Genomic DNA, 140,993 nt, shown 5'->3' with positions numbered 1-140,993 from the left:
CAGTTCATCTTACCCAGAAGGCAGGCGTTAACCCTTCTGTCTCGAGAGAGTGGGAACGGGATGGAAGGCGCATCCGGGGGGGGGGGGGGGGCACTGGGGCGGTCAGCGCCCTGAGGAGCTCCGGGGGCGGGCAGAGGGGGCTTGGGAGGGCCGTCATTCACCAACAGAAGCACTTCAACAGTTAGCAGCGTGCAACGTGCTGGTGCGTGGAACAGCCGCCTACAGTTCCAGCGGGATTAGTATGAGCGTGCATCGCCAGATCCTTCCACCCCCGTCACCCTGTCTGACTCTACAGTAGTGCTCTAAGGTCACCTGCTCTCCCCATTTCACAGATGCAACCACTGAGGCAGCCAGGATATAAAATGGCTTGCACCAGGGTGGACCCAATAGTAAGCTGTATGCTTGCACCCGTATTTTGGGATTCCAAATTCATTCCTTCGTCCTGTTAAACAACAGCTGCTTTTTCAAGGACAGCAAATGCGCCCCGCTCAGGTGCACAACTCTGTGCATCCCATCGGAGACAAGAGAAGCAAACAGAGCTGGCCCGGGGCGCGAGGACCGGAAGAGAAGTTGGCGTCAAGGGTGCCGCGGGGGCTTTCGCGAGGACCAGCTTTCCAAATGAAGCACTCTCAAGGCTGTGCCCTTGACCCTGACATCACGATGGGGGTGGGCTAGGTGGGCGGACGGACCTCCTCAGTGAATTACCGGAGAGGGGTCCCCATCAGAGCGAGAAAACGTGCCCACTTTACCCCATACGTAGCAGAACGTGGTAACTCAAAACGCCAAACGAAACATTTCAAAGGGAGCTGCGTTAATACGCAGGTGCTATCCAACAGGGATTGTGTTATGGGAGAAGGGCACCTAGTTGCATTTGAAGCTGCTAACAAAGCACCCCGTTACCCTCCAGCAGGGGAAACCGCAAGGCCGGCCCGACCCAAGGCCTCCAAGGGAGGTGGGTCTCGTGTTCTCAGGCCGCCTCGTGCTGATGAGGGTATCTCTGAAGGTCAGCTCGGAAGATAAACGGTTGGTCCGGCAGTCTTGTCTGAGAAACGCCGGGCCGTGGCTGAGGTCGGCATCTCTTTCTACAGGCTTGCAGGCCGAGGAAATGAAGCATCTCTCTCTTTCTAAAACTCCGGTGGGCCCAGCAGTTGCCAGAATTGAAGCAGGATGGGTGCTGGGTGCCCAGTTTTACATGCTGCATTTGCATATTTTATTCCTGTTTGAAGGTTGAATAACGGATTCAGGTTCTGAGCAGTCGAAACTCTACATAAATCATCAGCCAGGCTGTGCTCAGGTGAACCTTGCCCCACTTTCGCTTCCGCTGGTCTCCAAGAATGAACCCCAGGCGGACGCCTCTGAGGATGGAGATCCGGGGGCTCAGAGGGGTCCGGGGGAGGCCGATGTTTTTCCCGATGGCCAAGGAGCGTGTGGTCTGTGGAACGTCAAACAGCGCGGGAGGCCGGCATTGCCCTGCTTAACCAGAGCAAGGGCTGAAGGCCGCCCCGTGCTGGCAAACGCTGCCAGTCCTTGTCACGTGACACTAGGGGGCTAGATGATCTCCGCGGAACACACGACAACGCTGGGAGATACCTTCGTGACAACGACTCAGGAAAAGACGTATTCGGGCCCACCATTAATGACCTACCTGATGTTCTATGGAGTGTTTAGGATGAGAGATAAAGGGAAAAGAGTCTCCACCCAAAATATAGTAAATTGACTACATGTTATCAAAACTAATAAGAAAGGTGGGGCGCCTGGGGGGCTCCGTCGGTTGAGCGTCGGACTCCGGCTCAGGTCACGATCTCGCGGTTCGTGAGTTCGAGCCCCGCGTCGGGCTCTGTGCTGACAGCTCGGAGCCTGGAACCTGCTTCGCATTCTGTGTCTCCCTCTCTCTCTGCCCCTCCCCCGCTCCCACTCTCTTTCTCTCTCAAAAATAAACATTAAAACTTATTTTCAAAAAAAAGCTAGTAAGAAAGGTTAAGTAAGCTGTTGGGCCCAAAATTAACATGAAAGTGTCCATGGTGGAAATGATATGAAATCCAGGATTTACTCTACAATCGTTGGGCAGGGAGGGGGCGGGGGATTTGGTGAGACAGAGAGGAAGTGAGTTAGTAGTTGTTGAGGCTTGGGTTTCAGTCCATTAGGGTTTCTTTTTCTATCAAGTTGTAAATGCTTCTGAAACTTCCCACGGTAGAAAAAAGAATTTAATATTTTATTTACAAAGCCCATCAGACACATTAAATTAACCCTTCCAAGAATTGTGATGCACCTATAAAGAGAAATCTGTCTATAAAGAGACAGACACAATATTCCTGGATGGGAATTTTTGCTATCGTAACGACATCGACGTTCACCGTAATTACTCTATTAACTCAATATAGTCCCAGGCAAAATTCCGACAGGCATTTATTGGAACTTGATTCTTCAGTTCATATGAAGAAAACATGTAGGAAAAGCAATACAATTAAAAAAAAAAAAAAGCATTGCACTGCTTCTCATCAAATTATTTCAACTATTTTTTTGCTTCCGAACATTCCTAATTCTTCTAGAATGGAAAGTTCTTAAGGTGACTTCAGATCAAAGAACTGATCTTCTGTCAAAGTTTTCAGATCGTTTCTTATCCCCGTGACTCTGGAAACCCTTGATCGTGTTATGGATGTGGCCGGCAGGAACAGCCCAGGTTGGGCGCCGGGGGGTGTCCTTGCAGCCAGAACCTTCTCAGCCCTCCCAGAGGGGAGGAGGGGCAGTGGGGCCAGAGGTGGCACAGACCAGAGAAGGTAAAGCGTGGGGAAGGGCGGTGAATCCCTGTCTCCCGGCAACAGCAAGGGAGGGCGCCAGAGGATGAACCGGGCTGAAGAAATGATGTGGTCGAAGGCTGGCGAAAGCAGTCCGTGCCTAGTGGTGCCGCCATACACGTCCCAGGCGAGTAGAGAAGTCACCCTGGGTGTCACAGCATGAGTGTCATGGGACAGAGCACTGGGAGTGTGAATGCAGTTACCTGCCTCTTTGTCCACCATCAGCCAGCTGTCAGTCACTGTCACAGCAGAATTTCACCCCTTGATGGAAGACGGGGCATTGCCAAGTGCATTTAAGAACCATCAGTGCCATTCCAGGGGCGCCTGGGGGGCTCCGTCGGTGAAGTGTCCGACTTCGGCTCAGGTCACGATCTCGCGGTTCGTGAGTTCGAGCCCCACGTCGGGCCCTGTGCTGACGGCTCGGAGCCCGGAACCTGCTTCGCATTCTGTGTCTCCCTCTCTCTCTGCCCCTCCCCCGCTCCCACTCTCTGTCTCCCAAAAAATAAAAACATTCAAAAGAATTTTTTTTTAATTCAAAGAAAGAAAAAGAGAACCGTCAGTAGCATTCTAGAAGAGCCCTTTCCATATTCCGCTTGGAAAGAGAGGCGTACAACCAGTATGTATCAAAGCAATTACGTGGAGGCGTTGTTTTTCAAGAAACAATAAAAATTATATAAAAACAGGGGCTGCCAAGACAGGGCCTTGTAATGATGATGATACGTACAGGGTTTTAGCTTCTTGAATTGCAAGTCTGTGACCCACAGAAGTGGGTGTGAGTATAGCCGGTACAGTTGTTTGCCGAGAAAATGTCACGCTAAATATAATTATTTTCTGAATACCCTCTTCCCGTCTCCAGTGTGCAATAAGATGGAAATCACCAGGTATCTCTGGAAATCATCTCTGAGTTGGAAACATTTGGGTATTACAGAAAATTGAAAAATTTACTGGGGGGAAAAATTACCCTACTTTTCATATATTGTGCAACCGGGACAAGAACCTACAAATAAAATAAGGCTTCTTCTTAGGGCAGCCATCAAAAAAAAACACAAAACAAAAAACTCTGGCATCATCGTAGCAGAAATCAGTGTGTTTTGAAGGGCAAAAAAATACGAATTGGAAAGAATTTTGCTATTGCCTAACAGATACGGACCCCAACTGACATCATTTATTTTCTCAACTTTGGGGTTATTCCGTGGCTGAGCGTTAGTCCCCTGCACAACTGTGGTCAAGCACAAGTGTGGCTTCTAGGCACTGAGAGGGATCGGAGGCAGGTACAGCCTCTGGAATGAAGGGCGATACTGCATTCCAAGCCCATTATCAGTCCCTTTGAACTCGTCTCTAGCTATATACCACATGTCTTTGCAAATGGAACGGGTGACTAAGACATATAATAGGTGTTGTAAATATGTATAAACATGAACCATCTTGAATGTCAAATATTCTAATAAAAGCAGATAGGTTTTCCTCTTTACCCACTCAAATATATTCTAGTCCTTTTGTTTGATAATGAACTTCTTACTCTATGCTGGCTCATTCCGCTTCTTGGACTGTTTCTCACTTCTCCTTTTATTTTAAAATTTTTTTGAGAGAGAGGTGGGGGGAAGGGGGACAGAGAGAGGGGGACGGAGGATCTGAAGTGGAATCTGCGCGGACAGCAGCGAGCCCGATGTGTGGCTTGAACTCAGGAACCACGAGATCATGACCTGACGCTCAACCGACTGAGCCACCCAGGTGTCCCTCTTATTTCTCCTTCTGGAAAGACCCGATGAGAGTCTTCAATCGGAGGCGGCTGGAGGCAGAGGCAGCCATGAAGACAGAAGGCACATACATACAAATGTCTTCTTTCCAGGTGACGTTTCGTCATGACTTCTGGGTCTCCAGCCATTGTGACAGGGGCCCTGGTAACCCAGAAAGCCCACAGGCTATGCCCTACACCGTAGCTGGCCTTGTACCCCATCTGGAACCCCATCACTCATGCTTGGAAGTCTGAGATCTTGAGATGAATAATGATTAACCAAGACTAAATGTTCGGAGTTCCCCTTGCTGGAACAGCTCAGGCGGAACCCGTAAGAGAGGTCACGGGAAATGGTACCCCCCGTGAGGGGAGCAGCTGGCATTCACACAGGGAAACTCGGAGGGGCTGGGGGTTCAGACACCACTGATGGAGAGGGGCTATAAACAATCCGTGCCTTTCACATTTTCTCTCTAGCTGCTCCGAGTGGTAACACCTAACGGCTCAGCATGACCATCTGTATCATGGCCACTAGGAGCCTGGGGAGAGCTCTCACTTATTAACCACTGACTCATATTATTAACTGTCCCCAGGTGACCAAGGAGGCAAACAAGGACGAGAAGTTTGGGGCACTTACTGGAAGTCACTTAGAGGTAGAAAGAGGAAAAGCTATAATACAGGGCGGAGGGCGGGCGGGGTCCAGCAGGTTCACTGCTCTGCGCCTCCCCTGCGCTTAGTAGGTGCTCTGGAAACCGCACTGAGCAGGTTGCAATCAGTAGGAAGGAAGCAGTACCCCTGGGCTGGGCTGCACAGAGCCGCAGCCAAGGAAACCAAAACACGAAAGGAATTCATGTCTTCACTCTGTGTCTCAAAAATGCCAAAGGGAAAATAGACAAGCACTGAGAGGCAAACCTTCTTTGACATCCTTTTCCTTCTCGACTCTTCCTCGTCTTGCGCCAACAGCTGCCCGCTGCTTCCAAAACTGACATTCTGCTCTTCAAATCCGCCCCCGGAGAAGCCCACTCTGAAATCCAGCCCTAATGACCCCAACCTTTCCTTCCCCCTGCCCTTTTACCAGAACGTGTAGATTCTCTTCCTGCTAAACACGCTTTCTCTTTCCAAATCTTCACTACTGGGGCGTCTGGGTGGCTCAGTCGGTGAAGCGTCCGACATCGGCTCAGGTCACGATCTTGCGGTTCGTGAGTTCGAGCCCCGCGTCGGGCTCTGTGCTGACAGCTCGGGGCCTGGAGCCTGTTTCAGATTCTGTGTCTCCCTCTCTCTGACCCTCCCCTGCTCATGCTCTGTCTCTCTCTGTCTCTCAAAAACAAATAAATGTTAAAAAAAAAAAAATTTAACGGAATCTTCACTACCTTCTCAAGGGTCCAGGCTGTGAACCCACCGGCACACACACGCGCGTGCACACACAGTCACCAAGTTGGAAAGAAGGAAGCAGTGTGTTCAGCAAGAATTTCCCCACGCAGAACGCTGGGCATCAGATGCTGTGCCTTGACTTGATGACATTATTTGGACCCAGGTCAACCCCCCCCCCCCTTTGGCTCCCTGCCCTGAGGGCCACCGTCAAGGGGTCTCTCTCAGCCTGAATAAGTTGTTTCAGGGTGTTTAGCACACCTACTGTTCCATTTGTTTGTTCGTTTCTGATTTTGTTTTCCAGAAACGTTGCGTTTTTGTTTCAGTTGGTCGCATAAAAGATTTCTGTTTGAGAATATAGTCTAGACTTATGAAATGTAACTCTCACTGTTTTTTTTTAAACGTTGATTTAATTTTGAGAGGGGGGGAAGGCTGGGGGGGTCACGACAGAGGATCCAAAGCGGGCTCTGGGCTGACAGCCAAGAGCCCGATGCAGGGCTCAAACTCCAAACTCATGGGATCATGACCTGAGCTCAAGTCGGAAGCCTAACCCACTTCCGCCCCTGCCCCAATCAAATTTCTTGTGTTGCAACCTTGACTCCACGGTCTCAAAATGTGAATTTATTTGGAAATAAGATCATTGCAGATATAATTAGTTAAGATGAGGTCATACTAGCCTGGATGGGCCCTGATCTGACACGACTGTATCCTTAGAAAAGGGCAAATCTAGGGGGCACCTGGGTGGCTCAGTCCGTTAAGCATCCGACTTCGGCTCAGGTCGTGATCTCACGGCTTATGAGTTCAAGTCCTACACTGGGCCCTGTGCTGACAGTGTGGAGCCTGCTTGGGATTCTCTCTCTCCCCTTCTCTCTCTGCCCCTCCCTCACTCTCTCTTGCACTGGTGCTCAATCTCTCTCTCTCTCTCTCTCTCTCTCTCTCTCAAATAAATAAACTTTAAAAAAAAAAAAAGGAGAAGAAGAAGAGAAACTTTGACAGAGGCACACACAGGGAGGATGCCACTTGAGCACGAAAGCTGGGAATGCACTATGTTTCTACAAGCCAAGGGACACCAACGATGGCCGGCAAACCACCAGCAACTCAGGGAGGGGCCTGGAACAGATTCTGTCTCATGGCCGCAGAAGAAACCCACCCTACCGACACCTTCACCTGGCACTTCCGGCCTCCAGAACCGGGACGCCCAGTTGTTATGCGACCCTAGCGAACGAATACGGACTAATACGGATAATCTCCTGTTCTCCCTCCACTCCTGACCCTTACATTTTGTTGTCATCCTACGTCTCTTTCTCTTCCTTTTGATTTGATCTATCTGAATACCTCAATCTTGTAGTATTCAAACTTTGGATCTCTGTTCCTTTGTTTTTTTTGGTTCTTTGGGTGACGTGTCCTCCTTTGCTTCTGCGCCTCTCAGTAATTTATCACGTGGGTTTTATCAACTTTTGGCCCTGTCGTCAGCAATGACTTCTTCTCACTGTAGCCGGGAGCGACGGTGCAACAGAAGTGTGCCCCCCACAAGCCCCCAGGTAGTTAGTGCTTTCTTCCTTTTCTCTGTGTCCACAAATTTTCCTTAATGGATCTTCCATTTCTTTCAGTGTTGATCTTCTAAATATTTTCAGCGTGTTTATCTTGAGGCTCTCCCGCCAAAAGAGTTGCCCTGGGACAATGATGATTCTCTCTGCCCAGATTAAACCCTGGGTCGTTGGAATGTGTTGTTTCGTACGCCATCCATCAACACGTCCCTTTCGGAAAGAGAGCCACCCCACGCGCGGGCAACCCCCACGGTCACACGGGGGCCGGTGCTAGGTTGAACGCTCTACACTTGCATCTTGAACTTTCTGCACGGGGCCCTGCAAATCAACTTGTCTTGTTAGGAGAGGAGCGTTTTCTAACCTCCAGAGCTTTGTGTCTTTAACCACTTGTGCGCCGAGCAAGTTGCACACACGTCGTGTTATAAGACAGCAGGTCCGCCAGGAAAGGAGCATCCGTGTGAGCCATGGGCAGGTTGTCCTGAATGTCCCGCTTGGTTTTCATGGAAGGAAGCCCAGAAGAGGCTCTGCGGTCAGTCTTTTCAAAGCATTTCTAGGCAGCCTGCCTTGAAAGTAGAGTATGTCCAGTAGGACTGCAGTTCATCAATACACAAAAATACGTTGTTACAGTCTCCGATGCCTGAAAGAGGAGTTTAAGCGAAAAGAATTCTCTCTTTTTTTTTTTTTTTTTTTTTTTAAGATCTGATGTTTAAGTAATCTCTACACCCAACATGGAGCTCGAATGCACAGCCTCGAAACGAGGAGTCACGCACTCCACCGACGGAGACAGCCAGGGGAACAAAAGAGAATTCGACAGCCGGGTGCCGGGCTGTTGAGTGACACTCCAGCTCTCGCTGGAAAGATCACGAGGCCTGTAGGTTTGGCAAACTCCAGGACCCCAGCTTGCAGCAGCCCCGTATCCCCCACAGGCCCCACGGCGCCGTGCGTCTTCTGTCCACAGAGATCTCAGCGGCCGCCAGCTATCTGGGCCCGCCTCGGCTTACCTCCCACCCTAAGTCACCCCGGAGACTCAAGGCCCATCTTGACCCGCTGGTTACATCCCTGCCTCCCTCCTCCTCCTTTCCAGACTCCTCCCCTGTGTGGCCCTGCTCTCGCTGTACAGACCCCTGGAAACACAGTAACACCCACTTTCTTAGTAGCGGTGGCCTCAGAGAATGTCTTCTTGATCTGCTGGGGTTTTCAGAGCGGGCCTCCCTGTCCACCGTCCTCCCCTACTGGCCTTCTCGCAGCTGAACAAAGCCAGCCTCCCCAACCCAGTGAGGGGCCCTCAGCCTATGCACAGGCCTTGACTGCTGACAGATTCCCAGCATGTCCCAGTTTCCTCTCGTAAAACAAAGCAGAACGGAACTCATCAATATGCAAAAATGTGTTTTCATAGTCTCCAAAGTCTGAAAGAAAAGATTTTTTTAAAAAATAATGCCATAAGAGCTGTCGGTTAAATTTTCTTTCTCTTGTATGCCAAAAATACTATAAATATTTTTGTTTTCATTTCCTTTTTTTTAAATTTTTTTTTTAACGTTTATTTATTTTTGAGACAGACAGAGACAGAGCATGAACAGGGGAGGGGCAAAGAGAGAAGGAGACACAGAATCTGAAACAGGCTCCAGGCTCTGAGCAGTCAGGACAGAGCCCGACGCGGGGCTCAAACTCACGGACCGTGAGATCATGACCTGAGCCGAAGTCGGACGCTCAACCGACCAAGCCACCCAGGTGCCCTTTTGTTTTCATTTCAACAAGGAAGAAAACTGTATTTGACTTGCCAAACATTGCAAAATTCATCTGGCAAATAAATGTTTAAGAACATCTAATATGTTTTTGAAGAAGAAAGGTGCTGAACTGAGACGTATTCTAAAGAATACCTTAAAAACATACCCTGAAAGCAAAACAATGATGATTGAAAAGGAGAAAAGAAAAAGAATGACAACAATGCAGTGATGGCCCAGAAACAGAAAGGACAAAAGCACATGCTATAAATAAATGTAACATATTATAAAGGTCAAGTCACAAATTAGTGAAGAAGTGAAACATTTTTCCGCCAAACCACATGTGTAAAATTGACTAAGAATTTGGGAGACAGAATTAAGTTCTTACTTTTCATCTTAAAACCAAATGAATTCCAGACGGAGTAAGGATGTATATAAAACAAAGCCATAAAAATAAGAGGGGGAAAAAAATGTGGTGAAAAATTTATGTCACATCAAGGTGAAAAGGGGACTTCTAAGCTTGACACCAAAGATAGACATGTTGACTGGATCGTTTTGACCAGGATTGCCAGACATTTACGAGGCCAGAAATACAGATTACAAATCACAGCCCACGTATCACAAGTATAAATATCCGAAAGTTACAAATCAAGCTAACACACTGTTAAGTGAAATCTGTTTTATCCTTCTAGTTTGACAAATATACTGTCCTAACAACAGAAACAGAAATTTACATAAGGCTATGGTTTTCACAGGATCGGAAGCCGCTAACGTATCCAAGACTGAATTTAATAATTATTGTGTGTATCTGGTGTTCTGTCGCTGAGCCAGCAATATTTGGGTCAGCCACACAACAAATATATACATAACTAGTAAAATCTGTTATATTTTTTCTATAAAAATGCTTTTCGTATCTTCACTTCAGCAAAAATCACTGTGTTTATTTTTTAAATTTTCCACAGAATTTACACTCCGTTGACATTAATGTTCTAAGGGATTAAAAAGCGAAACTTAGGGGCACCCGAGTGGCTCAGTCGTTGAAGCGCCCAGCTCTTGACTTCAGCTCAGGTCATGATCTCACGGCTCATGAGATCAAGCCCTACATTGGCCTCTGTGCTGACAATGTGGAGCCTCCTTGGGATTCCTTCTCTCCCCCCCTCTCTCAAATAAACGTTACAAAAATAAACTGTAAAATTTAATTACATTCCAAATGTACAAAATTTGAGTGACGTTAGTACATTTTCAAATAATAGTTTTCTTCTAAAACATCCAAGATCACCTATTACAATTACAAGGCCAAGTTCTAATTCATGGCCATCAGAATTTTAAATGGTCATTATTTATGTACAGTAGCATTTTCACACGTATTTTCATTAGGTCTTAAAAATATTTTTATTTGTTTTATATTAAACATAATTTATTGTCAAATTGGTTTCCATTCAACCCCCAGTACTTATCCCAACAGGTGCCCTCCTCAATGCCCATCACCCACCTTCCCCTCTCCCCCACCCCCATCAAAATACTGTAATAAAAATAATGCTATTTGCAAGTTCAGCATTCACAGTCATGGTTGCCAACATAAAACAATGGAATCACACTCCACACTTACGTTCACATGTGTGTGTGAGAGAGACAGTAACCCTTACCGAGAAAGTAATGTGTGTGTGCACATTGGTCTGGAGACAAGGAGACTGTGAATTATTTAGGATTACAACATGCTCCTTGCCACCACACGCAATCATGAATGTCCTGCTAATCTGGAAAGACCTCCAGATTCAAGAACTTGCAGGTGCAAAGAAGAGAGGAAATGGACCCTCAATCCAAGCAAAAACTTACACTTTAATATGCAAGAGTGTATTTAATTCGTACTCCACAAGAGGCAGGTTTTGACCAATCTGTCCTTTTTCTTCCCAAAGCGCTCATATGCCCTAGTGGTCCCCGCTCAGGAGCAGAGGCTCCCCTCCACTTTAACAATTGCCCAACACACATCTTCGGGACGTGATCACCTTTTATCAAAGAAATAGGCAAGAGGTGAGAAATTTTTTCTAGGAACGGGAGTGACGGTGGTCACAACAGCTGTCCTTTCGGGTATGGACCCCACTGTACCAATGGCAAGCATTTCCACCTCATAAAGGGCGTTGGCTTGAGCAACATTTTAAAAAATCACCTTCTTATAAAACCAACAAAACACCCATGAATGAAATAAAAAAGCAAACTAGAATACACATGGTTACGTACACACGAAACCAAGGATTAATGCTATTGCTATGTTTAAAAAAAACTCTTACAAATGATTTTACATATACCAGCTCCCAAAGAAAAATGTCCAAGGATTAACAGCATCAAACAATTCACTAAAGGAAAACTATAGATGGCAAATATATATATATATATACATAAATATATATATGTGTATATGTATGTACATGTGTATGTATATATATATATGTATGTATATGTGTGTGTATATATGTGTGTGTGTATGTATATATCATTCAAACTTATTAAAGGCTCACCTTCCAGGTAAAAGGGTCTTGATGGAGATCCTAAGTGGCCTAAAGGCTTGCTATTTGCAAGTTTGAGAGCAGCAGGAATCGAAATCCACAAGGACGTGGGGGTTAGGGGAGAACTGTGAAGGCACCGAGGATCTCAGGAGGCAGGGGGGGTGCAGGTCACAGGCCACAGAGAGGTCCAGGATAGAGGGACCTGTCGACTTCACCACTGGAGTCTGGAGAGGAAGGAACAGAGCGGCTACACTATATCCCGCAGGGTATTTTCTGCAGCCCCGGATGACCAACCACCGCCATGGTTGTTCTGCTGGTCCGTTACGTGTCACACATGGTGCTAGACGCTCGCCGGGGGCCCTTGTTTGGAATCTGGCAACCTTTACTTATTCCTTTGCCCGGAGACAAAATACGGTGCATGGCTCTTGGGAGGTCACCGGGGATCCCTGAAAGAGTGACTCAGTAACCTGATGGCTTTTGCCAAATGCAGGTTCGCAAATCAGGGACCCGACGCTGGTTTAATTAGCCACGTCTTCTACTAGCTTGGAAGTTTAAATAGCTGCTTATAGTTATTTGCCCTCTACATCTAAAGCATCACTTCTTGTTTTTAATAAAACACATGGCTAAAAAATGTTCTGCTACCACAGCTAATTTCAACTAGCAATAAACACTTAAACTAGAATTTCAGGACGAATAGGTAGTGAGTCTAAAAATAATTTCTTTTTATTTGACATTAACTGTGCTAAGCACCTTTTTGTTTAACAAAGGACTTTAGAAGTCCTTATTAAAAGGAAATATTACAAAAGCCAGCTCTTGGAAACCTATCATAGATTTACATATTAAATAAGAGTAGCCCAGATAAAATTATAACACCCTTTCCCAAGTCATCCCTTGCCTAGCCATATTCTCATTGGGATACTGTGCTAAAGAAAGTGGAAATAATATTATCCTACATTCAACTAAACTAAGATCATCACAACCTTAAATTTCAGTCTACAAAAACACTGCGCTCGGTGTGTCTGGGGGGCTCGGTTGGTTAAGTGTCTGAGTCTTGATTTCAGGCTCAGGTCATGATCTCACAGTGTGTGAGACTGAGCCCCACATCACCCTGCACTCATAGCATGGAGCCTGTTTGGGATTTTGTCTCTCTCTCCCCCTCTTTCTCTGCATGCCCCCCCACACTCTCCAAACTATAAATAAATGAACTTAAAAAAGTAAAAACATTGATTGTCCATTGATCCAGTAGATTATTGCACGATGCTACTCTCCTGGACCTCCCACCGGCATATTACCACTTCTACTTCATAGAGAAACTCTTCATGGAAATTACATTTGATCTTGGAAGTAACAGAAGAATTGCAAACAAAACTGTTAATCACTTACACCTTTGGAAACGAAAGACCCATATATTGAAAACTACAAGACATTAATGAAAGCAATGGAAAAAGACACAAATAAATGGAAAGGTATTCCATGTTCGTGGACTGCAAGAATTGTTATTGTTAAAACGTCCATACTACCCAAAGCAATACACAGATTCGGTGCAATCCTTATCAAAATTCCAGAGGTATTTTTCACAGAAATAGAACAATCTTAAATTTTGTATGGAAACGTAAAAGGCCACAAATAGCTAAAGCAATCTTGAGAAAGAAAAACAGAGCTGGAAACATCACGCTCCCTGATTTTAGACTATATTACAAAGCTATAGTGAACACTATGGTGATGCCACAAAAACATACACAGATCAATGGAACAGAATAGAGAGCCCAGAAATAAACCCATGCATAAATGGTCAATTAATTTACAATAAAGGAACCAAAAGTATAAAATAGGGAAAGGACAGTCTATCTGATAAGTAATGTTGGGAAAATTGGACAGTCACGTGCAAAGAATGAAACTAGACCACCGTCTTAACACCACACACAAAAATTAACTCAAAGTGGATTAAAGGTTTGAACATAAGACCTGAAACCATAAAGCTCATAGAAGAAAACGTAGGTGGTGAGCTCCTTGACCTCGGTCGTGGCGATGATCTTTTGAATCTGCCACCAGAAGCAAAAGCAACAAAAGATAAAACAAGTAGGACTATGTCCAACCAAAAGGCTTCTGCACAACAAAGGAAACAGTCAACAAAATGAAAGGGCAACCTACCAAATGGGAGAGAAGAATCGCACATCGGATATCTGACAAGAGGTTAATATCCAAAACACAACATACAGCTCAAGAGCAAAACGATAAGCAATTTAATTTTAAAAAGTGGACAGAGGACTCGAATAGACATTTTCCCAAAGAAGACATCCAGATGGCCAACAGGTGCATGAGAAGACGCTCAGCATCCCTGATCATCAGGGAAATGCAAATCGAAACCACAATGAGATAGTGCCAGCCACGTGCTAGAACAGCTAGCAACAAAAAGACAAGAAATAACAAGTGTTGGCAAAGATGTGGAGAAACGGGAACCTTCATGCGCTGTTGGCAGGAATGCAAATTGGTGTAGCCACTGTGGACAACAGGATGGGGGCTCTTCCAAAATTAAAAATAGGACTACCGTAGGATCCGGCAATTTCACTACTAGGTATTCATCCAAAGAAAGTGAAAACACTTACTTGAAGAGATATCTGCACTCCTATGTTCTTGGCAACATTATTGACAAAAGCCAAGATATGCAACCCACCTAAGTGTCCACTGATGGATAAATGAGTAAAGAAATTGTAGTGTTCATATATACATATATATAATATATATATTATGATAATGGAATATTATTCAGCCATGAGATAGAAGGACATCCTGTCATTTGAGATGACATGGATGGACATTGAGAGTATTGTGCTAAGTGGAATAAGTCAGACAGAGAAAGACAAATACCGTGTGATCTCTCTCATAAGTGGAATTGAAAGGAAAGGAAAGGAAAGGAAAGGAAAGGAAAGGAAAGGAAAGAAAAGAAAAAGGAAAAGAAAAGAAAAGAAAAAAGAGAAAAACCCAAGCTCAGAGATATAGGAAATAATGGTTGCAAGAGGCAGGAGATGGGGGTGGAAGAAATCAATGAGTTGTTTTGTTATGTTTTGTTTTTAGTTTAAATAAAATTCGTAACAATTTCAAAAAAAATCATATATACATTTCACTGAAATTACAAAAAAAAAAAAAACAATCCTGAGATGCTGTTTTTCCCTGGATCATGCTGCTGGTGCTCGTGTGTGGCTGTACTTCAACCATCGGTCTAAGTTCACATCACACCCAACAGTTCTGTGTCCTGAGGGTTAAGGAGAACAAGCCTAATAGTGCAGGCACATAGTAGGTGCTTATAAAATACCTGTCTAATGAATGCTAATGAACTGTGTGCTCGCTAGACCTCTCTGTGCTTATGACTGTTTCCAAGAGCACAAAACGTTCTTGAGATCTGGAACCGCTGACCCCTTATAGTCAGTTGTGCGGGAGAGAAGCCCATGGCTTGCGCCCCAGACCCTGCACTGGGGTGGGGCGGACGCAGGGGGAACCCGCAGAGATGCTCCGTCCAGCGGGAACCATCACTGTGTCGAAGGGACGCAAAGTTCTCCCGACGTGGCTCGGGAAATCGACGACGAGACCACACAGGGCGACTTGTTGATGTGTGACGGGAAAAGGGCAGGCGTCAGGCAGGAAGGAAGTGAACACTGGGCTGGGTGAACAGAGGGAGCATGGGGATGTGTTAGGTCTTCGTCCCTGGGATGAGCACACCCAAAGCCAGGAGGGAAGGACCATGAATGGAAGCGGGACAGACAGTAGACCCATCACAGAAATGAAAATAAGGCCCAAAGCCAAGGTCCAGGTGGAATGACTCGGACCTGCAGGAGGTATGGGGCTCAAAAATAAAGGAGGGGTCACTTATAACGACCCGCCCCAGACAGACTAGCTGCAAAGGGGAAAGCTCGCTAAGCCTCTCAGGGCCGTTCTGGCCACGTTTCAATATCTGTCCAAGAAGTAAAATGCAGTGCAGTGGTGGGGGCGGGGAGGATTGTCCTTGGGACCCCAGCTAAAGGAAGAGGAGGGTCTTTGAGGCTGGGCTACAGAAGTGGGAGCCGACACAGAAAATTACCGTTGGACGGAAGTCATTCTACCAAGGGTATAAAATCATTTCATTTGACCCAGCGTGTTTATAAAAACAGGGACAAAGGGGAGGGTGCGGTAATTAGGCGTGAGTTGGGCAGTACGAGGTAGCCCGTACGGATGCACAAGAGAAGACAGTTACAAAGAACCTTTTGTTTAAACGTCTGTTACAGAGACTCTCCATTCTTAAGTCACACCTGTCACTTCCTACCGCCGTCAGGAAGGCTTTTGACAGACTTTGAAGAGTACAACAACAAAAAAAAAGGTTGCCGTGTGTCCTGTCTAGCACACCTTTCCAGGGTCTCCGCTCACTGCCTTTGAGCTACGTTACAAGTCTGTAAGTTGTAGAACAGAAGTACCAATGCAATTTTCTCTTTTTGTGCGTAAAAATGCAAATTAGTGGTGTCTCCTGGAACGCGACTGATCGTCGACCAGTTTACGCCTCTTTGTGAAATCGTTTCTGCATCTTGCCTGCTGTTGTCTGTATGATAGTTTGTATTCTCCTTTGAACAGGTTGTAATATCTTGCTGGTTCCCTCATTCATCAATGAGTTACAAGAATTCTCTTTATTTTTATTCTTTTTTTTTTAGAGAGAGAGAGAGAGAACGCAAGAAGGGGAGGGGCAGAGAGAGAGGGAGACACAGAATCCGAAGTAGAATCTGCCAGCACAGAACCCGGCGTGGGGCTCAAACTCACGGACCGTGAGATCATGACCTGAGCCAAAGCCCGATGCTTACCCGGGGCTCATAACCAAGCCCTGGCAAGTTTGAATTTGAAATAAAGGAGAGGGTAGGGCGGAACTGGCAAAGTGAAGTCCATTCGCTCGGAACACATATATCTATATATTCAGAACCGCCAACAGTTCCAAATATCCATGAAATTTTTAAAAGTTATTTTTTTGCAAATCTTTGATGAGTATTTATAGGCCCGCATTTAGCTGGGCAGGAAGGTGGGGAGTGGGGGCGAAAAGGAGTTACCAGCTGGCCGCCGCATTGGGACAGGCGGCCTGTCTCACAGGACAGCTTTAGAGATACTTTCAGAAGTGATTACAAATCTGAACGGTCCACCCACAGGGAGGAGGAGAGACTGGAGCTCCGAGTTCACTCACCAGAGCACTTGACCCTGAACTTGTGGGTTGAGCGTGCAGGCACCTGGTGGGTCCTAGCTGGTCAATCCTTGGTGACGACAGGGATACTGGAGGCAAGAAAAGAGAGACACGTGCTGTGAGCGCAAGGCAGGACACCATCCGGTCCTGCCCTCGGGCCACAGGAAGGACTGGGGTGGCCACCTTGGTGGCTCCCTAAGGTGCCCATGGCCTGGCTCCCTGTCACTGCCAGAGCCGCTCTGGTCAGAAATCAAGGCACGCACACAGATGCGGGAGGCGCGGACCCGGTCCGAATACATGGTAATGTTCCCGTGGTCTTTAGATGTCATTCTATCCGGCTTCATTTGCCCTCTTCCTTTTTCCAGGAGAAAAATGCCTGATCACTCCCATGTTCATGCCTCAAAGGAGAGGCCTCGATTTCTCATTCCCCTCGCTCTGCTTCGCGAGTCAACATGAAATATATTTTACAACAACCCCATAAGGAGAGCCGCATTTTCGGCCTGCACACAGCCTGGGTAAAATCACCTCTTACGCCAGAAAGTTTACTGCCATAAGTTCAAGTTGTCCCCCGAGCCAGTAAGATCCTGTTCCTAGAACCTGCGTATGTTTTAGGACTCGCTTCCTGTCACCAGGACCTAAATCTTCTGGAAAGGAGTCATTAAACCGGAGGAATGTTAACCAGCAGATGGGTCTCGTTTTCCCACATCTGGCCCAGCGCACATTTCTAGTTGGATGAATGGTGGTGGTAGTTCTCACTCACTCCTTCCAAGTTCCATTTGACACAAGTCTGCAGCTGTGTGCAGCACAGGCCTGGCCTGGTTTCTGAGTTGTCCCTTCAGCAACGCTTCCCTCCTTCTTCTGATGCTGTGGCTGGTCTCTCATCTTAGGGGTTGTGCTTCCGGTCCTCTTTGCCGATGCAAAAATGGGTCAAAGAGGAAATGTGAGCTCCCTGGCTTGTGTTCGTCGTAGCATGGCACGTGGCTCAGCATGACAGATGAAAAGGACCTCGTCAGTTTTAAAGAGCTACACGAGGTCAGTGGCCCAGGTGACACCACCCCGGAGATAAATTCAATCGCAGTAAGTCATTCGCAGAGATTATTTTGCTCTGGCCGCCATCTGCTGTGTGAGCTCCCGACCTTTCCTTCCACCCACTCCCCCCTGCCCCCCGGTCATCGCTGGGGTGTCTCCCGGGGAAGCCTCACGCGGGCCACGTGCAGATTCTCATCCTTCCGCTGACCTGCAGCTGAGTGTCCGGTTATGGGCGAACGAAGCTCAGATTCAAGCGGAGGCCCATGTTTCCCTCTCCCAGGTAAAACTTGGCCATCTTGGCAAATTTGTCTTTTCTTGCTCAAGGATCCTTTTCTGCAAGGAGGCGTGGAACGATGAGCCACCTTCGCAGTGAGTTCTCAGCGGCTCTCCTGGCATCGCCTCTTGGGTTCCCCAACTCTTGAGCGAGGTTTGGCGGAACGGGGGATTCCTTCGAGAGGTGTTGCCGAAGCCACTGGCATCCCCTCGCCTACACCGTGGTCCATACAGAAAGTTGGCTCCTTGTTACAGAGCTCAACCTCATTTAGCTCTAAAGAACCTCAAGCTTAGAGTGTCCCGAGTCTCACCTGGGTGGCCAACGGGTCTCGAGACCCCCGGGGGAGGATCGTGCTTCAGAAAAACGAGAAGTCTGAGCCCAGAGCCTGGGTCTGCACCCAGAGAGACCAACTTGTCTTGATTTGCCAAGGACATGTCCAGGGAATTGACTTGGTCCCAGGAAAATGAGACAATTGGTCACCCTACCTGTATTTCATGTGTTCACTGGTGGCAGCGGTGGGTACCTTTCTGACCTGTTTGCTCCCCAGGCATGAGAGCGTTCCAAGGGAAAAGCATCTCTTTCCTGGAACAACCTCTTCCACCATCAACACGCATGTCCCTACCTCCGTGGGAAGTCCATCCTTCTCCCTCTTATGACTTCCACGAGGACACAGAAGCTTCCCTCTTCTAGAAGTGTTGCAAGGTGCTGCGATAGCCAAACTAGGACTCTTGGTTTGAAGGCACATTGGGTATGGCCCCCAATGCCCATTCCAAAATAAAAATGCTCTACACCCCCAATGCCCATTCCAAAATAAAGGGCAGTGGGAAAGAAAGATTCCTGACCAAGCATCATAAGACACTGTAAATGCCAGGCATAGCTGCTGATCCCTCCACTTCGCCAAGCCTGCTTTCACCTCAGGCCCCTTGCATTAGCTCTTCCTTCTATTTGAAATAGGTTCTCACCCTTCAAATCTTTGCATGGGTCACTTCTGCACTTCATCCAGATCTCTGCACAACGTCACCTCCTTAGAGAGAGCTTCCGTGATTAATACGGCTGCAAGTAGGCTTCCCCGTTCATACTCTGCCTTTGTTTGTCTTCACGGCCTTAATACTGTCCACACTGTGTGCCTCAATTTGCCTGTGATACGTCTTCTCCACTAACATGTAACCTTTATCAAGGAAGGGACTAATCGCGTTCATCACTATTGTGCCCCAGTCCCTGGGACACTGCTTGCAAAATAGTGGATGCTCAGTTCAAAACGCCAGTGTCATGGAAAGAAGTGTCACTTGGTTTCTTGGGTTCCAGATAAGATTTAGCATATCACACTCCGTACATATTATATAGTAATGGTCCGGTGACCTCCCCTGAAAGCCTTCTCCACATTCTCTAGGGAGGTCCAGACATTTCATGGATACTTCTGGTACTCACCATCTGGGATTTCTAACATTGTTCAGTTTAAGTGGCTCGCCTCCACGCAATTTCAGTGTTTTAAATTGGTCCAATCCATGAGACGCTCAGAAAAGTCCCTTGTGTCAAGGAAGATGGAGTTCACTATACTGTGGCAATGCTAGCAACTTAAAAAAGAGTGCTGAAAGAAAGTCAGCAAGACAGAGGTGCAAAGAACACCATAAATTTGCATGATGCAATCGATGTGATTGACTACCCAAGAGCAGAACACACATTTTTTGCAAATGCATACGGACCATTCGCTGATATAAACCGTGTGCTGTCTACAAAGCAAGTCTTAATAAGTAAGAAGGGTTAAAATCATATAGAGCTTTTTTTTTAACGGACAGAATATTTGAATAGGCTCTTCACAAAGGAAGATACATGAATGGACAAAAAAATATCATGAAATGAGTTCATTAGCATTCGTGATTCCGCAGGAGAATGATAATGAAAACCGTCGTAAGGTACCAACCACACTCGCTGAAATACCTAAAATTAACAAGACTGACAATACCACGTGCCGGAGAGATGGTGCACCCTCTTTGGAAAACCAACCAGCACTCCCTTGCGAAGCGAGACATATACCCACACCGCCCCCCACGATTCCACTGCTGGGATTTATCCAAGATCACTGAAAGCATCCTTTTGGAAGACTCGCGCAAGAATGCTCGCAGCACCTTTCTTCCTAACTGCCAAATCAGGACCACAAAACTCAGGTCTCCACTCACAGGAGGACCGAAAAAACAACCACTGTGGTGTATTCACACAATGACTGGTACTTAGAGACCAAGTACCGACTCACTACTGATCCATACAACATGGATCGCAAATCTCCGTGATCCCAGATACATACTGCATGGTTCATTTGCATAAAGCTGGAGAAATGACAGATAAGCCACAGTTACAGAAATCAGAGCTGTAGTGCCTCTATGAGGCGGGGCATTGACAAAAGGTGGCAAGAGGGAAGCTTCCGGAGTGACTGGCGTATCGTATATTTTGACCGGAATGTTGGTTTTGCAACCATCAAACCGAACACTTAAGATCTAAGCGTTATGTTCCATGTAAGTGTTTCCAGACGATACTAAGCTAGATTTTTAGTGATGCAAAAGTCAAAGCAAAGAAAAGATCTCATCAAAAACATGAGAGTAGCAGGTGTCCTGGGGGAGAAACACATTTGGGGGGCTTGGAGTCCTGGAACACTCTCATCCTCCACCTTGGACAGGACTTTTCGTTTCATATTTGTTAAAACACATATTCTCGGGGAGCCTGGGTGGCTCAGTCGGTTAAGCATCCGACTTCGGCTCAGGTCATGATCTCACGGCTCGTGAGTTTGAACCCCAAGTCAGGCTCTGTGCTGACAGCTCAGAGCCTGGAGCCCGCTTCGGATCCTGTGTCTCCATCGTTCTCTGCCCCTCCCCCACTCATGTTCTGTCTCTCTGTGTCTCTCAAAAATAAACATAGAGAAAAAAAAATTTTTTAAGAATACTGCATTTTCAGGATTCCAGGATAACACGATCCTAATACTTCATTCTCGGTTAGAAAGTCCCTGTTTCTATGACGATGTACTACCCCCAGCCATCACCACCTTTTTCTGAGATCCCTTATAAATGAGCTATGACATTTGATAGCAAATCCTGGATAAGCAGCCGAGGGAATAGTACATGATTTTGACAATGCATTTCACGCTGGAACGCAAATGGGTGTGCGTTCAGACTGTACATCACACACACTTGTAGGGTGTTAACTATTTGGAAAACGGAAATGCAGTCTTAGCGCCCTTCAGAGCTCAGATCTGTCCTCAGTTGAAAAGGGGTGAGTATAAGCAGCCTCTGTCTCCAGGTCCATTGACAGGCAGATTCCTGGAAATACCAGGGGACTCATAACGAAACCTTGCTTCTCAACATAATCCCAAAGCGTAGAGTCTGTTACTAAAACAGCAAGACTTCAATATACAGTTTTATGTTCAGCCTATTTTAGGACACCAAAAGTATGAGGATTCGTGGGCATTTTGTCATTTGTTCCTGATTTTTTTCCATCGCTCTAGAAATTGCATTCATCTGTATGATTTTAGTCCCTGGGGTATTTAAAAAAAAAAAAAAAAAGACAAGAAAAAGCATGGAGCATTGGTCTCAGGCATCTATCCAAAGGTGGCCTCACTACTAAGCTAGCCCCCCGGGAATGAGCTGGGCTCACTGACGAACGGGTTCAAGGGGGTCATGCCAGATTCGGGAGGCCATTCTAGCACAAAAGGCATGCTCGACATTATCTGCCATTCTTTGCAGAAACACCTACTGAGCCCAGGTAAGGGGGGACGGCAGAAGAAAGCAGCCTTTGCATCAGCGTGCACCGGTGAGCCCTGCCCCGTCTGCCCGTTCCGTCCATATCAAATCCTAGTTGCACAGCTTGGGGAAGAGCCCATCATTCCAATGATGCGTTTTACAGTGAAACCCCACGGCTCACCGTTGTTCAGAGACGACCAGTAAAGACAGAGCACCGGACTCCTTGGGGTCAGCCAACCAGGAGCCACGCTCTAGCACCTAGTAAAGGAGGGCAGGATGGGGGCCCCGTGAGCCCTGAACGCAGTCATCCAAGCAGTCCAGGCTTTGAACAAATGCAGCAACACACCTTCACCACCGTGGCCCAGTCTTGTGGTTGGTTCCCCCAGTATGAGGTCATGCTCTCTGCACCCCAGTTCTGGGGCTTGGGTCCTGCCTGTATAGACAGCAGTGATGGTACCGAACGTTGCCCGATGCTACCCCATACTCTCAATTATGACATTCGTTAGGGGCCGGGTCGTGTCCCCTCAAAATGCAGAGGTTGAATTCGGAGTGCCTCAGAACGTGAGCATGACCTCCGAGAGTTCTACGAATGTGGGATCCGAAAATCTGTTCTGTAGCTCCGAGAGTGGCAAACTGAATTAAAATTCACTGGAACTCTCCTCTGGGTAGGCACAGTTCTTGGCACGTGAGAGCACCCCAGTTAGGAAAAGACAGAGTCCTTGTCGTTGAAAAGATGAGAAACAAACACGCAAAAAAATTGAATAATCAAAATTCTGAGTGACAGCTCAAGGGTCACAACTGGGTGGATACCATACTTCGGCCCAAGGATAATCTCTAGATGACTTGAAAGATAAAATTGCTATTGGAAGAATATCGAATTTTAGGCCAAGTCCCCGGGACATCTAGAAAACATATTTTCCAGCAGAGTGACTAATTAGGACACATCTGCTATGTGGTCAGTTTCGTGAAATCTTGGTGACACCACCCAGTGTTAGGACCTTGATAAATTGTGACGTTTCTAGACTTGGACACAGCGTTGGCTTCTGTTTGTCTGTTTTTCACCAACACTCAACTCAGGGAATGCAGATTTGTCTGATTTGTGGATTTCTATAATAAATATGAGGTTCCGATGTTTCCGCTCTAGCCACTTTGGAAGCAACAGTTTCCTGTGCGTGGGTAGGGCTTGCTCAGCACCCATAGGAAGGTGTGCTCCGAATCCCTACTTAAGAAAATACACTTGGGTGGGACAGCTGGTTGGAGGCACCCAGGGACACACTCTGAAGCTGAAAATAAAGACCCTTAGGTTTAGTGCCCATGTTGCGTTACCTTCTCATTACCTCCTCCATTAGCACAAATCACTTAGCGGTAGAAAGCACATCAAAACTATTACGCAAGCAAGCATCTTACCATAAACTCTCCTCCAAGCTCTGCGGAAGGGTTTCCGTAGCCCCGTCAGACAAGTTATTTTCCCAGAACTGCCCCTGTCACCTCAGGGAGAAAGGAAAGGGCTGGAAGCATTTTTTTGGAAAGCAAGTGACATAACGCAGGCTTTCTCGAGCTTGACTCCCCGAGTTACACTTGACCAGAGGATGCTCACAGGCGTGACACAGCCCCCGGGGGCTTTGCCGGGGCGGAGGGGCAAGCCACCCCTCTCTGGCTGTCACTCCGATGCTTTTCTTCCAACCCAGCAAAACGGATGCCAGCGAGTGAGGATGCTGTCCTGGAGGTAGCAGCTCAATTTATTCTGATGCAGATCGTTAGCTAACTTTGGTCCTTTACGTATCTGCCGTAACAAATTGTGCGGGGTGTACCAAATGCGTCTGATCCCCCCCATGGGTTGCAAACCCCGGACGGAAAGAGCTAACACAGAGTATAGAATAAAGCAGCCCCCACCATTTGAAGTAACGCACGCCAAAGAAAAAACAAGAGTCGCATTTATTTTGCAAGCATACGCAAAACTTCAGCGCAAAGCCTCAGAGCCTTGGGTGTAGACGTGCTTAAGGGAACCCTTTCTCTCTTACCAAGTGAGGTGCTGAAGGCACCAGTGAGGGAGGATCACAATTTTCACGCCAAAAACTGGAATACATCTGCTACAGGCAGCTAGAAAACAGACGAACTATCTAAATTCCAGATGGTTCTGTAAGATCTAAGAGATGTCGTGAAGTCAGGAGAGGGAAGGCCGGTGCCATCCAGCCAAGAGGGGGACAAAGGTGGACCATTAGGAATAGGAGAGGTTCTGGAGAGGCAGCAAGGACCCGAGGCGCTGCCCTAACCATGTGACGAGGGGTGCGCGTTTTGTGTCCTGGTGCCCAGGGTGGCGGCACTGGGTCGTGTCCATCGGGCGCAGCCGTGAACCAAACGTTGGAATCTCCACCTGTGATGCTGAGGTGCCCCTCTCCTCTACGGGACGGTGAGGATGCCACAGATACCTGCCTGCGTCTCTTGTTGGATAAGCGTTTCTGAACATGGCGGCCACTGCACAGAACATAGCAGAACCGAATCTATTCACAAGATGGCGGGGGCACCGACGGCCAAACACATTTCCAGCGCCGTTGTGAAAACCGCTGCAGGCCTGTGAAGTTGACATGGTTCTCACTTCTTCCTGTCGATCGTATAAACTGAACTTTGCAAGCCGATTCCTAAAACGTAAATATTTAGAAGGCGTGCTTGGTGATAAAAATACTCCATTGATAAATATTTAGGGAAACCAAAGTGTTTCTGCAAATGGTACCAAGATGAGAAATTCTTACAGCAAGAGAAAAGAAAAAAAGTCTGAGGTTACTCATAAATGGCCAAGCCACTTGAAGTCTTTGTTTTGAGAATCGAAACTTCCTCCACAAAGTTGAAGGAATCCAAAATCCCCAGAAACTGAAATGCGTGCAAGGGTTAAACCTCTGGGCAGCAAAACAAAGGATACAAATTGAAAGGCGGCGGGAGAGTTTGGAGGAGATGGAGACGCCCCAGAATGTTCTCTGTAGAAGATGGCCAAACAGAACACACACACGCACGTGCTCATGCGCGCGCGCACACACACACACACACACACACACACACACACGCAGTTATGTTTTGTCATTGGATACTTTTTGAAATACGTATTTAAAGGAGCAAAAATTTGGGGGGTTGTGGGTGGCTCAGCCGGTTAAGCTCAGGTCATGATCTCACGGTTTGTGAGTCCGAGCCCCACAGCAGGTTCTGGACTGACTGTGTGGAGCCTGCCTGGGGTTCTCGCTCTCTCTCTCGCTCTCTCCCAAAATAAATAAATAAACTTTGATGAAATGAAAGTAAATAAAGATAGGAGCAAATTTTTGGAAGCTGCTGCAGCACAAGTAGGTTCCTGACTATTGTGCCATCACCATTCTTGTGCTCTTTCGTGCAGCGGGTACTGACTGAGCCCTGAGACACCGAGGGAGAGGGTGGGACTCAAAGGCAAAAGACCCCAAGCGCAGGCTTCGCCCTCCTGGGCTTGGGGACAAAGGGAACACACCCAGGCCTGAGGTACAATCTGCACTGAGCATCCCCCATCGTCATGAAAACAGCAGCAGGGGGACTTCTCTGTGGCGGGAGACTCGGGCAGCCCAACCTTCCTGGTGCGCCTGGGACTGCCCAACCGAGTACCCAAAGTCTCTGGAAAGTGCATGGTCCTGGGCCAGCGGCCGGGTGGTGGGCAGGCAGGTGTTCGGGTCAGGGAGGAACGGGGTGCCGAGATGACAGGAGAGAACCGAACCTGGGTGTGAGTTGGGGATCGTCAGCACGAGGATAACAGATGGTACCCAACCGCGGGGCAGGGGTTTGGGCCCCCTCCCCGGGACACGGTGTGCGTGTGTCTGGGACCCAGGCTCCGGGATCGCCCTTCCCCTGGGAGGCTTTTCCCTCCGGGCTCCGACGTCCACATGCCCCGTCTCCCTTTCCAGTTCTCTTCCAACTGGCGCATGTTTACCCCTGTTTACCCCCGTCTCACCACATTTAGCCCTTCCCTTTGTGAGGGCATCGCGGGGCTCTGTTTTTCTAATTCCGATTTTTTCCTTTGACTTGGAGAGTGAACCCATTGCTACTCCTTTCTCCCTTCTAGTCAGCTCAGCCACTACCACAAACACCACCGACACTGACTTGTCACAGTTCTGGGGAAAGGGAGTCCCGGATGGGCCCAGCTTGGGGGTGGGGGTGGGGGCTGGGCCCGCTCTGCGGAGATCCCTCCTCCAGGTCTGGGGCCCGCCCCTTCCCGCTGTGACCCCCGTGTGGTGGGAAGTGGGGAGACAAGGGAGCTCTCTGGGGGTCTCCCACTCAGGCGCTAGTCCCACAAGGAAGACTCCACCCTCGTGACCTAATTACCTCCCAAAGGCCCCACCTCCAAACACCATCCCAGGTCGGTGAGGGGTTAGGATTCCAACATACCAATTTGGGGAAGACACAAGCATACACTTATGTCCTCCTGTATTAGACAGTGGGCTGTGGTCCTTCTGTTTGCTTCTATCAGCACTCTCCCCGGCAGAAAACAGGTATTTACCAAAGCCAATTTTCTCCAAATCCCACTTAATGGGAACCAGGAGCAGTGGAAGTGATGAGGCAGGAGGAGAGCGTCTAATCCAGACTTGACCTCGGACAGGCGAATGGATGCATGAGGAAGACGCAGACAGACACAGAGCCACCGTGCTCCCTCCCGTCACCCGGCCTTCGTGGCCACCATCCCAAATACCCCCACCTCCGAAATGGTGCTCCCCAGGGTCCCATTCAGACCGTGCCTTCTCCTTTATCCGAATGTCGCGCCCCCAGGCAACATACAGCAAGTTGGAAAACAAAACCTGGTCACCCTCTTGCTATCCTCCTCCTTGACCTCACGCGTTGAGGAAGTCCTGAGTGCTGGCCGTCCGCCTTCACCTCCCAGGCCTCCTCCAACCCTCCGCCGTCTGCCCTCTGCCCCCCTGCCCCTCCTCCATGGCTATTGCTAAAGTGATTCATTTTCCCGCTGCCAATCCAATGGATGTTTTCCTGCGTTTCTCTTTTTAACCATCCTGCTGACACCGGACCCTGCTGATGCGCTCCTATACTTGAAATCTTTTCTCTACCTGTCTCGAAGTCTCCATCTACCCCGGATCCCTATTATCTTTGACTGCCCTTCCTTAGCCTTCTTCCAACTCCTCTTTGGATGCTCATTTACTCACTCAACAAACAGCTATGCAACATCACCTATTTGCCGGTGCATAAAGCCGTGGCAGTAGCCTCTTTTCTGGCAGAATTTACAATCCAACATGCAGGGGGAGGGAGGGAGAGCAAGGGGTGACGGACAAACACGGAATGAACGAGTGTGCAATCTGATGTCAAAGAACTCTGTGTGTAGGCAAAGTCAGAGCTGGTCAAGGGTAGCGGTCGAGGAGGTCTCTAAAGGGAGAGAGGTGGTCGGAGAAGGTGTCTCCAAGAAGGACACAGTCGATCAGAGATGGGACAGGGCGAGGGTCTGGGGGAGCGCGGGTCTGACAAACAGAACAGCAAGTCTAGGACGCCGAGCAGGTGCCTGGTAGATTGGAGGGAACGTGAAGGCCAAGGTGCTTGGGCGTAAATGACAAAGTCAGGGCCTGCACACGGAGGAAAAAATGCCAGCGTTCTCCAGGCTGCTGTCTGAGCCTTCTCTCTCTTACATTTTCGTAGAGGAGCCTTCTCATCCATCTTCAATTAAGCTTCTGTTAAGCCCTTCATCCCGGTGACTCCAAATCTACAACTCCAGCCCGTACCTCTCAGTCAAGCGTCAGACCCGTAGTTAAGGCATCCGAGACATGACGCATCCAAACCTGACCTCAGCATTTCCTCCCAAACCACCACCGCTCCTCTTCTGGGATTCTCCATTCCCTGGGGGGGGGGGGGGGGGGGGGGGACACGTGGTCCACTAGGAAACTGGGGCTCCTTCACTCAGCCGCCAAACTGTGGTTTCCGCCTCCACAATCTTTACTACTTTGGGGGAGGGGGACACACAGGGTAGTCCGTAACAGCTCGTAAATATTTGTTAAATGAAAAAATGAACCTGGAATCTTGGGGCTGGTGGGGACTTCAGAGGCGATCTAGCCCATCTGCTTATGGGACCCAAACTGAGAGGACAGAGTGAGCTATTCCGGGTCACGCAGGCAACAGGGAGCACACGAAGGACTGCACAGGCTTCACTTGTTAGGAAGCAGCAGCAGGTGCACGGCTTGCTGGGAAGGACATCGGATGTCCAAGAGACCTGGGTTCTGGGTGCCTGGGTGGCTCAGTTGGTAAAGCGTCCAACTTTGGCTCAGGTCATGATCTCACGGTTTGTGGGTTCAAACCCCACATCACGCTCTGTGCTGACGGCTCAGCGCCTGGAACCTGCTTCTGATTCTATGTCTCTCTCTCTCTCTCTCTCTCTCTCTCAAAAATATATAACCATGAAAAAAAAACTGTTTAAAGAAACCCGGATTCAAGTTTCTGACAATGCCATTTTCTGGCTCTGTGCGATCTCGAGCCAACCTAATTAATCATCGAGAACGATTTCGGCAGAAGGGAAAATAATACGAGGTAAAGTGTTAGCATCATGCACGCTAGAAGCTCTCAAGAACTGTGAGTTAAATTTGACTCGGTGCTTCCTGGGGGAAGGTGCTGCCCTGGAAAGCGCGCTGTGGCTCCTAAGATGATGCAGACAGTCTGTGCCTTTGACGGACTCTTCCTGCGGCTGCTGGAGAGACGGGACGTGACGGTGAGGTGGGCAGAGAGTCCCCACGCTGGGGCTGGGGGGGTCCCCCTGCAAGGCACGGAGCAGAATAAATGTCGGGAAGAGCTTCTCGTGGAAGCAACTGACGAAGCCTTGGGAACTCGAGGTCTGCATTCTGAGCAAGGGCATGAACAGAGGACCCATCACCCGAGAGTGCAAGTCCCCGCGTGACAGATGCAATAACAAGACCGAGTCAAGGGGGGCTTGTGCAGACGACATGGGTCAGGTCTACGAAGGACGAGGAAGCCTCCCACCGCCTGAGCTCCACACCACAGCCTCTGGGAGGAAGAGACTGGATGTTGCATCGGACACGGAGGTTTGGGGACTCTTTTAGTGCGCAGTCTGGAGTTGTACGTTTCGAATACACTTCGGTACTGGATGCACACTTCAAGAGCAAGTGTTTTGCTGTCGAAAAGAACCCTCACGTCTTAGACTCCAGAAACAGATGGTCCCCCTCCCTCAGTCTATGAGAGCTTAGATTCTGATGCTCGGGGGAAAAGACAAGGTAACCTCGCTGACCCCCTTGCCCAGCGTGCCCTCTCTGAACACGGCCAGTTACCCGGAGAGGGAGCAGGGTGAACTCTGCGGGTCACCTGCCGCCTGCCCTCTGACCCACCTGATCCCTGATGTGGCCTTGTCCCGGGAGAGCAGTTGGGGGCCCTTCAGGCTGATACCCTGAATAATCAGCCTAGAGGGAGGCCACTGGAGAGGGATCACCCCAAGGCCAACCCCATAGCAGGCTGCCTCCCAACACCGTCCCCTCCTCCTATGTAACGGTTCCAGCGAATGCTAAACACTCCACTGGCCAGAGCAGAGGTCTGCTGACAGCTTCTGGATTCATCTCCGGGGCGAGCTGCCTGCTTTCAGATAAGCAGCGAGGGCTGTTGGCAGCCAGGGAGGAATGAATCATGAGGGAAAGACCTAGACTATCTTAGAGTCATGACAAGCATGACCCTCCCCTTTGATGCCAAGAGAACTAGAACAACGGGTATCCAGGCACCGAACGGTGGCTGGAATCTCAGAATCTGGTGTGAGGCCCACCCACAGCTCAGTTCTCCCTCTCTTCTAGCCGGGATCTCTTCTGAGTCATTCAAATTCCCTGAGCCTTGGTTTCTCTATTAACCACATCTTTGATTTCCTGGGTTCCGATACTCGGACATTCGATGCTCAAGAGAGTGAACAACTTGCCTGCCAGGACAGGATTCAGTCAATCCAGATCTCATACTCTTTATTGGGCCTCCCGCTCCTAAGCCCCTTTCCAGTGGCCCTAATCACCCTCCAGCCGGGTCCCAGACAGCTAGTGACAGTCCTCGCGCCCCAGAGTCTGAGGCGGTTTTTCTAAACGACTAACCCTAAGCCTGTTCACCCTGCCTTGACCGTCCTTTCCTGTTCCTCGCCCACATCTCCCACTCTCTCTGCCTCCCCACTGACCCTGGTTCTTCTCCACGTGGCCGTGTGTCCCATCCTTCTCTAAGGGACCGTATGATAAACTTCCTCCTTCATGACCATCATTTCCATGTCCGTGTATCTTACCATACCTGATTAAAACAAGTCCTGGGTACTCTTTCTTTAAATTTTATTTTAGAGAAAACGAGAATGCGGCGGGGGAAGGGGCAGAGGGAGGGAGAGAAAGAGAGAGAGAGAGAGAGAGAGAGAGAGAGAGAGACTGAAGCAGGCTCCACGCTGAACACGGAGCCCAATGGGGGTTTGATCCCACGACCCACGGATCATGACCTGAGTGGAAATCAGGAGTTGAATGCTCCACTGATGGAGCCACCCAGGTGCCCCAAGGCAAATCGTGGGTACTCTTAAAATAGTTTCCAGGGGCGCCTGGGTGGCGCCGTCGGTTGAGCGGCCGACTTCAGCCAGGTCACGATCTCGCGGTGCGTGAGTTCGAGCCCCGCGTCGGGCTCTGGGCTGACGGCTCGGAGCCTGGAGCCTGTTTCGGATTCTGTGTCTCCCTCTCTCTCTGCCCCTCCCCCGTTCATGCTCTGTCTCTCTCTGTCCCAAAAATAAATAAAAAACGTTGAAAAAAAAAAATTTAAAATAGTTTCCATAACTTCAAAGAAGGGATGATGAAAATTATGTCTTCCTCAAAGAGTGGCTATGGGGATTGAGTATAGTTGCCCACCTAAGGGACTTGGCATAAGGTCCCTGTCGGAGCCTGACAAAGCACGGTGATTATCACCTTCATTAGCACCTGGAAATTTCTATATGCCTGGGCTTCCAATGATGCTGCCAGAATGTGTCTCTCTCCATCCCAGGTTCCTCTTTCCCTTTTAATGGGCTCAGGTGGGCCCTCTCCTGGCAACAGCAAAAGGCCACCATGCTTCCATGCAGCTTCTGTCCCACCTTGCTTCCAGAAAAAGTCTGAGGTTCATGCCCCATTGGCTTACTTGAGTCAGGAGTCCCTCCCTAAGGTTTGGAGGTTCTGATGGGCAGGGCCAGAAGTTGGGGGTGGGGTCATCCCCATCAGAAGCACACATACGAGAGGGTGACTCCTTAGAGGAAAACTGGGGTACATTAGTGAAGGGTTCTCGCTCTCAAAAATAAATAAATAAACTTAAAAATTTTTTAAATAGCAATCTCAAGTCCCCAAAAGGGCAATGAAGACAAAAATGCGGCTAAGATGGCTAAGAGACAAAGAAAGCTTCTTATCACACAATAATATAAGAGGAAGGAAGGAAGGAGGGAAGGAAGGAAGGAAGGAAGGAAGGAAGGAAGGAAGGAAGGAAGGAAAGAAGGGAGGAAGGAAGGAAGGAAGGAAGGAAGGAAGGAAGGAAGGAAGGAAGGATGGAAGGGAGGGAGGGAGGAAGGGAGGAAGGGAGGAAGGAAGGAAGGAAGGAAGGAAGGAAGGAAGGAAGGAAGGGAGGAAGGGAAGATGGGAGGGAGGGAGGGAGGGAGGGAGGAAGGAAGGGTGAGAATGCCCTTCCTAACATCTTATCCATGGAAAAACCCACTCCACCAGTAGACATAACAGCAGAACAGAAGAAAAACTTAGAGGTTTTACTAAGGAGTATCTGTCCACCTCCGTGCTCTGTCATTAGGAAGAGATTCAAATGTTGCCTGTGGCTTCCTTATAAATTAAAAAATTTATATTTGGGGGCGCCTGGGTGGCGCAGTCGGTTAAGCGTCCGACTTCAGCCAGGTCACGATCTCGTGGTCCGTGAGTTCGAGCCCCGCGTCAGGCTCTGGGCTGATGGCTCGGAGCCTGGAGCCTGCTTCCGATTCTGTGTCTCCCTCTCTCTCTGACCCTCCCCCGTTCATGCTCTGTCTCTCTGTCCCAAAAATAAATAAAAAACTTTGAAAAAAAAAAAAATTAAAAATAAATATAAAAAAAAAAATTTATATTTGTAGTTAGATTTTATATAGGTCATGGTTTTTGGACTGAGGTGCTATTTTACGGTACGATCCTCCCTTTCTGACAAATAATTATTTCTTGGGAACAATAATTTCCTCCTGTAAGGCTTTAGACATCCGGGATTCTGAAGGTTCCCAAGGTTCTCCTTCCCACCACATGGACATCCTTGGGTCTTTCTGGGGTGACTGCTGGACAGGACGGGGAAGTAGTGTGCTTCACGGTGAGGACAGCACAGAAAAGGAAGCCGCATTCCCCACTGCTGCATGGTGGTGGTCTTCCCAGGTTCTGGAAAGTCTAACCCCAATTTAAAGCCGTATTTAAGCCCAATCTAAACCTACGTTGGTATGACCAGTAGTAACTGATTAAAAAAAAAAGAAGAAAGAAAGAAAGCTACTGCCCTGGGCCATGTGGCCAAGCCACTTGCAGAGAGCAGGTAAATATCAGCCTCCCGGTAGACGTTTTTGCTGATCGCACTGTTTCCTCCCCACAAAATTGGCCACGGGTTGTAGAACTGTCATCTCTGCTGTCTATTCCCAAGCCGACTGAGCACTTTTATTAAATTCTCACGGTGTGACATTGAAATACTCCCTGTGGGGAGGCCTGGCCTTGCGCAGTTGGGGTGCTCTGGGCTGTACAGGACTCCCCGGGGTTAGAGCTACACTTTGCGTCCGGCCCGTGGACACATCCTGAGCCACGCCGCACACGCAGGCTGCCCCCTCCGAGCCCACAGCCCCTCCAGCCTCCAAGCCTGGCACTCGCACTTTCCACCTGGATGCCGCCCCCTGTTCCCTGTTCCTACACCTGTCACAGTTGCATTCAGTCTCAGCCATCCAGCCATGAGGGTCCCGCCCCCTCATCTAGGCTGGGTCAGGTGGCTGTCCTGTGTGCGTCCTGCCACTTACTTGACTACCTAACACTCTACAGCATAAGTGCTTGTTCTCATAACTTCCTAGCCAGAAAGATCTAGAATGCACTTCTTTTCTTATCCCCAGGTCTAGCATGTTACCTGACATACAATAAGCTGTAGTCCAGACACTAACTGTTAAATGAATCACTGAATAAATGAGTAGGACTAGGAGTGTCTATTTAGAAGTATTTCTAGAAGTTTCCTGAAAACCCCAGAACTCCCCTCAGCTGACTATTTTGTCCGCGTCCCTTCTGGACTCTGCACGAGAGACTCGCGTGCTCCGGTGATGCCCTCGTTATGCCCTTGTGTGTACGGATTAATTAAGGACAACCAGCAAGATGGAGGGCTAGGTGTCACAGCATCTCAGAGGCTCCCCAGAATGGCAAACGGGTCACCCAACATTTTCTGACTAAAACAGACAGTCTCTCGTAAAGCTAGTGCCTGACGGATTTCTTGGCAAAGCAACTTTCTCTGAGCTGCCGTAGGAGTGGCAGAGGACGGGGCAGTAACTGGACGCCCCACATCCCTATACAGGCGATAGGCTTTGGGGACCCAGCACCCACCATCTCTCTGTCCTCACCTGTCCCTCTGTATTCAGCTCACTTTTTCACCCCAGACACATAGGGCATCATTTCAGCTTCCTAAAGGTGAAAAGCTCTTTCTGGCTTCAGGGTCTTCGCACATGCTGTTCCCTCTGCCTGGCATGCTCTTCCCTGGCTCCTTTCACTTTGTCTGATGTCACCTCTCTTGAGAGGGCCCTGCCTGGCCATCATACCTAAGGCAGGTGTCTCCTTTCTCAGTCTCTGGTGCTTGCCTTTAGGGCAGGTGCCACGATCAAGCTGGCCCCTTTCCCGTCTCAAACCACTTCTGGTCTCTCGGCACCACGAGAGCAGAGCTGATCCTGTCTCTCCCAGCCTCATGTTCTCAGGGCCTGGCACACAGTAGGTGTTCAAGAAATATTTCTCAAGTACACAAACCTCATTCTTCAGGCTTATGAATCATGCAAAGACCACCTTCTCCCTCCACTTAAGTCCACAGAGGGCATTTATTCAGGCTACGGTTTTCACATTCTGAGTTGCAGACAACAAATGTGAAATTCCATTTGGCCACGTTGATGATTCAGTGCCGGTTTTATGGAGTCGATTGGAAAAAGAAAAAATGCCTTATGCCTTATACTCTTTTCTCCCTTAGCTGTGTTTTGTATCTTTTTATTCTATTTTCTTCTTCTCACGGGCAATTTGGTCATTCCTGATTTCACGTCACCAAAAGAACAGTATTCTTTTTATTTCCTTGTTGAGAACGCCCTCGTCCATAGAGAGACACTTTCATGATGGGCCTACGTGAAATTTCTGGGTGCTTCCACCCTAACGGGAAGTGTATTTTGCAGGCGGCCAGAACGCTATAACATGAGCAAGTTTGGGCAGAGTTCAGGACCGTATGTGGCCCTTGGGAGTTTTCTTCTTTGACCTGCTATCTCTGGGGCCGCTGTGTCTATTTTGAGAAGCACTTAGAGTGAATCTTCGGTGGTGGCGATTGGTGCGGATTAAGCTTAAACTACTGCGGGTTGAAATAACAGAGGCACGTGCTGACAGTCCAAACCACCCACTGTCTTCCTCTAACCTATCTGTGCATTTTGCTTTCCTACACTCAAGAATCTTCCTAGAATGGCATTTTTCCTACGCACAGAATACAGACCCTTCTAGAAGAGCCCACACTCGTGGAGGAATCCTTTTGTGAAGTCTGAAGTTCGCTTTCTCAGCCTGTCTCCTCGACTCTTTCCCCTCAGAGCAAAGTTACCAAGTTGTCCCCTTCATAACTACAGGGACTTGAAAAAATGGTATTTCTGTGCACAGATGATACAAACCTAAGATTGCTCTCTTGGGTTTTATGTGACTCAAAGCACACGTGTAGATATGTGCGTGTGTAAGTAATGATGACAAGGGCTTATGTGTATAAATAATATACACACAACACGGAGCAATCTGCATGCATTCTCTCCCATCGAATCCTTGCGAGCACTGCACCCATTTTCGGATGAGTAAACACCCAGCCATTAAACGGTGCGGCTGGCATTCAGCCACGGGAAGCCCCATCTCAGTGCCCATTACAGACAGCCTGGCTTCCTCTGTGTACTTGAGCTTGTGTTCACACATACTAGAGTGAAGACACACATTCACATCACACACCCGTGTAAGATAAATTCAGGCACAAACACACTAACACATATGTAAATGCTTAGGAAATGTTTCTGCAGGGACATATAATAATGCACTTTTAACCCGTGGACTCCCGGGAGAAGGTATGAAATGGTTACACTACACACTTTTCTAATCATCCCTGTCCTTTGAAACAAACATGCGTTAGTTTCGTACCTAAAACCCCAACTTACTGATTTTGCTGTACATGTTCCCACTAGAAATGGTTGTTGGGTCATTGAACATTAGGAATAGCTTACGTGTTTGTTTGTTTGTTTGTTTGTTTCTTTTGTCTTTGGAAGGGCAAGGAATAAAAATTGGTGGAACGAGAAAGCATACATTCAACAGGAAGCAACCTCTTGAGACCTCCTTGCCTTCGAGAACAAGAAAGGCAAAAAGAGTCCGCACACAACTTACCCTAAACGTGCAACATTGTCGCCCAGCTTCTCCCAGACCCGACTCTGGCTTTCTTATTTATTACTTCTGTGTGTTGAATGCTGATCTGTGCTAATCTGCTGAACAGTTTACATGCAGCATTTAATTTTCATATTTGTTTAGGAAACTGAGTCACAGAGAGGTAAAACAGCCAGAGATTCAAGCCCAGCAGGCTGGCTCCCAGGTCAGTGCTCTTAGCCTGTCCCGATACCATTGAGAATTTCCTGGGCCCCCCAAATGCCCCTTTGATGTTCTCTTCCTCTCTGAGTCTTCTCTACCTGCCCTTTCAGGGCGACTGCCTCCTTTTAAAAGCTGCAACATACATTTTAGGGCTAATTGTACCATTTGTAGGAATTCAGTTGCCCACACCAAAATCAGAACACCAATATTCACCCTTCTTGAACCATGTCTCTGTCTTCCTGTGTCCTCTGAAAATCCAGGGTTTGCATGTAGAATCCTGTGCTCCCATGAGATCCTGATACAGCACATAAAATGAGCATAATAAGGGGCGTGTGGGTGGCTCAGTCAGTTAAGTCTCCGACAGGCTCAGGTCGTAATCTCATGGTTCCTGAGTTTGAGCCCAGCATCAGGGACAGCTCAAGCCTGGAGCCTGCTTTAGATTCTGTGTCTCCCTCTCTCTCAGCCCCTCCCCTACTCGTGCTCTGTCTCTCTCTCTCTCTCTCTCTCTCTCTCTCTCTCTCTCAAATAAATAAACATTAAATTTTTTTTTTTAAATGAGAATAATAAAAGTATCTGCCCTACTGGTTAATGGCGAAAAAGGACTCAAGGGGTAACTAGCTATGGACCTTGGTCAGCCAATGATAGCTTTTGTCCCAGGAAAGACCCCTGATTCCTCCAGGTTTCTGCATTGTCGAGGGCCTTCAGTCCTGCAGGGGGGATTCCCGTGCTGCAGTAAGAAGGCTGGCAATTGCCGGAAGTGGTTAGAATTCAGTCTCCAGAGTGGTCTCAGGTCAAATTCTGGTTCTATTACTTTCTTGCTGTCCAATCAAACCCTGGAGCTTCAGTCTATGCAAGTGTGAAATGGACTAAAGAGAGTAGCCAAGTATGGGATTTAGGATTAAGTGTGTCACCCCATGGAAAGTGCTTGCCACGCAGTAAGTCAGTGGTGGTTCAATTTACCGAGCATTTATTGAGCGCTTATTGCATGCCTGGCTTAGGGACACAGGCTTGGCGAAACGTAAACGGTTATGATGCTACGTATTCCACTTGCATTTTGCGCAGCAGGAAGTACTCCTTTGTAACGTTCACCGTGACTGCCTTTCTTTTCGTCTTACTTTTCCATTTTGCACTTGCCCTCACAGCCCCGCAACCGCCTGCATTCCACCGTCCTCGACCGGTGTTAGAAACAGGATTCTCAGAGTTAGGCACCACCCTTCGCGTCCTGGCCGACGCTGGAGGATCCAAACCTCACCCAGGGGTCCCTCTTGGAGTTCTCCAAGAAGGGGTGGGAGGACAGGGGTGCGGGGAGCACAGGAGCGTGACCGAAAGGTCACTGTGAACCAGGCGCATCTAGATCTGCTCGGTTCCAGGGACCACGACCCCGGGGGCGCCCGGCGACCGGGACCCCATTCTCCGGGCTGGCGCCGGGAGGAGGAAGAGGAGGAGGCACCGAGGCCAGGTCCCCGCCAGGGGTAGGAGAGCCGCGGCGCCACCCCCTGCCGGCACGCTCTCTCCCGGGCGGGCCTCCGGCGGCCCCGGCACAGCCCCGCCCCTGCAAACCACACCCGGCTCCGGCCTCCCGGAGGCCCCGTCGGCCCCGCCCCCTTCGCGCTCGCCCCACCCCCGGCCTCCGGCGACAACGGCTCGGCCACGCCCCCTAATTATCCACATTCCGCCCCCCGGCCTCTCGGCTGCCGCAGCGAGGTCCGCCCCTCCATGTTGGCCCGCCCCCTACTTATTCCTACCCCGCCCCGGCCTGGCAGCCGCCTGGGCTAAACCCCGCCCCCACGGCCTCGGGGGAGCGGGGGCACCCGCTGGTCCACACCCCGCCCCTGCCTCTGGCCCCCCCCCGGCCCCATGATCGGCCACGCCCCCTCCGCTCTTGCCCCGCCTCCGTCCGATAGGCCTGCGGAGGCCTGCTCCCTGCTCCTCCTCCCTGTCCCCCTTTTCTCCCTCACTCCCCGTCTCCCAAGTGCCCTCGGCTCAGGCACCGCCCTGCCCCCAGGCCCCGCCCCGGCGCGGAGACCACCCCTCCCCTCCGAGCCCGGGTCCCCGCCTCGCGCGCCCCGCCCCCGCTCCCGCCCCCGCCCTCGCGGCCCCGCCCCGGCGCGGGGACCACCCTCCGCCCGCGGAGGCGCGGGCCGAGCGCTCGGGGCACTCTCGGCGGTCCCGGCCGTTCGCCGCCGCCGCGCGGAGATTCGCGCGGAGATTCCGCGGAGCCGCGCGCGTCCCCGGCCGGGCTGAGCTCCCAGACCGCGACGAGAGCCGCAGGAGCCCGCGGGGACGCAGTGCGAGCCAGGTAAGCTGGCGGCAGCCCGGCCGTCCCCTGCGGGCCGCTCCCGCCCCGCGCCCGGCCTCGCTCCCGCGGCGCCTGCCGGGGCTCGGCGGGCTCGCACCCTCGTGGGCGCCGATCGCTCGCCCGTCGCCTGAGTTCGGAGCTCCGGCTGCCTGGGCACGGCCGGCGCCGGGAGGCTTCGGGAAGACTCGCGCCCCTGGCCGCCTCCTGGGCTCCCGAGTCACCCCGGCGCAGGCGGCCGGGCCGGGGTTCCGGGCGCCGAGCCGCTGTCGGAGCCCCCCTCTCCTGGCCCTGGCGCCTCCCAGGCAGGCCCTGCGGGGTGGCCCGGCTCGGTGACCGCACGCGTCCCCGGGGCGCCCCCTCGCGCGGCTCTGGGGAGGAGAGGGGGCGCGCGGTCCCGGGTTAAACTTGTTGGTGACAATGCATATTTCAACTTCGGAGATCCCTCGTTTTAGGATGGAAATAAAAATCCCGGGTTCTGGCCCGGCTGTCCGGTGAGCGAGCAGCCGCGAGCTGATAGCGCGGGCGGCCGGCGGGTGGGGACGGCCGGGAGAGAGGCACGTTGTTCTCCCAAGTGATGTTTCCCGGGAAGCCGGCTCCGCGCTGCGGATTGGTGGTGCCCGGGAGTGCGGGCGGCTCCTGGCCCGCGGCCGCTCCTGCAGCCGGGGAACCAGGCCGGCGCTGGCCTTTCCCCGGGGTGCCGGGCGGCGCGCGGGCGGCGGGCCCTCTACGTGCCGAGAGGCCGGGGAAGTCTCCCGGCCAGTGAGATTCAAGAAGGGGACGTTGGGCTGGATTTTATTCGTGCTGAATCTTGGCAAGTTAATGCAGCAGATTTGCACTGTGTCCTCCATCAGTAATAAGTTCGTGTAACTTTTGATCACAAAAGCAGTATATGCTTTGAGTAGAAAACGTAATAAAGAGAAACAGAAACAGTAAAACAGAAACCATCCGTGATCGCACTCTTCCTACCTGCCTTCAATGTTTACATTCTTGGGGTCACGGGCTTGGCGATTTAATGAGTAAGTTACAACTGGAGCCTCTCCTGCCTAAATCAAAGTAATCGCTTTACGCGACTCTGCCCTTCCCCACCCTTCCAAGTGTGATGGTCTCTGAACACCAAAGTTTGGGTTTATTGGCCTGGCTCCCTTCTCAGCTGGCCACGGGTTCCCTTCCTGCAGGCCTGAGGTGGAGAGAGAGGGCGCAGTCAGCTTAGAACACTGGGTAAGACTTGATTGGCCTGGTGCCTCTCCACCTTCCCCTGTGGTTTTGGTTCCTTGCCTTGTAATAATGAAGGTAATGATTCTCAATCTGCTTCTCAGGCCACCATAAAAATTAATGGGTGGTTTGCAAAGCGTTTTGACATTCTTGGATGGACAGCGGCTGTACTTTAAGGGGCTAGGGAGCATTTTGCTGTTCCACGTTGCTGTCGTCATCAAATAAAAACAGTCTACCTCCCACCTGGCTGCCCTGACCAGGAAACAGTCTCTACTGATGTCCGGTGGAGCCTGGAGAACGTTCCCGGCTCCCTGCTCAGTGCATTCTGTCCAACAGGTCGGGGAGGGGGCGGGGGCTTGGAAGGAGACAGCACCCCCCAATCCGCCTCCTCGCTCTGCTTTCTGCATGTGGGCGGATGTGGGGAGGGTGAGGGGAGACTGACATTAAGTGGGCCCCCCGTTGCACAGGCCCCCGTGCCTGTCCATCTGTGGAATGCCAAGGCCACGCTGATCCCAGAAGGAACAGTTAGTTCTGGGAGGACTCAGAAAGTGAACAAACCTGGCTTCCTAGGGATTTGTCTTACAGCTCGCTTGTTTACTAAACGAACAATGAGCAGCTCAGATCTGCGGTGCCGGAGAAGCTTCTGTGAGCTTTAGTTTTTTTCCTGTTGTTCCAAGACGCAGGCCCCACACTTTGTGGCCTTTGAAAACAATTACTAGGGACTCGGACCTGGTGTGCGAAGCCCGCGTGGGGAGCGGTGCACGCACGTTGCCTTTTGTTCCCCCGGCGGAGAAACCACGGTGGCAGAGCCTCTCTGTAGGCCGGTCTGCAGGGCGCCTGTTTGTCATTTGATAGTTTCGTGTGTTTATTGTTGCTACCACCAGCACTTTGATCTGCCCAAGGTCTAGCTGATCGCAGCCCAGACACAGGGGGATTTCCAGAAGGACCCAGAATGGGGGCTGGACACATTGCAGCTAAGTGTCCTTAACTGGGCCGTCTGCCAATTAGTGTTATGCTCTTAATTTTCTCGGTGGAGGGAGGAAGAGGCAGTCTTCCTGAATTTTCTCCCTTGCTGTTGTTTGCTAACTTGATTTCTGGTTACCCAGCAGCCTGGAATTACTTTCCTGCGGCTGCCGTTGCAGACTTCTTTCTTATTCTAATGGCTTCTAGTCCGTCGATAAGGTATGCTAATGTGAATGGGGTTTACGCCCTTGGGTCCTGGGAGGCCGCTCCCACATTTAAATCTTCAGATCGCAGCCAGTTCCTTGTGGGAGGAGGCCCCCTGGCTTCCCTCAGCTTCTTAGGGGAAGCCCTTGACCCAAACATGGTTAAGAATCCCTGAGTTCGACCCTTGCCGACCTCATGCCGGGCTCCACGCAAATGTCTGTGGCTCCCTGTTTAGGGCGTCAGCCTTGTTTTGACTGAGTAGAAGCTGCTGTTGTAGCGAGCGGGCCTTGGGCCAGCCACGTGGGTTTTCCTTAGGTCTGTTATTTTCAAATTCAACACCTGAACCGGGCAGTGCTGTGACTTTTCTTCTGAGAACTGGAGTCAGGCCCCCGGGATATTTTCGAAGGCCCTGGAGATGCACACCGGGGCATCTTTGCCCCGAGGTCACTGCCTGACAACCCAGTTACTGGGAAAAGGGTCACCGAGCAGCTGCCTAGACATCACCCGGAGTGCTCTGGCTGGCTTTGCTCCCGGCCCAGAGGGGAGCCCGGGGTCTTTCAGTGTTTACACGCAGCTCCCAGGACTCTGCGCCTCCGGCCTCCCCAGCTATTGGCACAATAGAAGCCCCACCTTCCGCCTTCACCCTCCGCGGGAGGGACAGAAAAATAATTCACCGAGTCCCCGAACACCCAGGGCACAGTCCCGCGACTTATTCAGGATCTCTCAGGAAGCCTGAGCCTGCTTTTCAGTGGGCCCTGGGGCATCCGTGTGTTACGTAACGGCACCTGGTGCCATCTGGCCGCACGTCTTAAGGGAGAGGATGTCCGTATTCGGCCTTTCGAAGGCAAGAGAATGCAGAAGGTATTTTAGAAATAAAGGGGTGTGTGTTTCAGGGAGGGAAGGGTGAACCCCACCCGGGGCATCACGGCCCCCCATCCGCCAGGTGACCCAGTGCCCGCCCGAACCAAACGCTCAGTAAGCGAGTAAGATTTCAGGAAGTAGAGAGGTGGGCTGGGTTCACCTAATTGAAGTTGAAATTTGGGGCGGTTTGGGGGCAAGAAGGGCTTACGAAGCATCGGGCCTGGAGTGCATGCTTAAAAATCCTTCCAGACACCGCGAGGGGTTCCGTTTTACAAGGAAGCTACGAGAATGTAAGCAGCTCTCACAACACAGTGGTCCAAAAAGTGCTTGAGCTGAGAAATCAGCCTGTATCTGCCTGAGCCCAGAGCTCGTGATCGCATCTCCCAGTGTGCTAAAATGAAAGGCATTCATACCTTTGGGTCACATGAAGCCACGCACAGGAAAATAGCAGAGTACCTGCCTCCCTTGCACAATTCTAAAAAAGCTTGCACTCTGAAGGTGAGACATCTCTAAAACCCGTAAAAATCTCTGCAGCCTAAATGGAAGGCAGCCGGTTGGCACCTTTATTCCCCGGGGTGGGGTGGGGGGGTGGCTGTGTCCCGCCCTGTCCGCAGGGTCAAGGTTGATTTCTTGGGAAGACTGAGGTTTTGAAGTTGGGGTAACTCGGACAGGAGCCACCGTGAAGTCTGTTCTGGTACCAGGAAGCGAGGGTATTCCGGGCAGATGAGGTCACTAGAACAAGGTAAAGATTATGGGAAGTCTGTTAAGTCAATGTAAGATAAGGATTCCGCCTTCCGCGTCGTAATCAAATAAATGACAAGCCCCGCGATTATGCTTATCTGCTCATTAAAAGCTTGTCTCTGGAGAAACTCTCTGCTGGTTCCTGTTAGCCCCACTCCTGAACAAATTGAGAAGAAAACTTCCCGTGGAAGGCTTCTGTGGTTCCAGAATTCCTGGTATTCATTTCTCCTCTCTCTGTCTTCCTCTTTCCCCCAGTCTGTGGGACTGAGGCAGGAAACCCTGTCCCATTTTTAGGAACACGCAAGCCTGCTCTGGTCCCCGGGCCTGGAGGGAATAGAGGTGTCCTTTGCCGGCCCGCCCGGGCCTGTGCTCCACTGAAAACCCCACTCTCCGAGGAAAGGAACAAAGAGCCTTTCTGGCGGCACCTGCCGGTTAGGGTGCTGTGGTGTCAACACCCCACTGGCACCAGCTGCGGCACTAAATGTCGCACAACCTGCGGGAGCCAGTGGCAGCTGGCTGCAGCCCGCCTTTCGTTGCACTGAGCCTCCGCAGCCGGCCCCCTTACCGAGTGGGGGAACCCGTGACCCAGTCGCCTGGCTTCTGCCCGGACCGCGTGTGCCCGGCAGCTGGGCCGGGAGAGGACGTGGATGTCGCTGGTAGCCTGATTCGGCCAGCCTCAAAACGTACTGGACGTGGAAATCTCCTGGGAGATTTTGTAAAAATCCACCTTCGCCAGCCTGGTGCCCGGTGGAATCCAGATCTCTGAGGGTGGGGCCCAGACACGGGCAGTTTCTACAAACTCCCCATGAAAATCCCCGTTCTACTCTAGTACTCAGGGCTCCACTCCGCCGAGGTGGCGGAATTTGTAGGAAGGACTGGAGATGTGGTTTGGGACCGGGTGGGGCAGACCCGGCATTTGAGGCCAGGGAAGGTTTTTAGGGCCAGGTTCTTGGAAAGGCAGGCAGAGGTCCCCGATCTTTCCAGTTGCCATTTGGAGACCTTACTCCTTCGGCCCTTTCCTTCCGTGGGTGGCGATCAGCATACTTCCTGGTGGTGCCTTGGTCTCTCCCGCTGGTCTAGAACAGAGAAGGGTGTTCGTGGACAAAGGGATCAGGATCAAGCCAGGAGGCCTGTCCTTGGGGCGATCGCTTCTTGGGTGGGTTTTTGAAGAGCTGATTTTAAAGCAGAGTGCCAGAGTCGAGAGGAGCTTCCCAGGACCACCCAAGCGAAGAAAGGAGAAACTAAGGGCTTTGTGAGTCTGAGCTTGGTTACACACATAATCTGATTATTTGTTCTCTATCATCATTAGCAGCCAAATTATTTTAAAACAGCGAGAGCTCCTTGGGAGACAGCAAGCACGTGGGAAGGGGGGAGCGTCCTTGAACTTCTGAGCCAGGCTTGTTAGCAGGCCTGTTAGCAGGAAGAGGGAAGCTAGGCCCCCGGGATGCAGAATTGGAGGAGGCGTCCCTGGGGTTGTTCCCTTACAGGGTGATGAGACAAGGACCGGTTGAGAGGTTGAGAGCCCCGACTGGGGCCTCGTTTCCTTAGGGTTGAGCCCATGAATGTGGAACAGCTCACTGGAGACTTTGAGTGTGAGCTGGGGCCCCTGGGAGCACGCTTCGGGTCACCCCATGAAGATGGGGCAGGAAAGCCAAGGGGGAGGAGGAAAGAAGCGGCTGGAAGCAGAAGACCACGCAGGCTCTGTGTCCCACCAAGCCGGGCAGGAGAAGATGGGGTGTAGAGGAAGGGGGTTGAGAACCTGACATAAACAGGTTGGTTGTGGGGTTGATCAGAGAAGCAACATCAGGAAGACAGGGGGCCACTGGGTTTGGCTTGTTAGACCCGTGTGATTGTGGCGGCTGGAAGCTTCTAGAAAAAAATCGAGAACACCGAGCGTGGACCACTGAGAAGAATGTTGGCGGTAAAGGAAATAGGACTGTCGTTTGATGGTGTCGAGACAAGAGGGACCCAGGGCTGGGTCAGAGGGCCTGCGATGCTCCAGGGCAATGAGTGGGTGAGTGGCCCCGGGTCCCCTGAGGGAAGGAGATGGTTGTGGGTGGTTGTCATCGGGAAGAACAGGTTACAGAAGACTTCCCCAAATGCCTTTTCGCCCTGTGCTCATCTGGCTCGTTTTTTTGCTCGCCTTTGGGGGGTGCTGGCCGGGGGACTCCTGGGTGCAGGCCCCTTCTCGAGAATCCCTTCCTGGGTCCCCAAGATGGGGAGCTGACCCTGCTCCCTGCATGTCTGTTGACCCGCTAGGCTGGACACTGCTCAGCACCGGTTACAATTGATCGCCACACCTTCCGTGCACAGACAGTGTGTCCCCTGAACGTGGGAACTGACAGGTGGAGAGAGGGGCTGACCAAGCTGAACACTCAAGGCGGTGACCTCCCGTATAAGCATTTGGGGAGCACGTTAACATTCTCTTCTTAGACATCTTAACAGTTCAAAACGCACGCTGGGTGGCGGAAGTAATTTCTGGCTTTTAAGAATGCTGGCCTGTGAATGGTAATCAGCTTACTCGGAAATGTCGAGTGGCACCTCTGTCACTCTGCCATTTACCGTTTCATTCAGCGAGGCTCACCCCACCTTTGCTTACCCATTTCCCGCCACTGCCCCAAATTCAAATCGAAAGGATTTGAATTTTTAATAGGTTTTGAATACAAAGAAGTAAGTGGGATATGGTAACGCTGCACATGCGTTCGACTCTCTGTTTCTTATGACCCTGAGAATCGTGGCTTTGGGAAGTGGTATCACATATGTGTACGTGTCCTTTGGGCGAATGGAAAGTCAAGGCTCTGTTGAAACTTCACTGGAAACTATCACTGGACCTGATACAATAATACCTGTAAATAACTCACGGAAAGTGCCGGAATCGCTCAGCTGACGGCGTGGAGGTCCATGGTCACAGTCAACACGGTCGTCTGCTCTGGTCTGGTCTCCCTTTTCCTCTCCGTCGCCCCCATCCCGAATACCCCTCGCGGAAGTTGGGCTATCTTTTTCCCCCCCTTTGTGGTTTCAGAAATCAGTGTTCAAGACGTTTACAGGGGAAAAGCTCTGTCCCTCAGAGTCCTGGTGTCCTGGCGACACCTGTTGGATATTTTACCTTTGTAGTGCCGGATGAGGAAACCGCAGTGTCCCGTTTTGTTCACGTTTCAGGCCCTCGTCAGAGGGTGCTGGCTCAGGGTGACGTCTCGGGAGATCGGACACTGGCCGTGCATCCAAAATGAATTTCTTCGAGTTCATGCAGCGCACGTGTTTCGCTCGTATTTTATTAGAACCATCTATGATTTCAGGACTGCTCACCTGGGGACAAGTGTGTGCTGGTCACAGAGACAGGTGCCTGAAGGACCTTCTCTGCTCCGTAATCAGGGCTGTGGCGGGTGCTGGCAGTCACAGGTGGTATAGCGACTGTGGGAAGAAAGGAAAAGGCCACCAGGAGTTCATTTTCTCCAGGTGCGAGCCTTGTCCTTTCCCTCACTTGTATTTTATCTCTAAATATCTTAAGAGCCCGAGAAATTCAGTTTCAGGTAATTTGACATTTAGATGCTCATCTCTTGGAACTGTAGTTACTGTTTGAAAGGGATACACACACACACACACACACACACACACACGCACGCGCACACACTTGAAATACTCCTATCCACCTTTTAACATGGAGATTTTTCTGTGGTTTCAAGTATTCATCGGGCTTTTCCTCCTTGTCAGGCACTGTGCCGAGTCTCCTATAAATGGCCTTTTCTTTTCAGTCAGTTAGGAAACAGCCTGACTTGCACAAGCGAAAGTCACACGTGCTTCAAGGAAAATCTTCAAGGAAAATGAAGAACGAAGCGACCAGCCACCTATCTTGTTCTTCCAGCCCTGTTCTTTGTACACAAGCCGCTGTCCGGGAACAGAAATAGGTGAAACTTAAGTGTTTCACAGACCGGAATCCGGGAAGTTCCTCTTTGCCGTGGTGTCTCCCATGACTCGGGGCACACCTGGGGTTTCTCAGTCCCATGCACCTGTCCGTGTCTGGAACTTGGGCTTTTCTGTTTACTTCTGATTTTGACACCGGACAACTTCGAGACCCGGCTTTCTTGTCTGGGAAAGGGTGGTGTAGTGCTTACTTCTGGGAGCTGGGAGATGTCGGCGCGGAGGTGTGGATTTTACCGCATCAGCCCCGTACCTATCCTGGGAGGTTTTTGTGACCGTGGCCTCTTTTGAGTTCTGTGTGCACCGCAGGTGTTTCTTAAATACTGAGTAAATAGAGATTCTTTGGTGATGTTTCGCCATCTGAATTAAACCGGAGTGCAGGGCTTCGATATTTTTAGGTGTTCAGTCTGACCTTTGGACCGCGTACAGGCGCAGACTGATGGCGTGATGTATTGGTAGATGTCTAAATAAGGATCACTTCCCCAATCCTTGCCCCATTCCTCAAATCTCTGGGAGCAGGAGGAAATGGGAGGGATACAGTCAGCAGATTGTGCCCCAGGCTCAGACCTGGGCTGGATTGTGGCTCTGGCTGGTCTCACGTGCAGGGGGACCAGCAGCCGGTCACTGGTGGACACTGAGCCTGCGTTTTAAAAGGCCTGACCTGCCCGGACTACCCTGAGGGCTGCGAGTGGGGGGACTGAGAAGGGAGTTGTGTTTAATGCAAGTACTTTCTAGATAAACCCATTTTTCTGGAGGAGTTTATTGTGATTTTTTCCTTCTTTTCTCTTAAAAAAATAAAAAGACCTCTCCCCCTGAGGTTTTTAAAATTAGTCAAGTAATCATATGTTCATCTTAGAAACATTACAAGACGTGGGGCGCCTGGGTGGCTCAGTCGGTTAAGCATTCAACTCTTGATTTCAGCTCAGGTCGTGATCTCAGCGTTTGTGAGTTCGAGCTCCTTGTCAGCCTGCTTGGGATTCTCTCTCTCCTCTCTCCACCCCTCCCTCCCCTGCTCGTGCATGCGCTCTCTCTCTCTCTCTCTCTCTCTCTCTCCCTCCCCTCTCAAAATCAATAAAAGTAAACTTAAAAAAATATATTATAAGACGCAAAAGGAGAAAAAAGTTCACATCGCTGGAAGTCGGCCACTCACGATAACCACTCTGGTGTGGACAGGACATTTTTCTTAGGGTCTCTCTGACGTCTTCAGAGGTTAAGTCCAAGCCCTTGCAAACAGAGCAGGATAGTAGAGCGGGGACTTGTTCAGTGTGCACCTGATGCATAGCAAGTCCTTCTTATTTTTGAATGAACTCTATACTTTTGAAAAACTGCTTTTTACCTAAAATTGTTGCTGACGTATTTTCACATCAGCAAACACAGATTTGGACCCCCAAATGACCGTCAGATTTGTACGGGAGGTACCCTCTTTAACAAATCCTTATTCAGAGACCATTTCCAGCTCCTCTGAAATTATCAACAGTACTACAGTGAACATCTCCATACACACATCTTTCTTTCAGTACATGTAAGTTTTTCCTTTGGATGAATTTTTTACCACTATTGTGCTCAAATTCTCCAGAGGACTTGTAATTCTATTAACGGTTGGACGAATGTGTAATCGCTACTCAGAGAAACACCTCCAAAGGCAGTGACCTTGAGAAGAGTTTCTACACCCGATTCATGCAACCGGGTGAACTTTAAGACCAGCCTTAGACCTGCCGGTACCCCAAACCCTCATGCTCTGCATTGGGAGCTTTTGGGGTGGGCTTGGAAACGCACACCTGAATTTTAGGATGTGCACTTACACGCGGGTTTCAAAAACATTAACATCTGGGGGGAAGTGTGCGTCTGAGGACACAGGAGGAGTTTCTGTCGGAGGTCCTAGGGGCCCCCTCCGCCCTGGAAAGGAGTGACTGATGATTTCCTCGCCGGCTGCTTCAGGAACTGTCATTGCTAGGGGCCCCCCCTGCCTCCCAGGGCCATGTCATTCTGGGCACGGGGGTGATTTGTGGGGCGGTGTCTCTGATCAGCTGTGACGAGACGGACTGCGGTTGGATCTGGTGGGTCTGGCCCAGGGCAGCGCCCCAGACTTGGTTTTCAACTTCCACGTTCATTAAGAGGCTAAAGGGCTTGCTGCCTTCCACGGACAGTGAGGCCGTCCTTTTGATTCCTAACCGCGGTCTGCTGTCACAGGACTTGTGCGTTCTGGCAAGAGAGGAAGACTACGTTCAGGGTGGAATGTGTTTTGGCCTGTGTCCTCAGCGTGGCTTTGCAACGGGGGCCTGGCTGCCTCCTCTTGGCACAGCCGCGGCCATGAGTCACTGCTCACCTATTGTAACATGAGGCAGCACTGTGGAGGCTGACGGGAAGGCCTGGGGACAGCTCCTTCGCTCTGGTTATTTGTTCTCGGTGTGGAGTTTAGGGGGCGGGGAGCCCCTAGACTGGGCCTGAGCGCTGAGCCTTTTGTGACTCTCCGGGGCGCTGTCCCTGGCCCTGTTCCCCCCGATTAGCTGTTGTTTGACTCAAAGTCCTTCATTCCCTCACTCACACTGACCCTGCTGTGTGCCAGGCAGGAGGCTGGAGAAACCACCGGAGGAGGCCTCTGTCTAGGGAAGTGGCCACCAGAGTACAGGAGGAGAGGTCAGGGTTCGCGAGGTTAGGGAAGCGGCCACCAGTGTACAGGAGACGAGGTTAGGGAAGTGGCCACCAGAGTACAGGAGGAGAGGTCAGGGCTCACGAGGTTAGGGAAGTGGCCACCAGTACAGGAGGAGAGGTCAGGGTTCACGAGCTGTGCTGGGGGCTCAGGACACTAGGTGAGAGACAAAGAACTGGGCAGGCGCCTGCAGGGGGCTTGGGGGCGGGGGCAGTGGGTGGTTGGGTGAGTACAGGAAATCAAAGGAGGTGACTGCTTTCTGGGAGACCCTGGCGGGGGATGCCAGGGGCAGGTGGCTGGATGGAACAGTCCTTCTGGGCTTCATTCAGCTTTGAGCTTCCAGGCCCTGGAAAAACTTGATTAAACATGTGGGCGTGACTTGAAAGGGGTCTGACACCCTCCCCTCACCCCAGATCACCCCCTCACAAGCCCTCTTCTCCTCACCTGGGACTCCCGTGACCCTGCCGGGTGACCGGCCACTTCTCCCTCCCGACCTATTAGGAAAGTCTCCTAAAATCATCGAACTAAATGACTACTCTGCGCGGGGTTGCATTACCTTTGTTAACAGGAATGACACAGGAAGCTAAGGCAGCTGTCAGATTTTTTTGTGTTCCAGAAAGGAAGAGGTATTGAGGAAGAAGGGGAGGTCTTTCAGCAGAAGCAACATCAGAGGGACGCTGTGACGGAGATCAGAGCACCTCTCCTGGGTCGCTTGTCTCCGACGTGTGCACCCAGGCCGTGGCGCACAGGGGCATCAGGGTGAGCCCTGGTTTTCCTGGTCAGGCCCAACCCCCCAGGCCAGGCCATCCTTCCCCTCCTGACAGTCCCCTCCTGGGACCGCAGCAGCCTGAGCCGCTGAGAGGCCGTGGCTTTGCTGACCGTCCAGCGGATTTCTGTGTTTAACCCACGTTGACCTGGCTAATCCCGGTTCCGCTTGGGGGGAAACTTCAGTACAACCTTCTGTCCCAGGAGGACAACCCGCCGTCCTCAACGTGCCCGGGGTAAAACCATTACGTTTTCAAGGTTAAAAGAACATAACTGAAAAGCTGGAACATGATGTCACAAACACCGCTTTTTTGTCATTAGTGGAATTGTCAAGAAATTGGCTGCTGGCTAAATTGGGAGTCTGATTATTTTTCTGGGAAGGAGCCGGGTTATTTTGATGAGCAGGAAAAGGGAGAGAATGGCAATGATCCCCTGGGGGGGGGCGGTGGGCGGTGCACGGAGGCTGGGAGTAACAGGTAAGCGAGGCAGGCAGGACACAATGCCAAATTATGGCTGAGCAGACGACTGGGACTCCGGCACTCGGGGCGGGGGGGGGGGGGGGGGGGGAACCTGAGCGAGTGTGACTTCGAATACATCAGGTGGTTTGTGGTTGTCCTTTGCCTTCGGGTTTTAGTGCCGGGAATTGCAAATAGGCAGTCGGGGCTGGAAGGGAGCGCCCAGAAGTAAGCAGTAGTCGTTTGGACGTGTACAGGGGCGGGTGACGGCTGGGGTGGTCGTCACCGGTCTGCCCCCAGCCCCCTCCATTGTCTTCCACAAAACAAGTAATCTGCACATTGAAACTGTTTTGGGAGAGGAGAGGAGAGACAAGTGGTAGCCACCTCCCCCTGCACCTGCCCCTGCAGGCAGCGAAACCGTTTGCTCCCGACTTACCAATGAGGACACTGAGGCCAAGAGACTCATGGATGTGTCCGTGGACCCTACGAGGACCTGGAAATACCAGGCAGTGAGGAGTTTTACGTGGTGCCAGTGCCTGGATGTGAACTGACGGGGTTGTTTGCCGAGGCACTTGACCGGGGGGGGGGGGGCTCTCCGTGTAATGGTTGTGGATAGCAGAGTGGAAGGGCTCAGATCGCTGAAAATGACCACCCCAGACGTGTCCCTGGAGGGCGGTTGTTCACGGGTACTTCTGGGCTCAGCACCGAAGCAGGGTTAATTCGCTTTGACTGCATGTCAGGGGCCGCGCGCTTCTCCCCAGCCCCCACCCCCGCCGCACTTGTGTTAAACACCGGCGTCTCATTTTCAGTCTCCCGTCCACACCCTGGGGGGGGCGAGGGGGGGGTCTGTGTCTTTGATTCCCGTGTCTTGCTTTGAATTGTAAGGATACTCAGAAACTTTGGAAACCAAAGTCATTTTCCTGGACGTTCTTGCATAACACAGATACGTTATGCGTATGTTAGTAGTGATGGTTAATCGTAGCAGAAGAGACGTCAGTAACGCTTGCTCTGTGCCATCCCATGGCTTCTCGGCTTTCCCAAAAAACTCTTTTGTCCTCACGACCCGTGACGGGAGGACTCTTGCCATCTCTGTGGAGCGGGGAAACTGAGGCACCGGGAGGGTAAAGGACCTGGCGGAGCTGTGAGTGCAGAAGCAGATTTGAATCCAGGCTGTGGTGCTACACTGCTCTGCCCCCCAGCTGGGTGCCCGGGGCAGGGAACCCCCCAGGGCAAGCGAGGTGATTTCCGGAACCAGACCAGGGAGCAGCGTGGGGGCAGTGCTGTGGGCACACAGGCAAGATGACGTCTCAGGCGAGATGGGCATGGGCAGGTGACAGCCAGGTGGGTAGTCTGGACCGTTCCAGTCCACCAGCAGGAGCCAAGGGTGGAGCAGCCCCTAACGCTGGGAGGTTGGGGACCTGGGCAGGAGACAGTGTCCATATTCCCTCCCGACTGCGCCCTCACTTGGCAAGCCCACGTGAGCCCTCCCGCTGTGCCATGTGGCCGTGTGACCATTTCCCTCTCGTTGCCATCGAAGGTGGCACTTGGCAAGAAGTACACCACATTGGGCACCGTACGGAGCTCTCCGTTGAGATAATCGGGAATTGCGGATCTTCACAGCCCTGAGCGGTAGGTGTTCAGACAGCAGTCTTTGTACCCGAGGGGTCTGCCCTCAGATATTCCCCCATTTTGGGGTACCTTTCTGAATGGCCATTATCCGTTGAACCTAAGAATCAGCACAGTACGAGAAGCCCCCTGCCCAGATGGGTGAAGGAGCCCCTGCTTTTCCTGCCACCCTTGGAGAACCCCCGGTGGGGCTTCCCTCCATTAGGTGGTGGCGGCCACGCCCAGGGCCACCTGATCCTCCATAACCTGGCCGCCACTGATGGGATGAATGGTAGGCAGGCCCCCTCTGGGTTGTAGTCGCCCAGAAATCTGGAACTCAGGTTAGCTTGGTGGTAGAGGTGATGACTGATGGAAAGTTCCAGAATGTTGGAACCCAGAGGGAATAAATGGAAATGGCAGCATCAGTAGAACCATGGCGGGGGGGGGGGGGGAGGATGTGTGGTTGCAGTTGGTTTTCACAGTGGGGCCTTCCAGACATAGTCACGTGATCAGGGCCTAGAGCCAGGTGGACCCTGAGCTATTCTCTTTGTTCTTTAAGTATTTAGTTTTTTTCCTTTTCTCTTTTTCCCTCTTTCTTCCCTCTTATTTTCTAGTTAGCTTCTGGTATTACTGCATTGGGGCTCAATAAAGGCCTCAGGAATGCTTCCAGTATTTTCGAGTATTCCTTGGATAGTTTGACACAGGTCGATGAGATTAAGCTCCTCGATGATGTTGTGGTTTCTGTCGGGTTTTATTTAGGTTGGGTTTATGTGGCTTATGTGTGTTCCGCGTGTGGGCCCATCGGATTTCGAGAGCTGGGCTCACGTTCCTGGAGGTGACCGCGGTTCCGCCGTTTTCTCTGGATGACCGCTAACGGTTTTGGTGAGCATGACAACCAGCTCCTTTTGCCACTTTGCGGTTTTCGTTTTGTCAGTGTAAAATTCCTCTTTTGTGTGTGTTCGACATTTCCGGTCCCGCTTTCTGGGTCGTTTTGTTTCTGATGGATTTCACGCCGCGCGTAAGCCATTCGCTGGCGGATGGACCGCCACTGGCTTTGTCGCCACCTGATCTGAAGAGTTTGCGTCTCGGCCCACTTGGCGAGCTCCTTCTTCCGGACGCGGGGGTTACACCAAGTCCCGGGGCTCTGGTCTGCTTAGCTCGAAACGACACGGAGAGCGTTCCCGCCGAGGTCACCTGACGTGTGTCGGGACTGTGTGCGGTTCTCGTGGACTGTGCCCCGTGGGCCACGAGAGGGGCTTGGCCGAGCTCCCATCCGCCACCCCTCCTCTCTTTGGGGCCCCCGGCCCAGTTTTCACCGAGAAGCGTGACTTGTGTGTTGTTGGGTCCGCCGATCCTGTCACCCGGGTTTCGCTGTGTGGAGATTCTAATTAGTTGGGTTTTCCAGTCCTATGTGCGTCTGCTTTTGGTTTGGGGTGTTTAATGCCTTCGTCTGCGGGTGCCTCTGGGGTGTGGCGAGGGTCTAGGTCCCAGCCCCTGCCCCGGTGCTCAGAAGCCCCCTTCTCTGTATTTGGGACGTGGCGTTGATATGTGTGCTGGTGGGTTTCTGTGGGACTCCACAGTCGCGTCACGTCCCGCGCGCGCTGACGTCAGCTGTGAGCTGTGTGGCTCTGTGACCCGGGCGTCCCCCTTGTTCTAACCGTCCATCCATCCATTCGTTGATTCCCCCAGCGAATGCACGCTGGTGGCTTCAGCCTGCTGGGCACGGTTCACCCCACGGCCTTTGCGTTTTCCCAAGAACTGGAAATACGATCTGGCCTGCAGGTCGCTGAGGCCTTCCTGGCTTTGCAGAGTCAGCCTAAACTTTTCGGTGTGGCCTGCTTCCGGGGACTGGCAGGCTGATCTCCGAGCAGTTGGATCTCCCACCTGCTCTTGCCTGCATCTGCCAGGCCCGGCCCCCAGATTCCACGGTGGTCCCCTAAGTGATGCGCGTTCGTACCCCTGGGCTTTGCTTTTGCTGCTTCCTGCCCAGCGGGACCCTCTGCCTGAGGCCTTAAGGCTACATGGCTGCCCCCCCCCCCCCCCCAAACAGGGACCCTCGGCGCCTTACGTCTCAGTGCCAGCTGCACTGGTCAGAACTCAGAAGTCGCCAGCATTAGCACTGAGCCCGGCACAGGCGCGTTCCTTACTTTTGTTTTGAAGTTGACTCATTTTGAGAGAGAGAGAGAGAGAGAAAGAGGGGGAGGGACAGAGAGAGAGAGGGAAAGAAAGAATCCCAAGCAAGCTTCACTGTCAGCGCAGAGCCCAACACGGGGCTTCATCCTGGGAACTGTGAGATCGTGACCTGAGCTGAAAACAAACGCCAGACGCTCAACCGTCTGAGCCCCCCAGGCTCCCCACTTTTCCTTGAAGAAAAACCTCAGCAGATTTAAATTTTTTTTTTAGTGTTTATTTATTTTTGAGAGAGAGAGAGACAGAGCACAAGCAGGGGAGGGGCAGGGAGAGAGGGAGACACAGAATCCGAAGCGGGCTCCAGGCTCCGAGCCGTCAGCACAGAGCCCGACGCGGGGCTCGAACTCACGGACTGGACTGCGAGATCGTGACTTGAGCCGAAGTCGGACACTTGACCGACTGAGCCACCCAGGTGCCCCTAAAACTAATTAATTTTAGAGAGACAGAGACAGAGAGGGTGAACAGAAGAGGGGCAGAGAGAGAGGGAGGGAGAGAATCCCAAGCAGGCTCCACGCTGCCAGCACGGAGTCCGACGCGGGGCTCAAACTCACGACCAGCGAGATCATGACTTGAGCCGAGACCGAGAGTCGGACCCTTAAGCGACTGAGCCCCCCAGGCGCCCCTAGTTTTAACTTTCCGAAGCACTGCCATCCTGTTTTCACGACGGCTGTACCTTTTTCCATTCTCCGCACCAGGACGCCAGTGTCCCGGGTTCTCCTGTTTTCTGTTTCTGTGTGTTTGATCGGAGCCGCGCTCACGCAAGTCAAGTGATACCGGGGGTTTATGATTTGCCCTCAGTGATTATTGACATGGAGTATCTTTTCATGTGCTTGTTGGAGGGTCTGCGGTTTCCAAATGGCATTTATTTACTTAGATTTTCCATAAAGTGCTTTTGACAAGCCCTTTTATAGGTACACTTTATGGGTACACAAGGCTTGTGGTAAAGACGAAAACTCTCATGAATCGTCCTGTGTGTCCTCCCATCACACAGTAGATTGGGGGGGCTCTTTCCTTTCTTTCTTTCTTTCTTTCTTTCTTTCTTTCTTTCTTTCTTTCTTTCTTTCTTTCTTTCTCCTTTTCTTTCTTTCTTTGTTTCGTTCTTTCTTTCTTCCTTTCTTTCTTTCTCCCTTTCTTTCTCCCTTTCTTTCTCTCTTTCTCTTTCTTTCTTTCTTTCTTTCTTTCTCTTTCTTTCTTTCTCTCTCTCTTTCTCCTTTTCTTTCTTTCTTTGTTTCATTCTTTCTTTCTTTCTCCCTGTCTTTCTTTCTCTCTTTCTTTCTCCCTTTCTTTCTTTCTTTCTCTCTTTCTTTCTCTTTCTCTTTCTTTCTTTCTTTCTCTTTCTTTCTCCCTTTCTTTCTTTCTTTCTTTCTCTCTTTCTCTTTCTTTCTTTCTTTCTTTCTTTCTCTCTCTCTCTTTCTTTCTTTCTTTCTTTCTTTCTTTGTTTCGTTCTTTCTTTCTTCCTTTCTTTCTTTCTCCCTTTCTTTCTTTCTCCCTTTCTTTCTTTCTCCCTTTCTTTCTTTCTCCCTTTCTTTCTTTCTTTCTTTCTTTCTTTCTTTCTTTCTTTCTCTCTTTCTTTCTCTCTTTCTTTCTCTTTCTTTCTTTCTTTCTCTTTCTTTCTTTCTTTCTTTCTTTCTTTCTTTCTTTCTTTCTTTCCTTCTCTCGTAAGAGAGAGTGCGAGCTTGAGCGGGGGAGGGGTAGAGAGAAAGGGAGAGAGACTCCCAAGCAGGCTCTACATGCCAGCGCAGAGCCTGATGTGGGGCTCGAACCCCCATGAACCATGAGATCATGACTGGAGCTGAAATCAAGAGTCGGAAGCTCAACCCGCTGAGCCAGCCAGGCACCCCAGAACCTTATTTCTGAGTAGACCACTTAGAAGAGGAGTTTCTTCGTGAAACGAGGGAACAAGCCTTCCCCTGGCATCGCTCCCAGAGAGCCACCTTCCTTCCCCCTTGCAGATTATTTAAAGAACCTATGTAACAAAAGTCCACTGCGACGAGTAACCTCTAAAACACCCATGTGTCCCCGGGGACCTGGAATCTGAGACTAAAGGCCACCCAGTGACAGCAAAGCTTGGCCCTTCATTGTCTGTTCTGTTTAGGAGCGATCCATGCTAATCATAGATTTAGAAAACGCAGCCTGCGGAAGAAATGAAAACTCCTCTGACTCCCGGTGGCTCCCTCCCTGCGAGATAAATCACTAGGACGTTCTCAGAAGTAGGTCCCATCGTGCTCAGTCCTGCAAACCTGCCTTTTCACTCCGCAGCCATGGGAACAGCGTTTGCTGGCCGCACCACGTGCCATTCGGCGATATTGCCGCCCTGGTGTCGGGTGGAATGCTCTCTTCCGGGCGGTGTTACTGGTGGAACCCTTGACAACCTCTGAGTTGACCACCCCCTCCTATGCGTGCCTGGCCAGTCTTGCCCGCTGGACGGGTGCCCTCCCTTGGCATAAGTCCTTCAGCACTCTCTCCATCCTGAAGTCAAGCCAGCGAGGCATTGGTGACCACCCCTTACGTGGCAGGCACCGGCCTGGGAGCCATTCCAGCTTTGGGAGAAGAAATACACAGTTTGAGCCTTCTGGAACAGACAGGAAATGCTTTCTCGCACTTCCCTCAGCCCTCCTGCCCTTTCTACAGCCTGGATTTGGGGGAACTGCAAGGGGCGCTGCCCCCGTGGACTGCGAGTCCTTTGCCACGTGTTTTTCCGGGTCTAGGTTGACAGGTGCGGTTGGGAGACTTCTCCTGAGCCTCTGACAAGGAATGTTTTCCGTTACCGTGGGTCAGCGCCTCGCCAACCCCGGGAACACTCATTCAGAGATCCCTGAGAATGGTGACCTTGGCCCCCGGTGCTCCCCATGAGATACTTCATTGGGCAGAGCAGGTGGGGTGGCTCAGCCTGTGGGCACATGGCTCTAAGCTACTAGTGATCTTGACTCACAACTTGGAGGTGGGCATCTCTGGGATCTTCGGCCTGTCTGGGCCCCGAGGCTCCTGCCTTGGTGATGGGCTGGCCCTGTATGTCAGCGTGGCCCTTGGGTGCTCGGGGAGACTGGGGCTCCTTCCGTCACTGGCATGGGATTTCCTGGCTCAGAAAAAACTCAGGGATTCGTGGCTGGGCACAGCTTCTCCAGCTTCTGTCTACCTCCTCCCTCCCCGTGGCGCCCCGTGTGTTCACTGGATGGTGTTGGGGTGCTTTTTGGCTGATGAGTGGGAGGCGGGAGGGAGTTAGGTGGGTCCTAGCCAGTCAGGGCGCCCACACTGGAGGGGATACAGTTCATCTGTAGCCACGGCAGGCCTGCCCGTCCGGGACACGTGGCGGTTTGTAACGGGGATAATCATAAAGCTCACCCTGATTGTAGGCGTGTGTGGAATCCTCCGGGCACACATCTTGGCCTTGCTCCTGGGGATAGGCCGCACATGGCCCGGCCAGCAGCTGCCTGGCACTTTGCAGAGTTTGGGGCCTGGAAAGGGGAAGGCCGGGGGGTAGGGTGCAGGAGCTGAACTGTCACCACCCCGAGGAGCCTCGGGCCACAAGACTAAATGTCATGTGGTGTCCTGGACGGGCTCCTGGAACAGAAGAAAGACACCGGGGAGAAACCCAGGAAATCTGGGTAAAGAACGGACTTGGTTAATTATAATGTATCTGCATCAGGTACGTTGGACAAATGCGCCCTCCTCACGCGAGAGGTCAGTCACCGGGGAACCCGGGTGTTGGGCAGTAGAGGACAACTCCCTGCGTTTTCTCCCCAGCTTTTCTATAAACCTAAATCTAGTCTGAAAAGAAAGTTCATCTTTAAGAATAGACAAGAAGAGCGGCAGAGAAGCGAGTGGGCAACGGTAGGGTGGCCGGGCTGGCCCTCTGCCCCCGTGTCTGTGATGCCCGGGCTCCACCACGGTCGGTGTCAGCATGAGGGTGTCCGGCCGATGCCGGCCAGTGGTACCAGGTGCCCCCTGCCAGGAGGAGCCCGGGGCCCCCCGCACCCCGGCCAGAAACGGCCCTTCTCTACAAAGCCAAGTGCAGTGGGCCTGGACCGCTCCGGGTCAGGCCGTGGCCTGTCTCTCTCCGTCAGCACATTCTTTGTTCTCTCCCGGACCAGACGTTTAGAGGTGAGCTGCTCTCCTGGCCAGTGAGGCAGCTGGCTTCTAAACACAAACACGGATCATTTTTTTGCCAGGTGAACTTGAGAAAGGTAGCAGAGCGGCAGAGACAATGGGCCCGTTTATAAGCTGCTCTGAAAATCGGAGTTGAGAACATTGGGCTTCGTAGCGAGCACAGGTGTTGGGGCCAGAGCCCCGCTGGTCCTGTTAGCATCTCGGGGTCGATGCATGGAAAACAGGGTGAGATTGTCTCCTGTCTGTATGCACAGAGTACACACGGCTGCTCTGAAGTGTGTGCTCCTTGAGATGTTTTTGGTTTATGCGGTGAGTCCGGGTTCAGGGAGCAAGCAATGTTACATTCCAGCTGCACACGTGTGCGCGCACACACACACACGCACAGACTTGTGGTGCACAGGCTCACAGGCACAGAGTTTGGAGTCTTAGGCAGGAAGGCTTTCTTCCAGGACCCACCTCGAGGAGGGCGGGTGGACAGAATGCTAGTCTCTGGCTGGACCCGACGTCTCCCAGCCCAGCGCTTCTCAGATGTTAGGTGCTCCGGAATCACCCCGGGATCTTGTTAAAATGCAGATTCTGGCACAGAGGGCCTGGGGTAGGTGCATTTCTGACCAGAGACTGCACTTGGAGTGGCCGGGGCCTCCGCGATCAGCAGAGTCTCAGTCTGGGCCCTGGGCTGGCGGTGGCGTGGCATTCGGGAGAAGTGGGCTCGTGCTTCACGCTTTGGGGCCGGGGCTGAAATTTTGCCAGAAGGGTGAACTGGGAGATAAGCCTGACCGTGTGTAGAGGGACAAGATTCGGCGAGAAAGAGACGAGGAGGTGGCAGGGGGGTAGGAGCAGTAGGCTTGAGAGCGTCCCAGGGGGCCTGTGTGTGTGCACCTGGGGTGCCGTCATCAGAGAATGACAGCTGTGAACACTTCTGTGGCGCTGACCGTGGGCTTGGTGCTGTTCCAAGAGCTTCGCACATGCTGTTCATTCCCCATGGCAGCCCCGTGAGGCGGGCCCCGTTTGTGCCTGTTTTTTGAGATATGAGCGTTTCTGCTGCCCGCTGAAGCCCTGCAGGTAAGAGAGGGTGGGAGCTGGGCCCCTGAACGCTGGGGGGGGTCCAACGTCTGCTCGGAGGTGCTCAGGTGGGACAGGTGGCCTTTCCCGGCTCATGCGTCGGCACTCACGCGCATCAAAGCTCTTGGGCCCTGCACTAGGTCAGCGCCAGCCACCTGGGAGCTTCTGGACTCCACCCTGCTCAGGGACGAGCACTGGGGCCCCGAGGGCTCCCGGGAGGCGACCTAGAGCCGGGAAGGAGCCTTTAGGGTCCTGACTGCACCGGGGACCCCTTCACGGCTGGCCAGACTTTCTAGAAGGTCCTTCCCCTGGCCTCCCTTTGCTTCTCAAACCCGGGTGTGTGTCTCTCCATCCCCGACCGAGACTGGCGGCACTTTGCGGTTCAAAACCACAACCTTCCCCATCCAGTCCTGGAAGAAGCTCGTCCAGATTCCTTACATGCTTAAGGTATGTGAGGGAAAACACATTTTCTGGTCCCTTCTCTGGTAGAAACAGGCAGTGCGGTTTCTCCCGGAGAAGGCCTGGTGTTTAGGGGGCCGGACTTCCAGAAGTCTTTTCTCCCTTGGGTCCCTTCCTTCCTCTCAAGATGCCGTCGGGCCGCGGGACAGGCGTCCGGAGAACGAGGTGGCCGCCACCGCCATGGGCCTGGCAGGGGGTTCGCTCTGCTGCCCACAGCAGTTTTGTCTCCCTCAGACGCTCCATTTATGGTTGGCGTTTCTTCACGCCATCTGGAGAGGTGCTTCCTTCACCCATTCACTCAACAACCGCTTGAGAGCCGGCTCTGACCAGGGTGCGGAGGGCTGGCCCAAATGCACGGTCCCAGGCGCCGTCTCTCCTCTCAGCCCAGACGCTCTGGCCCGCAAACCCCCAGAGGTCAGGCTGGCACACGCTCAGGCCACTTGTGCCCGCCGACCAGTGCCGACCCGTGCGGGAACTCTGGCTGGGCTGGTTCCCTTGCTGCAGACGGCACGTCTCTCTTCTGTAAGCCTGCGTAGAAAGTTCTTTTGTTCGGCAATATTGGCATGACTGAATCGATGCTGCAGCCAAACAGGATGTGGTCTGGGTGGCTCCCAGCTTCCAGCCATCGGTGGTTCTTGTTTGCAGTTGCCTCAGGAGGTAACACCCACCGCCACCGCCCGCCATGGCGGAGCACAGGGCACTTCAAGGCCCTGGAGGGGAGCCTCCGGTCTGATGCAGGGAGACTGAGCTCTGCAGCGCCTCTGACCCCGCCTTTAACTGCAGGGAAGGGAGTGGGGGGAAGAGGCGGGGCCAGTTCTGAGTCATAATCCAGCCTTGGAGGAGAAGGCTTCCAGGTAGAGCTTGGAGGCCTTTGGACTTAGTTTGCTGGGAGGGGAGACGAGGACTTCCAGGTGGACCCCGCTTCTAGGTCGAAGCTGGTCTGTTTCTTTGCAGGGCAGGGCGAACAGGAGGCAGCTGTAGTGTGCGGGGCACCTGTCCTCCCTCTTCCATGAGGTGCCGGAAGGCCGGCGCCGTGGTCCCTAAATCTTGAGAAGATACAAAGAACGCTTTGGGGGATGAACAGGAACTCACAAACGCAATGAGCGCCTGTATAGACGTGTAGCCACTACCCAGGCCAAGACATAGAACTTTCCCTTTGAGGTCCCGGGCCCCTCCCCCCGTGCCAGTGTGTTTTATCCAAGATAGCGTAAGCGTTCAAGTAGCCCCTAACCTGAACTTTGTGGTTTCCCCCTGCTATTTATAGTCTTTCCACATTAGCCAGTAAACGTTGGGTCCTTAAGCACTGCCCTCTGGTTTTCACATCCGTAACGTTTGTACTGATGGAAGCATGCACGTTCTGTTTGAGGCTGGCTGACCCTAATAGGGTCCCCAGTCATCCCCACCTGGGATCCACGCCCTTGGCTCATCCCTCCCCCTGGTGTGGCTGGCCCGGCAACCTGCTTCAGATAGGACTCTTCCGGTGATGGGTGCCATTTAATGATTAGGTTACCTAGATTCTAACTGCTGGATAACAGCCTTTATCTCTTGCTTGCTTTGATAAAGTAGGATGCCGTACAGAGAAACCCACTTGGCGAAGACCCGAGGCCTTCGGTCCAGTAGCCAGCAAGGGGTTGAATGGCGCCAGTAAGTACGTGAGCATGGACGGGGGGCCTCCAGATGAGCCCCTAGCCCTGGCTGAAGTCCTGAGTGTAGCCTGACGTCACAGCTGAGCCACATCTGGATCCCCGACCGCAGAAGCCCCGAAATAATAAACATGTGTAGTGTGGGGTCATTTGTTACGCAGCGCTGGCTAACTGATGTGTGTTCTTCTGAGAGTTCCTTTCTGGCTGCACACCATGTCCCTGAGGTTCACCTGTGCTGTGATAACATATAGCTGTAGTTTATTGACTTTTACTGCACTGTGGTTTTCCACTGTATGTTAATAACCTAGTTTACTTACTCGCGGGCCCCAGAGCGCATTCACAGCCCTTGCTGTTACAGCCTGCATGCAGATGCCCATCTCTGGGAGCCGTCTAGCAAGGGGCCGGCGTCACTTCCCGCAAGCACTGTTCCGGGTCGTTCGGTTTGCTCCACACCGCCACCAATGTCCCATGTTGTGTGACTTTTCATTTTGGGAGGAGGTCTGATGGAAGGAAGAGGGCATCTGATTTGCTTTAACTTATGCTTTCATGACTATAGCTATATATTAATGTTTATTGGCTTTTCTGGTTTCTTCCGAGGTGAAGGTCCCTTTCAGGGTTTTTAACCCATTTTCCTTATTGGATTGCAGGATATCTTTGAATTTTGCTGGAGAACGAAACTTTCTTGGCTTTGAGTGTTGCAAGCGTTGCTTCCCAGTTTGTTACTGGGCCACAGGGGCGTTAGCAGTCCCAATAACGTACATTCTGAAACCTCTCCCGAGGGGATAATCTGCAGCATTGCTTTGGAGGGTTCCACTTCTGGCCTGTGGTCCAGTCTCAGGGCCATGGCTGTGCCTATGAAATGAGGCTCCTGGTCTGGGAGTACTTTCCTGTCCAGGGAGCTCCTGTCAGTCTCTGTCATTCTAGAGAAATCCGTGAGTCAGTGCTGGGACCCGGGTTCCATGTGCGCCGCCCCCCCCCCCCCCCCCCCCCCCCCGGCAGGTCTAAATCCGCATTTTTTCTCTGCGGTCCAGATTGCTCCGCATGTGGGTCTGGGGAGAATGTGCCCCGCGTGTTTAGAACAAGTGCATTCCTGGAGAAAGTTAAAATTAGAAAAAACAGCTACATTTCCTGCCATTCAGTGGCAGTTGGCTTGTGTTTGTTTGCACAAGGATTTTTCTGGTAACAATCTGTAGTCTGTTTCTGGTGGAATGGGAGGCGAAGTCATGATTTTGGGGATGGAGGTGATCTGTTTCCATGGCGATCTTTGTTGCCGGAGAGTGGCTGTATGTTTGTGAGCTCTTGCAGATGATGCAGGAATGGAAAAATATTAATGGAAACAACCCTTTTCTCTAGCCGGCAAGAATTATTTTATTTTTTAACAAAGTTCTTTAGTGGGAAGTTACTATCTGGGAGCGCACGCACCTCTTTGTTGGCGAAGTCTGGCAGGAGTGGCCCTGGCGGGCTTGGCCGCTGATTGCCCTCCTCCTCCCACCTCTCCCCTTGAAGCGAGCCTTCTTGGGAAGTCCCATCTGGCACAGCCTGGAGTGGCCACCCCGTCACCCCCCACCCCTGTAGGGGTGCTAGGTTTAGCAAGTGAAAATGCACGACATCCAGCTATATTTGACTGTTTGGGACATACTTACGCTAACAAAATTATTCGCTGCGGATTCGAAATTCACATTTAATGGGATGTCTCTGGAGATCCAGCGTGTGTTCTCTGCCGATCCCATGCCCCCTGAGCCCCGGCTGTGCTTGGCAGTCCTGGATCTTGGTCTCTCGTGGTGCCTGGGCCTCTCCCAGGTACGGAGAGGGCATCACCTGCTCGTGGCCGACTGGCTTGTGGCACCTGGGGACACACCTTTGGCTTCCCCGGCTTTGCTCCGTCCTCCTGCCGGCCGCTGTGGGCACTGAGCTGAGGCTGGGAGTCACAGAGATGCCTTAGGGCTCACGGCCTGTCCAGCAGCGGCGGGTAGCTCGTAAACGCAGAGTCGGGTCTGCCTGCTGGAAGGCGCAGGAGCGAGAGAGCCTGGAGACATGTAGCACCTTCTGGAGAGCCGGAGTGCTCATCAGACTCACCCCCAGGGAACAGGGAGGAGCTCACGTGTGCGGGAGGCCCCGGAAGTGCCACCCTCTAAGTGGGGGGTAGGGGGTGTTGCCAAGAGCTGAAGTGACAGGCTTTGTGGGGGGGATGGGTAGGGGCTGGACCCTGGGTTTATTATTTCTTTTGCACGGGCAGGGCAGGGCCTGGGGAGGCCTTCCCTACTGGAGCAGGCAGGATGTGTGTGTAGGAGTTTAGGGTCAGGCAGTGGAGCTGGTCAGTGAGAGGAATTGGCAGTGGGCACTAAGGAGGCTGGGGGTGACACGGGGCCAAAGCGGGGAAGAGCCTTGGGATGGCTCCGGAAGGCGGGGCTCCACGCGGGGCAGGTGGCCGGCAAGCAGGGCACCTTGTGTTCAGGAGCCGGGGAAGCAGGTGAGGCAGCGGGCAGGTAGGTGTGGGGAGGACGGGGCGGCTGGGACCCTTTGGGAGGCGGGTGATGAGCTGCTCTAACATCAAACTGCAGATCGCAGCCACCTGGGGGACTTTCTTTTACTATCAGGTGACAGGTCCCGGTGATGGAGCGTCGTCCCCGGGGGCCAGGCGCGACACGGCAGTGAGCAGACAGGCGGCTCCCGCCCCCAGGGGCCCAGCCGGTTAGCTGCTTACAGAGACGGCTGCTGGCTCCTCCAGGGCCTCCCGGAGTGTCCACCGCATGCCAGCTGTGTTCCAGGGCGTTCCGGCTGAACAGGATGAAGTCCCTGCCTTCTCGGAGCATTTTCCTCCGGTGGAAGAGAAAGGAAATAAACAAAACAACAGCACAGAATGTCTAGAGTGATCCGCGAAGCCAGCCGAGGGGGCGGGGGGGTGGAAGCTTGCTGGTCTGGATGGATATGTGGGAGGCTGAACGACGGCCCCCCGAGATTTTCCCATCATCCTAGGACCTGTGAGGGGTGCTTTATATGGTAAGAAAGGACTTGGCAGATGTGATTAATGGAGAGAGACATCGCCCTGGATTCTCCTAAATATAATGTAGTGACAAGTGTCATTTTAAGAGACAGGCAAAGGGGATCTGACCTTAAAGAAGGCCTCGTGATGACCGAGACCAAGATCGGGGTGGTGGGCTTTGAGGATGGAGGAGGGGCCACAAGCCAGGAACGCAGGTGGCCCCTAGAAGCCAAAAAAGGCCAGGAGACAGATTCTCTCCTTAGAGCCTCCAGAAGGAACGGAACCTGCCATTACCCTGACTTTAGGACTGGTTTCAGATTTCTGGCTTCCAGACTGAAAGCGAATGAGGTGGTGTTTTAGGCCACCAAGTTCTTGGGGGGTCGAGGAAGCGACATTTGAGCAGAGCCCTGAATGCGGCTGACTGAAAGTCACAGCTCGTGGCGCTTCCAGAAGGCTGGGGTGGGCGTCCCTGCCGGTGTGGGCTGGGGCTGCGGGGCCTGAACCGGGATCCAGGCCCAACTTAGCGTCAGGAACTCCTTGGGAGCCATGGGCTCTGATGGCCTTGGCCTCCAGCCTGCACGTGAGCCACAGCGAATTTATTTTGACGTGAAAGGTCAGTTGGAGTATGAGGACCCTTTGCGTTTCTCCAGTTTAGCTGAATATAAATGTATCTCATTAGTGGGATGGTGGTGGAAAGGGAAAGGTTTCTGTTTCACATTTGCCCTGTGTTCTGGTTTGGGACCCCTGAGTGCAGAGCCTGAGGTAAGGACTTGGGGACCGGTAGCAGGGAGCCAGGAGTGTGAGTTGGGAGTGGGGATAAGCAAGTACAAGGTGAGTGAGTTTCTGAACTCATGGTCACCGTGATGCTAGGGCTCCTTCATGCAGGGGATCGTCCTAGGAACCATGTGACTATGCCATAGAACCGTTCCTTGGAGGACAGGAGGCTGGGGCACTGACCCAGGGCCGCCCCAAGGAGCGTGTCCCTCCAGGCTGAGTGACGGCTGAGGCCTGGGGTGTTGGGATTGCACCTGTCCGTTTGGAGAGCATCTTTTCAGCACAGCGAGGGGGCAACAGATCCAATACTGTGTGGCCTTCGTGTAGTCTAGACTTGGTGACGATTCCCTGGGGACGTGAGAAAGGCTGATAGTTAGGCTCCCTCCAGCAAGAGCCGAGACAGCCAGCAAGGTCTGGCTTAATGACTGTCGGCCATCAGTGTGACAGGAGGTGTTCCAAGGATCATCAGAGAACGTTCAGATGTGTGTGGGAATGAGGGCGCAGGGCGCACGGGGATCACGGGCCGCACACCTGCAGAAGGACTTCTGTGCCGTGTGCCTGGCGTCCTCCCTTGAGACCTGCTGGGTGGCGCCTTCTCTGTGCCCCAGCAGCCCCTTCCCCTCCGAGGAGTCCTTGCTCCTCGTTCTGCGCTCGGACGAGGACTTTGTCTCTCCGTGTCTTCCGTTTCCAGCCTCGAATGTCCCTGCCTGCTTTCTCTTCCTTCCAGCTCCAGGATGCAAAACCCCAGTTTCTTACTTACCGCGCTGTCCCGCTGTGCTTTACGAGGAGCAGAGGCCCAGTGGGGATCTGTGAGACGACAGAGTGGCCGGTTGGCCCTCGAAGCTCGTGTCCCCCAAATCCGAATGAGCAGCAGCCCCCGAAGCTCGAGCCGCGTTTATAGTGGTGTTAACCTCTCCTGTTTAATCGGTGGTTGCTGATCAGGAAGGCAAGCGGAAGCAGGTGTCCAGAGCAGTCACTGGGCGGAGACACCGATCACACGGGTGCAGGTGGCTTTCTTGGGAAGTGCGAGATGGCAGTGAGAACCCACCTTTCACGTCCCCCGATAACCACCTGGACTGCCGCGTTCTGACCAGGACCCGGTTCCACACGTTCACCCTGTAGCTGGGAGCTGGGGGGACCAAGAGGGAGCTGATGTTCCACACAGCTATGCCCTTTGCCAGCCTTGCCGATGGGCAGGGGGGCACGGTGGTCGCCCAACCCCGTGCCCCCAAGGGAGACCTTTCCCCGGGCGCACACCGCTCCGATGGCTTTTCCAAGTTTGCAAGGTTTTCTTAACTCTTTCTTTTTTTCTTGTTTGAAGATTGCGTTTTTTTGTTTTGTTTTTTTTTTGAAGTTTTTTTTTTTTTTTTTTTTTTAATTTTTTTTTTCAACATTTTTTATTTATTTTTGGGACAGAGAGAGACAGAGCATGAACGGGGGAGGGGCAGAGAGAGAGGGAGACACAGAATCAGAAACAGGCTCCAGGCTCCGAGCCATCAGCCCAGAGCCTGACGCGGGGCTCGAACCCACGGACCGCGAGATCGTGACCTGGCTGAAGTCGGACGCCTAACCGACTGCGCCACCCAGGCGCCCCATGTTTTTTTTTTTGAAGTTTAATAAGTAGGATATTCCCCGAGGATGGGGACTGCTTTGCATTTCGGGATAACAATGTGCTTATCTCAACAAGGAGATCTAGAAACTGCAGATTCATTTCGGGTAAATAGTTAAAACTATAGAATGGTCCTCTTGTCACATTCGGGTCTCGGGCTTCAGAAAATGTTTATTCCAGTCAGTGATTCTGTCACTGACCCAGTTTCTATGCTTCGCGGGTAAGGCTTGTTATCTGCGGAGGGGAGCGGTCTGTGATGTGTAGTCAAATTTAACGAATTATGAATCATTTAAATGCCCCTGGTCAGTATCCTGCTCTTTGCTCCACCGCTCTGGCTGGGCTTTCTAAACTGTGGGTGTTTCCACGGTCCCCGCGGCGAGGCTGGCGGAGGCCCCCCGGGCCCCTTTACGAGGCTGAATAGCGGAGGGGGCTCTCGAGGGCCTTAGTCTGGGATGAGTCAGGCGTGGAAGGGAACTGGAATCGGTTGGAAAAGCCGACCCCGGGGGTCTCCAGCTGCATTTCTCCCTCTTGTCTCTTTCACTGTTGCTGAGGTGACAGGTTGCCAGGGTGAAGGTTGGACCCCAGGAGGGAGAATCCGAGAGGTCAGGCGGCTGGCGGCCCTGGGCTCTCCCTGCCGTCGGGGAGGGGCGAGCAAACACGGAGGGTGCCCCGGGGGAGGAGGTAGCCGTGGGGTTCTGGAACAAAGCCCGAGTCAGGTGATTCCCCGCCCTGCCCACCGCTGAGGCAAAGGGGTGAGACTTCCCACGGTCACAGCATCCGGACAGAGCCAGGACTCGAGTCCCTGTTCTGTATCTGACAGCGTCCGGGTGTTCAGCACACCAGACTTCGACTTGCGCCCTCGCCCAGGACTCACTCCTGAACTCCCTTCGCCTCGTTCAAGCGGCCCATTTGACTTCCTCCTGCTTGAAAAGCCCTGAGAGGTGTTTTTAATCTCCCTGCCTTGGAGACGTCAGTCTTACCGCAGCCTGCTCTGTCCTTCTCTGTTGGCTTTGCATTTGACCTTTCTTCTGTGGCTCGGTCACGGGTGCTGGCCTGGCACCGTGCCTCGTGACCCCTGCTCTCCGCCACCGGACCTCGGCTCGGCCATCTAAAGCGTCCAGTCTTCGTTCTCCCATCTCGGAAATGGGCTCAACAGTTCCTGCCTTGCCCACCTCACGGTGTCATTGTGGGAAACAGCCAAGAGGCTGAGTGGGAGGGTATGTGTGCAGCCATCATGCGTTGGTCCAGTGGTTCTCGAAGTCTGTTCCAGGCACCGGTCGCGTCACCGTCACCTGGTGGAGCCCAGCGGTCTGTTGTGGTGAAGCCTCCAGCGGGTCTGACCCGGGCTAGTCGGAGAACTGTTGCCTGATGCAAATGTTAAACGTTAGGTTCTCACCCGTCTATTTATTCCCCAGGCGTTTTGTGGGGTCTCTGCTCTTTAGTCGGCACCAAGTATCTGGTCTTGCGCGTTCCAAAGAGAAAAAAGAAAAGCCTAATTGGACGGACTCTAGCATGGCTCGGAGAGCCCTGTTTTACCCTTGAGGAAACCGAGGCGCAGACTCAAGTTAGGCCGTTTACCCGAGGCCGTCTAGCTGGTGAAGGGCCTAGCTGCCCCGTGGGCCCACGGACGACCTGCATCCACGCGGCTGCCTTCTGCCACCCGGGCCGCTCCCAGACGCCACTCCCTCCCTGACTGGAGCTCGTCTCCCTCCCACTTATTCGGGGGAAAAGTTACGGGGGCCAGACTCAAAAGCCCCGGATGCTGCCCTGGGGAAGCTGTCTCCTTCATTGTCACTTGGCCAGACGCTGGACTTACACTTCTAGTCCCCCACAGGAAGCCCAGGATCACAAGCGGGTCAGATCGCCCGCGTCCTTACGTAACCACCCAGCAAGGTGGAAAAGTTAGTCAAAGCCTGGAAGAACAACTTTCCTTTTTTTGTTTTTCTTTCTTTCTTTCTTTCTTTTTTTTTTTTTAATGCGAAAGCCCAGGCCCACGCATCTTCCATTGGGTGAAGGTCTTCTCCGAGCGAGTCTGAGAGCAGGGTCCGGCACGAACCACAGCAAACCCCCCTGTTTTCCGGCTTCAAGTCACATAACAGCACAAAGACGCCAGGGAAGCAGCCTGGGTCCAGTCGTCTTATTTTTTCCTCAGGTGTTCAGTGCCGTCTCATTTGGCCACCTGCTCTTAAGCGATTCACCTTCATGGAGCCTTTGCGGAATATTCCAGCTGATTTTCGTGGAAGCTGCCCTTGTGCACACTTGGCCGTTTGTTTCATGTGATCGTTAAATACAGAAAGATTTCCGTAACAGCCCCCACCCCGCCCACCAGCTGCAACCAGAGGGGACAGAAACCCAGAGGACGAGAGGCAGCGTCTGGCCACAGGAGTGTGAATCCACGTGTCTGAGACAGAGAGGGGACAGAGAGTGCCTCTGTCACACACACAAACGGAAGCCTCCCCCTGGGGAGGAGGGACAGCCAGAAACGCCGGCCATCGCACACAGTGACCAACCACGGACTTGTTCCCACGTCAGGTGCCCCGGAGGAACCCACAAGTCGTGGAGAGTGAACGGGTGGACCCGTAAAGAAACCACCATGGGTGGCTGGCGGTCTGTCTCAATAAACCCCTGTCCCCTTGTGCTTAATTTTCCGGGGTTTTTTTTATTTAATTTTTTTGTGTTTATTTATTTTTGAGAGCGAGAGACCCAGAGCATGAGTGGAGGGAGAAAGAGAGAGGGAGACACGGAATCCGAAGCGGGCTCCAGGCTCCGAGCCGTCGGCATGGAGCCCGACGCGGGGCCCGAACCCACGAACCACGAGGTCATGACCCGAGCCGATGTCAGACGCTCCGCCGACTGAGCCCCCCAGGCGCCCCATTTGTGCTTAACTTTCAATACAGGTTTAATACAGGAGAGAGGAAAGGCTATTGCTTCTCACATACCCTGTAAGACTTGAAATGTTGTGTAATTATGGGAAAAGTCCGTGAGCCGGGTCCCCATTCTGTGTGAGGAAAGTTCAGCACATACGTCAGGTGAGATTTCAGACACTTTCACTTGGCTCTGTAATCCACCACCAGGCTAAATACGCTGTCCGTTAACAGTGTCGAGTTTCAATTTTGATAACTTTAGATACAAAGGTCATTGCCCGTTACCAAAGTGCCACGTTTTCAGTTTTATTAATTGGTTATCTTGGAGTGGGATGGTTTTCTTCCGTGATGAAAAGCCTGGGGTGAAGTCCAAGGTCAGGCCAGGAGATCCCGCTTTGTCTTGAGGGTCACTTGCATAAAAACTACTGGTGTTGCCCTTGGGGGTCGGGATGGGGGGGGGGGGCGTCACCGCTGCCCATGGGAGGTCAGGGATGCCTCCATTACTGAGGTCAGAGGTAGGTCTAGATAACCATTTTGAATTGATGAAGTTTGCCTTTGGGGCCAGTTCTCTCTTCTGTTTCTGGCCACAACCCCTATTGTTTTCTTTCCCTCCTTGTTGCCATATCTCCTCCTACCTAACATCTTGGCCAGCACGTCTGGCGTTTAGCCAGGCACCTGTGGATATATGCCCACTTCCCTTTGGCCTGAGCCAATCGCGGCCTGGCCCTCTGCCCCATTGCGCAAGTAGGGCCTGGAGGGAAATGGGGTCGGCCGACTTTCCCCGTAGAAGGTCAGACAGCGACTCTTTCTGGCTTCGTGTCCCGTCTCCGGCCCGGCTGCTGAGTCCTGGACATACAAAAGAACTAAGGACAGAACGTACACACACGGGTATGGCTACGTTCAATACAACTTGACTTATGGCCACTGCACCTTGCATTTCATAGGATGCTCACGTCACGAAACGTTCTTGTGTTTGTTCCCCCCAAACTATTTACGAATGTAAAAACATTCTTCGTTCGTGGGCCACGCGAAGACAGATGCAGCACCGGATTTGGCCCTTGGGCCAAAGTTTGCCGCTGATAGAGGACGGGAATTTAACGGGTTCTGCTTTCTCCTCTTGTTCTGCTACTGTGGTCCCTTTTAGGACCGCTGTGCGATGAGGGGGAGCCAGTTCCTGCCGTGGAGACACTCCGGAGTCCAGCAGGCTCGGGGTGCGAAGGTTCCTTCAGCACATGGATCCGTACATGTCCCTCGTGGCGGCTTGGAAACCTCAGCAAGTCTGCCATTCCCACAGCAGCCCCTGAGGTGGACGAGAGGGATCATGGGAATTTCTTTTCCCGTCTCGCAGAGACGGCGTTATGGATTCCTAGGGCTGCTGTAGGCGCGTCTGTCCCACGTCTTCCCCCTGCTTCTGGTGATTCGCTGGCCACCCTTGACGTTCCTTGGCTTGTGGACACATCCCCTGATCTCTGCCTCTACCTTCACATGGCGTTATCTGTGTGCGTGTGTGTGTGTGTGTGTGTGCGCGCGCACGTGTGCGTATGCATGCGCGCCTCCAGATCTCCCCCTCTGTAAAGTCAGATAGGATCAGGGCCCACCCTAAGGACCTCGTTTTCCTTCCATTCCCTCCGTAAAGACCCTATTTCCAAATAAGGTCACATTCTGAGGTCCTGGGGGTTAGGGCAAGACTCCAACATAGGAACGTGTGGGGCGGGGGGCACAATTCCCCTGTTACAACAGAGGAAATGGAAGGCCTGGCTGAGCGTCTTGTTGGTGACCGTCCTGGGGTGAGAATGTAGGGCCAAGCTGTCACCTCTGTGTTGGTATGAATATAGTTTCCCGTCTAAATGTCACCAGCCTCTTAGTATTCATGCACCCAGCCTTCCAGACCTTTTTCAAGTAGGGTAAACCCTCTGTACTTGTGTCTTCAGCCGAGACCGTAAGCTGCTAAAACAGCTACTGACAGGTGCACAGGGACATTGGACTGTGGGCAAAGACACTTGTGTTTGGAGACTCCCCAGATCAACAGAATCTTGTATATCCTCCGCGTTGCTTTTTGACAGCTCGGTGGTTCTTGGAGATTTCCCTTAATTTTGTCCAATGACAGCGTTGACGTTTCTTGAAATAAAACCAGGGAGTGAGGCGTCTTCCCGACTTCAGGACTTGATGCCCACTTGACGAACATGCATTAAGTCCTGTGGATTCTTCTGGGGGGCCGTGGGGACTGGGGGGCCCACACAGGCATATGGCCACTCCCTGGGGAGAGCAGCGCCTCCCCGAAATATCACACCAGCTCTCCTCCAGGAAAGCTGGTCTCTGTGCAGAAACCTGGGGCTTTTGGAGGGGTGGAGCATGGAGCTAGGGAGTTGGAGAGGGGCCAGCAGGTCCTGTCCACTCAATCCATCCCCCCTGGACCTCCCGGGCAGGACCATTCACAGCCAGACCCTCTCCCTTCCTGCACTCTCAACACCGAATTGCCAGAGGGTTCCGTGTGCGTGTGTGTGCACGCGCACCAAGTACCTGCCCAGGGTCCAACACAGACAGCTCTGAGCCAGCTTGTTGGGCAACACGGGGTATTAGGTATAAGGTAGGAGCTGACCCAGTCACCCCCCCCTGTCTGCCAGAGACTCGTGTGATGCAATACAACTCAGCTTCAGGGCCACGGGTCTGTAAGCGAAAGTTCTCTCCCTAAATAATCCTCTGGAAGGAGCGAATGGAGAGCCCAGAGAGCTTGCAAGGTCCTTACCCCAAATGCCGAGTGACTCAGCCCTTCATTCAGCAGTGAGTAAGCGTGTTGTGGTAATCTCTTCACGAAGAAAAATCCTGGCAACGTTTTCGAGTTAAGACGAGGTAGCAGCCTGCAGTTTCCCAGCAGACGTTTATTTTGTGCCTGGGAGATGGGCTCTGGGTAGCCCGGGGCGGGGTGAGCCGCAGCAGGGGTGAGGGAGGCCAAGGCAGGGACCACGTGGAGGTGCTCCTCCAGAACTCCGGCCTCGCCGGCCTCCCAACTACCCAGCCCGCACAGGGACCAGAGCAGGGGAACGAGGCCCCCCCCAGAGCTGGCACCCGGTCAGAACGAGGCTCGAGATTCCCAAGACCCCAGCCAAGATTGGAGGGGTTTGGGGAAGAGGAAAGGAGGCACCCCGAGTTCTGGCGTAGGCTGGTATCGTGACTTGGGAGGAGTGACTTTTCGCAATGGGAAACGCGGGCTATCCTGTCCTCACCGTCGAACAAATTGGGATCAGAGAAGTCTGAAGACGCAGAAGCCCCCGTGAGCCCCCTTGTGTTAACATTGTCACCACCTCCTGTCCTTTCTCGGCGCCTTGAGCACATTATCCCCTTTTAACGTGATGAGGTCTCCGTTCTGTCTTGCCATCAGTCTTCCAAGGGCTGTGAGCACCTTGCTGAATATTCGGGGAGTCCCTTGAGTCTCCTTGAGTCTTGGTGAATATTCGGGGAGTTCCTTGGCCCCCGTGGGTAGCAAGGTGGACGCATCCCAAACCAACGTGCCGGGTGGACAGCGGCCTCTGGTTTCCTGTGCCTTGAACATCCTGTCCCCACCCCCCGCCTTTTTCTGACTCTTTTAGGATCTAAATCTTCTGTCGTGTTTGAATATATTTTCTCACATTGTTGCCTTTTTCAGCGCTCGTTGACTTTGATCGAGCTGTCTGCCTTGCCTCTGTGATTTCATTCATTGCTTGCGAAGTTTAGAAGTTCTGTCTACCTCGAGATTAACTGTGTACGTGCCACATTTTCTCTTCGCTTCGGGTTGGTTTCTTCCTCTGTCCCCACGCCCTTCTGTACATCTAGAAATTGTTTACGTTTGAAGCCCCCGGGGAGGGGGGGGGGAAGTGGGAGGGCAGACAACATACTCCCCGCCCCCTCCCCATCTCAGATCCCAGGGAATGAATGATTCCTAATGATGCCCCTTTTCATCGCGTGTGAAATATTTACACGGAAGAGGGTCTGTTCCGGGGAAGGGGCAGGGGGCCAGGGGGCCTTGATTTAAGGAGGGCCTCCAGAATGAGATTTCAGCCTCACATTCCACGACGTGATGGGGCCGGGAGGCAGTGGCTGAGAGTCACGCATTGGTGACCTTCAGTCCCGCTGCTCTGTCCTGCCGTCCCTGCTTCAGGAGTCCTTCGCGGCCGTGGGCTCTGTAGCGTCGCGTTAGCTAGGTGGGATTCGAACCACCTCCTCCTGAGCGGCCCTGCGTGCTGTGCGTGAACTGGACTGTGTCTCTGGGGTTCAGCTCCTGAGATTGTCGTGTGGGGCTAAGACTGCCGGTCTCTGCGGCAGATGTAAGATCAGGTGAGGGAAAACACAGCACCGGGGAAAAAAAAGCCCTTGTCGCAGGCCGGGCTGCCCGGGAGGCCAACTCTGACACAGGTCTTTGTGTGGGAGGTTGACTGGGGGGATGCATGCTTGGGGTCCGCCCTGCCGGGGCAGGGCTTGCAGAGGGAAAGCGGGGCCGCAGTGGGTCTCAGGGACTCCTGGGGGGAGTAGGGTGGGGGCGGCTGTCCGGGGAGGGTCCCCAGCATCCCCACCTTGCCGTGCGAACGTGGCTCGGAGCACAGGGGACTCTAGACCTGGAACGGGTTCCGGCCGACCGACGCCCTGAACCCTAGGCCCCCCCCCCTTGTGTCTTGCAGCCCCCCCCTTCTCTGGAAGGAAGGCCGGTTCCCGGGACTTCTGCTCTGACGTCTGGAAGCCCGTGGCAGGTAAGCCGCGCAGGCAGGGTGTTGGGGTGGGTGGCCGCCCCGGGCCTGCTTCGTGGAGACTGTGTGTGGTGTCGTGGCCAATGTGCACAGACCCGGATGGGGAGATGGGCCCGTACACCTGCAGAGCAACTCCCAAGGGAGGAGTCACTTCTGGAAGCTTCCTGGCCGTTTATCGCACGGCACACATCTCCCTTGGGGCTCTCTTGTCTTCTTATCCTCCTCCGCTCTCAGGGTCCCCAACACGGGAAGGTCAGGTGGCACCGGTGACTTCCCTTTCTGGTGCCAGGAACATTCTCGCTCTACCCAGAAACCAGATGGGCAGCTTGCTCTGCCCTAACAGCCATGGGGCAGAGCCCAGGTTGGCTGTCCTTCTGTGTATGCACAAAGGAGTTATTCTTACAACGGGAGAGGTTATGAGCTCCCAAACAATGACCACCGGCGACGGGGTGCGGGTTGAGAGAGTGCCATGTGGCCGCGGTTACGGGTCGCCCACCCCGGAGCTCTGGGAGGGCATTTGTCCCAGAAACGCGTTGGCAGGACGTTAGGAGGAAGCATTACCAGCCGTCACCAGGAGCAGGCGTGCCGCAGCAGCGAGAAAGAGAGAATGGTGTCCTCGTAGAACGTTCCCGGGTATTTTCTTGGCTTTTCCTTTTTTTTTTTTTTTTTAACTTTTACTATTGAAGGTGCAGTTGACATACAGTGTTACTTTGTGAGTTCCAGGCGCACCATGTCGTGACCGGATAAGTCCGGATGTAACTCCCTGCTCCTCGGGGAAGTGGAGTCCGCATGGGATTCCACTCCAAAGTGGGATCCTAGCAGCTCGTGATTCTTACTCGCTTGGCCAGCCATGGGACAGTCACCTCGGTGGGGTCGTCTACACAGCGTGGTGCAGGCTTCCTGTGTTTAAAAACCACACACGGGGTGCCTGGGTGGCGTAGTCGGTTAAGCGTCCGACTTCAGCCAGGTCACGATCTCGCGCTCCGTGAGTTCGAGCCCCGCGTCAGGCTCTGGGCTGATGGCTCGGAGCCTGGAGCCTGTTTCCGATTCTGTGTCTCCCTCTCTCTCTGCCCCTCCCCCGTTCATGCTCTGTCTCTCTCTGTCCCAAAAATAAATAAAAAACGTTGAGAAAAAAAAATTAAAAAAAAATAAAAACCACACACGTGTCCTCCCCCGGGTGAAAGGATCAGATAGAATTACATGGAGCCTCTGGGTAGGAGAGGGGAGCTCGTAAGGAGTGGCTTAGAGGCTGCTGCCTTCCAGATCGTGTCTGAGTGATAAAAGCCCTTCCCAATGAAGTGGACAGCTGCTTGACTTCTTCCAGGTTTTTCCTTAAGCCTTATGTATCCTCTGTTCAACTGGGGAGGGGGCTAGATGGCTGGATTCTGTTCCAACATTCTTATCCCCCCACCTTGTAGATCAGGTCTCCTTGTTGCCCAGTATCTGCAAGTGCTTTAGGACGGAAAGAATGTTGGGGATGTCTGCAGGTTACGCCCTGGGGGCTTTTAATAGTGATGTAAGGAATTTAGGAGCCTTCTGACCCCAGGGTCAGTGCGGGGGGGGGGGGGGGGGGGGGCGGGGCGGGGGGGGCCCTCCGCCCCGCCCCGCCCCCAACACTGCAGTCTCAGGATTTAAAATACTTCTGCCCTTGCCTTATAAGTACAGCCCCTTGCCCTGGAGGCTGTGGTCTGTTTGGATTGCAGCAAAACCCAGTGAAAGCCCTCCAAATTCCTAGCATTCTTCTGGCCTGGCATTGGCCAGAATGCCAGGGGTTCTGAAATCAGCGAGCAAACACGAAGCTTGGTTCTTTTCTCTAGATAAACGTGATAGACACCAGTGGGTCGTACCACATGACTCCCTGTCCGACCCCCACGTGGTCTCATCCCCGGGGTTGGATGCGGGGTGTAGCTTGGCAAGTGCAGGCCACCCCCTCCTGAGTAAACAGCAGGAAGTTAGTGGGAGCCCCTGCCTGGGACCCCTCTCCTACCCCAGCAGCAACCTGAGCGGTATTCACGTGGCTTGCTTTTCCTGGCATTGAACCAGGCAGGGTTCCCGGGGCGGCAGGTTGTCTGTGAAGAGGAAGCAGGCTGGTGGGACAGCGCCTTCCTTCTAGACAGGAGCCAGAGTGGTGCCCCTTGTCTCTGTCTTGGCATAAAGGGCTCCCAGGAGCCTGGAGAGCTTGTTTTGGGGGCTGAAATTTAGGGGAGTGGATGTGTGTCCTACAGCATTTAAAGAGATCATCTGTTGGCTGTGGCCAAAAAAAAAAGAGGGGGGAGGTTCTTAACATATGTGGTCAGTGTTTGTGGCTTTCCCCCCACGGGAACATAAATGCAGTTTTTTCTTTGTGCATTTTAATATTCAAGACCTGATTTGTGTCAAGTTCATCGTGCGGTGGGGCTTCCCGGGGTTTCAATGGGGATGTGCAGAGTTTTGCTGGTGCCCGATTCTGTGATTTGCCTGTCATCCCAGCAACTCCGAGTTAGAGTCTTAACCTGTTAGCGAGCGCCTTGTTACCACCGCCAGACATGGTTTGTTAAAGCACCTGCTTTAATGTTGGCTGCTCAAGTTGATGGACCAAGGCAGGGAGCAGAAATGAGCCCCGACTCTGTTTCTCATCACTTTAAGACCAGTGTGAGTGGCCGTGTCGCCGTGTCTCCAGCAAGTACCAGAACTTGGCCCTCCATCTCCTAGGGAAGTGTGCCAGCCGAGGGCAGAGCGCCGTTCCTCCTCCGCAGGGGAGACCGAGGCTCGTTCCCACGGTTCTGCCAGTGCCTGGGAAGGCTTCCAGTCACCACCCTCCGCACGTTGTGTCTGCTCAAGCCCTGCGACACTCTTGTTGTCCTGCCCATTTTACAGATCAGAGATGTGGCTCAAGGGAGTACCTCATTCAAGTTCAAGTTCAGAGAGTCATTAGTAAGTAGAGAATCCCAATCCTGGAGCCCACCTCGTGTGCCCTAAGGCACTCCTTCCTTGCCCGCCCCCCTTTACCTTGGTCCTGGGAGGGCGCTTCATGGCTCACGTGGGCTAGGGTCTCTGGGTCCAGTGCTGGCCAGTGGAAACAAATTGCAAGCCACAAACGTGAGCCACAGAGCTAATTCTTAGAGTAAACAGCTGATCACGTTTCTTTTAGAACTCTAAATTTACCTGAAAGTCAAGGATACGATTCAGGAATGAGTTGCTCTTAAAGGAAGCTACCTTTCAGCTACCTGGATTCCTCTTCTGGAGGAGGGCCGGCCCTGGCCAGGTGCCCTCTGTCTAGACCACGTCAGAATCACCTGCTAATTCTTTTCAGGGGCTACTTTTCAGACCGGCGATCTCCAGACCTTTCTGATTGTGTGGGGTTTGGGAGTGTTTTGTGTTGTTTTGCAGTGAAATTCGTGTAACATCCAGTTCGCCATTGTACTTTATTTATTGATTGATTATTTAAAAAAATTTTTTTAATGTTTATTTATCTTTGAGAGAGAGTCAGAGCGTGATCAGCGGAGGGGCAGAGAGAGGGAGGCTCAAAGACATAGAATCCGAAGCAGGCTCCAGGCTCTGGCACAGAGCCAGACGCAGGGCTCGAACCCAGAATCTGTGAGACCACGACCTGAGCTGAAGTTGGATGCTTAACCAAGTGAGCCACCCAGATGCCTCTATTTTTTTTTTTTTTTTTTTTAATTTTAGAGAGTGAGAACGCACACACAGGTGCACATGAGAGCGAGCAGGGGAGGGACAGAGAGAGAGAGAGAGAAGGAGGGAGAATTTTAAGCAGGCTCCACACTCAGCGCGAGCGTGACGCGGGTCTCGATCCCACGGCCCTGGGATCATGACCTGAGCCGCCCAGGTGCCCCTCAGTTAACCGTTTTAAAGCGTACCATTTCCTGGCATCTAGTGCCTTCCCCGTGTTGTGTAGCCACCGCCTCTCTCTGGTTTGCAACGTTTTCATCACCCTGGGAGAAGAGCCTGCACCCGATAAGCAGTTACTCCCATCGTCCCCCTGCCCCCCCGCCCCCACCCCCTGGCTACCACTGAGCGGTTATTTTTTGCAGTTTGGGTCTGGCCCCTGTGTGTACGGTTGTTGAGAGCCTCTTTCATATGCCCTTGAGACAGAGCAGGCTAAGGCCCGCATTGTCCATGGAGTGACTCCCAGGCCTGCTTGGACTGCCCCTGGCCAGATGACCTAGAGGCACCCGTTGTGCACCTGCCGAGCGTGGACACCCCCTGGGGCAGGGGCTGACCTCACAGGGTCAGAGGGGGTGACCCAGGAGCAGGCACAGGGCAGCCCCTCAGCCATGCGTCCAACCTGAGACAGCACTCAGCCTCTTTCAAAACCTCTGCGTGAAAATGCCTCACATCGGTGCCGCCTCATTAAGTCAAGGGTGCAGTTGAATCTGAGTGAGGTCGCCGGCCAGCAAAGTACAATCTGGGGAATGTGGACAGATGAGAAACCCGAGCCACTCCCGGTGAGGGGTTACGCTCAGAATGGCACCTGCCTTCTTAAAAGCCTCCTGTGTTAGCTGTGTTAACCCTCCTACCCGGCCTGCCTGAGGACAGATGAGAAATTTTTAACATACTTGAGGGTTTGGAGATAAAAGGTGTGAGTGAAGGAAGAGTCCACCATTGTTTATTTCAAGAGCCTCCCAAACTCTGGCTAAACCCCCGCTCAGACGACAAAGAACCGATCTAATCAGAAACTCCCACATTTTCCTATCTCTCTGGCTTGAGTTTACCCCTTTGTTAGTTCATTGTTTAAAGCTGCCGGGCCGGCTGCACTTGGGAAGGGCAGAGTGAGTGTATTTTATTCTCTGGTCAGAAAGCGTCCACGCAAAGAGCTTAGCGCTTTCATCTGGCCTGAGTATAGACGAGTTTCAGTTATGAGCCCGTGAGCATTTCGCCTACGTTAATTTCCTTGGCCTTCACTTTACTTGTCTGTAAAAATAGAGCCAGTGTCTAGAAAGTTCCTTCAGGTCAAATCCAATTAAATATGCACTCCAACTTGCTCAAGAGTGGGGCGCCCGGGTGGCTCAGCAGGTTGAGCAGCTGACTTCGGCTCAGGTCACGAGCTCACGGTGCGTGGGTTCGAGCCCCGTGTCGGGCTCTGTGCTGACAGCTCGGAGCCTGGAGCCTGCTTCAGATTCTGGGTCTCCCTCTCTGTCTCTGTGCCTCTCCCACTTGTGCTCTGTCTCTTTCTCTCTCTCTCTGAAAAATAAGTAAACATTAAAAAACTTTTTTTTAAATAAAAACTTGCTCAAGAGGAAGAAAAAGGATTATTAGAAGGATCGAGACCAAGCATAGGGTTACGGAGGACCCGAGAACCAGGATTTGAGAAATGAAGCTGCTTTCCAAGAATTGGATGCCCACCCCCGCCCCCCTTCTCCTCACCCCTTCATGCTTCTGCCCTGTCACCTGGCCTCTGCTGCTCACCCAGCGTGCACCTGGCCTAGGAATGGCCTCCAGCCAATGCACCGCAGTCCTCAGCGGGACCTGCCCCTGGGCCATGTTGGCTTCCGGCACTCGGGAGTCGCTTGGGCCAGCTCATCTTTTTGGGCCAGTCCTCGCTGAGTCGTTGGGTCAGCAGGCAGGTCGTGGACTGGCTCTCTGGTAGGGGGTGTCCCTCGCGGATCCATCAGGGGGATGGGCGCGGGGCCACGGGCGTGTCCCTGGGCCAGGCAGTGACGGCTGATGGTCCTCCCGGGCAGCTGAGGAGGAGATCTGCATTCACCCTCACCTGGACTTACATGCAGTTTCCTTTCCCTCCTTCCCTCTCGCCTCCCCCCTCCCTCCTCTTCCTTCCTTCGGGACCTGGCCCCACCCCATCATTTTGGACTAGCCATTTAGCCCCTCTGGGCCTTCCTTTTCTCGTGTCTTTATTGAGGGACCGAGCATCCGCCATGTGGCTCCTCCGAACATGCAGTTAATGTGGTCAAGGGGGCAGCCCTCCCCTGACATTTCGGTCCACGCTGCCCGTCAGGCACGTCGCCCTCCCCACCTCGGGCTGTCCCGAGGGTCCCAAAGGTCACAAGAGGGATTAACATGCCCCACTGGCCAGAGTGAATGACTTGGGGCCCCTCTTTCCAAGAAGTGAGCAGCTGGCCTGCGGGACGGCCGGGCAGAGGCGCCAGCCTGGACCTTCCTGGCACACTCTGGCGGTGTTTTGTAGGCTGTCGTTGGGCAGATGCATGTCCTGGAGCTCTACCTGTGATGCGCCCGGGACCTGCTTTCCGCTCTGTCGAGAGCAGGAAGGGACTTAGAAGACCCTGGGGCCAAGCCTTGCATTTGACAGGAGAGGAAGCAGAAACTTAAAAAAAGCCGGCGTCTGTCCAAGCTCAGCATTTTCCCAAGGTCACGGTGTCTTCCCAAGGTCACGGTGTCTTCCCTTGACCACCTGGCCGTCTGCTATCCCAACAGGTCAGGGGTCCGCCCTGGTGAGGGTCTGTCGTGTTCTACACTGTGTGGTGTGCCTGTCGCCTTGGCTCCTTGTGAACACGGACCCCCGTCCCCCATGCCCCCCATCCACCCCCCAGGCCTCCCTGGACTCTGTGCTCAGTAAACACAACTTGATCCTTTTTCCTTCCTTTTCTGTCGTCACTGGAAATCCTGTTTACACTCTGTTCCCTGTAGGAGCTGGAATGTGCAGCCTCCTTCAGTTGTCCTTGAAATTGTGTCACCGAGTGATGCTTTAGGTTGGCCTAGGCTGGCCTCTGACAGTGTCCACCACCCTCTGGGTTGCTCCTTGTTCTCTCGAACATCATGTTTATCAGAAGCAAGCAGATGTGTTTCACCTGGGGCCCACGGCCTCCTAGCGTGGCCCTTCTAGAGAGTCTGTGGCAGAACTTTACAGGTACAGGTGGTTTTCTGAAGAGAAAGCCTGTAAGCCCTTACCAGGTTTCTCAAAGGATTTGCACCCTCAAAAAGGCAACAGTTCTGGACTTGGAAGAAAGCCCAAGACAGGCTTGGAGATCAGATAAATTGGAGATAAATTAAGCGGGGGTCGGGTCCGACCGAGGCACCGAATCTCTCTCCTTGGCTGGAGTACTGAGCGGAAACCAATGTGGAACTGGACAGAAACTGGTTAAATCTCTTCTTTCTTTACCTTCCCTTTATTTCTTTTGCTTTTTGTTCAATGCAGATATTATTTGCTCAGCTACACAATGGGGAAGACTTGGCTTATGAAAATGCTTTGGATTTTCAAAAAAACAACACACGAAGAGCAAAGGCGCCATGCAGGTGGCTAATGGAAACCCAGCGTCCAGATCAAGGGGCAGCATCCACGTTACCAGCAGGCCTTCCATGGGTCCCCCCGAATTGTTTAGGTTCCACGGCGTTGAGGTCTTGAAGCAGCATTAGAAGAGGAATTAATGAATTGTGGCTTTCAAAGGAGGCTGTTTCTTTTTAATGAATGGTACAGGAAGTCCTGGGGCCAAAGTCAGATCTGGCAAAGAGGAAGCTTCAGGAAGAGAAATGTTACTTGTATAGTGTTTGAAGACCTCTTCTGTAGCTTTGTTTCGTATTTAAATTTCGTGCGGCACTTTACAGTTTGCAAAGCTGTCTTAGATTTGTTCTTGATCTCTGAAGGGAGAGGTAGAGCGAGCCACATATTAACTACTAGCCTCGTCATACAGATGAGGGAGATTTGTGCCTCGTAGAAACTGAACGGGGATTAAAGTGAGGTCAGACAGAACCTTCCAACCTCAGCACCGTCACCCAGGGTCCCCATAATAAGAGATCTGGGGTCCCGCGGTGGAAGGCTAAAAGCAGGGTTCTGGAATTGTCCATCTGGAGAAGTCGCCCGACTCTAGCGGAGTCCAGGGGCTCCTGGATGGGCCTGACGGGAACAGTGCTCACCAGATTCCTATCTGGCTTGGATTTCTTGATTTCAGAGGGATTTAATGAGAACCAGGCCCCCATCTGCCAGGGCGTGAAGATTGATCAGGGGGCAGATTTGCATATAAGTCACCAGAAAATAGTTTGCCCACCTTGGGATGCCAAGTGTCTGTGGAAATTTCAGGGCACCACACGGGAGTCGGCGTCAGAGTGAATCTGAATGAGGCTGCGTGAGGCCCATCGAGGGGCCCTGTGGGCGGGGGGTGGCCGGGAGGCAGAAGGCAGCACCCTCACTTTGCAGTCCTCCGGCGAGGCTGGACCAGCACGACCCAGAGAGTCTCTGCTGGCCCCAGAGTCCCGACTCAGGGGGGGACTTACATCCTACAGACCCAGGCCACGGAGGCCAGGCTCCCGGTTCATGGATTTGGTGTGAGGGGAGCAGACGCTTTGGTGAGCGCATCCTGGCTCGGGGGTGGGGGGGGTGGGGTGCAGCCGCTGTGTGTTGCTTTACCGGTTGGGAGAAGAAGAACCCTCTTGACCAGCGTGGTTCTGCAGGGCTGCGGTCCAGACCCCGGAGAGAACCTGTCTGGGTGACTAACAGCTGTGTGGCCCCAGTGACTGACCCGCTGTTGTGCCTTAATTTGCTCATCTGTAAAATGGGAATGAGGAGCTGCAGTTACGAGAGCGTGGTGCCTTCACGACTGCGCTCCCACCTCGTACAGAAGCGCATCTGTGGATAGAGCTGGTCCCGCAGGGACGGTGACAGGGGCTGGAGGCTGGGGGACGTTGCGTGTCTGCGTCCAAGTGGCTCCAGGGCCCAGCCCTGGCCTCCCTCAGCTGGACCATGGGCACCCCCGTGTGTTCCCGCTTTTGCTTAGTGAGCCGGAGTTGGGTCTTGAGAGCCGCAAAAAACACCCGAGCTGGCCCCACACCTGTCTCTGTTCGGGGCGTGCGGCCGCAGCGGGACCCCAGTGCTCCCCGGTTCTCTGTCAGCACCTCTGGCCACTACCGCCTCGATCCCGCCTGTTCGCGGCTTCTTCTGCGCCTGCTTTTCCCCCCGAGTTTTCCTTTCCTTTCTCCTGACTGCACGTTAAGTTCCTTTTGTCCTGTAGTGGTTTCTTCCTGGTTGTAACTGACACAAGCCTCCGTGTGTACACGCTTCTCAGCGAAGGCGTCTTTTCGGACCGTTGGCCCAGCACAGACACAACATTTTAGCCCCTTAATGGGTTCCTGACGGGCACATTTTGAAAGCGCCCCAATTGAGCGATGTTCGGCATAGTCACGAAGTGGTGCAACCACCACCTCTGTCTAGTTCCAAAACATTTTACCCAAAAAGAGACCTGTGAGCAGCCACTCGACCTCCCTCCGTGGCCCCAGCGCTGGAAACCGCGAACCCGCTCTCCGTCTCTGTGGATATGTGCCTGCCTGGAGCCCCACGATGTGTGACTTTTTGTGACCGTCTTCTTCACACCCCCCAGAGTGTTCTCAGGGGGTCATCCGTGTTGGGGCATGTGTCAGAATTTCCTCTCTTTTGTGAAGAGTAACGACCATTGTGTGGCTGGACCGTGTCTTGTCGGCTTCTTCCGTCCGTGGACACTTGGGCTGTTTCTTCCTCTTGGTGATTGCATGTAACGCTGAGGCTCGTTTCTATTTTGATGTTCTAACTAAATTCTACGAGCTCTCTTCTCTGCTCCCAGCTCTTGAAGAGAGACCGCTCGCTTTCGGCTCCAGCTCCCCCAACCTGCCCCCGTGCCAGTCCCAAGAACCAGGGCTTGACCCAATTGCTTCTTTGTGAAAGTCCTTTCGAAGGATGCTGATCCGAGCACACCGTCCCCTTCCTGTCGGGAGTCTCGAGTGACAGCTCAGCCTGTCCCCACCCAGTGAAACGCCAGGGCAGGGCCCGGGAACCTGCACTTCTGAGACCCCGACTGACCTGGTTGGTCGCTGCCAGTCTCGGCTGCCTGTCTCCCCCGGTTGGAGGGCCCATCAGACGAGAAGCAGATACAGGGGCGCCCCCTGGTTCGGTTGGGTGAGGAAGCGACTCTTGATCTCAGCGTCGTGAATTCGAGCCCCACGTTGGGTATAGAGATGATTTAAATAAATAAAAGTTTTTTAAAGGTTTAAAAAATAAGAAGAGGCAGATGTTTACTGAGCCCTTCCCGACAACCGGATGTTAAGTGACCGCACTGGGCGTCCCGAGGTCGTGTCCCCGCGCCCCTGACGGTGGGGGTGCCCCTGCAGCTGTCCAGCTCTGGCCCCCTGGCTCCAGCTACTAACTAATCCTGTCCTGGGCTGGTTGTGGTGGAGGACGCCCGAGGATGCTGCCCTCTCCCTACCGGGGTGTGGGCTGGGCACCGACCCTTCCCGCCCACAGAGCAGGTGCAGACGGAAGCCGGACAGCAGGTGGGTGGTGGGGCCTTGGACTTCGCCTCCTTTGTCTCTTCCTGCTTCGAGCCAACCCCAACCAGGCTTTTTCCTCCTCCTCCTTTCTGTCTCCCTTCCTTCCCCTCCCTTCCTTTCCCCTCCCCTCCCCTCCCTTCCCGCCCCCTCCCTTTGGAGATGGGTGCCGCCGAGGAAATCTCTGAAGAGCTACTTGCTGCTTTGGGCGGTATCCTACCTAATATTCCTCGGTCTTAGTAAAGAATAGATCAGCCAGAAATCCGCGGAATAGCACTGCTATGGGAAACAGAGCATATTCCCTTTTATTTCTAATGCATTTTTAAGGGTGATACAAAAACTTTCCAGAAAGGAGCCGGTGGGGTGGAGGCAGCCAGTCCTCTAGGATTCTCAGCACCGGCGGTCCCTGCACGCCGAGCTCACCTCACTTGCCCCCTGGGGCCCCCAGCCGGGGAGATTCCTGCTCCACCAGCGTCCAGACCACTGAGAGGAGGGCTCCCACACGCCTCCAGGGCCACCCCTCCATCCTGTGGCTGTGCCCGGGGACCCAGAGGAGGGCAGAGGCCAGGAGGTAATAGGGGAGGGCTTGTGTAGCATCACGGTGAAGGTGAAGGTTGGGGGCATCACACAGCACCTGTGTGTCCTGGGGCGCGTTGCTTCCCCAGATCTGTTTCATCATCTCTACTAATCGAACCTGCCTTGGAGACGTTTATTGGAAGCCAGCCTCGCCCACCCGTTCGTCGTCTGTGCTGTCTTGGCCCTTCGGAGGCGGAGCCGAGGGGTCACAGTAGAGGCCCACAGAGCCTGAGAAACTCCCCGCCTGGCCCTTTGTGTCAATGCTGTCCTGGGGACATTGGGCAGTGTCTGGGGACACGACCGGTGGCCGCAGCTGGGGCTGGGAGTGCTACTGGCATCCAGTGGGTAGAGGCTGGGATGCCACCCGCCTCTCCACGATGCACGGAACAGCCCCACGGCAAGTAACGACCAGGCCCCAGATGGCAGTCGCCCCGAGGTTGAGAAATCCTGTTTTCCAGAAGCGGTTTTCTGTGCTAACTGGTTGGGGAAGGAGGCTAGCTAGGACAGGTGATTCTGAGTGGTGCCCTTTGCCGGGATGGGGATGCAGGGGGGGAGGTGAGGCCAGCGTGTCGCCGTCCTGAGTGGGTGTGGGAGGCAGATGGCTGCCATAGAGACGTGAGTTTGGGGATCAGCAGAGACGAGGCGGCCCCGTTGCTCAGGGTGGCCTGGCTGTGGCGAGGCTCACCCCAGCCTCTGGGGGAGGGCAGGCTGGTCTGCTGGAGGTCCTGGAGCCCCTCGCCCTGACGCTTGGGAGCGGGGAGGCCTTGGACCAGTTCTGTCACTTCTCCGAATCTCAGTTTCTCGACTGTACGGTGGAGGCAGTGATCGTCTGTCTCGGGAACAGGTGCGCGGAAGGCGCCTAGAACAGAGCCTGCCAGTCACTCAGTGTCCAACAGGCGCTGTGCGTGCTCGTGTCCACAAACCGCGTGGCTCAAAACCACGGGAACGAGTTCTCACAGCCAGGAGGCTGCAGGTGTGAAATCCGGACACCTGCAGGACCACGTTTCTTCTGGAAGAGCCCACCCTTGCCTCTTCCCGGCGTCTGGGAAGTCTCGACGGGTGACCCGCCGTCTTGACGGTCATCGGCTGGTGGCCGCATCTCTCGGATCTGTCTCTGTCTCCACGTGGCCTTCGTCCCTCTGTGTGTGTCTGGGCGTCTCTGTCCCGATCTTCCTCCTCTCAGAGGGACACCTGTGATTGCGTTTAGGGCCCACCCTAATCCGGTCTAACCTTACTTAAACCTGATCGCATCTGCGCGCACCCTGTTTCCAAATACCAAGTTCACAGACGCTGGGGGTCAAGATCTAATGGATCTTTGCGCGGCAGGGTTGGGGGAGGGGGTGCATTTAGCTGACAGCGGTGGATGTGGTTGTCTGGATTGCCTGTGTTATGGTTTCTGTTGGAGTTCGTGTGCTTTCGGCCTTTCTGCGGGCCGGCTCAGCAGGAACAGGCTTACTTCTCTCTCTTCTTGTAGCAGCTGCCGTGGCATGTGGCCGATGCATCTCTGTAGTTGACTGAAATTAAGGAAGACTCCCCCTTCTGACGACCCTCGTCGTTTTCAGAACAGCAGCCTGCGCTAGACAGGCCTCAGGAAGGCCGCGAACCTAGGAAGTCTGGCTGTGGAGAGGCAGCCACATCCCTAAACGGTGAGGTTGGGACAACCCACGGGCCGTTCACTGGTTCAGGTCTTTGCTGAGCGGCTGTCACTCTCTGCGGGGCGCTATGGGGCTGCCTGCTGGAGGACACCGTCCTCGCCGACCGGAGTTTGCAGCCCGGCTGGAGAGGCGCTCATTTAAAATCAGTCGCAGTCAAGTGATTAGGTCCCATGGTGCCTGGGGCGCCGGGGCTGGTGACTGCAGATGTTGGCGTTGGCGCCCAGAGAAGCTTGCTGGTGTAAGGGGTCTGGAGCCTCCTGGCAGCTTCCTTTCTGCCCTGCACGGGCTCGCAGAGCACCCCGAGGGACAGCGGGCCGGAGGAGACAGCAAGGACAGGAACTGGGGACGGAGCACCAGCTCCCACGGCGCCCCCTCTGCATCACAGCACAGTTCAGGGCTTGAGGACCAGAGCCGGCGACCCGGTTTGCTGGGCAGGTCACCAGAACGGGCCCCGCGTGCGCCGGTTGAGAAAGGTGCCGGTTAGGGGCTCCGTGAAATTCTTCTCGCGGGGCCTGAGGGAGAAACCAGAGTTAGCCTGTCAAGTGCACCCTGTGTTGTCTTCTCGAACCTGTGTGTCCTCCAGTGTCTCCGAGATGACTGTGCGCCTCTCGTACCCGAGTGGGGCGGGTGGCCCACGTCACCAGGAAAGTGGGCTCTTGCTTTTACCGGTGACCCCTGCGCCCGCGAGGCCTGGCCTCATCCCAAGCCACGCACCGTTTTCCTCTGTTACCTGCCCGGCCCGCCGGGCCCAGGTGCGCACCAGGCTGCCCTGGCAGGAGCCAGCCCCAGGCCCTCTCTCTCACCGTGTCCGTTGATGTGCCAGGTGCGGTGGCCTCGCTCAAAAGCTGTGTCCACCTGGAGCCACGAAAGGTGAACGTAGTTGGAAACAGGGTCTTTGTAGATGTAATCGGTTCTGTTAAGATGAGGTCGTGTCTGGGGTGCCTGGGTGGCTCGGTCGGTTAACCACCTGACTCTTGATTTTGGCCCAGATCCCAATCTCGTGGTTCATGAGGTCGAGCCCCACAGTGGGCTCCACGCTGATGGGCGAGGAGCCTGCTTGGGATTCTCTCTCTCCCTCTCTCTCTGCCCCTTCCCTACTCACAAGTGCATGCGCTCCCTCTCGCTCTCTCTCAAAATAAATAAATAAACTTAAAAAACAAACTGGAGGTCACGCCGCAATCGAGTGGGCCCCGATCCCGTGACTTGTGTCCTTAGAAGGCAGCTGTGTGAAGACTGTGGTGTGGAAGCCGAGACCAGAGCGCCCGGAGTCGAGGAGAGACCAGGATCGACAGAGGGGACAGAGCAGTTCCTTTGATTGAAGCCGCCCAGTTCGTGGCGACTGATTCCAGCGGCCGTGGGAAACAGACCCATCCACCGTGCCCCAGCCTCGCGAGCGGGGAGGCCCTGGGCGGTGCGGGCCGTGGGGCTCAGGGAGTGTGTCCTGTGGGTGAGGGGGCCGGTAACAGTGCCGGCCACGTAAGCCCTTGCCCGGGGCTCTGAAGCCTTCACCCCTCAACCTTGACTAGGAGGAAAGCCCGTCCCCCGTTCCCCTTGGCGAATGTGGGCAAGTGGAGGCCAGGTTGGGGCATCGGCTGCAGATGATTCTAGCTGATACCAGAGGGTTCTGTCTACTGCAGGGAAGCCCTCCCGTCATTGGAGGCGCCACGGTGGATGTTCTATCCCTCTGAGAGTCCCCCAGGCTGGGACCCGGAGCCCTGGGTTCTCAGCTCTGCGGGACTGATGAGCTCTCTGACTTGGGGCCAGCGGCTCCACGTTTCTCTTCTGGTTGCTTCATTATACGCCGAGCGAGGCGTGCTGTCGAGGCGGGCTGTTACTGTACCTGCACTCGTGCACTGGTCCCGAGCGCGTGAGCTTTCACGCACCCTTCCACCCGCGTGGCCACCCTCCCGTCGCCGGAGAACCTTCTCCGGGCCCTTCTTCCCTGCCGATCCCGCCGTCTCCCCTCGACCAGTATTCTGGTTCCCAGAGTCCATTTCCACCGTGCTCGTGGGTCACGTGGTGTGCGCTCTCTTGTGTTGGGCTTTTTCTTGGCCATAATTCCCGTGGGCTTCCTCTGTGTTGTCACATGTGAGCGTTTCCAGTTGGTGGACACAGGGCTGTTTCCAGCGTGGGGCCGTTAGGGATAAAACCCCCGCAGACATCGTCAGGCAGGCCCCCTCCGTGGACAGACGCTTCTTTTCTCCCGGGCACGTGTGCCCAGGGGTACGATTGCCGTGTCTGGCACACGGGAAGTGTCCCAAAGCGGTGGATGTGACGGACACTTCCGGCCGGATGGATCTCGAGGGATTCGGCCGCCTGGAGCGGGCGGGGGGCAGCCGGTGGGCAGATGGGTGGGACCCGGCTCCTCCTGCAGACGCCTGCCCTGCCCCCCTTTCCACCTACAAATAGAGCTACTGCGTAGTCCCCTCGCCCTTGCCTTGGGCTTCTGCCAAGACCCGAAGGATGGGCTCTGCTTCTGAAGATGGAACGCTGTGCCCTCCGGGCCTCACGATGCACAGCGACTGTTCCCAAGCGCTCGACTGTGCGTTTATGTGGTTGGTTCGGTTCAGACCCCGGCCCCCCACAGCGGAGCTGGGCTCGATCGGACCGCAGGTTTATCTGCACGGTAACCACACCAGGAGACCGTCCCAGGGGTCCCTGCTCTGCAGGGACTCACCGTGTCACTTTTCTCTTAGGACACACACGGATCTTCTCAAGGTCAAAGTGTTCTCTCTCTCTTTTTTTTAATGTTTATTTATTTTTGAGAGAGAGAGAGAGAGAGGGACAGAGCATGAGCAGGGGAGGGGCAGAGAAAGGGGGAGACACAAAATCCAAAGCAGGCTCCAGGCTCCGAGCCGTCAGCACAGAGCCCGATGCGGGGCTCGAACCCGCAAACTGTGAGATCATGACCTGAGCCACCCAGGCGCTCCTCGAAGCGTTCTTTAAGACAGAGTTGCCCATCCATTGGCAGAGCTCCCATCACCTGGGCATTCGGAGTCTGCACCCTATGGGGGACCAGTGACCCCAAGAGCCCTGTTGCGTGTGCCTTGTGCACATCTGCAAACGAACTTCGCCTCCAAGAGTTTAGTGTGGGGGGCGTGTTGACTCGGGACCTGTGTGTGACACCCAGAAAGGGCTGCTGCTTCGGGGTGCCTTTGTGCTGGGAGTTGGAGCGGGGGGACTCGGTGATGGCAGTGCGGTTTCGGGAGCATCTGTTGAAGGGTTTGGCCAGCAGCAGGCGGGGAGAACCTTCCAGGCAAGGGAAACAGCCTTGGCTGAGCGGGCCGCGTTGGGTTTTCAACAGGGGGGATACTTTTAGCCTGTCAGAGGGTAGGCTGACCCAGCATCACACATGAGGGCTGTCACAGGGGAGAGGCTGGGCGGGAGATAGCGGGGGTGGGTGAACAGATGTTATCTTGGGGGCAGAACAAATGAGGATTTTTTCCCAGATAATGAGGCCACAGAGACGGGGGCAGGGATTTCAAGGGTGTCAGGGAAGGGCCACGTCCTTACCCGGTAGAGTTTGGGTCTCGAGGAGGCCAGGTGGGGGGCACCTCAGCCCATCATTTGCACTTGAGGCTGGTCCTGTGTCGGGGCGCGACCCCTCGGTGGGTGGGCGCGTGGGTGCAGGCTGCTCGGCGATTCTCTGTCCTGTCTGTGCGTCGCGGTTACGTGAGAGCCTTGGCAGATCTCTGGATTGGGAAGTATTTGAAAGCCTGCACGGGTGCTCGTCAGCGGCATATCCAGGGTCGAGCAGCGGTGACGGGGACCGCTTTGGGGCTCAGGTGCGTGAGGGCCGTACCAGCTGGAGGCTGTGGACGGAAGAGAAAGGAGACAGAGAGGGGATCACACTGGCCGGTGGCTCCGATCGAAAGGAAAAATAACATTAATCGTAGCCCTCGCGGAGGACAGCGGTTCTCAAAACGGGTGCTCTCGCCACCGGGGACGTTTGGCAGCGGCCGGAAACATTTTGGGCGGTCTGGAGTGGGGACGCCCCTGGCTGCTAGTGGGGAGACGCCAGGGGTACAGCTGAACGTCCTCCGGGGTGCCTGACAAAGCACGATCCCGTCCAGGATGTTCACGTCCCGAGGCTGGGGACCCCGACCTGGGGAGCCGGCACTTACGTATCAGCACGTTTCATCCACACGCTTTGCGGAGGTGGATGGTGTTATCCCTGTTTCATAGAAAGGAAGCGAAGGCACCATGCAGCTGAGAGTTGCAAGCTTGGAGCAGTGACATCACTGAGAAAGTGGGGGCGGGAGGAGGTCCTCAAAGGTGAGAAAGTGGGGACGTTGGTTTTGAATAGACGATGACGTTGCCAAGAGGAAATGCAGAGGATTTGTGGCTTGTGGGACACCACGAAATCGAGTCCCTGGTCCGGAGCTGTGTGGGGACACCAGGGCCGTTCCCATTTGTGTCCCTTCCCCAGGGAACACGGCGGGGAACGATAGACCTCGAGTGCCCGCTGTGGGCCCACCCGGCAGGGCAGGTTTTGCTGTCCTCCTGCAGGTGCCGGAGGCTCAGAGAGGTTCAGTACCTCGGCCAAGAGCACACAGCTTGAGCTGGTGCTCACGCTCAGATCGACCCTGGAGCCCCGTGTCTTCTGTGCCACCTCCCCTAAGTTCAGTCCCCACTGCAGTCTGAGGGTTGGAGGAGCAAGACGCGGGTGATAATTTAATGGTTTACTGAGCATCAGGTGAGGAGACCGAGGCCCGTGGCCAAGGACAGAGCGGGGACTCGGAGCGGGGCCGGCTGTGGAGCTGGAGGCCCGGGCCAAGCGTACAAATGGGGGGCTCAGTGGGTTAAGCGTCCGACTTGGGCTTAACCGACTCACGGTCAGGATCTCACGGTTCGTGAGTTCGAGCCCCGTGTCAGGCTCTGTGCTGACAGCTCGGAGCCTGGAGCCCGCTTCGGGTTCTCTCTCTCTCTCTCTCTCTCTCTCTCTCTCTCTCTCTCTCTTTCTCTCTCTCTGTCTCAGAGGTAAATAAACATTAAAAAAAAATGCCTTTGAAAGGCCACTGAGGTGACTTGGCCAGACTTTTCCAATAACACTTAGGAGGTACAAGTCCACAGTTGCCCTTTGCCTGCCGACCCCGACTCCTCCTCCAGGAGCCTGAGGTGAGCACTCATCCGCGGTGCCCTGGTCGCTGGGGACCCGGGGATGGAATGTTCTGGAAGTGTGGAGGCAAGGTCACATGTTTCAGTTGAGTCAGTGACTCTCTGTTTTAGGACCTTGACTCTTGTTTGCTTCCTGGCGTTCCGGTCGTATTAGATGTGACGGAGAGGGAGACACGGGGGGAGTACGGTGGGACAGGCGTGCATTTTCCTGGGGCCGCCGTAATAAAGTACCGCAGACTGGGCGGCTGAAAGCGACAAGTTCACACTCGGGGCTCCAGAGGCCAGACGGCCGAGATCACGGGGTCCGCAGCGTTGTCTCCCTCTGAGGCCGTGAGGCAGACGCCGTGAGAGGCCTCTCCCCCTGGTGTGTGGCCAGCCAGCTTCTTCGCGTGTCCTCCCACTGCCTCACCTCTGTGCCCAAAATTCCCCTTTATAAGGACCCCAGTCATCGTGCACGAGGGGCCGTCCCAGTCACTTCGTCTGCACCGGATCATCCACCAAGATCTTATTTGCAGTGAAGTCCTATCTGCAGGTATCAGAGGTCGTTTGATGAGGCACCCGTGAGCCCACCTTGGTGTAATTCTTCGCCACAGCAAACGGTAGGGCTCTGGACCACGGTGGTGCAGTTGGACAATAGCAAAGAAAAAAAAGGATATTTCGCGGGGACTCCGAGCACTTGTTGATGGAAAGTACAGGGCTTGTATGGGCGCTGGGTCCCGATAACAGCCTCACCTCTGACCTCTGCGGACTGTCTCCTGTGCCTCAGGCCCTGTGCACCGCGTAAGGGCATCACCTGTCGTGGGAGCTCTCAATACCGCTTTGCCTTCCTCGGGCAGGCGAGGACAATCGGGCACAGAGAGGTCGGGGTAAGTGTGGCTGAGGTGGTGAGTGGTTACATGGGGACCTTCTGAAGCAGTGAGCAAGACCTGAGTGACAACAGCTGTCAGCAAAGTGAAGTTCGGGGGGACGGAGATTGCCCGCCAAAGGGAACTGTCGGTGCCAAGGTCCTGGGGCAGAGATGATTTGCATTCGGAACAGGAAAAGTACCAAGAAGGAAAGAAGGTCATGGAAGGCTGGGTGGGGCCAGATCGTGGAGCCCTGATAAGTCTGTTAGATTTAATCTAAGTGCAGGGAAATGCCACTGGAGAGACTTAATTTGTTGAGAGACCTCCAGCTGTTCTAAGGAAAGTGTGTGTTTAGGGGTCAGGGGAGAAGGGAATGAGACGTGGGAGACCAGGTGGGGGGCTGCTGCAGCGAGAGAAGGGTCAGATCAACACACTTTGGAGGCAGAATTGCCTGGATTTGTGACAAAGAATGTGTGGTCTCCAAAGTTTAATTTATTCTTTGTCCTTTACAGAAAGAATTTGCCAGTCTTTGCTCTGTGCCATCCTGGGACTCATTTAAAAAAATTTGTTTTTGGTTTATGTTTATTTTTAAGAGCGGGAGAGACAGAGTGTGAGCAGGGGAGGGGCAGAGAGAGGGAAGAGACACAGAATCGGAAGCAGGCTCCAAGCTCCGAGCTGTCAGCACAGAGCCCAAGGCGGGGCTTGAACTCACGAAACGGGGAGATCCTGACCTGAGCCGAAGTCGGACACCCAACCGACTGAGCCACCCAGGCGCCCCCTGGGACTCATTTTTAAATAAATGAGACCCACCATGTTTCTAGAAGAAAATAAAGTATATAAAGATGCCAATTCTTACCGATGCCATGCCAACAAAATCCCAGAGGGGTTACTTTTGTGAGGGAATGAGGAGGTGGGGAGACATTTTATTAGATTTTTTTAACGTGCATTGGGAAGAAACAATAGATAAAAATTGCTGATAAGAGACTTTGAACTACAAAGTTGCTGGACCTTCCAGGTAGGCAAATGTGGCCCAACTTCTACTGTACTAAATACAGGCTGATGTTGTTATAAACATTTGCAGACCGAGGGCACAGAATAGATGGGATTCAAACCCTGGTGTCCGCCCACACTGAGTGCACTGAGATGACATCACATCCATCAGCAGGGGATGAATTGATCGGGAACTGACATAGGAGTGATTGCTTAGCCGTTCGGTAATGAATTTTGTAAAGTTCCTCGCCGAGCAGCACAATAAATTTCTTGTACGTTAATGTCACTGTACAAATCATTTTTTTAAATAAAGGAGAATAGATGTGAATGTTTATCAGGTTTTTCATTAAGGTAGGCCTTTCTGTGTTTCCAGGCAAAATCACAAAGGAAAGATTGATACGTGGCTGCATAATTGAGACTTTATCAAGTTAGCAAATGGGTTTGTGCGTGTACAAAGCAGCCGAGCAGGGAAGACATTTGCAATGGCTAGGATGAAATTTTAGGCTGTAATTGAGCAAAGGATACGAAATAATAGTCATAAAGCAGGAAATAAGGGGGGCCTCTGGGGGGCTCCGTCGGTTAAGTGCCTGGCTCTTGATTTCGGCCCAGGTCATGATCTCACCGTTCCTGGGATCGAGCCCCGAATAGGGCTCTGCACCAACAGCTTGAAGCCTGCTTGGGATTCTCTCTCCCTTTCTCGACCCCTCCCCTCCCAAAATAAGTAAATAAGCTTAAATAAAATAAAAAAGCAAGTGCCTATGATTTTTTTAAAACAGAAAGCAGGAAGTAGTAGATATTCGAAAATTTCTGACCGTAGTGGCCAAAGGAATGTGAATTTAAACTTTAGTGTTTGTTTCCAGGAAAGTGTTTGGCAACGCTTCATACTCTTGCTAGAAAGTCGTCCTAAGAGGATAATCCAGAATGCTGAGGAAGATTAGTTATAAAGACGGTCACCACCACCGGGCCATTTATAGCAGCAAAAATCTGGCTCCCGCCAGGAGGAGCGGGGTCAGGGTGTTCTCCGATTGCGGAACCACAGAGAAGGCTCAGCTGGCCGGGTCGGAGCTAGCCAGCCCATTCATGAAACTTTCTGTGTTGACTTTCCTTTCTCACGCTCAGCTCCCATCAGGCAGCCCGCGTTGCAAGGTTCGTTGAATCGGAAAGGCCAGGAGGGAGGCTATGGATCAGTATGTCTGGCATCCGCTCGCCTTTGTGGCTGGTTTTCAGCTGTGCCGTGTAGCGGGCTCAGCCCTGCTCTCTGCCTGCGGAGTTTTGCACACACGGTCACTCATCCGCGTGGCCCTTTTGGCTTCTGCGGCTCCTGCCATGTCTTGAGGATGTTAAACGCCTGCCTTGAACTTGAGCCTCAGACATGGCCTGCGCGTGTCATGAGTGAGAGCGGTCCGTGGGGTCGGGGCAGCGTGGAACCGAGAAAGCCGCCTCCCGTCTCTTCCTTGTCTGAATCTGGCACTTTAATCGGGGTCTCGGAAACAAACCTCAGGGGCAGTCTCTCTCCGTGAAAACCAGATAAGCCTCCGCTCCCTTGTCTGCACAGAGAGTGGCACTGGCCAGGTGTTCGTTTCCCAGAGTGGTATCGAAGACGAACCTTGAAAACGCTGTTTCCGAGTTAATGTTTTCTGGAAAAGTTATCCGTGTATCTAAGGAATATTTTTTGAAAGGATCGACTAGCTTCCTCTTCAAAGCAACAGAAAGCTGCCTTTAAAATAACTTCCTTAGGGGCGCCTGGGTGGCCAGTTGGTTGAGTGTCTGACTTCGGCTCAGGTCATGTTCTCACGGTCCGTGAGTTCGAGCCCCACGTCAGGCTCAGTGCTGACGGCTCGGAGCCTGCTTTTGGATCTTGTGTCTCCCTTTCTCTCTGCCCCTCCTCTGCTCTCTCTCTCTCTCTCTCTCTCTCTCTCTTTCTCAAAAATAAACATTAAACAAAATTAAAAAAAAAAAAAAAGAAAAATGATTGTTCTTACAGAGCTTCTGCATAAGAATTTTGTTGGGGGGCACCTGGGTGGCTCAGTCGGTTAAGCGTACAACTTCAGCTCAGAGCACGATCTCATGGCTCATGGGTTGGAGCCCCGTGTCGGGCTCTGTGCTGATGGCTCGGAGCCTGGAGCTGGCTTCGGATTCTGTGTCTCCGTCTCTCTCTGCCCCTCCCCCCGTTCATGCTCTGTCTCTCTCTGTCTCAAAAAATAAATAAAACATTAAAAAAATTAAAAAAAAAATAAAATAACTTCCTTAAATACACTTGTTATAAAAAGTGGGTTGATCCAAAGACAACTGTTAATTTAGTTGTTTTGTTTCTGTTTTTAAGGAAGACAGTTAATCAATGACCCACATTTAGAAATCACAACCCCTTTTAGTGCTGCTGTTTTGCCTTTTGATGACCGTGTCAGACGGGCGTCCGTCCCCTGGCCAGCAGCCCCCAGGCCAGTGAGCGGACCTTTCTTCTCGTCGCTATGACTGCATTTCAGAGATGGCCACACTCGTTCTTCCTGGCCACTGGCTGGGGACCAGAGGTGGTGAGTGTTTCTCATCTGGGCTGGTCACAAGACCCTCCCTCACAGCCCGTCTGCCGCCAGGCCCGTCACAAGGTGGCCCGGCCTTCCCATGTGACCCAGCGTGGCAGATCGCAGACCACCAGACTTCCCGAACCCCGCGCTGGACGAGCACCACATGAGGGTTATTCTTTGAACTCCTAGCCGTTTTCCGCAGCAGGCTAATGAGACACCATTCGTGGCCAGCCCCATAACGTGCTCGGGATGACAGGCGAACCGAGAGGTCTGTGGGCCTCTGGTCCCGTGCGTGCCGGGAAGACGCGGTAGAACCCACCTCGTACTCCTGATGTGTCACGCGTGTTGCTGTCCCAGCCACATGATAAGCGGTGGAGGGAAGGGACGAGGGACTCCACCCGCCTGTGCCTTTTGGCAGCCCTCGGTGCCCCGTGGTGCTGAAGAACTGGTCGCGTGAGACATCTGTCCATTCAGCAGGTGACACCATGCACAACTTGGGCCAAGCCCCGTGTTCAGTGCCGGGGAATCCGAGGAACCGTGTCCCCCGCTTGCAAGGAAACGAGCGTGGTCGTCAGGGGACCAAGTCACGAGCATGATAACAGCTGAGATGTTCAGGATCAAAGCGGCCGGTGCCCAGAGGGGACACTGAGAGCTCGGAACGGAGATGGGATTCCATTGGCAAAGGCCCTGTTGGCCGAGGGTCCCTCTCAGATGGGCAGGTTTTAATGGGGGAGAAAGTAGGCCCCCCGGTGAGTTCAGGGGTGCCTTGGAGGCAAACGAGAGGAGCAGCTCCTGTGTTTGGCGAGAGTCCTGGAAATGGGAAGGAGCATGCGGGCAGACTGGGGAGAAGAGCCTGGGACTGCGGTTTTCCCCCAGGACCCTGGGCGGCAGGGCGCTTGCCGAAGGAGGCCGGGCAGGGGGAAGCTGGGCCGCTCCAGATCCGGGGTGTCCTCCTTTGTCACTGGCCGGAGAAACACGCCGGCTTGCCCGGCCCTCACTCCTTGGACAACAGAAGCATCGAGTGAGAGGTGGGGACGCGGGTGGGCACCCCGCAACCTGAGGGACCCCTGCCACCCGTGGGGCCCTGGGAGGTGCTTCTTGAGCTTTGGAGGAACAGATAAGGGCTTCCGCGCGTGCCCCTTCCCAGCCCGGCATCTGGCGCACGGAACCTCCCCTCCTCCAAGCTCTAGGCTCCCAGTGGTGCCTCGGGCGTGGGTGCCTTGAACACGTCTGCTCTCACGTTTCCTTCCGCTGAGCACAGAGCCCTGTTCTAGAAGCCGGCGCTCGGTGGGTTTTCACGGAGGTGCTGGGGGCCCCGAGTGGCCCCTGCTGCCACTGCCCTGAACTAAAACCCGGGCGTCCAGCCTCAGTGAGGCCCACTCCCAACACGGGTCAGGGAAGCTAATTCCCCGGGGCCCCCGCCAGCGGACCCACGCTCTTGGCACCCCCGGAACGAGGCGCCGTCTCGCGCTGCAGGTGCACACGCGGCAGAGCCCCGGAGAGGAGACTCCTGAAGCCGCCTGTGCGAGGTGGCGTGGAAGGTTCGGGTTTCTCTGGGCCGGCCGCTCCCCTCTCGTAACTGGAGCCCGTGCCGTCCCTGCCAACCGAGAGCGAGCCTGGAAAGGGGACACGGGTCACGTGCTGGTTTTCCACTTGGGTCGTTGCCCAGCCCGGACGGGTCGGGGGTCAGGACGCAGCAGAGAGCTGGGAAGCTGGGAGGAGTGGGCCTCCTGCAGGGCTGTTTGCCTCAGAGGGAAGAGGTGACCGAGATATTGGCAGGCACACAGGCTTGCCCTGGCCTCGCCGGTTCACTGCCGGGCTCCAACCTTCCGGTGTCCTCAGTGTGACCCCCGTGGGAATCAGGTGTCCCCAACGGCCCCCGCAGGCCCCACAGGCGTGCTGGGACGCGTGGCGGCTTCTCCGCAGCTGGCCCGTGGGGTCAGGGCCCCGGGGCGTCGGGCTCCGGGCTGTTGCTTACGGGGACACAGGTCAGCTGGGGAGGGGGTTCTCCGAATTACCTTGCTTCTCCGGAGGCCGCTGTTGCGTGGGGAGTGAGCCAGGTGGGCACACGGGATGCAGTTTGTGCTGACGGTCCGGGGACCGAAATCACCGAGGGCGGGTTGAAACTCATGCCTGCTTTTTAACCCAGAGGAAATCTGATGCAATCAACACGACACTCTTACTCCAGAAATCAAAATCAAATGTGGAGATGAGTCATCTCCAAGAAGGCACGAACAGAAGTCACCGGGGAGGAACCCAGAGCGGTCTGGGTGCCCCGGTTCCCCCGCAGGCCGGGGTCGGGCCCACAGCTTGCCCTCTGCACCTTCAGGTCGGGGCCACCGGGGGAGCCCCGCGTGTCACACACTCACCCTGGGGTCCTGAGTCAGGGACCCTACAGACGCTCGCGTTCTTTGGGTTTTCTCGGTTGCTTTGCTTTTGCGATGTTCCTGGGGTGGGGCCTTGGCAGAGAGGCCCCCACATGAATATTCTGTGAATCTGGAGCCCGAGGAGTGAGGCGGGTCTGCATGGGTGGCCGGTGGGCTGGGCCTAGGTTCCCAAGTTTGCCTCGAGAATCTGGAAGTAATTCTGTGCATGTACAACGATGTTGTCTGTTCCTAGGCCAGCCTCCTCGTTCCCGGGGAGGCGCTAGGAGCAGCCTCTTGTCTCCGCAGGTGAATCAGCCTTTGCGCTAAAGAAAAGAAAAACTCATTAGTTATGAGTCAGACACAAGGAAGCTTTAATGCCCCTTCCCGTCTTCCCAGACTTGACTACTACCAAGGGGGCGGGGGGTTCCCGAGTCCAGGCGTGGCCTGGGGAGGTTGGGGGGGATGGTGTGGCCACACACCTCCCCCCCACGTCTGAGAGGTCCTGAGGTCCCGTGCCAGCCGCCCCGGGCAAGGGTGTGTGCAGCCACAGGCCGTCCTGGAGAATTGACTGACTGTAGCGGAGGGAGGGTGGCCAGACTTGTAGGTCGTGCCATCCAGGCGCATCTGACTGAGGTGCCCCCCCCTTCCCCGGGGTACCCATCAGTGATTAAGAATGCGCACGTAGATTTCCAGAATAGGCTAGGATTCTCAGATTCATCCTGCTTTGTATAATCAAGTCACGTGGCCATCTGGGGGACACTAGACATTCACGGGGGATTTTGACTCTTGCAAGAATATCCCAGGGATGCCTTTCAAAATGGTGTCCGAAGCCTTTGTCTTTATTCAAATAGAATTCATTCATTCGTGCTCCATGCGCTCCATGCGGGTCTCACACAGCAGAGGGGACGCAGAAGCAGGGTGAGTGCTGTGGCCTCCTAGAGCTAACGTTCTCTTGGAGAAATCCGGCTGGAGGCAGGACAGCATGTGATTTGTTGGGTCCATAAGGAAAGTAGGGAGAGAGGGTGGGGTTAGGGATGTTACCGTAGCAGGCACCTGTCCCTGCTGATTTGGTGACATTCGAGCAGGGAGCCGAACGAAGTGAGGGATCAAGCCTGGTGAGCATCTAGGTTTGGGCCTCCCAGGTGAGGGGACAGCAGGTGCAAAGGCCCTGAGGTCGGGAAGAGGGAAAGAACTTCCGGAAAAGGGTCCACAGAGCTAGCGAGGACCTGTCGTATGAGGCCTTGAGGGCATTGTGAGCACACGAAGAGCTAAGAGGCTTTTGCAGGGCGTTGAAGAGAGTCCTGACTTCTAAAATCATTCTGAGGGCTAACTGAGGGGTAGGCTCCCCGAGGGCAGAGTTGGACACAGTGGACCTGGTGGAACGATGCCGATTACCGTAAATGTGGAAGCGCTGAGAAGGTCAGGCGGAGGTGTGTGTGTTCTGAACGGGGCGTGCGTGGCGTTGGGTATACCCACACTTGCGGGCCCACCGGCCTCCACGGAGTAGGGGGGTGGCTGCTGGGGCACAAGGGAGGAGGGAGGGAGCTGCTGGGGAGGGAGACCGAGCTCTGTGGCTGGTTGAACGTGCCATTCAGCCACGACCGCGGTGGTGAAGCCTGGAGGGGGCCTGAGGCCGCCCCCGAGCTGGGTTTGGACCTGGGAGGTTCCGTTCTGAGGGGGCCCTCGGTGAGCTGGGTTTGGGGTTTCTTGTCCAGCTGAGCAGGAACCCGGCCGTGTCTCCTTGTGCTGTGAGGGGGCTCAGCGCCTTGGCCATGTGACCCCGTGGCTCCTTAGAGTTTTTCCCCCGGGGCAAAAGGAGACACGTACAACATTCCCCGCCTCTCTCTGGCAAGGCAGGTGATGCATGGTTCCTCACATCACCTTCCTCGTGTTTTTGGTTTGTATGTTTGATTGCGGGCCCGTTTTAAAAGACGTACGTACATAGGAAAATAGTAATAAAATAGCAAATAATTTAAAAACAGTAAGATGGGGAGATGTAGACAATAAATGGGGCAAATGGCATCACGTCTAGCGGATACAATAACACGTGACAACAGTGTCATGTGCAGCAAGATACAGTAAGGAAGCTTCACGAACTCGAACTCGTTACAAAGTGGATCAGAGCACTGAGCCGTTCACCCCAACACGACTTTTCTGACCGAAGCAGGGACTGATTCCGGGGGCGTGCTCCTTGAGCTCCGGCAACTTGAATGTGGAGCTCGGGGACGATGACTGCAGATCTGAGGCAGCGCATGAGTCACTGGAGAAGCTTGCAGGCCTGTGGGGAGGAGGGTGGAGCGAGAAGGGTGGAGAGGACCGTTTTCCTGGAGGCGCAGGTGAGGGGAGGGTGTTCAGGGAGCAGGAGCCACAGAGCGCCGGCCGCACCCGAGAGGCAGCAGGTCCGCGTGTGGTCACTGACTCACGTTGGGGTGCAGGTGAGTGACAGGCCCGGAATGGCAGGTGGAAACCGGGTCGTGGGGGGGCTCTGAATGCCGGGGCAGGGAGGTCAGACTTCGCGGATTTAAAAGCAGGAAGCAACACCAGGGAGTTTTGAGCTGGGCAGTGACCTGACGTCGATGGGACAGCCTTGAGACAAAAGGGCGCTTCTGTAAGGGACAGCAGGAAGAATCGGGGATCCCACAGCCGCCGGCAGCACGGGCCTGGTGCACTCTGGGCCTGGAGAGAGGTGGTTAGCAAGGCTAGGGAGAACTCGAGGCATTTTGTCCATGCTGCCTCCTGGAGTTTTACCCGCCCTCTAGAGCATCACCCGCCCCCTAGAGCATCACCCGCCCCCTAGAGCATCACCCGCTTCCTGGAGCTTCACCCGCCTCCTAGAACATCACCCGCCTCCTGGAGCATCACCCGCCTCCTGGAGCATCACCCGCCTCCTGGAGCATCACCCGCCTCCTGGGCAGGTTACTCCAGCAATCTCTCCATGCCTGGCTCTGGAATGAGTGGAGATGCGGAGCTTCTCTGGGAACCCTCACCCTGATGGTATCTGGTCAGGGAAGTTTCCAGGTTCCAGGAAGAGAGAGTCTGCCAGGCTTGTCCAGCGAGGGCCGGCTGCCCTCTTTGCTGTCAGGACATGTCCAAGGATGTCCAAGGTCTCCCATTGTCTCTGAAGAAAACTTGCCATTCTGGGCTTTACACAGGGCATTGAGCGCCGTGGGACAAGCGTCCCTCTTCCCGGGAAGGGGTAGCATGAACGACTGCGTTGATAACTCGGTGAGCACGCGATGCTTCTGGCTGCCCGGGAACCTCGCTCTGGTGCCTCGACTGAATTCACTCTGGCTGATGAGTGCTGGGCTTGTCAGGATGTACAGTCAGTGGCTTATCTCTTCCTTGAATGGCACCCTCTCTGGGGGTATCTTTGTTTTTAAAAAGGACTGCAGATCTCTTTATGTAACTGCTAACATGCCTTTGTGTCTCTGCTGGTTCAGGGTAAAAAACTAGGTCCCCCATCAACAGTAAACAAAAACAATGATCCATCTCCAGAAATCCCAGTGACGTCCTGAACTGCTTTCTCCTCTGCTCACCCCTAAGCCCGGATTCACCCCTCCTCCCGCCCCCCCCCCCCCCCCGCCACTGCCTTCTCGGTGGTGATAGCGAATGCAGGAATCTGACCACTCGTAAACGTTTATCTCCAGTTCCATCTGCCAGCCCGCAGATTCTCCCGAGTGCTCGCTGGGAAGCCGTGCCCTGTCCTGCAGGCACCTCAGGGGAGCTGCTGGCTCTCCCTCTCCCTGCCCTGCATGAAATCAGCCCCTCCGACGAGCACACCAAGTCGCCCTGCAGGACTTTGTGGGGGTGTTGGGGCAGGTGTCCCCTGCCGATCGCCACGTGCTCCTGCTGCCCCCCCCCACCCCGAGCCCTCTGCAGCCTGTCCATAACCACACTGTCAGTAACGGCATCGCTGCTTCCGTTTTGCTCATCTGCGGCCAGGTGTCCTCCATCAGAAAGCTTCTGTGACTTCCCGTGGTCTCCAGGGCCAAGGTCGTGGTCTCCAAGGTCAACCCCATTGCCACCTGGGCTGCCTTCTCTCTCCTCACTTCGCCGGTCCCCAGCGCTCAGGTAGCCCCCGGGCCCCGCTCTGTCTGCCGACCCTTCCTCGGCCTCCAGAACCCTCTGGCATGTCCCCTACTCTGGCTAGCTTTCCGGGCCTCCCCCAGGCAGCTAATCGGGCTGGACTCTCAGTGTTATAGCGCGGGGACCCCCCCCAGCCCCCCTCGGGGTCCTCGGGAACAGGGCCACGCCAGCGTGAGAGCGAAGAACTCGCCCTCCCCCCTCCCCACCCCGTTCACCGAGTGCCCTGGGCAGCTCTGCAGTGGGGGGGAGGGGGGGCCCTCATGGGACGAGCCGAGGGTGCCAGTCAGATTTCACCGCCAGCTGGCTTTGGCCGTGTCTGGCTGGCTGGCTGGCTGCTGTATCTCCAGGAGACATCGTCAGACCTAGAATCTTGGGTGGTTAATTTTCAGGTCTACCCGGCAAGCACAGGTCATGGTCTCAGAACTGTCCTGAAGCTCCCCCCGCACCCCCCCCCCCCCCCCGCTGCCTGTCCTCTCCGATCCCCTCCCCCCGCCCCCATACACGAGTCCCATTTTCTCTGTTCCTGCCAGTAGGTGAGACCCGTCTTTTGGACCCAAAGGATTCTCACATTCTCTCGTCTCAGTGATGGATCTTATCATCACGCTTCTTTTCTGAAGCCAGGCTGCTCCAGGGGTGGCCTCTGCTTGTATCCCGGGGCCCGCGGGCTCCCCCATGCACGTGGCCACGTCTTGCCTGGTGGGCACAGAGCCGCCTCTGGCCTGGTGACCGGCCTCCGCGGCCAGCTCCGCTCCCCCTTCTCTCCAAGAGCATTCCGGTGAGGAGCGTGGCGTTCGGTGGTTGAGAAGGAAAGAAGGAAAGAAATCCTCCCCGGGGCCGCGGTGAGCCCCTGTTCCCCATTCCAAGCGCCTTACACGGATTCTCATATTCAGTCTCCCCACACACCGGTGAGGGCAGTGCTGTCTTGGCCCCGCGTCACAGGTGCATCAACTGAGGCCACCGACTTAAACGCTGAACACAAGACGTCCCCGCGGACGGCAGAGCTTGGACGCAAACCTGCGTGTGTTTGCTGCACGGTTGGCACTGAGCCCCCGGGAGGCTGCGTGCGGAGCCTGGGGGAAGGGTAGAGGCGGACAGGCTAGGTCACCCCACCCCCCTGCCGCTGCAGGAGGCGGTGTTGGGGCCATGCGGGTCCCTCTCATTGGTGAAGGCCACTCATCTGGGCCAGAAGCTGTATTCCCAGCTGTCCTTGAAGGGCGCAGCCAGGGAGCCAGGGACCGGAGACCGGTCACACGAGCCGTGTTGAAACAGAGTGCAGTTCACCTGCCCTCGGGTCCCTCCGTGCCCCGACAGGTGCGGCCAGCTATGGCCTGTCCGCCCGTTTCCGGGGAAGAGCATGGGGTATTTGCCGCTTTGAGGTTGGCTCCTGGCTGTTCCTTTCCCCTCCGTGGGCTGGCGACGGTCATCCCACAGCTGATCACGTCACCATCTCCTGAGAGAGCCCCCCAGATGCCTTTGTGCCCCTTCCGGAAAGAAACAGGCCCGAGAGTGGCTCTGGAGGCTCAGTGACACCATCTGGGTACATATACCAGCTTCAGGGGCACACGTTCCGCAAGGGCCTCATGCGCAGAAGTGGCGACGTGTGTATCTTATTTAGGACTGTCGGTTGTTGGGGATCCAGGGAGGATTTTAGGGGAGCGTGGGCAGGCAGGGAGCAGCCCCCCCAGCCCCCCCCGAGGCGGGGCCACAAGAGGTGCTGTGCTGAGTGCTGCTTTCTGGAGTATCCAGCATCGCGGCCGGGGCTGTGCCTCTAACGGGACCAGCCATTGTCTGGGCACACGGACTTATTTCTTCTGCCCTGAACCCCGGAACCGGCCACGTGGAGTCTACAGATCCCGTTTGTCCCCCTCTTCGTGATGAACAGGCCGGCCAGGTGCTAGAACAAACTTCACAAGCCCCTTTGTACCCCAGGAAGAGAGGGTGTGAACAGCAGGCCAGGATGTGCTGCCTGGCTCTGTGTGCCCGCACAGCGGGTGAGATGGGCACAGGGTGCTCACAGGATCCGGGGAGTGGGCCCCCCCTTGCTCTCGGGCCAGGAAGAATGTCCTGGGTCTGTCTTGACTGGAATGGCCCTGGAAGAAAGAGGACTCCCACTTCGCACAAAATTCCTGTCCAACCTATGTCGCGCTTGCTCAAGGGAAATTCCTTTTTTTTTTTTTTTTTCCTTTTCCCCCACTTTCAGGAAGAAGCACATCGCCCAGTTGACCCGTGTGCGGCATGGTTGCCTGAGGAGAGCTTCAGCGAGCGCTGGGATACCTGGAGGAGGGGATATGACACGTTAGCTGTCCCTCCAGGAAGAAAGTTCGAGATGGCAGCTCAGCGGATCCGAGCGGCCAACTCCGGCGGTCTCCCTCGGTGCAAGTCCGAGGGGACCCTGATTGACCTGACCGAAGGGTTTTCAGAAGCGAGCTTTAATGATGTCAAAGGTGAGCTCCCAGAAGACACAACTGTGGCTGAGGGGGCAGATTTGCAAGTGCTCTGAGACCCAAGGACTTCTCTGCCTTCAAGGCTCTCAAGGCCCCATTCAGATGTTAAGTTTTAGCTCTCTAAACTTCCTGACGACACATTCAGCCCTGGGACAATAACCATTTGTTTTGTTTTGTTGGTGGGCTGGGAGGTTATGAATTCCCCGTTGGTTATGAAACTTCTTCATACAGAATATGTTTGTCGTTTCTCCTCTAGTTGAGTTTGGGTGACCTTAAGGTAGGGACCTGGGTCACACAGGGAGTATGTTAATCCTTGTGGGCCCTCCGGGTTCCGTCACGCTGTGCCGCGCCAGCTCGAGAGCAGTCATAGGAGAGAGTAAGCCATGGATATGGCTGTGTTCCAATAAAACTTTATTTACAAAAACAGCAAAGGGGCCGTTGTTCGCTGACCCCTGGTTTAGAGGTGGCCCCAGGGTCAATCACCCTGAGCCTCTGGGTTCCTCTCACAGACACTTACAACTGGGTCAGTGAGATGGATGGGTCATTTTCTTCCTAGAAGTCCACCTTGACCTTACGAGGTGCTTACTGGTGTCATGGGTTACATCCTCATCATCCATCGTTAGGCGGCTTCCCTACAGCGTTTACCACAACGTGTTGAGGTTATCTACTGGGCCGTCCAGAATACAAGCTGAGCAGTGGAAGTGGAACTTTACCTTTGTATCTTTAACTTGGCACAAAGTCAGCGCTAAGTGAATAGTTCTTGAACCAAACTGCTGTCTCCTGGGTCACACTGTGGCCCTCTTCCCTGATGTCCTAACAACCGTATGTCCCCCATTTGTCTCTTCCTAATCCCTTCTCCCTTCACTGTATCCTCAGTTGCTTCCTGTCTCTGCTTTATGCTGGGAGCCTTGAGCACTGCTTTAAATGTTCCTCCAACAAACATACTGGCAAAAGAAATCGTGAGATTTTATTAATAACAGTAACAGAGTTACCAGGTAGTTTTATAAATAATGGAACCATTTATTTTTCATAGCCCAGTAATGGGCATTGTTTTCTTCCTTTATAGCCTAGCTGATCATGGTTAAAGTTGGAAAACGTGAGCATAAATTGGGTTCGGGCCGGGTTCTCGAAATGAGAGAGCTGAATTTTTAAAAATTATGATAATGATCTGAGAGGCATCAGGGTCCTAAACCCCCCGATTGTGGGAAAAAGATAAAGGAGACATCCTGGGATGTGACCTGGGGCTGGTCCGCTGGGGGGGAGCCCCAAACCCATTTCCCAAGGGCAGCAGGTGGCCTCCCCTGTGTCCCCATGGTAGACAGGTGGGAATGTATTCCAGCCAAAGTGTTCTCTGTGAAATCCTCTGCTCCCTGATAAATGTTCCGCCTGTATAAGAACCGAGGCGGAGGGGTAAGAAATGTATTATTCAGTGCACTGAACTTCCCGACACGCAGGGATTTTTTTTTTTTTTTTGTATGGAAATCAAGGATAGCTGTGAATCTGAGCAGTGCTCCCCAGAATTCATTAAGATGGGATTCGAGGGGCGCCTGGGTGGCGCAGTCGGTTGAGCGTCCGACTTCAGCCAGGTCACGATCTTGTGCTCCGTGAGTTTGAGCCCCGCGTCAGGCTCTGGGCTGATGGCTCGGAGCCTGGAGCCTGTTTCCGATTCTGTGTCTCCCTCTCTCTCTGCCCCTCCCCCGTTCATGCTCTGTCTCTCTGTCCCAAAAAAAATAAATAAAAAACGTTGAAAAAAAAAAAATTAAAAAAAAAAAAAGATGGGATTCGATAGGGATTCTCCTGCGTTTGATTGGATAGACGCCCCACCAGGTGTCCCCGGGTGCTCTGTGACAGTTGACTGATGGAGGGACCCGTCTGGCAGGAGCTCATACCACAGTCCATTTCCACGGAAGGATCGCCATTTCCCTTTGGATGAGCTTGATCCTTGAGTGAAATATGTTACTGCTTCTCTGCTAAGGGGAGTGCTTGGAATTTTAAGTGAAACCATTTTTATTCTTCAGTCTGCTGAAACCAAAGTGATAATTTGCATTGATACGTTCTCTTAGGCTATATACAAAGCCTGCTTAATAGCTTTGGTTTTTAATTTTAAAAATATCACTCTAAGGGAATTGTTCTGGGGAACATAATAGGGATATAACTTCTGAGGGACTCTAACAAGATTTTAATAGCTGGCACGCGCTCTAATTTTCATTTGGTTTTAATTTTTATGTGACATTTTCATTAGACGTGTCAAGGAAACACACGGTGGTTTCTATTGCAGGAGACGGTGGCTGGAAAACAAAGCAAGAGAGGTCTGCTGTTGTCCCCCGACCCCAGCCTGACCCGTCCCCTGTCTCCCCACCTCTCCCTCGGGGTCCTTCTCTTTTACTTGAATGTGTTTATTCACTCCCCTCCCTTCACTGTGAAGTGATTTCTCCTTGGGGTGATTTTATAGCAGGGCACAGCCACGGAGAACTCTGGCTTTGCCTTTGGCCGACACCTTGACCCCAGAACATGACTATGGCCTCTCTGGTGTGTGCATACCGGAGGAGCATTCATTCCACGAATATTTGCCGAACACCTGCTATGTGGCAGGCTGCCTTCCAGGGAATACCACTGTGAACAAAACACCCTAAGAGGGCTCCCACCCCAATAGGGCGATGCAGCACCCCCCCCCCCCACACTAAAATATTCGTAGTATATTGGTTAATGATAAGTACTACGGAGAAAATAAAATTAGGAGGGGTGGCGGCGATGTCTCCTTTAACGTAACAGTCTGTGTGTCCTTAGGCATCATTATGCTAAGCACATCATCAGAACGTTATCTCCACCAGAGCCCGTTGAGAGAGTATCTTGGGCTTCTGAGGTCTGGACGGAAGCCCGTGCCCAGTGAACCCAGAGCCAGATTCTCCCCACCGCCCCACATGGAGGGCGGGAGGCGACGGCCTTCACCGCCCAGATGAGCTTTCTACCAAGCTTCTCTCTCTAACTTGGTTCATGGAAACAAACAGAAACTTCCTGCTTTATTTCCCCAGACTTTGCTAAGGAAATACAATTCCAGTTCCATTATTTCTTTTCAAAGGAAAGGGAAACTGGCAGACGCTGTTTTTTTGGAGGGCCAGTTTGATAGAATAGAACGCTTCTTGACTTAATCGTATATTAGAGAAGATGTGGGTGTAGGTTCCACTAAAAATACGGTCCTTAACGTTTTTTACAGGAAGCCAGAATATCCCTAAACCCTGTGAAACAAGGCACAGCTGGGGTGGGGGCTATCTTTTCTTTCACAAGGCGCTTTCCTCCTCCTCTGGATGTGCTTTGTCACGTATGGGTGGGAGAGAAGACAGGTATTTCATCGTCCGATATTTTTCAAAACACACACCCCTTGTTGAGCTGACTTTCGTGGTTCCCACTGCTGCCTCCATCGGGAGCACACATAGTTGAACGCCGTGAACCCGAAATTAGCTCGAGTCGCTGTTGAACGAGTTGGGGGTTTTTCAGACTTAAACACTTGCTCGGAGATGACATGAATGACCGTGGGCATAAACCTTTCATTTTCAAGACATGCGGGAGAGCCCCTTTCCAAGCTGTCATTTTGAATGATCATTTAAAGGAGGCTGGAAGGCACCGGCCTCAAAAGTCTTACTTTATTTTTTTAAGTGCATTTATCTTAAGAGAGAGAGAGAGCGAGAGAGAGCAGGAGCAGGGAGGAGGCAGAGAGACAAAATCCCAAGCAGGCTCCAAGCTGTCAGCCCAGAGCCCGACACGGGGCTCGAACCCACGAAGCATGAGATCATGACCTGAGCCGAAGTCAGACGCTTAACCAACTGAGCCACCCAGGCGCCCTTCCAAAGTCTTATTTTGATGAAGAGTGGGTTCAGCTTGGAAACGTAAGAGACAGGTCTGCTTGTCAGGGAACCTTCCCCCCCCATTCCCGTGTTCTGCGTTCAAGGCAGAGCGTGGGACCAGCTCACGAACTCAGATTCTATTCCAGGCTCTTCACGTCCCGTCCCTGGCTACAGGCCGTGGGTCACCCCACTCAGAATGTGACAGGTTTTAAGCCAGTCACTTTCAGCTTCTCTCTCGACCCAGTGGCAGTTCCGGGTAAGTTAGTTACATAAGGAAAACTCTGGCCAAAATCCGATGGCATCGGGGGCGCCCGGGCTGGCCCAGTCGGTGGAGCCTGCGACTCTTGATCTCGGGGTTGTGAGTTCGAGCCCCACGTTGGGTGCAGAGGTGACTTAAAAATAAAATCTTTAGAGCTTAAAAAAGGTTTAAAAATAAGATGGCGTTTCAAAAGCGATCCCGGGGAAACGGGGGAATATGAGCCCTCCCGCCCAGTGGGCTGGGACAGCAGTGCCGGCCCTCGGGAGCACAGCGGAGTTCCCTGGGACTTCCTTCTGGCACAGCCGCCTGTCACCCAGAGCGCTCTCCCTCCTCCCTGGTTCCGGCCAGTGCTCCGCGGCGCCCGTGGGCCTCGCCCTCACCCCCTGTTTCTTTGTGTTTTATGCAGTGCCTTCCCCCAGTGCCTTGCTCGTAGACAATCCCACACCGTTCGGGAATGCAAAGGAAGTGATCGCAATCAAGGACTACCACCCGGCCAACTTCACCACCCTCAAGTTCTCCAAGGGCGACCACCTCTACGTCCTGGACGCGTCCGGCGGGGAGTGGTGGTACGCCCACAGCACCACGGAGATGGGCTACATCCCGTCCTCCTACGTGCAGCCCTTGAACTACCGGGACTCCACCCTGAGCGACAGCGGGGTGATCGACCATCTTCCAGACAGCCCAGACGAGGTGGCCAAGGAGCTAGACCTGCTCGGGGGATGGACAGAGGACAAGGGACCGAGCAAGACCTACAGCAATAACCCCTTCTGGAACGGGGCCCAGACAAACCCGTTTCTGAACGGGAACGCGCCGGCGATGCCCAGCTTGGACGAGCTGACCCCCAGAAGCACCGTGGATTTGCTCCTTTTTGATACGGGCACGTCTTCGTTCACCGAATCCAGCTCCGCGACCACCAACAGCGTCGGCACCATCTTTGACGAGCCGCCGGCCGCAGGCCGCCTCCAGGCCGAGGCGCCGGGCAAGCGGGACAACCCCTTCTTCAGAAGCAAGCGCTCCTACAGCCTGTCGGAGCTCTCCGTCCTCCAGGCCAAGTCCGACGCCCCCGACTCCTCGGGCTTCTTCACGGGCCTGAAATCGCCGGCCCCGGAGCAGTTCCAGAGCCGGGAGGACTTCCGCGCCGCCTGGCTGAGCCACCGGAAGCTGGCCCGGTCTTGCCACGATCTGGACCTGCTGGGCCAGAGCCCCGGGTGGGGCCAGACCCAGGCGGTGGAGACGAGCATCGCGTGCAAGCTGGACGGCTCCGGGGGCGCCGTGCAGCTGCCCGACAGCAGCATCAGCATCCACGTGCCCGAGGGCCACGTGGCCCCAGGGGAGACGCAGCAGATCTCCATGAAAGCCCTGCTGGACCCCCCGTTGGAGCTCAACAGCGACAGGTGCAGCAGCGTCAGCCCGGTGCTGGAGGTGAAGGTGAGCACCCTGGAGGTGAAAACCTTCATCACCGTGGAGATGAAAGTGTCGGCCGAGGTGAAAAACGACATCTTTAGCAAAAGCACGGTGGGTCTCCAGTGCCTGAGGAGCGACTTGAAGGAGGGGCCCTATGTCCCCATCCCACTCACCTACAGCTATGGGGACACGGTCCAGGTGCAGCTGGACAACCTGGAGCCCTGTATGTACCTGGCCGTTGTGGCCCACGGCCCCAACATTCTCTACCCTTCCACGGTGTGGGACTTCATCCACAAAAAGATCACCGTGGGCCTCTACGGGCCCAAACACATTCACCCGTCCTTCAAGACCGTGGTGACCATTTTTGGGCACGACTGTGCCCCGAAGACGCTGCTGGTCAGCGAGGTCACCCGCCAGGCCCCCAGCCCTGCCCCCGTGGCCCTGCAGCTCTGGGGCAAGCACCAGTTCGTCTTGTCCAGGCCCCAGGATCTCCACGTCTGCATGTTTTCCAACATGACCAACTACGAGGTCAAGGCCAGCGAGCAGGCCAAGGTGGTGAGGGGGTTCCAGATGAAGCTGGGCAAGGTGAGCCGCCTCATCTTCCCCATCACCTGCCAGAACCCCGGCGAGCTGTCCGACTTCACCCTGCGGGTTCAGGTGAAGGGCGACCAGGAGGCCATCCTGACGCAGTTTTGCGTGCAGACTCCCCAGCCGCCCCCCAAAAGTGCCATCAAGCCCTCCGGGCAAAGGCGGTTTCTCAAGAAGAACGAGGTCGGGAAGATCATCCTGTCCCCGTTGGCTGCCACCACCAAATACCCGACTTTTCAGGACCGCCCGGTGTCCAGCCTCAAGTTCGGCAAGTTGCTCAAGACCGTGGTGCGGCAAAGCAAGAACCACTACCTGCTGGAGTACAAGAAGGGGGACAGCGTCGCGCTGCTCAGCGAGGAGAAGATCCGGCTGAAGGGGCAGCTGTGGACCAAGGAGTGGTACATCGGCTACCACCAGGGCAAGGTCGGCCTCGTGCACGCCAAGAACGTGCTGGTGGTGGGCAGGGCCCGGCCGAGCCTCCTCTCGGGGCCCGAGCTGAGCACCTCGGCACTGCTGGAGCAGATCCTGCGACCCTGTAAGTTCCTCACCTACATCTACGCCTCGGTCAGGACCTTGCTCATGGAGAACGTCAGCAGCTGGCGCTCCTTCGCCGATGCCTTGGGCTACGGCGACCTGCCGCTCACCTTTTTCTGCCGGGCCGAGCTGGACAGTGAGCCCGAGCGGGTGGCGTCCGTTCTGGAAAAGCTCAAGGAGGATTGTAACAACACGGAGAACAAAGAGCGAAAGTCCTTCCAGAAGGAGCTCATGATGGTAAGTGCCCGGCAGGGGCTGGAGGGGGGCCAAGTCCAGTCTTGCCGCCTTTCCCCCCCGCCCCCGCCCCGCACACTCGGGCGTGGGTTCGGTGAATCGCTGGACCGGCATCTGGGCTCACCTCCGCTCCCCGAAATACACGCACGCGCACCTGGAGATGGGCGTTTGTGTAGGGACCCCCGGACGGCTCAGGGTCCAGCGTGGAGAGCCCCGTTCAGGCGGCTTCCTGCTGGGCTTGCGAGCTCCTTGGAGGCCTCAGGCGGGTCTCCCGGGTGCCCGGTGGGCGTGGGGACGCAGGGAGGCTCGCGCTCCAGCCCCCTCTGCTCCGATCTCTTGGGAGAAGGTGCAGGTTTCATCAGGTTCCCCGCAGGATCTGTGCCGCCCCGAAGTCTAACTTGATCGAGGCATCTTCCTCTGCCTCCTCTGCGTGTGTGTGTGTGTGTGTGTGTGTGTGTGTGAGAGAGTAGGGATTGAGGAGGGCCTCTGGGAACTGCGATCTGAGAAGGGGGGGGGGGGAGTTGGTGTCACACTACAGGATACACCCGGGCCGCCGGGTGAGGGGGAAAGCATTCGCTGGACTGCTGAGCGAACACGGCCTCCCCGGCCCGGGTTCCCCACCCGCTCTCAACAGTTCATCTGCTCCCGGTGGCCTGTCTTGGAGAAGCTGACTTGGAGGAACTCGATAACGCCCTTCTCTTGGCGTCCGCCTCGTTTCCGTGGGGGACGTCCTCTCGATGGGGAGAGCCTGCTTCGTTCACCTCCCCCCCGCCACCCCATCTTCCCAGTAGGACACATCCCCGGGGCTGTTCCTCTGGAAACCCTTGTGATTTTCCAGTGGAAGCCCCTTGGTGTTCCTTCCTTGCTCCGTCAGGCTCCACACAGCCTTCTCGCCTCCCGACTTGTGTACGAAGTGAGTCTCGGCGGCCCTAGGATTTCTGCCGCCCGACCTGGCACCTGCCATGCTGTGTGAGCGCCTCTGGGAACGGCCGAGCCGGGTGTGTGTGCTGAGGTCCGTCCGTGGCGCTCACGGCTCTCGGGAGCCGGAGATACCCAGTCCGCGGGGCACAGCCACCGCGGCGGGGAGCGGGCGTTGCAGCCTGACGGCGCCCCCAGGAATGTAAAATGCCAGGCGCGTGCCACACAGTGAGAGCCAAACCTCGTCCAGAAGAAGAGACGGGAACCGAAGGTGTCGATCTTGGCAGCCCGGAGGCTGGGGGCGCTGGTGGTGGCAGCTTCCGCGGGGAGGACGAGGGATGGTCGTGGCTGGGGAGGGCCCGAGGCAGCAGGGGGACGGCACGTGGGCCCTGGGCATGGCCGTCACAGCAGTGGGACACCTCTCCCTTCAGGGCATCTGCCCCCTCGCCGGCCCGGCCTGGAATCCTCCCCGGAGCTGCGTCGAGCCCTCGAGGCCCTCTCCCCTTCACGGATCTCGAGCACCGGGCAGGGGTGCGTGTCCCTCTCTCGTGGGGCCTCAAGCTGGGATTCGCCGCGGGTTCTAGAATCGGGTGCTCTCATGGCACATGAACACAGTTGATTGTTCCTTCATTGCCGCCTAAAAAACACCCACCCCGCCGCCCCGAGTGGGCGGAGGTGAAAAACAACACAGCGAGGGAGGCCCTTCCCAGCTGTGGAAAAATAAAGACCGAGGAGGCGGCTTGTTCCTCCCAGTCCTTCATGTCAGGCCTTTTCAGACTTAAGCGAAGCTCTTTCTGCCCCGCTTGGGGGACTTCTCTGACAGCACAGGTTTTCGGGGGGACGTCCCTAGGCTCGTTTGTGGGAGCGATGGGGGGGTCTCTTGCGCCCCTGGGTGGGAAGGCTGGCACAGCAAGGTCTGCTCGGAGGCTTGCGGGTTTCCCTCGCCCGGGCCCTGGGCTGAATCCGTCACCATCTTGAGAGCGGGCGGATCTGAACGTGGGCGAAACCTCCAGAAACCCCAGGCTGCTTTGTCCCAGCACGCAGAGGAGTCCTGAAAACCGGGATTCCTTTCTCCCGGCGCTCGCACCACTGAGCAGTGGTATTCTGCAGTCTCGGCCTCGGGTGAGCCGGCCCTCCAGCTGTCACAGCACGGCCACCACGACCCACCCCGGCCACCGAGTCGTGTCCCACCCCCTTGCATTCTGAAGATGGTTTTCTGTTCGGTTATGCGTCCGTGGTCTGGAAACTGAGTAAACGAATTGGAAAGGGGGAGGTTTGAGACGGTAGGTTTGCGGGGAGATGGGAAGGAGCCCGGAACGAAATGAGAACCGGGCGGTTCCGTCCTGCCCACGGTCGAGTGGGGTCCGGGCCCTGCCTCAGGCCTGGAGCTCTGCCCGCAACGTCAGGTGGAAGACTGTCACGTCCCTGGGGAACCAGCCCGGAGGCCGTGCTGGCAGACCTTTCCCGCGAAGCGACCGGGGCCCGGGGTCACTGTACTTCGTCGCCCCAGACCCTGGGCTTCACTGGGCTTTCTCCCGCCCACAGTGGCCTCGTTTACTCGTGTTCCGGTTTCTTCTTATTGTCCGCATCGGATATAAACGCCGCGAGACAAAGGACCCCGGCCCCCGGGACACAGTCCGCTACTTGAGGAGATGCACGAGTGAATGAGAGCAGACGTCGGCCCGGGCTGAGGACCTGAAGGGGTGCCGCCCACGCGGCCAGCCCGCGCCCTGGCCCCGCTTCTTTGATTCCGTGTCCTTGCTGTTGCTTCGGTGCGGGTTTTCGATATCAGCTCCTCCGAGGGCCGTCTTGCACAACCACGTGGGCTCCTTGGTGCGCCTGCCTCTGTCTGCCCTTTCTCACCCACACGGTGCGTGACCACCGTCAGAGAATGCCCCGTCTGTCCCCGGCTCACCGAGCTCTGCAGGAGAAGCCGGGACGGCCCGTGACAGAGGATGGCCAGCCCGTCGACGGCCTACCCCGGACCTTATTGAACGTGGTGGTGAGGGGCACTGCCGGGCTGCTGTCGGGAAGGGGCGTGACTGGCACTGACCGAGGAGGGTAGGCCGGGTGGACAGAGCCCCTGGGGCCCAGAATGAAAGGGCCGCCACAGAGCGTTGGTACTCGACATTCACGAAGCGTGTCTTCGCCGCCTCCTGTGGGCTTAGGGGCGATGCTGGGTGCTGGGCTGCCCAAGAACACGGGTCTTTGACTTGAAGAAGGCACGGAGTGAAGAGTCACAGCGCAGGACTTACTTGTCTCGGGCCCCGAAGAGAAGGGCCCCCCGGCGGATCAGGGAACGGCGAACAGGGTTGGGGCAGGGTGGATCCTGATACGGGCAGGAAGCACAGAAGCCCACCTGATGAGGGAGGGGCTGTCAGGTTGGGGGTACCGCGCGGGCAAGGACCGGGGTGCGCGAGGGCACACGTAGATGGGGTCCGATCAGAGGCTGGGGTGATAGAGGGTGGCGGTATGTGGGGTGTGGAGCCCCCTGTACCAGATAATGCTTGTGCTTTATTCTGTAGGCATTGGGGTGGGGGGTTACGTGTTTTAGGGGAGGAGAAGGGGAGTCAGGCTGGATCCAGATGTGTCCCTGGACCTTGGATTCCAGGTGCGTCCCTGCTCCTCGCCACGTCTCCCAGTCTCGGAGCCACCCAGAGGCAGCGGTCAGTGGAGAGCACCAACCCTGAGTGTCCTTCCTTCCGATGATCAGGACGCCTGGGGGTGGGGGACCTAATGTTCGTACTCCTCTCCAGGTAGATTTGTGTGAAGGAAACCAATGAGTTAATTCTGACACCGATTCCCCGGGCCACGCCCCCTCCGTCTGGTTTTCACACCTGGCTGTCCACAGCCCCAGGGTGCGCCCCGCAGCCGGGCCTGTGGTTGCTGGTCTGCCGCGTTCTCCCTCCTCCTCTGGCGGGCTGGCGTCGTGTGGCTGGTGGGTCCCAGGGCCTGCGGTCACTATCTCACTGCATCGTTGGTGACAGGCTCTGTCTTCCTGCACATCAGTGTCAACCTTCAGAGCGCGGGGGGGTCTTTGAGTTTGCATAACTTCCTTGACTCACCCCAGGTGTTGTTTTTTTCCTGAATGAAAATAGTCCTCACTGATTTTTGTTTGTCTGTAAACACAGCCTGTGTTTCTTTTCTGCACCGAAATTTTACATGCGTGAAGGACAGAAGCAGAAGGCGGAGGGGTCCCCGGGCCCATCGCCCGTCGTCAACCTCTTTGAGCGGTTTGGGGCTTAGACGCTGCGGCTGTTTATAAATTCCGTGGGGTTGGCCGAGGGGCTGTCCCCTCCTCTGCGATGCCCCGTGGAGAGCGTGCGGGCAGCCCTGGGCGCATGCCTGCTGCTTCCCGGGTCTGTGGAAGGGCCGGGTGCTGGTGCCTCCTTGTCCGTGTGGCTCTGCACGCCTGTCCACACTGAGATGTCCCAGGGGCTCTGCACGCCTGTCCACAGATGTTCCAAGACACTAAGCCGTGGGCCCTTCCCGAGCTCGAGAAGCCATCCGACGGCGATGTCGCGAGCGTCACGGGGGGGGGGGGGGGGGCACAGCTGTGAGTGGCAGGTGCTGTTACCGTGGTGGCTGACCGCACGGTGCGTACCCCTCCTCACTTTCATCGACCTTGGGCTCCGTGTCGGGATTCTTGCCCTCTGGGGGGACAAACCACGGCCAGCTCTTTGCCGTCGGCATGTTGAGGTTCTCTACCGCTGCTTCTGGTCCACTTTGTGCAAAACACGTATCTGAGTGTGTTTGTACCAGGAACTGTGACGACACTGAAGGAGAGGGCTTGGCTCACGCGGTGGCCCTGAGTAGATCTGGGGGGCCGAGTGTGTGCTTGGAGGGTGGCACACGGAACCCCGAGGTTTTCATTCCGCGACATGCTTCCGATAGGAGAAGTCGTGTCTCGTGTCCGGGAATCCCTCGCAAACAAGACACAGGATCTGTCCTCATGGCAGGGAGGGAAGGGCCGTCGGGGACAGGGGCAGGCCTCCCTGGAGGGACCGAGGCCAGCTCTCAGAGCTCGTTGCTGGAGCCGCCGGGGTGGCCGGGGGTCACTGGTGGCGGCTATGGCTGGGGTCGTTTGAGTCCGGGTGCGGGCTCTTTGGAGAAGGTTCTCTGAGAAGAGAAACTTACTCTAGGACACAAATCGAGGGAGGGGCGGCTGTTTCCAGGAGTGAGGTGGGGTGGGATAAACCCCCCAGAGCCTTGGACGCTGATGGAAGTCACGGGGAACATCGCGAGGTGGGGGCAGACAGGGGCTGGACGGGATGGCGTGCAGCGATTCTCTGCGACTCGGCAGAAAAGCCTCCTTATCGCCCCAGACAGGAGGCAGGTAGCGAACCAGTGTGCATTTAGGCAGGTTCCCGGGGCTCCTGCGCCCCCAAAGCAGGGGCTCCCCTGCCCGCCGCTCATGGGGGAGCGCGGCCCTTCTGGTGTTTGCACATCTCGGGAGGAGAAGCACGCGCGGGATTCACGTACAGCAAAACCAAAATGCCACTTCATTATGTGTTCCTAAGAGTGTCTCCCCAAACAGCGCTTGGCAGACCGGCTCCTGTGAAGGAAGTCGCGCTGGACCGAGCTGTGCCCGGCGGTTCCCACACGTTTCTGCTGCTTTCCCTCCACGCCGGTGGATTCGGGTGGCTGTGGCAGAGACCGCGTGGCCCGCGGAGTCACGTGTGGCCCTCTGTCCACCAGGTTTGGCCACCTGGCTGAAATTCGAGTTCGCTCTGAGATTGCAGCCAGAATCAGCATCGTTTTGAATGGGGTTTTCTGGGATGACGTGTGTGTGTGTGTGTGCGCGCGCGCGCGCGCGTGTGTGTGTGTGTGTGTGTGTGAAAATTGAGGAGGAAGCTACAGGGAAAGGTGTCAGAGCCTCCTATGGTGAAGCTCTCTACTACCCAGCTCTGGTGGCACCCAAAACGTGCCCTTAAAAAAGTGTCTAAACTGCCCCTTGGAGGTGGTGTGGCAGTTTTGTGACGCTTGAAGCTGGTGTGGCTCGATCCAAGTTGTGTCACCGGAGCTGAAATTGATAAAGGAAGGCACCTCCGTCCCTGTGCTCCCCGCACTCCACGGGATGGAGCCCCCGCCCTTGCCCAGCGCCCCTGGGGACAGAGGCGCGACTCTGACACGTTCTGTTATCTGGAAAATGAGGTCGCCTCCAGAGCCGGGCGGCTGAGTGAGTACACAGACACACGCTTGCTTTGTGTGAGTGGAAGCTGAGTGGGGACACTGGGGGGCCGAGCGTCCAGCTCTGTGAATAGCCCATTTGCTGAAATACATAAGTAGTTGAAATGAAGCGCAATCCAGACCCGTGTTTTATCGGGTTCCGTTCCTGACGTCGAGTAGCAAGTGTCCGCAGAACCGCAGAGGCCGTTCGTTGGCCTGAGCGCCACGAAATGTGACCCTGCCTCCATCTCTGTCACCCTGAGCGGTGGGACCCCGGACGAGCCGCCTGGCGTCTCCGGGTGTCTGGATCGGAGCAGAGGACAGGCAGGCGGGTCTGGCTCTGACGCTCAGTCGGTGTGGGGGCCTCTCCGTCACTCTCTCGGCTTCATCTGCAAAATGGGGTGAGCTCAGCCCCTGCTTCACGGGGGTTCTGAGGAGCAGATGAGCCCATGCCTGGCTCACAGTAAGTCTCAGTAGTAGTGGCCTACTGCGAAACAAAACAAACCGGAAAAGGACCACGGGATCCTCAAGCTGCCTTCTGGCTAACCACAGGTGCAGCTAAATGCCAGCCTTGGGACCCAGGACAGCACCAGATTGACCCGTCACCCCTGTTTTCAGTTGCAGAGCTTGGGGCGCCTGGGTGACTCAGTCAGCTGACCGTCCGACTCTTGGTTTTGGTTCAGGTCATGCTCTCGCAGTCTGTGAGTTCGAGCCCCACGTCAGTGCGGAGCCTGATTATGATTCTCTCTCTCCCTCTCTCTCTGCCCCTTCAACGCTCACGTTCTCTCTCTCTCTCTCTCAAAATAAATAAATAAACTTTAAAAAAAAATTGCAGAGCTTGACCTGCTGGGGCATCCAGCTAATGCATTCAGGAAATTGCCAAAAAAAAAAAGTCACTAATCATCCGTACTGTTAAACTCCCCCAACACAAATGTGAAATGTAGATGAGGGTTCTCTGTCTCGATTAGCTGCGCCCTTTATTTTTTTGTTGTTTATTTTTAAAATTTTTTTAAAGTTTACTTATTTTGGGGAGAGAGAGAGAGAGAGAGACAGAGTGTGAGCGGGGGAGGAACAGAGAGAGAGGGAGACGCAGAATCCAAAGCAGTCTCCAGGCTCCGAGCCGTCAGCACAGAGCCCGACGCGGGGCTCGAACTCACCGGCCGCGAGATCATGACCTGAGCCGAAGTCGGATGCTCAACCGACTGAGCCCCCCAGGCGCCCCTAGCTGCGCCCTTTAAAGTTAGCGACCCGGCAGACCGTAGCCGCACTCATCCAAGGCCACCCGCCATCCTCACAAAATACGGACAGAGTTCTCGAACGAGCCACGTGTTCGGCTCAGTCGGGAAGGGGCTGCTTCCTTTGTTGTTCTTAACGTGCTCTTCGGAGTCTGGAATGGTCAACAGCAGGGGCTGGCATGGAGCATGGAGGGACAGGACGAACACCAGGTGCCTTTCTGCCTGTAGCCTCCCCAACCCCATGCTCGCCTGAGGAACCATCTCAGGGTGCTCCCACTTTTCCCATGGTCGGGGTGTAGTCCGAGAGGGTGCTGGGCGGCAGAGGCCGTGTGGATGGTGCCAGGCCCGTGTGCACCCAGCAGCCGTCACGAAACGTGGGTGGCAGGACTTCTGCATCTCCCCGTGTGCAGACGCGTGGGCCTGCTGGTTTGCGCCAGCTGATGTGATTTTTTTTAAGACCCCAGCCCGGGGTCGCACAGAACACACCGTGTTGGAAGCCGGCCTGATCCCGCCCCTTTCCTAGATGGGGAAGCAAGTCCCCGGTGGCCACCAGCTGGTCCAGGGCCTGCCTCTGTCGCATTGCCTCCTTCCTGCCCAGGGTGGCAGGCATTCCTTGCCCTCCTGAGTCCCTCCGGACTCCTGTCCTGAAAACACACTAGAAAGTTCCTGCAGCTTAGGCAAGGGAGCAGTCCTGTCGGTTCCAGAAAGTATTCTGATGGTGCTTCCTTGGGTTCAGCCTCCGGCCTCCCCGTTCTCCTTTTCCTCCACACGAGGCCTTCACTTTGCCCCCCAGACCCGAGAGCCCAGATGTCCGGGTGAGCTGCGGGCCCCAATCTGAGCCCTCTGCCTGCGGAGCTCTGCATCCGGCCGAGGCCCGCGGCACCTAACGTCAGCCCGGCTCTAGGTCCGGTCCCCTAAGCCCCGGGCGTGTGTTCTGTCTCCCCGAAGCATCGCCCTCTCCAGCCGTCCCGAGGGTGCAGAAACGGGGCCAGCAGCGCTCACCTGCCCTCCCGCCGGGAGTCAGCATCCCGGGGCCGCTGAGACAAAGTACCGCAGACCGGGTGGCCCGGGACAACAAAAGCTTATTCTCTCCCAGCGCTGGAGGTGTTCGCGGGCCTGGGTCCTCCGGGAGCTGCGAGGGAGGGGCTGCCTCTGGTTGCTCTGACAGCAATCCTTGGCGCTCGCTGCCTGTGGCCGCCTCTCCCCTGTCTCTGCCTCTGTCCTTCCGACGTGGACATGTCTCTCCTGATAGAGACAACCAGTCACTGGCTGAGGGGCGGCCCTCGTCTTCCGTGCCTGGTTTTAACTAATTCACGTCTGCAAAGCCGCCGTTTCGAAACGCAGTCATGGTGAGGTTCCGGCTGCGCGTGAACTTGGTGGGAGAGCACAGTCAAGCCCAGGCCACCCCGCAAGCCATTGCTCTCGCTCCGTCCCGTGCCGCAGCCACGCTGGAGTTCGGGGGGCACTTACTAGGCTTAAAACTTTTCGGGGGAAAAGAGTGCACCGCCTCCGCGTGGAGCTCTGCCTGAGACCAGAGCCAGCCCTCTGACCTGCCCGGTGCTCTGCTCCTTTGTCCTCAGGCCTTACTGAAAATGGACTGCCAGGGCCTGGTGGTCAGACTCATCCAGGACTTTGTGCTCCTGACCACGGCGGTGGAGGTGGCCCAGCGCTGGAGGGAGCTGGCCGAGAAGCTCGCCAAGGTGTCCAAGCAACAGATGGACGCCTACGAGTCTCCCCACCGGGACAGGAACGGGGTCGTGGACAGCGAGGTGAGCGTGGGCTGTGACACACAGTCACGGCGACATCCACCCGACAGTGCGTTCGTGGGGATAAGCGAGTCAATGCGGGAAAGCACGTGGCAGGCTCTCCCTGCGTGGGGCAGGCCCCATCCCTCCCGGGACAGTTGGTTCTGACCGTGGCAGGGCCGCTGTGCCCAGAGGAGGGAAGTCAGAGCGGCCTGAGCAGAAATGCCCGCCCCTGCAGATCCTGATCTTAAATTACCTTCCGTCGGACTGAGAAACTTTACCTCCCGTGTGAACAGAGCCCTTTGTGGCCGCTTATGGTCGGGCTCCGTCCGGGTCTGTGTTGGATGGGTACCTGGTATGTTGTGTAACTTTGGCCACAGCTGGTGGGGTTCCTGCTCACAGGTCCTTTGTATCCTCCCTTGTTCGCTTTAAGCTTCCGGAAAGATGGGTCAGGCCCGGGAGACCCGGGAAACAGGAAGTCCCCAAGAATAAGGGCGTCCTTTATTAACGCAGCGAGTTTCTAAAGAAATGGCCCACACGGAAAATGCCACAGGGGTTGTAAGGAGAGAAATCCTTCCTGTTGGCCCAGACACGATTTGCCACTTAACCAGCTCTCGCATGAAACACGTTCCTCCCTCAGTGTGCTGGTCCCAGGCAGAGTCCGTCCCCCCTGCTTCGCTGGGCTTCTCACTCTCAAAAGAAAAGCATAAGTAATGAGCCCAGGAGCTGCGGGTAAGAGGATCGAATCAATAGGATCAAATCTCTTTGCTGTCCCCTAATCCTTTCTTCTCCCTCCCTCCTTTTATTTTGGACTCTGCCACCCAGGCCATGTGGAAACCCGCCTATGACTTTTTACTGACGTGGAGCCACCAGATCGGGGACAGCTACCGGGACGTCATCCAGGAGCTGCACATAGGCCTGGACAAAATGAAAAACCCCATCACCAAGCGCTGGAAACACCTCACGGGGACTCTGATCCTGGTGAACTCCTTGGACATCCTGAGGGCAGCGGCCTTCAGTCCTGTGGACCATGACGACTTTGTCATTTGAGCGGGTTCCCTCCCGTCCGCTGCTGCTCTGGGGCATGAACCACCACCACCACCCCCCCCGCCGCCGCCCCCCGTCTGTCCCAGATGCCCGTGCAGTCACCTGGAGTGGGGGAGGCAGGAGGGGCCGGCTGCTCGGACACATCCGGGGTCCCTCTCGGCTGGACCCGCACCCGAGGACCAAGCACAGACAATGCTCCGCTGTCCTCCTCCGTTGAGGGGGGAGAGGGGGTGCTGAAGGGAATTTCTACCACAGGTCGTCGCCAACCAAAATAGCTTTCTATTTGTTAGGCATAAATTTAAATTTAAAATCTTTTTTTTTTTTTTTTTTCAGGACGGGGGGAGGCCTATGAGACAGGTGGTATCTAATTTTTTTAATGGACCAGAAAAGTTTAAAAAAAAAACAAAACAAAACACCTTCATAGGGGCGGATGCTGTTGAGGTTTTTATGTTCTAGAGAGACCTTTTTAAATTATGTTACAGATGTATATATGTATTTAAAGGCGATTCCCAGCCTCACTTTGCATTTGAACACTTAGCACGGAGAGACGCTTGTTCAAGTGTTGGACCTCTTTTGCTCTGTCCTTGTGAAAAGGGTGAATCAAATAGGAAATGTGGTTTTTCGGTAGCTGAGTCTAGCTCTTGCCCGTCCTTTCTGGGAACGTCCTGGGCCCTGCTGTCCCCTCTGAACTCCCGTTCTCTTCTGTACCTTTGCCCCGTGTTACAGTAAACGATCAGCGGGAGCACTTGTGACCCTTCTGTGAGCTTCAGTGGGCAAAGTAAAATCCTACACGAGCCAGCAGGTGCCCTCGAGATGACAGGCCGCTGGGAGCTGGCGTTCGCTGTGGCCCCCACCTGCGTGTGGTCGGTCACTCAAGAGAACGGTGCCACGTGCAATGCGATGGTCCCTGCAGCTCTCAGATGCCATTACCCTGGGGGCAGGGGACGGCTTCCGGCAGGGCTCCAGGCCTCTCTGCTCCGTGGGCGTGAAGGAGACTTCACCACGAGGGACCCCTGTGCTCGTGTGTGTGTGCAGACGTGCCTGCCGTCACTGGCCAAACTCCGCTCCGTTCCATGTGACGTGAACCCCGCTCCCTTCCTGGTGCACCCATGTCCCCCAGGAAAACACAGCATAAGGGACACTTTTTTTTTTTTTTTTTTTTGTACAATTAGAGATTATCCGAGCAGGATGTATGTTTTCTACAAATGAAAACGTGCCCCGCCTGGAACCAGAGGCAGAATGCTGCCCGCCTTTACGGTTGTAGATCAGCGTGGCCGTGTGCGGGTGAGCGGTGTCGGGCCCCTGATCGCACCGTGGTTACACCCAGCTCAGAAGGGAGGAAGGGGCAGGACTGAAGAATTGGAATTATGTGGCACACGGAGAGAAACAATTCCTGGGAGTGGGTCAGCACCCGCGCTGGGCGGTTTGGGATTCCTGGACCTCGTTCTCTGAATCTGCTGTTTTGAAACACATCATGTTGATCACTGGGTGTAATCAGCCTACGATCCCTATCGGGCTGAAACATTCTTATGTACCTATCAACTCAGATACTGAAGACCAACTGGCTAGGAAAAAAAAAAAAAGAAAAGCACCTAGAAAAACTACGTTTTTTATGCTGCAAGAAGCAGGACCCGCAGTTCCCCAATGATCACACGAAATAACCTTAAATTCTGCTTCCCCTGTCCACCCTCATTCTTCCCAGAGATTGTCTCTCACCTTCTCCCCAAAGAAGAGACAAACCCAGTTGCACCTTAAACCGTGGATATTTTTCCTCAGGGGCTTGAAGTAGTTTCCTATGCAACATGTCTGGTAGCACAAATTGAATTCTACAAAAGTTGCAGTAAATTTTATTTGCATATTTTAACCTATTAGTGTGCGTGTGTGTTTCTGTACCCATCCAGGCTTTAAATTTTGTTTAATGTTTTTTCATTTTTGACAGAGAGAAAGCAGGGGAGGGGCAGAGAGAGGGAGACACAGAATCCGAAGCGGGCTCCAGGCTCCGAGCTGTCAGCACAGCACAGAGCCCGACGCGGGGCTCGAACCCACGAACCGCAAGTTCACGACCTGAGCCGAAGTCGGACGCTTAACCGACTGAGCCACCCAGGCACCCCTACCCCACCAGACTTTTAAAAAACAATAAAACCTAGTGTTTTATCTGTGCATAGAATAATGGCTCCCACCCCTGGATGACAGTGTGACAGTTGGCTTAGCACGTTACTTTTATATTCTTACTGAATATTCTCTAGGCCGGTCCAAGAAGTTCAGTTAAAACCTCCATTTCTTTATTGATGTTAATTTCAACACTTGTAGTAATAGTAATTTGCATATGAAGTGAGGGTATTTGCAGGTGTTTTTGAGAACCAAATATTCAGGAAAAGAATTTGGTTGAAAAACATTCTAATTTCCCAAGAAGAAGACCATTTTGTCCATGATAAATTCCCGCCTTGGTCCTCGCTTGACCGCCACGCCGTCATGTCACATGGGGCCCATGTCAAATCGCCTGTGATCACCGAGCCCCCACCCCTGTGTCACCTGGTGCAGCAGCCAAGCCCAGGCTTGGTCCTGGGACCTTCCCCACCAGGGGTCACCAGATCCCAGCACCCTGCGATCTCCCAACCATTACTACTGTCCTGACCGGACCACAACCTTTGCCTTCTCTCCTTCTGCTCCCCTTACTACTTACTACTTGGCACCCTCCCATCTGGTCCACGGCCCGCTCTCCCCTCCTGCTTCCCGCCATACGGTCAACTCCGGGCTCACCCTCACCCTTGGCTGTGCCTCCCACGCGCTTGTCCCAGGCTGAGCTCCCTCGACCATTGCCTACACCCACAACTCCCTGCCTTTGAGCTGTTCCCCCAAGCTGGCACACCTCTCCTTTCTACAAGGAGCCACACTGAGCTCCTTACGGGCATCCAGTGTCTAAACTCGTCGCTGAATCCCCAGAGCCTGGTGCCATAAACGTATCGCGGGAGGGAACTGACCATACCTCCGCAATAGAAACGCATCCCGAACGAGGATCGCTTGGCTCTCGGAGGGCCTAGAACGGCCTCTGTACTGGGTTTACGACCCGTGTGAACGTATTCGGCCCAGCAATGGGGGCATCGGACTCAGCTTAGTTTTGGGTGTTCAAAGGGGGAAACGTGGCGGGGGTGGAACTCGAGTGTACCCCAAAAGCAATTAGTTTTCCTACTAGTTCATTTCTGGGCACGAGGGAAACACTGTCAGTTTGGCCCCACGATTTATGCTGTAATAAAATTCAGTATTGTCTAAAATAGGTTGAGATGGCTTCATCTGAAACCGTCAAGTAACCTGAATTTAGGGGAAAAATTGTCCTGCCAACTGTCCAGCCTTTGCTGCGCACCTGTGGTCTGTGAAAGGTGTGCTGTTTAACCTTCGTGGTGACCTTGGTTTCAAAGATGAGGTTGGGGGCGCCTGGGTGGCGCAGTCGGTTAAGCGTCCGACTTCAGCCAGGTCACGATCTCGCGGTCCGTGAGTTCGAGCCCCGCGTCAGGCTCTGGGCTGATGGCTCGGAGCCTGGAGCCTGTTTCCGATTCTGTGTCTCCCTCTCTCTCTGCCTCTCCCCTGTTCATGCTCTGTCTCTCTCTGTCCCAAAAATAAATTAAAAACGTTGAAAAAAATAAAAAAATTAAAAAAAAAGAGGAGGTTGGCCAGGGGCGGGGAGGGGGCGGGCAGCAAACAGGATGAGCGGGGGCCAGCGAGAGCCCCGTCCACCCCAGCCGTGCCCTCCCGCCGCACCAGAAGCAGCGAGAACCCCGACGGTTCACAGCCACTGCCTGGGAAGCAGGTGCCCGGGAGCGAGGGGTTCCCGTTGACGGCTGCGTTCTGGGAAGGGGGCTGGGGGTCCACCCCTCTCGGACCTCTGCCGGAGCGTGTGTGTGAAAACCTTCAGTATGTAACGTATTTGCACTTAGCCCAAATTTTTCTTTTTTGACAAACTTTGGCTTTATTGAGCTACACTTGACATATAAACAAAAGTCTTCTGGGGCACCTGGGTGGCTGAGTCGGTTAAGCATCCGACTCTCGATTTCAGCTCAGGTCATGATCTCCCAGTTCGGGGGATCAAGCCCAGCCTTGGGGTCTGTACTGGCAGCGTGGAGCCTGCTTGGGATTCTCTCTCTGTCCCTCCCCCCAGCCCCCAATATATTAATAGAGATTTTAAGTCTTCCTTTTTTTCTAAGTTTATTTTGAGAGAGAGAGAGAAAAAGAGTGAGTGCACACGAAGAGGAACAGCAGAGAGAGAGAGAGAGAGAGAGAGAGGGAGAGAGAATCCCAAGCAGGCTCTCCGCTGACAGCACAGAGCCCGACGTGGGACTCAATCCCACGAACCGCGAGGTCATGACCTGAGCCAAAACCAAGAGTCGGACACGTGACCAGCTGAGCCACCCAGGCGCCCCGAGATTAGCCAGAATAGTATTTCTAAAGCTTTTGCTTCTCTGAGCTGATTCCACCGAACGGAGGAGAAGGGAATCTCGAAAAAATACACCGGTCGTGTCTGTGACTTTTTCAATATCCAAAGTCATGTTTCTTAATTTTCCATTTCAATTGTGCTTTTCAGAAGAATGTCTATAAACTCATGTCCTGAGTATATAGCACAACCTTCTTTATAATCTTCACCTCGGGGGTCAGCAGAAGACCACGAAAACGGAGTGTGCGTGCGGCAGGGAGGGCCGACGGGCTTCTCGCCTGCCGTGTGTTGCCCGGAAGCCAGTCTTGGGCAGGCGGGGTGTCGAGGGAGAGGAGAGCCGGCTCCTGGCCCTCCAGGAGTCTCTATTCCAGGAAGGAAGATCCAGGCCTTTGAAACTGAAGGGAGATGGAAACGTTATCGTCCGAATGGACCGAGAAAGAATTTGAAAAACCATGCTGTTTTCTCCCCACGCACACCAGCTCCCAGCCTATTGATCGTTACGGCTTCTGATTCAACCCCTTCCATTTCTCTCAGGGGGCTCCGCCTCTAATCCTGACCACCAACACGTCTCCCCCATACCTGCAACTCCGGGCTTGTCCCCTCGAATCATCCTGCACACGGCCGCCAGAATGGTCCTCCTCAAATATAAACCCGTGCCCCCATTTTCCCCAGCCCCCTGTGTTTAAAGCAGATGAACAGAAGCCTCTCAGGCGCCCGCCCACGAGTCCTTGCTGACCCTGATGATGCTTCCCCCGGCCCACACGAAATAGAAAAGTAAGGACAGCACGCTGAGCACCTCCATTCGGCCAAACTCAGGTCCACCCAATAATCCCTCCTGATTCTGAGATTAAGTCCTTCATTCTTTTTTGGTGTTAAAATGTCCTTTATGTGGGTAACTGATAACAGTAAAGTGTAGACACTGCGGTTTTAGTGCCTGTCTCGGCAAAGTAAAATGTTGGCCGAGGACAGACATCCACACTTTTTTTTTTTCTTTTAAGACTTGAATCTTTGGGGGCGCCTGGGTGGCGCAGTCGGTTAAGCGCCCGACTTCAGCCAGGTCACGATCTCGCGGTCCGTGAGTTCGAGCCCCGCGTCGGGCTCTGGGCTGATGGCTCGGAGCCTGGAGCCTGTTTCCGATTCTGTGTCTCCCTCTCTCTCTGCCCCTCCCCCGTTCATGCTCTGTCTCTCTCTGTCCCAAAAATAAATAAAAAATGTTGAAAAAAAAAATTAAAAAAAAAAAAAAAAAAAGACTTGAATCTTTGGACAAATGAGGGAGAAACGACACGAAACCGTCTATTTCTGTGGCTCTTTGTGGCTGTTTCTGCTTAGACCACCCCTTTCACCGTGGTGATAGCGTTATCATGTTTTCTGGGTGCTCGGAGAACACGTTTGCTACGTTTGGAACCCAGAGCACGCAAACTCGCAGCTTCTCTTGCAGCTAAATGCGGGCGTGTGGCTAACTTACGCCACGCAGCTCCCTGATTCAAAGACCAGCGACTTGCAGAGGGAGGAGGGGGTGTGATGGACCTTCCAGCATTCCAGGCAGCGGTGGTCACGGGGCACCCTCCTTGCCCCGTCATGGCATCGGTGCTAGCCAGCGTCCGTGGTTGGTGTGCAGGGGGCACATCCCTCACCAGGCCGGTTCTGGACACCGGCATGGAGCGTGGCTCCTCTCCCAGCCCTCTGGTGAATGACCCAGTTCCAATTTCTATTGCCTGCAAATGAGCATGTGGGCTTCCAACCGGTTTTATTCCTTCAAGATTCCGCTCTGATAATCAGACTCCCCTGGGAAGTCCTCTGGGATGCACCAAGGAAAACCCTTCCCCTGTTTTCCCACAGCCCTCCGCCCTTACCCCAAGTATAATCTGAAGCTTTCTGTGTCCGAGCTGTGCCTTTGCTGGCTGGCCCCCCAGACCATAAACTGAGCAAGGGAGATGTCTAGCTCACGCTAAGTTCAGACGCCCCCTCACTAAATCCTCGGATGTGTGGCTGGATGAGTGGACAACTCCAGGGACCTGCCAACCCATTCATCCAGGGGACCAGAAGCTAAGCCCTGGCTCCTGAATAGCTTTGTGTATAATCGTAGGGGTTTCTTTTTATCAAACACATAGAAGTTTTTTTTTTTAATGTTTATTTTTACTTTTGAGAGACAGAGCATGAACAGGGGAGGGGCAGAGAGAGAGGGAGACACAGAATCCGAAGCAAGCTCCGAGCTCCAAGCTGTCAGCACAGAGCCCGACGCGGGGCTCGAACTCACAAGCCGTGAGATCATGACCTGAGCCGAAGTCGGACGCTTCACCGGCTGAGCCACCCAGGCGCCCCTCAAGCACATAGAAGTTGTATGGGGAGACTATTCTGGATTTTTTCTAGAAATGTTTATGTCTCTACTCAGTTCACCGGTCTTCCCGCTATAATATTACATGTCTTTTGCTCGGCTGGAGCTCACACTCGGAAAAACAAGGGTTTGCTTTACTGTTCACACATCCACATCTTCTTCTCCGTCCCAAATGCAAAGTCATCTCACACCCAAGGTGTGGATGATCACAGCTAGGTGAGAACAGCAGACGCGGAAGCACTTGGTGAACTTCTATAGCCCCCCAGGGAACGGTCTTGTCACAGGCCTACCTGGACACCTGAGCGAGCAGGACGCAGGACGGGCAGGCAGGACGCAGGACGGGTTGCCTGGCAACCCCAGCAATCCCAGGGCCCTCCTCCTCCCCCAGAAGGGAAGAGATCTGGAGAATTGCCTCCCTTTCATTTTCGACTCTGAGTCTGGTTAGAATCAATGTCCACAGAATGAAGACTGTATGGTACAATCCAGACCCACAGGTCAGCGTCACGACTTGTCCCATCGCACCGTACAAATAGAATCCTGTGTGTGGACAGAAGTAGGTGTATTCTCTGTGCACCTGGTGAATTCAGAAGGATACGTTTATGTGTTAAAAATCTCTTCGGAAAATCAGGGGGCGCCTGGGTAGCTCAGTCGGTTAAGCGTCCGACTTGGGCTCAGGTCATGATCTTGTAGTCCATGGGTTTGAACCCTGCATCGGGCTCTGTGCTGATGGCTCGGAGCCTGGAGCCTGCTTCGGATTCTGTGTCTCCCTCTCTCTCTGCCCCTCCCCTGCTCATGCTCTGTCTCTCTCTCTCTCTCTCAAAAATAAATAAATATTTTTTAAAAATCTCTTTGGAAAATTAGATTCCAGTTCTCCAAGTATTTTTGCAAAACACCTTCACCGATACCTAATTATCACATTTTCCATGTGAGAGATGAGTTGAGAAAATTAAAGACACAGAAGGTAATGGATGTGAGTGAGGGATGCAGGCACTTGACCTAGTTAGAGCTAATTTATACAGACCTTGGAGATTTATGTATTGTTCCCAGGCCCCGGGAGTTAGCGATCATTTTTCAAATAATAGATTTGTGCAAAATACATAGAGAGGTACCTTGGTACCTGGTGATGGCCAGCCTCACGATGCCACGCACAGGACAATTAGAGCTATCAACACAAAAATAAATTGGTTTTGCATTCATAAACCCATACCTAAGTAAAAGCAGCTCCTTTTCTGTTTGTGACATGTAATGTATTGCAAAATTGTGCTTAAAATATTATTGGATATCTTTGATGCACTCGGGCAGCATTTTCTTCCTAAATGACAAAAAAAAAAAAAAAAAAAAAAAAAGCTTTGCACAACGCTCCTGCCTCCCTTCCGACAAGACAGGTTATTAGCGTCCTTATTTCCAAAATGTTTTCAAAACATAAAACTTCACTCTGTGTCATTCAAGTGTTTTTAATATTCGCTCCGATTGGGGTGTTTTGCAAGTCAATCAGATTACAACAGAAGTCTGGTTGAGACATTATTATTTTGGATTCCTATACGTCTTCCACCCACAGCTCTGGGCAGAAGTGAAATGGGTCCCAGCCTAACAATCTTGAGAAAGAAAATTCAGCTACTTAAGATTATTTTTTAAAAACCGTAATTGCTGTGACCACTCGCCTGTTTTTATTTCTTTATTTTTTTAATGTTTCATTTGTTTTTGAGAGAGAGACAGAGACAGAGCACAAGCAGGGGAGGGGCAGAGAGAGAGAGGGAGACACGGAATCCGAAGCAGGCTCAGGGCTCCAAGCTGTCGGCACAGAGCCCGACGCGGGGCTCGAACCCCCGAACTGCGAGATCACGACCTGAGCCGAAGTCGGACGCTCAACGCAGGCGCCTCTCACCTGATTTTTTAGGCGAAGTTCATGGACCGCCTGAGTGAGACTCACGGGGAGGAAGCATATTTTTAAAATGCAGATTCCAAGTCTTCCTAGGCCTTTAGAATCTGATGCTTGTGGCAGCCCAGGAGTCTGCATTTTACCAGGCTTTCCATCTGAGTCTGGGGTGACGTGTGAAGACCAGGCTCAATTTTTGATTTTATGGTAAAACCCCAGGCAGAAAAGAAATGGAAGTGACTTCTGTTTCTGGGCAGGAGGGACGGGTGCGGATTCTGTTTTGTGGGGTCCGCGCGTTTCCGCAGCCACAGCTCCCGGCTCCTGAGCCCCCTGGACTCGGCGCATCGTCCCATGTTCCCTCGCCCTCCCGCTGAACTTGAACTCAAATCCAGCCGATTGTTTGGGAGGCTTCTCGGACGCGAGCCGTGTCGCGGGCCCCTGTCCCCGCCGAGGACCTAAGGGGGCCGCCGGTGCTTAGGGGCAGGCAAGCCCTCCCTGTCCTGTGCCTTCCCAGGCCTCCTGGCTGGCAGGCAGGGATTTCTGCCCCCTGCTGGAGACTGTGCTCCGCAGCCCCGGGCCCGGGTTTGGGCCTCACCCAGTGTTCTGAATGCAGGGACCACGGTCCACACTGGCCGTGGGGATTTACAGCTGCCGAGTGGGAGACCTCTTGTGGGCAGAAGCAAGTCTTGTCATTTGGTTAACGCTGGTCGTTAGGCAGGACTCTGAAAAGTCCCTCCCGCTGGCCAGTGCAGGCTCGATGGGCTCGGATGTCCCCGGGAGGTGTGGGGGTGTTCTTGCGTGTGTGTGTGTGCGTGAGCGTGTGAGCGTGCGTGTTGTGTCTCCACCAGACGTCCAGGAGGACTCTGAGGCAGGCCCCCGCATTGCTTACCTGGGGCGACGTCACCGCCACAAAGCAACCGGCCCTTCAGCTTTGTGCCAAGGCCACCCAGACTAGTAACAGCCAACACTTAGCACTTGCTTTGTGCCTTGCCGTGGTCCTAAGAACTCGAGAGGTTTTAACTCGCTTGATCCTTGCAACATCCCTGTGAGATACGTATCATTATTAGCCACAGCTGACAGATGAGAAAGTGAGGCCCAGGGAGGGTAAGTGACCTTCCCAAGGTCACGCAGCGTCCACGTGTGGAGCTGAGATTCAAAGCCCGGGCAGCTTGGCTCCGAGGTCCTTGCTGTAGTCCATTCCTGCCGCGGCCAGGTGATGTTTTCCTGTGAGCCAAACCCCCTAGCAAGAGAAGGAAGCTGTCGCCTGCCTCCCTGAGAGGGATACGCGGCACAGATTGTATTTCTGACTCCAGAATGTTTTACGTGGGGATGATGAAAAGCGGAGAAGGGTTTGCAATAGCCTCTTTGTTCTTACTTTCCTTGGGTCGGGCGGATGTGATTAGTTTGCGTGCTGTCCGCAGACGTCAGCGGCTGGTGTGGAGCCCGCACAGAGGCCGGCTGGAGTAAGAGGGACTCTAGAATTTGCCACATCATGAATGCCCGTCAATAATGGGGCAGTGAGGGGCGCCTGGGTGGCTCAGTCGGTTAAGCGTCCGACTTCAGCTCAGGTCACGATCTCACGGTCCATGAGTTCGAGCCCCGCGTCGGGCTCTGGGCTGATGGCTCGGAGCCTGGAGCCTGCTTCCGGTTCTGTGTCTCCCTCTCTCTCTGCCCCTCCCCCGTTCATGCTCTGTCTCTCTCTGTCTCAAAAATAAATAAACGTTAAAAAAAATTAAAAAAAAAATAATGGGGCAGTGAAATAAATTGCTGTCCATTTCCACAGTGGAATACCGTTCAACCGTTAATGGGAACAGGGCGCTCTATAATCGTCTGCGCGAAAGGGTCTCCAAGGCCCAGTAAGTGGAACAGAATAGAACGGTGGGTACAGAAGCTTTCATTTATGTTACAAGGGAAAAAATAGGGCCCTCCACAAAGCATCCCTAGACTGACACCAAAGAAGGATGCTCAGGGGGTTCCTGGATCCTGGAGAAGCTGCACCTGGGGGAAGGCCTTTCTTCTCGTGCCTTTTGATTTCCTACTCTCTCGTGGCGATACTTTCATGATTCTATCTATCTTCTGCTCCAGGTAATAATTTATGAAATGAGAGTCATTTAGAATTGGCTGCGGGAATAGAATGAATACCCCAATCTGCAGAATTAAAAAAAAAATCAAGCAAGTACCTACTTTGCATATTGTTAATCAGCGAAGTGGGCATAGAGAGGCAGACGATCAAAACTGATTTACGTGCCTCCAACAGGATGTTTTCAGACAGGGTCCCCGGATGGGTCCAGGGGCGTCTAGGAGACCCTCAAGGGGTGTGCTGCGCTTTTGTTCATTCTGCTCTGTGTATCTTTTGAGGAGGCTAAGTGGAGTTTTGAATGGCTTGTCCTGCAGGTCGATAATCCACAAAAGTTTAACAACGATTTGCCTAGAAGCTATGCAAAAAGATGATGTCCATGTAGAAGACTATACTATTCAGAATTGGGTCTTTGTCATTTATTTATTTATTTAGAGAGAGAGAGAGAGAGAGAGAGAGAGAGCAGGGTTGGGGCAGAGAGAGAGGGAGACAGAATCCCAAGCAGGCTCCGAGCTGTCAGCACAGGGCCCCACGCGGGGCTCGAACTCACGAACCGTGAGACCATGATGTGGAGTCGGATGCTTAACCGAGTGAGCCACCCAGGTGCCCCTATACTATTCAGGCTTTTAAATGAGTATCCCAGAGGGATCCTGCAGCACCCAGCTAAGGAAACGTAAAGTAGGGAGAGGCCAGCACCCGGGCCATGGTCCGATGCAGCCTGCCAGCCTGTGCCCGGGGCACTCCCCACCCAGAGGCTCTCGGCAGCCACGCGTCACGAACAGCCTACATGTGACACGTATTGTCATCGTTCAATCTGCAGGGACGGCATCTGGCTGCCTGTCACAGAAACCTAAGAGGGGCTGGGTCAAGGAAGGGGTTCGTTTTTGTCACCTGACAAGGTGGCCAGGGAGGGGTTCCTGCTCAGGGTTACCTTGCTCAGGGAACCAGCCTCCCGTTCTCCCTGCACAGCCATCCTTAGTGTGTGGCTTTGTCCCCTCGTCGAGTCTGCTGTCGAACCTCGAGGTGCCAGGTCTGTTTTCCAGGCAGGCATAAGGGGAGGGGGCAAGTGGCATGGGGTCGTCAGCTAAGTTTGTCTCCTTTTACAAGGGAAACCAGAACTTTCCCAGCAAAGGCGCTCAGCAGAATTCCCTTCCCTTCTGGCCTTTCTTTAGCCAGGACACTGTCACACGGCCACCACCCGCTCCGAGGAGGCTGGGGGTGGGGAGCACTGTGTCCGCTGGTTGGTTGCAGTAACCAGAAGCTAACTAGAAATCCTGTTGGGATGAGAGGGGGGGCCAGTGGAGACTGCAAGGGCCCCATGTGGAGCGTGTGTGGATGGACCTATTTTTCCGCTGCGAGTTGGCAAGCGTGGATTAGTTGGTCAATTGGCCCTAAAAACTGGCCTAACGCCCTCATTGTGAGGGTGCAGTCAGGGGTTATAACTCACGGACCTGCATTTATTAGTGCCGTTGGAATCGGAGATGAATATAATTGCATGATTTTGTTTACATGTTATTTATCTATATATTTAGTTTTGAGACAGAGCACAAGCAGGGCAGGGGCAGAGAGAGAGAGAGAGGAGAGGGAAACAGAATCAAAGCAGGCTCCAGGCTCTGAGCCGTCAGCACAGAGCCCGACGCGGGGTTTGAACCCACGAACCTCGAGATCATGACCTGAGCCGAAGTCAGACGCTTAACCGACTGAGCCACCCAGGCGCTCCCTTTTTTCTTTAAGTTTTTTTTTTTTTTTTTTTTTTTTTAATGTGTAAGCAAAACGCATCCTAATAAAACCGACCCTGACATTCAAGGAAATAAATGAAACAAAAAGCAGGGGCTGCTTCACTGGAGCCACACGGAGCTCGGATGGGAGTCAACCGAGGGCACCTGTTACCGACCCGACGTGCCAGGAGCCTGGCCCGTGGGCAGATTCTGTCCGCGTTCTTCCCTACGATAAAAAACCAAGGATGCCTTTTACCTGAGTTCCTTTCCCAGACACCGCCAGATGCTAGAACCCCTCCTAACTGAGGACAGGAGGCCCGGGGCGGGGGCTGCTCCCGGGAACGAACCTGCGAACCGTGAGGTGGTTTGAGCGGAGCAAGTGGGAGCTGGAGGTGATTGAGAGAGTCTTGAACCATAGGGAGCCAACAGGTCCCTAAAGGAACGGGCCGTGACTGGCCACGGAAGGAGCAGACCCGCACTCACGTACGACTGGCGTCTGTTGACCTGACAATATTACACACACGATGTCGTCTCCAGTTGCAATAGAAGCATCTTCCCGGTGGACCAGCAGGTGGCCCCCCGGGCTCACCCCCCGCACGCCCACCCCCCTCCGGACCCCAGCCGCCCACGGTCCAAGCGGCCCCACCAAACAGCCAGGGAACTCCTCGGCCGGGCTCAGAAGGGTTGCTCTGGGGGACGTTTTGCTAAGACATTTCTGCAACGCGGTATTTCTCCAGAGGCCAAGACCCCGCTGATGAGCAGCCCCGCCCCGCCAGATGCCGAGTCTGAATATAAACGTAAAACCCTCCTCCCCCTTGGAAATCTTCCATTTTCTTGACAGTAACGCTGAAGCGTTCGTTTAAAAACCTCGCATTTGAAAGACATGCTGCCGCAAAGCCAAATCTTCAGACTTCGTCTCCCCTGTCTGTTGCAATGTGACATCTGTCCTCAACTCTAAGAGTTCGTCTGGATCCAGATTTCATAGGTGAGGAAAGATTGCCAGAGTCTGTCTTTGCAGAAATGGCCACAGGTGAGGGAAAGGAGTAAGAGTTCATTTCCCAAAAGAAAAAAGAAAAAAAAAAAAAACGACTCGAATACGTGGCACTTGCCCCGCCTTTGGGGGAAATGATTGGAGAATGAGTTCAGATAGAGCTTGTCTTTTATGGTTACACATGATGGTATTTTTTTAAATCACACAAGGCACCTTCGATTTATGTTTTCTACACACCCACGGGAGTAACTGTAAGGTGATTCAAAAGCTGTAATTGGGGAGGAAACATCAGTTCTTCCATTTGGTTTCATTTGGTTTTAGTTTCTGAAGATAAATTTAAATCTGTCTCCCTAACGTAAATACTCCTTGTTTATCGTAGCCCTAAAACGTTTTAAAGAGGTAGATTTCATGTAGTCTGGTTCTTTAGAGTACTTTGAAACATTCTCTGACAGCTTGTGAATCTTTAAAACGTCCCTGTGGGAGTTGCGTAAAAAATTAAAGAGAGATCCACTAAAAAACGTAGGGAGCTGTGAGTGCTTTTGTTGAGAACGCCCACAGACATCTCCAGGGTGTCTGCCCGGCCCCTCCTCGGGGGGCTCCACTCCCTCTGAGAATGGGTAGCCAGAACTCTCTTATCTGGATAGACTTGGGAGGCAATGGCATCTTGCCAGCCCAGAGAAGGCTGAACCTTGGCCGAGATGTCCTTGAGGACAAGAGGAACAGAAGGGTCACATCTGAGACCCGCTCTCGGTTCTCTGACCCTTCCAAGGCACAAGTGGGGTCTCCCTCTTTGAGATGGCTCTCTCTCTTGCACCCCTCCAGGCCCACCCCTGGGTCGCTCCTTCTCCGGCACCTCCCTAGGGTTACCCTCCCAGCTGTGGCCTCGGCCAGGTTCCTTTGTAAACCACTCGTACGTAGATCCGTGACTCTTTCCTCCTGAGAACTCACCTCACTTGGTCACTTACACCATCTTTATTTTTTTTTAAGGCAATGTATTTAGAGAGAGAGCGTGAGAGGGAACGAGCACGAGTGGGGGAGGGACAGAAAGAGAGAGGGAGAGAGAGAAGCCCAAGCAGGCTCCACGCTGACGGCCCAGAACCCGATGCGGGGCTCAGTCTCGCAAACTGTAAGATCACACACAACCTGAGCCCAGAGTAAGAGTCAGACGCTTAACCGACTGAGCCACCCAGATGCCCCTACACCGTCTTCCATGTCTGCCTCTTCTGCAGGACTCTGGGCTGGTGCCTCGTCTGGCTCCGCTCACCGCTGGGCCCCCTGGTGGCCAGCGTTGGGCAGCGCAGTAACCACTGGTGGGAGGAAGCAGGGGAGCGGAAGGGAGGGTCTCGCCGGTAAGTGGCTCAAACTCTCACCTGGACGGTCTGCTCTGACAGCCTGCAGAGCCCCAGACTTGCCGAGCACAGTATTGGTTTCGTCGGTTACTTTGATTCCATCCACATGGCCAACAGTGAGACTCTCCTTCCTTGGAAGAAGTCAGCCCAACTCTTGGCTCATTCACCGTCGTTCATGTCGCTTTTAAGCAGCATCCTCTATTGTGCTTGGAGCCGTTTCAAGGAACAAAAGCGCCGTCATATTTTATAAAACCCTTTCATACCCAGAGATCCGAATGTATGGTAGACTCCTGAAAACTGCCTGCAGGAATATCTGCTTCTAATATCATTACCTGTGGCTTTAGGGCTCAACTTGGTCAAGCCATCAACAAACAGGAAGTGGGCTGAAGTTCCTGTTAGTTCCCCGGGAAAACTTACGGCCTTGAGCTGCACCTAACCACCTCTGCCTTGCAACAAGTGTTTTCCACGGCTGCTTTTGCTCCCCGAGTCATCCGCACATAACCAGAGCTAAATGAGGAAAGACAAAATGATACCTTACCTCCGCGATGTCAGCCTGAACCTCACATCAAGGGAAACAGGATCCTCTGTGTTGCGAGTGGAAATCAGGGAGGAGCACAGCTCAGAATGTTGGAGACATAGCCCCGTCCGTGACCGAGAGGGGCTGTCGCTGGCTAGCACCCTCCCCACCTGCCCCACGTTCTAGCATATCTCCTTCCACCCTGAAGGGTCAGGTGGGAGCTCCACCAGGCCAACCACCCCACGGGGACACAGAGAAGCCCGCTCTGCCCTGGACCTGAGAGCCTGAGGGAGCAGGTGGGCGGTCCTGAAGAAGAAACATATGGGGATTCTCTTTCCCCTCTTCTCTGTGCTCTTGAACAGGCTCATTTCTTTTGAATTCACACTCGTGATAAAAGCGGTTTCTACCAACATCTCTCCACTCAAGGACGGTTATTGGCAGTTCAAAGCTTTCTGCATGCTACTGAGAGCAGTGCGTGGTTATAATGTGTTGGGTCCAGACGCTATTATGTGTGACTATTGAGTGTGTCCTCAGGGGGAGGAGGGAGACTTCCGGGTTTCTGCAGGGCTGCTTGCTCATCATTCACTCTAAGGATCGGATTTCTTTTAAAGCTCTTTGAGGGGCACCTGGGTGGCTCTGTTGGTTGAGCGTCTGGCTCTTGGTTTTGGCTCAGGTCATGATCTCACGGTTCATGGGATCGAGCCCCGAGCAGGGCTCTGAGCTGACAGCGTGGATCCTGCTTGGGATTCTCTCTGTTCTTCTCTCTCTGTCCCTCCCCTCCTCAGGCTCACACAAGAACTCTCTCTCTCTTCAAATAAATAAACATTTTTTTAAAAGTCTTCGAGGCCTGGGGTGCCTGGGCGGCTCAGTCACTTAAGCTCCTGACTTCAGCTCAGGTCATGATCTTGCAGTCTGTGGGTTTGATCCCCACGTCGGGCTCTGTGCTGACAGCTCAGAGGTTGGAGCTGCTTCAGATTCTGTGTCTCCCTCTCTCTCTCTGCCCCTCCCCTGATCATGCTCTGTCTCTCTCTTTCTCAAAAATAAATAAACATAAAAAAAAATTTTTTTTTAAACTTTGAGGCCTATGGGAACTGGTTGCTTTCTATTCTGATTTACGGTTGTTTTCTTTATCTGTCCTTTTTTTTTTTCTTCCTACAAAGATCACAAATGTAATATAAGAATAAGACAATATAATGAGTCATGACCACTTCTTACCTTAGGTGTCCTTCATGCTGGCCATAAAACACTAACCGTACTTCTGTCTAGACCTCATTTCTGCCTTGGTTCATTTAGCAGAAGGAGTTTCTAGACTGATTAAATGTGTTTGTTTGTTTGTTTGTTTCTAAGAAATGATAAAATTGGACTCTTGCTTCCAGCCACGAGGCGAAACCAGTGCTGAAAAACCTAACCGACTATAAAACTGGATGAAATGTAAGTGACAACAGCATTCAGACTTTGGACCAAAGTCAGTGCAGGATTTTCAGAGGAGAAAAACAAGGGAATGCCACCATTACCCTAGATTCCTGCCTGGAGGTACTCTCCAGAGCACAGCACAAGGAGAAGAAATCCAAGTGTATCACAAAGACCCCACTGAGCTAAGGGTCAGGGACCGGAGTTCGGAGAGTTCAGGATGTGTGGAGCACAGCACTGGAGCAGAATGAGCTACCCAGAAACATTGCTCTTTGCAAGGTCTCCTTCAGCCTCCTTGTGTCTTTGGGTAAAAACTATACTGTGCCCACATGAGACCACCTCTCTGGGTTGAAAGTCCTACTTTCGGGGAAAGAAAAACCTCAGGAACCCGGCCTGAAACTTCAGAAACTTCGTGTCCCCAGCCTCCCATCGGCCCCTCCCTAGGAATATCACCAACAAAGTGATAACTGGTCGCTATGTCTCCAGTACCGCCACATAAAAAAATTAAAAAATAGAAAAAACTTTTTAAAGAGCCACTCTGGAGATTTGGAAGGCAAGCAATTTCCAGAGATCGTACAGTTCCAACCGGCCCCGTGGAGAGGCCCCACTGAAGACGAAAGGCGTTCGGAAAAGAATTCAGAAAGGTCATGCTTGAGTCGCAGACAAAACTAGCCCCAGAATAAAGATGATTCTAGGCCTATCACCAAAAAAAAAATGAATGAATGAATGAAAACAACACTCAAAAAGATCAATCTGATGCAAAAATAATTTCACTGGCTTCCAGAAAGCAAAAAAGAAACCCACAAAAGAGCCAAAAACAAAACCCTGCCATACTCTTTAAAGGAAGACAACAAAATCTGGACACTCGGTAATGTAACATACACAATGTCCAATATCCAATCAAAACGTACTAGACAAAGAAAGGAGTGAGAAAACGTGACACATGGGCAGGACAAAAATCAGTCATAGAGACAGACCCAGAAATGCTATAGATGACAGAGAGGCGATGGCCCCAGCAGAGAAGACCTTTAAAACAGTTACTATAATAGGGCCCCACCATTTTCAGGCAAGCAGACTATAATGAGGAGAGAAATAGAATATGGAACCATAGGAAACTGCTGGGCCGGATAATACAATACCTGAAATAAAAAAATCTCTACACCTTTGCTAAACCAAGGGAATGATTTTTTTTTTAATCTTTTAACATGAAAACATTTCAAACACACGAAGGTAGAGAGAAGAACACGATGACCTCACAGCGCTCGTCACCTATTTCAACATTCACCCACCTTCCGTTCTTTGTATTTCTATGTCCTCCTAAAACTTTTTTCTTTTTTCTTTTTTCTTTTTTTTTTTTTTGGAGCAATTAAAATAAATGCCAGATATCACATCATCTCACTCATAAATACTCCAATATTTACACCTAACAAATAAATGATCGAAGCTTAAATGCACACATAATACCATTATTCCACTCAAAACACTATCAGCGATTTCTTCATATTACATAATAACTACTCATTCTTCAACTTTCCCGATTGTCCCAAGAAACTGGACTTGGCCTTTATGGTTCATCTGCCCACTTTATTGCTTTCAGTTGATGTGTCTCTTAATTCGCCTGTAATCTTCACAGTTTCACCTCCTCCTCTGGTTTTTCCATGTCAGTTATTTGCTGGAAACAAGCTGATCATTTTCCAGGTCATTTGCCCGACAGAATGTCTCACTTCCCGATTCGGCCGGCTGAGTCACTGGGGCATCATTTAAATTTATTCTAAGCCTCCTATTTCCTGTGAATGGCTAGATCGAGAGCCTTGATTAGGTTCAAGTTCAATTTATGGGCGATCGTGCTTCACAGGGGGTGCCGCAGACCTCTTAGCGCAGAGCGTTGGGAAGCGCCTGACGCCTGGCCCTCCCTTGGTGACATTAAGATAGATGAAAGGGATCAACTATTGCCAGCCTAATCCATCCGTTTTAAGTCCCCCATCACCTCTTGACCCGAGGTGAGGTCTCTTAGATCTCCCTTGGAATTATAATTTTTAAATATCTTTGCCAACTTGACAGCTGAGAAATTGGACCAGTTTTACTCGGTCAGTTGTGGATTCATTGCCTATTTGTCGAGGACCCGGGAGGTCCTCGCCTCCTTGCCAGGCCTCCTCGTTGGGTCTTTATCATCTCTGCTCTACTCCTCGTCTTTCCCATCTCTTCAGGCCCTTTGGTCTGCTGGGTGTGGAAGCCATTCTGTGCTCAGCCCCCAGGACCTGTCCACGTTCCAGGCCACAGGTAAGTACGAGATGCCAGGCCTTGCTTCCGGCTGTGCGAGGGGAGGTCTACGATGTCTTTGAAGCCAACGGTGCCGCAAGAGAGCCGCTGAGGTCACCACGCTCGTTCCTAACCACTTTTTAATTTCCAGATCCCCTTCCTCAGACACAGGTATGAGTGTGCATGGGTTGGACCGTGGACCAGCGTATGGGACGGACACCGTCCGGAGTCCAGATGGGTCTCCCCTCTCCGCTCTGTGCTCTCCTACTCGCCTCCGTCTTCAGATGAGTTATTTCCAAATGTATCCTTGGTGGGCTGACCCCAGAGGCCGTGTACACAGGCCACAGAGACCCGTCGAGGTCTGGCCGAGCCCTAGGCTGAGCAGAGGCTAGGCCGGCCTGCGGGAGCCCCGCCCCTGCCTACACGGTACCAGGAAGCAATGAGGTCACTACCCACAGAGAGATGCTAAGTACTGCCTAAAGAAT

The 140,993-nt window shown here is 53.7% G+C and overlaps 1 protein-coding gene and 1 long non-coding RNA gene across 7 annotated transcripts; one reads left to right on the top strand and one right to left on the bottom strand.

Annotated features, from left to right (window-relative positions):
• The first annotated feature begins 37,798 nt into the window (after positions 1 to 37,798).
• Positions 37,799 to 123,414, top strand: SH3BP4 (SH3 domain binding protein 4). 6 transcript variants are annotated; one of them, XM_058700500.1, is made up of 7 exons: positions 37,799 to 37,987; positions 51,294 to 51,385; positions 73,705 to 73,773; positions 104,332 to 104,575; positions 109,083 to 111,439; positions 120,339 to 120,527; positions 121,329 to 123,414. In XM_058700500.1, exons 4-7 carry the CDS (start codon positions 104,458 to 104,460, stop codon positions 121,551 to 121,553), a joined length of 2,889 nt encoding a protein of 962 aa, XP_058556483.1. In that variant the 5' UTR covers positions 37,799 to 37,987; positions 51,294 to 51,385; positions 73,705 to 73,773; positions 104,332 to 104,457; the 3' UTR covers positions 121,554 to 123,414. The 6 variants fall into 6 exon arrangements, with proteins under 6 accessions (XP_058556483.1, XP_058556477.1, XP_058556490.1 ...); XM_058700494.1 differs by lacking the exon at positions 51,294 to 51,385; XM_058700507.1 differs by lacking the exons at positions 51,294 to 51,385; positions 73,705 to 73,773.
• LOC131495519 (uncharacterized) lies at positions 88,974 to 97,839 on the bottom strand. Its single transcript, XR_009253997.1, has 2 exons — positions 97,698 to 97,839; positions 88,974 to 90,016 (listed from the first exon to the last, which is right to left on the bottom strand). It is a non-coding gene; the product is annotated as an uncharacterized LOC131495519 (long non-coding RNA).
• Positions 123,415 to 140,993: the final 17,579 nt, after the last annotated feature.

This window comes from Neofelis nebulosa, chromosome 2 (genome assembly GCF_028018385.1).
Source record: "Neofelis nebulosa isolate mNeoNeb1 chromosome 2, mNeoNeb1.pri, whole genome shotgun sequence".
In the NCBI taxonomy this organism is placed as follows: Eukaryota; Metazoa; Chordata; class Mammalia; order Carnivora; family Felidae; genus Neofelis; species Neofelis nebulosa.
Note: the sequence above shows the minus strand (reverse complement) of the source record. Positions and strands in the feature narration are given on the sequence as shown.

Coding starts and splice junctions, on each gene's coding strand:
- SH3BP4 (XM_058700489.1), top strand. CDS start 100,256: ATGTGGAGCTCGGGGACGATGACTGCAGATCTGAGGCAGCGCATGAGT. Junction 104,576..109,082: donor GAGCTTTAATGATGTCAAAG/GTGAGCTCCCAG, acceptor TGTTTTATGCAG/TGCCTTCCCCCAGTGCCTTG. Junction 111,440..113,899: donor TCCAGAAGGAGCTCATGATG/GTAAGTGCCCGG, acceptor TCCCGCCCACAG/TGGCCTCGTTTACTCGTGTT.